Raw genomic sequence first — 143,260 nt, 5'->3', positions numbered from 1 at the left:
CTGGATGTGCTGTTTGTGGTCCAGCCAAAAACCAGGGACCACAGCCACACAAAAGCCTGCAACTTGCTCGAAATCCTTAGTTTATCTCTCAAAAACAAATGTTTATGTCAATGAAAATGTCAGTGTCATCTAAATAAATCCTTGTGTCATTGTTTACAAACAAGTTGGTCAAAATGTTTAGCTATGTTGTCAATATAACATCATACTCTTTGTTTTTGTTTTGATTACAAAAGCAAGAGACTTGCAAGGATTCACATTGTCTTTACTATTTGTCCTGTAAGGCTGTCATTGCAATAGAGAAAAGAAAAAGACAAGACTTTTAGAGCACTGCATCGCACAAAGGAACAAAATACATCACAGCAGACGCCTACAGAGGCTCCACAAGACATTCCAAAAGATTCTTTCCGCTCTGCTTCGCAAGAGAAGAGATCCAGTATGATGTGGATGAAAATCTGTGGGCTGACAGACGGGAACGTCAGGAGGTGTAGAAAGACTACACTGTACGACTTTTTCGTATCACACTGACACGGTCATGTCAGGACATTTACAAAAAAGCCTAATAGAAACTAATAGATGTAAAATTTGCTTGACAGCTGGTTCGAGTATTTTGCAGTAATGCCTACAAGTTTTGGGAGGTAAGATTATTCCACAGAGACCCAGTATACAACCATTTTTATTAAGATGACATAAGCAATTCATAATGTAGAAAACAGCAAACAATTGCACACAATCATTTGCATGAATGTGCCAAAGTAGGGCTGGGTGATATGGCTTATAAATAATATTCTCTAAAATAATAAATAATAAATTCTCAAATAGAGCAAAGATATGACGGTTTTATAGAAAATGTTGCACTGCTAAAGATTAAACTATCCAACATCATGGTCGGGCGATTTGGACAAAATCAAATATCACATTTTAACAAATTCCTTGATATTGTGACAATATTGTATGGAAGACTAATGGTGCTTTCATAAAGGATCAACACAATGATTTTTTTTAAATTAAATAATCTTCAGTAATGTGGACATAATGACTAAGTGGGTAAAAGGCAAATAATACAAAAGCTAGCTGTTGTGCACCTTAATTTCTTTGAAATGGTGTACTTTACTTCTTTATTTTACTAAGTTTAAGTTTGTTTTTATTATTTGTTTACTCTACATCTCTGACATCCATAGCAACTGAATTATTGTGGTTTTGCACCAAGACTCTACATTAATGTATTAACTGCACTATGCAAGATTTCTGGAGGTTTGAATCTATATTAAACAAACATTTGTTTAATTTTCACAGAGATTTTGTCATTGCACTTTCGTACTTTCTTGTTGTAAATAAAGCGGTGAAAGAAGAAGACAGAATGGCAACAGATGACGTCACAACCCCACCGGTTGAACCTCCAGTATGACGCTTTATTTAGTCATGTTTGTACATAACGTTACTAACTTTACACTAATGTTATCCCTGATTGAGACTATCTCGTCCACTGACTTTAAAGCTAGAAAGTATAGTATGTAGTAAGTAAATGTAAGTTAACGCTACACCCCAAAGCCCATAAGAAGAAGAAGAAACATGAGCTGAAGTTAGATTAGGTTCTTCCTGTCCTTGTCTATTTTTCCATCGTCGTATTTTACCCGTTGTATCGTTAACGTAAACACCTTAGACCGCCAGCCGTTGGTCAAAGTAAAACCACTATCTGGTGTCGATCAGCGTTAAGTTCGAGTCTGGACCTACCGTCAGAGAAGTACTTCAGGGCCACACCAAACGGGTCCTCCGCCTCTTTTTTCTTTCTCTCCTTTTCTGCGATTCTCAGACTTCTGGTAACGCTGCGGTTCAACAAAGACTGGTCGCTTATGAACGTTTGATCTGAATCCGACTGCCCCGACACGTTTAGCTGTGCTGCCATTTCTACATTGCTAGGCTAATACTAAAACACTGTGCCCCATCCCGTCTTCAGCCATTCAAACAAAACTCAAATCCTTCGCGCGACCGTTTGCTCTGCGCAGGCGCATTGCGTTCCACCTCGCCGCCCGATTGCTCTCTGGGAGTTGTAGTCCGTTTGTCTTCAACTGCCGAAGAGTGAACTGCCACTGACTTAAATAGTCGTGAAGCCGTCTAATTTGGTGTTCGTGAGAGGAGACTACATCGAACAAAGTCGAGAGCTTGTCGGTAGTTCCGGTTAAAATTGGTATTAAAACGTACCAATATACATAAACCAGTAGAGGACTGGTCAGATAAATCCACAGTCCGCTGAGGTCATGTCTAGAAGGGAACCCTGATTTGCGAGACTCTCGTGAGATTTGTACGCGTAGTTTTTCGTTGCACACCATTACAAACTAATTATGTATATATACATACACAGTAATACACAGTAATATGTATATATATTATATATAAAACTGAGAGACAAAATAATACTAATTAATAATTAGAATAATGAAATAACTAGCAAAGGACAATACTATCAAAATCCAGTCTAAATAAATCAACCATCAATCAATATTGCAACCATATGCCATTTGTTTTGTGTTTTGTTTTATATTTATTGTTAGTGTTTTATGCTGCTTGGGTTTAAAATGATGATAATGATGTTGAATAAAAGTTAGGAAAACGGCACAGGGCCATTAAAAATATTCAGATTGTGATTTAATGCCACCCAGTGGTCAAACACTTACATTGCAGCTGGCATAGAGTTTAATATATTATATTATATTTGGATCAGTGGTGATGTTTTGTATAAAAATAAGAGTGTTTTTTGTTTTTGTTTTTTTAATGAATTGGTTTGATAGAAATGTATTTTTTCTAAGACAGCTGATTACCCCAGAAGGTTACCTTATGGAATATGATTAATTTGTTTCTCATTTCACATTTCCTGTCACTGTTTCTTTGGTTAAACCTCTTGATACCCCTTGAAGAAGAATTTGTTTCTCACCACCCTGTAAGAATAATAATAGAACTATTCACTATTCAGAGTGACACAATGTCATTACAGTTTGAAGTAATTAGCTAAGAATACTCCTTGGATAAATGTTTGGTCATTGCTTCACAAATACTTCATGACTAATAAGATTAGAGTGTTTTCCTTTAACATTATTCAAAAGTTTTACCAACTTCAATCCAGCCTGAAACCATACAACCAGTTCTTTAAAAGATTATGCAAACGTGTTTCAAAATTTATTAACGAACTCTTGTGCAAAAATGCTGCAGTATTTGATGAATATATTATATTTGTTTTCTTTAATTGTGGTAGAAAAATGGAGGGAAAGGCATATATTGTAAATTTATTGATTATACTGGCCCAAATTCTATATACATAAATGCAAATTTCCTAAACAAAAACATCCTTTTCTGTATTTTTGTCAAGATTTCAAACTATATTTACAATCCATTAAAACCTGTTAACAACAAGAAAGACTTAAACACCATAAAGGTCTGTGTTCACTGTAACAGAAATGCTATAATATTTACAATACGTTACTGGCAGCAATTAGCTGGTAAGATGCTGTAGATACATTTCACAATATGATTACTGTAAATCTAATCAAATGCTTTGAAGAGCATGTCAAAGTCTAAAACATGTCATTTCATTTTGCTCTGACTATTGCAGAATGTTGTCATGCAGACATGTTCAGGGCAGGACTGTTATCAAACGTGAAGTTTGGTGCAGATCGGATCATTTATACTACAGTAAAGCAATTTCGTGTTTCATGGTGAGACTTCAAAATACCACGCCATGCCACGGCCATGCCCTCCAAAAACAGTCACAGTGAGGTCGGGCCACTGGCTGGCCACAGGAGGTGCTGGCTGAGCTGTGATGGTCGCAGCTTTCCTTGCCTGGCCTCGAACAAGTAGGGAAAAAGTGTATTTTTGTTTTTAAATAGATCACGAATGAATTAATATAACATGCCACACTGAAATTGGTTGAACAATAAACATTATAGTGCTTTTTATTCAGGAAAACTACAGCGCACCCGTTTACATGGATTTGTTCATTTTTGCTGATTAGAAAGTTTACCAGTGCTTGAGCAGTAAACCAGTAAACCAGGAAGTGAGACAGGAACCCTTAAGGCACATTTTAACTGTATTATAACTGAAGTTGTGAATTCTTATCTGGAACATGGGTGGTTTCTGGCACAGAGAATACATTTTTACCAAAAAAAAAAAAGAAAGAAAGAAAGAAAAAAGAAAGAAATTGTAATGTTGATAGTAATAAATTATAAAGTTTGGGTGTTTTTGTTTGTTTGTTTTTTGTTATTTTGGTAGGACATGATTTCTCAAAAATGGCTGTTGTAAAAAGGGAAAATATACGAACCTTGTACTGTTTGTTTATGGTGCACAAGTCAAATTTCCTGTATTGTGAAACGCTTCATTAGGAGTCTCAGCTGACTCAGTGCAAACTACAGCTGCATGACGCTGATCTACAGCAAGTGCACATGTAAACAGCCTGCCTATAAATCTCAGGGGCTTCAGCTCTGAAGGGAAGCGCTGAAGTGTCAACCCGCCGCTGTCCACCATGTTTGCACTACACCTGGGCCTTCTCCTCGCCACTCTGCTGTCCATCAGCGTGGCGGCACCGATAACAGGCGACTGCAGTCAGTTGACCCAGAACCTGACAGCGAACGAGCTTCATCAGGTACGGATCAGTTACCATCCAAACTGTCTCACTGTCTGTCTCTCTCATTCTGTTTGGATTAAAGCTGGGCAAAATGTGGCTCGGGGGCCTGATGCGACCCACTGAAAGGGTTCATGTGGCCCACAAGGCCATCATGGAAATACCAAAACTTAAAAATCTAGTCAATAGCATTTTATGAATAGATTTTCAAGTCTGTACTTCTACTTGTACTTAAGTATTAATTTCACCATGTGATCTACTTAGTTACTTTTGAAATCATAGTTGAGTACTGAGTGCAATTTAAAAGAATATCCAAACCTTTCATCTGCATTTTTGTTGCCAATCAGGTGATCCGATCACAAATGGACCAATGAAAACAAAGACAAATGGAAGGAAAATAAAACAAAATACTGTGGCAGCACACATTTGGAGTAAGGACATTAATGATTAATCATTAATCTATTTATTGCTATTAAGAATTTAACCAATTGTAAATGTATTCAAGGATATTTAATCAATTGTCATGGCAGTAATTATACCTCATTTGACATTATTTTGTCTGGTGGAGAGATCTGTTGAATATAGAAAATTAAACTTTGACTTAAAATGAGAAAAAATGACCCCCCCAAAAAAACAAACAAACAAACAAACAAACAAAAAAACAAAAAAACAAAACGGAAATAAATTGAAAATTAGGAAAAATCTTATGTGTATAGTATAAATCATTAATGACTGAAATTTTAGAGTTTTCAGCATAGTACTTTAACTTGTAATTGAGTAATATTTTAGCAATGTAACAGTACTTGTACTTGAGTACAGATGAGTACTCTTTCCACCACTGCCTTTCATCTGCATTTTTGTAGCCAATCAGGTGATCTGATCACAAACAAGCCAATGAAAACAGTGACAAACAAATGAAAAATAAAACAAAATGCTGCGCACAGCACACATTTGGAGTAAATATGCTAATGATTAATTATTAATCTATTAATTCTTAACCAATTAGAAATGTACTTAATAAATAGTAATGTCAGTAACTACACCTCATTTGACGTTGTTTTGTCTGGTGGATACATTTGTTGTCTAAGGAAACTTAAACTTTGACTTAAAATAAAAAAAAAGACAAAGAAAATCAGGGGAAAATGTGCTTTGTATCTTATAAATTATTAATGATTAATCAGTTGTTAGCATTTTCAACTACTGGATCAGGAAATCACACAAAACGGTTAAAAGTAACTAATACTCTGAGTATTTTTTTTTTTTTTAGACAAATACATACTTTTGCTTGTAATGGAGTAGTATATTAGCATTGTAACAGTACTTGTACTTGAGATTTTCAGTAGTCTTTCCACCATTGACTGTATCTGTTATCTTAAACTGTAACTTTATTCACTCAGTACTCAGTACATCAGTTTTGGATGTAACATTGGTGTGAAACCTGATGTAAGTGAGTTTTTTGCTCTGAACAGATCTTGGGCACGTGGATCTTTATCGAGGGCTTTGCCAACAATGACCTTTACAACTCCATCTTGGAAAACTTGGAAAGTACTTGGATGACGTTGAACAGAACAGCGGACAACAGCACCCTGCTGTCAGAACAGGGTGTTCCTCACTCAGAGGGACCCTTCCCGAATCCAGTACCAGAGTAAGTTGTCTTTTTACGTTCTGTTATTTCCTTCTGCCACACAGTGGATCATGCTGTCTTGATCTACTCGAGAAATATAAATGTTAAGCTTTGATAACTTAAATACAAGTACAAATACTTGAGTAAAAAAAGACTCTATTAAAAGTAGAAGTACTGACTCAACGTCTTTACTCAAGTAAAAGTGAAAAAGTACAGGCTCTGAAATGTATTCAAAGTATAAAAGTGAAAAGCTGTTTTTTTAAGGTCGCTTTTCAACTGTTTACATCTTGTTACATTGTTTTTACGCTTGTTACATCTTTTTTTGTTACACCTTTTTTTTCATCTTCCCTTTTCATCACATATTTTTTTTCTTTGTATGTTGTTTGGTTCAGGAGGTTTTTTTTATTTTTTTATTTTTTTTTATTTACCACTCACATGGACACCAATTCAAGCTGGCCGCCATACAAACCTCGTGGGACAATAGCTGACTTTGGCGACGTCAGAGGAGGGGCTCAGCGAAAGGGTCAATTTGACTAAGCAAAAGAGCTGTTAGCATTAACATGACCGTAGACTTTTAGTTGTGTCTGTTTTTTTTTTTTTTTCTTTTTTTGGTTGTTGAAGTTTTCCCACAAGGCTCACTGACGTTTCTTTTCATTTGATTTTATTTTAGGAAATTTCGATGCCTCAGACCTGTTATGAATGTGACCATCGTCGATGGCTTATCCTTAGAGCTCTACAGTAAGTTGTCTCTTAAAGGACACACTGTGATGGATATTTATTTATTTTTATTTATTTATTTATTTAACCTGGTAAGTCACTGAGAGCAAATTATTATTTACAATGGCAACCTGGCACCAGGCAAGAGCCTCTTGAGTACATGTGCACCTGTAATCACACCTTGTAAAAACAAGGATGATGAACAGCAAGAGTTAGGGAATAGTTTTGATCTACACATATTCGGGATTGTCAGGAGTAAGTCCTCATTGTGAATCTTTTTTGTTGATTTAATCAGTTGAAACTGCCAGAACCTACCTGAAGTTCCTGCAAACCTGCTCTGAATGTCTGGTCATGTTCACCTACAACAAAGAAAATGACTATCAGGCGCTCTACATATACGGTAGGTACGAGAGGTCACCAGTATTACGTTGGGTGGCATATGACATGAATTCACACCAACTGAATTATTACAACAGATTTAAACAAGAACATTATTGTACTACTATTGAAAGTACAGATATGATGTCATATCCTCCAATAAAGGTTTAAATACCTTTCAAAAACTCACAGGTGCTTACAATTTAGAGAAATTATGAAATGATCTTTCATTGTGACATAATTTTGACAAAAATGTACTACTGAGAGGAGGGATTGAGTTTGATGAGGATGTTTATCGACACATATGAACTTAATACCAGCTCTGGGAGGGTTACTTTAAAAATGTATTCCAATACAGTTACTGATCACTTGTTAAAAAAAATGTAGTCAGTAACATAATCCAAGTATCGCAATGTTAAAATAATGTAACTTTTCATTACATTTAGATCACCTCAACGTAAAATAAAATACGGTGAAATTATTTAGCCTAATGAAGTGTTTTTAGGACTGCAATTAATCATCAATTATTTTTTTATTTACTCAATCAATTGATTTTGTTGTTTGGTCCATGAAATGTCAGAAAATACTGACAAATGTTGAACAAAGCTCAAGATGATGTCCTCAGATGTCTTATATTTTTCACAACCCGGAGAGGAGAGGAATAAAGAAACCAGAAAATATTTTAACATTTAAGAAACTGAAATCACAGAATTATATTTTTTTTTAATTAAAAAATAATTAAAAATGATTAAAATAGATGTCTTTCATCTTGTTACGTCTTTTACACTGTTTTTCATCTTGTTCCATCTTTTCTTGTCTTTTTTGACTTTAACGTCTTTATCTTCCCCTCAAATGCATTAAGTAACGAGCCTGCTTTAAAAATGTAGGGAGAGGAAAGTACAGATATTTGTGTTCAAATGTAGGGAGTAAAAGTAAAAAGTTGTAAGAAATTAATTGTCAAATATAGTACAGATAACTGAATTCTAATAATAATCTAATAACAGTATGTGTACTTAGTTACTTCCCACCTCTGGCTCATACCAATAATATTAATAATGGCCTCATAATGAAAAAGGCCTTTTTCTAAGCAACAGTAAAAGCTTCTCTTGGAAGGCGGATGAGAATGACTGACTGCTGCTGATCTCTGCTGCAGGGAGGAGTAAGACTCTACCAGCCTCTGACTTGGAGACCTTCAGGAAACAAGCTGCATGCCTTCAGTTTCCCCAGCCAGCAAGGTTTCTCTATGACCCCAGCAAAGGTGAGAAGTCACAAGTCCTCCGCTTTGACCCGTGATACCAACTATTCCTCACACCTAAACGCCAGAGTAGGTCGAACGGCAGTTACTCTCAGAACGGCATTTATTACTGGTGGAGCGACAGGCTTACCGGATGTTAACTACATTGCATAAGACACATAATTCATGTGATATTACACACATGGCTTGCGTTGTTAAATGATTGCAGTTTGGTTAGGGTTAGGCGATAAAAGTACTTGTTTAGGTGGATGGCTAGGCCCCAGTTTGGAGAAGCAGAGAGGGGCTAAGCAGTGAACTGCTGTGGACAGAGTCAACAACAAAGGCATTTTAGCCACTTAAAATCAGTCCACCTTGAAGAATTAATCTCAGTTAAAGTGTACGCTACATTTAGATTTTTTTCACCACTTTACCACTGGCCCACATCCTGTCTTTTATAATGGGAAACCACCGTTACTTAAGCCATATATCACTCTCTGCAAACCAACCAAACTCCACAGGCAAAATCCGTAATTTTATATTGCAGTGCCTGGGACTTGTTGGTCTACCACTGCATCAATCTGTTAGTATCTTTGTGCTGTTTGTGTGACTTAGGTGTTTTAAAATGATAATTCGGATTCACAGAAGTCACACAGAAACACAAACAAACTAACAGATTGAGGCAGCGATGGACAACACATCCGATGTTGTGAGAGGTAAATTTAGTTATTTTGCCTATGGAGGTTTGGTTGGTTTGAAGAGAGTGATATTTGTCTTATAGCAGTTTCCTGTCAGAAAAGCACACGCACACATACACACACAACCCCACATCAAATAATCTGACCTGTTCCTTTAAGATACTATTGTCTGTAGACTTCATTTGCTCAGGTTTAAGTGATATCCTATTTTGATTTGGTTGTCAAATATCAACTGTACCCCTTTGTCTTTACAGAGCTCTGTCCCATGTAGAGGAGAAGAAGCCTGAGTCTTCCTGACAGAACTAACAACATTAACCATTATTTTCATTGTTGGTCAGTCTGTTGATTTCATTTTCATAAATTTAGTAATCATTATACTGTAACAAAAAATAAAGACAAATCTGTCCACTATGGGGTCTTCATCATCATCATTCATTATTCTGTCCAAAAGTACTCTTTTGCAATGTTGGTCTTTTGCAATGTTGGTCAATAACTGCTGGTTTGCTCCAGGGGTCACTGACTTTTAATCCAGTCAGAACAGGTCAAATAAACCAACAAATCCTACAATCTAAAATCAAAGACTTACTAAGTAAAGTTCATCAGGTGTTAGAGGTAAAAAAAACAAAAAAGTTTCCAAAAAGTATCTAGAGTAAAAAGAAAAATAATATTCATTGCGTAGGGGTGTACTTTCATTAATTTCATGTGAAAATCTATTATGCCCGGTTATGTGGATTTTCTTTCAGTCAGATCAACTAAAGCAGGAAAGGAAGGAAGGAAAAAGGGGAGGATGTAAAGTATATAAGGAAGGACGCAAATATTGACAAAGGAAAAAGGGGAAAAGGAAAGTAAAAGGGAAAACAAGAAAGAATGTTTTTGATTTTACTGACTCCATGTGAAATGTGACAAGGTGTGTGTATATCAGTGTCATCCTGTTCACACACCAGGGACAGTCCCCTTTAGAAAGATAACATTTGTGGGTTTTCAAGTCATAGCTATAATATGTAACATTAACACATTTACACATTAAAATGTCAAAAGGTTGCTATAGTTTCAAGGAAAACGCAGGCTGAATGTCAGATATGTCAGAGTGTGAGGAGGGAAGTCAGGTTAGGTTGACTAAACATAAGAAAGTTTTCATGTAACTTGGCGGAAAAGGTGAAATAACATTGGACTATGACCTCAACAGAGGTCTGCGCTCCCCAAGTGCCAGTTCAGCATTTAATTAGAGTTTGGTACTGTTATTTATCTAACCTTCGCACACCCACACACACACACCCTCAGGGCCATATAACTGTGGGTTTATTTGACTCGGCTCACAGGACAGTTGGGTCTCAGGGTGCTGCTTCTTCTTCTTCTTCTTCAGGTTTCCACCATGTCCCTCCAGTCCCTGGTGTGGGTTGTGGCTCTGCTGCTTAGCCTGACTGCAGCTGATCCAGCTCCCGAGGATTGTGTCCCACTGACCCAAAGCCTCTCAGCTGAGGAGCTGCACACGGTACGCTGCTTTCCGTATCTATTCTGTACAGTGTTCCATGTCAACAAGTCCAGAATAACGTTCTTGTTTTAACCCTGGTCACAGAGCCACTTTCTTCAACATGCAGGATCAGTGTCCCATATGAACATTTTGTTTTCCTGAACAAATCAGTAATGTGTTCTTACAAATAGTATGCTTGAATGCTGTAGACAGTCCACAGTGTAGCTCAAACATCACAAAAACCCGGTCATATTTTTAAGTAGACATGAAACTTTAACACTAATAACTGTATTGTGATACCACACTACTTGCACCTTACTGGCTCACTTGTTTCTTTACTATGACTATTTGATTGCTTTGCATTTTGGTAGAGTCCAATTTTTCATTGCTCTCTCGCAGTTTATTCCTGGGATCACAATTCTCACTTTCCTCCAGATTTACGACAGATTTTCGGCCCTTTTTTTTTCTCACAAAAAGTTTTAAAGGTAAAAGGCACATTTTTTTCTCAGAGCAGCCAAAAATTATAACATCCTTAGAAAAACATTTGCGAAATACTCATTCATCAAATGTGACATAAAAGACATAACATGATGAAAACGATATAGAAGGCTTAACAAGACAAAAAATACACTAAAGATGTAACAAGGCAAAAAAAAGAAAGACGCAACAAAACAAAAAAGTCATAACAAGACATAAAATTTGTAACAAGACAAAAAAACGTAACAAGACAGAGACAGACAGAGAGGGAGTCTTGATCGGGGAGAAAAGGTGAGGTTCTGTTAGCTTTGGACAGACACAGCTAGTAGAAATGTCTTTTTTTCACTTTTACACTTCGAGTACATTTCAGAGCTCGTACTTTTTCACAGAAATTGAAGAGTCCCATTTTTTTAAAACAAGTATCTCTATTATTACTTGGATTTTTGCCACCTCTGGATGCCGACCATAATCTGTTGGCCTCTTCGTCCCTTTGCAGTATTTTGGTGTGTTTGGGCAGCGTGAGAGTGAGAGACTGAAAGTGTGAAGGCCTGAAGGTGTGTCACAGCATGACCGTTGGCAACCCTGAACTTAATAATGGATCTTCACACTCTGCAGGGACAGACAGTGTCGCCATGATGTCCTTAAATGTAGCCTGGTGCAGCAGAGGCCTGAGTACAAGCCTCGTCCAACAGCAGAGTATTCATTTCAGTGTTTCTTCTTCTTTAGATCTTTGGGAAGTGGATCCAGCACGAGGCCTACATTTTGAGCCTCCATGACCAACGCAGCCTGACCCTGAAGAATGTCAACAGCTCCCAGACTGAATTTGTCCACTCGGAGGACAACCACACAGTCATTATGAAACAGGCATTCATGGCGTAAGTGCTGGTAAACAAAAATCTGCTGAACAGTCATGTGAATAAATGTCTGGATTTACGTGACAGTCCGCCAAATCCAGTGGGTACATTTGTGCTGCGTTTTCATACATTCATCACTGCAAAAACCACAGAATTGTCCGGCCTTGTCAAATGGTTACCGTGCTCACGAGAAAGGCCGACGTCAAACCACTGCTGTGGCAGTCCCGACTTTGTGAGAGAAAATTTCACTTTCACTCAAAGTTTAGAAGTAGCATCAAATTTCACCCATGGATGTTCTTTTTCTGAGGGAGAGGTGGCAAAAAATCCACACATTCTTAACTCAAGCCAAAGTACAGATAGTTGTTTTTTTAAAAAAAAGACTAGTAAAAGTAGAATTCAGTTTCTTGACTTGTGTACTCTTGTCACGTCTTTGACATTGTTTTCATTCTAATTATGTATTTTATGTTGTTTTCATCTTGTTACATCTTTTACATAGTTTTTTTCTTGTTACATCATTTTCACCTTGTGACTTGTTACGTGTTGTTACCTGTAGTTACATCTTTGTTGCATCTTTTATGTCATTTTGGTTTTGTTATGTATTGTTGCATGGTTTGTGTCTTCTTTTGCAGCGTTTTTGTCTTGTTACATATTTTCTGTCATTTTGGTTGTTACATCGTTTACGGTCTTGTTAAATCTTTTATGTTGTTTTCATCTTGTTACATCATTTTCATCTTGTTATATCTTCTACATCATTTTTGTTACATCCCATTTGATTTGTTATACCTTTTATGTCATTTTGATCTTGTTATGTATTGTTATGTAGTTTTTGTCTTGTTACATTGTTTTGTCTGGTTGCATCTTTTGCATATTTTTTGTCTTGTTATGTCCTTCATCTTCTTACACCTTTTATGTTGTTTTGCCTTGTTTTCTTTTTTGTTACATATTTTATTCTGTTTTCAACTTGTAATGTAATTTCTTACATACGTCATTTCAATTCTGAAAACAAAATTACTCACCGTTTTTAAAAAAAAACAAACAAGGTTTGTTAAACCTCAGTTGTCTTATACACTCTCATAACCATCCTAACCTCAGGTTGATTCATTTGAATTAACTGAGTACACTGTTTGTGTGCGTGTGTTTGTGTGTGTGTGTTTGTGTGTGTGTGTGTGTGTGTGTGTGTTCCTAGGGATGAGAGGTGTACCCGCTATTCTGTCAATCTCACTGTGGTTGAAAACACGCTCCAAAATATAGATAACGGTAAGTCAATCAAATATCAGCAAGAAAGTTATTTCAATGTTTTACTTTGTAAAAACCAAAGACTATACTGCCACTCAATGCCAGAGACATGTGGCAGACAACAATTAACCAGTTATCATCAGATAAAATGAATTAACATTACAATGCTGATAACTCATATTTATTTGAATTTGATCATTAGACACTTTTGAACTAATTATTTAAAATGAGTTCAGTCAACTCACATTTTTAAGGCAGCAGGGGAATTTTTAAAGTTGAATCAGTGCATATTGAAGCTGTTTAAACTGGGATCAGAATTATCCTAATTTCTGCAAATCTTTCAACCCTCTTCAGCTAATAGTTGCCTGCCATATCTGTAGTAATGTAATGTTCGCAAGGGCCACCTGGCACCATGTCGGGAGCCAGTTTTGGTCCACGTGTCGCAAGTTGAGTATCTCTGCTGCAGGTTCAGCATTTGTGGGTCCAACTTCATCAAAAATAAACTTAATGCAAAAAATATAATGGATTTACTAAACCACTTATCATTTGACCAGGCTTTAAAACTGCATGCTGTTCCAAACATTACTGTGTTTATCCACTGATAAATGTACAGCTCTGGAGAAAAACACTCAGTCAGTTTTGCAGACCACACTGGGTCCTTATTGATGCTAATTGTCTCCATGCAGTGCACAGGATTGTTTTATTCAGTCTCTCTCCCCTGCTGACTTTTCTGTTTCCTTACTCCTCTCAGCTCATAACACCACACACAAAGTTGACTTCCTGCATACCTGTGAGGACTGTCTGGTGATGCGCTACATCGTTACTAAAGCAGATGGAAGTTACGGCTCTTATCTATTCTTCTATAGTAAGAAGCACCCCTTCTCACTTTCTTTTTCTGTGCTCAAGCTTAATTAAGTGTGTAGGGGCTGTGATGGTTGAGGTAAACAGCAGCTGGTAGAGCCTGGGAGGAGCTAAAGCTGCTGTGATGTGCTCCTCTTGTTACTGTCACATTCTGGAAAACCAACAGGTATAAAAAGCAGGAGTAATGAAAAGGACAGAGAGGAACCTGGATTCAGTCACTGCTCGTCCAAGTAAATTCCTGATAAATCAACAAAATAAAGAAAAATGTCATTGTGCAGCTTTAAAGTAACCTTTAGTGTCACATTAGAAAGAGCTGGTGATCTACTTTTCATTTCTTGGCCCATGTACGTATATGTTTAGTTTTCAGATACAATTACTAATTACCTGTTAAAAATGTAGCTTTGATTTTATCTTTATTTTTTTCAGAAAAAACAGACACGTTGCCGCAGGCAGAGCGGGACAAAGCCAGGGAACAGGCCCAGTGTCTGGGCTTCCAACTGCCCCCAGACTTCATCTATAAACAAACAGGTTTGTCTATAACTGCTCATAGTGCTGAATACTGAGTGACAGCAGTTCAAATCTATAACAAACTCTGGTGGAATAATGGACTGCTGGATTCATTTGATTGTCTTACTATTCATAAATGGTCGTCCTTGTACTTTTTCTCCCACAGAGCTGTGTGCTGAGCAGAGTGATGCCACCGAGGCTAAAGAACCTGAACAATAACAAATGTCTTTCAGATGCATGCTCATTAAAGATACTCTAACAACAATAAATATGTGTGTTTTAATTTTGACTTTTTATCTCAAGATTATGACTTACCAGGGGGAAATTTGTGTGTTCACTGTCAGAAATAGGCTTCTATAGATATCTGAGTAAAAATAAAAAATAAAATAAATAATAGTAAGAGTAATAATCTGCAAACACAATTTATTTGGAAACCAGTGTATTTGATTTCCATTTTCATGTCATTTTTCTCAGAGGTTGAACTGTTATTTGACCAGCAGGTGTCGCTGTTGTACACATGAGCACTCAGCTCAGAACAGATAGTGTTGCCAGATTGATGTTTTCCACACAACTAGACACATTAAAAATTATTCATAATTAAATACAATTAAAAAAATAAACTAATATTTAATTATTATTTAGTTATCCAACTTCATCCGGTCACTCAACACAACTTAGACATGATATTTTTCTTATTATTCTGCTGAGAGAAGATAAGCAGCTATCAAATCTGTATTTTAATCATAACAAAAACCGCCTGCAACCTTACAACATCATTATTTTTTGTTTAGTTTTTTTGATCAATTGTGTGGAACGTGGCACAGTTTGTTGCCGTTTTCTAAGTCAGATAAAACCTATTATTTTATTTGAGTAACCGTCCCTTCTCACAAACCACAATACTATTGTTACTGTTTGTGTATTAATTTTTATTTTTAATTCTAGATATTATTTGGTCGTTTTTTCTATTAATTTGGGGGATATATTGGCCTGGGAAACATCAAACCAATCTATCTATCTATCTATCTATCTATCTATCTATCTATCTATCTATCTATCTATCTATCTATCTATCTATCTATCTATCTATCTATCTATCCATCCATCCATCCATCCATCCATCCTAAGAACAAGTCAGTGACGGTGGTGCTTTCAAGGATCGTTTGAGATGAGACCTAACCAGTTAAATCACCACATCAAAAAGCAGAGGCGAACATTTTGAAGTGGGAGTTAATGACATACATAAATAAAATAATTAATAATATCGTTAGTCAGTGGTTTTGGTGAACTGAAGGCTGAGGTGAGCAGTATTTACCGCCTGAACATTGTAATAAACGGTTTATCTTACTGAAGCTCGGGTTTACGTCCTTTCCCACGGGACAGTGAACGCTACTTTACGTTTATCTCGCGAGACTTCCTTGGACAACACTGTACGTGGCTTCACAGCTGAGGACAGGGAGTGTTTACTGGGATGTTGAGCATAAAGAAACTGTGTGGACGCTGTCAGTAACTGACCGACCGACCGATGTGTTCTTTACGTGTGTCTGGACTCTGACAGGGGACGGTAGCTGGTCTCGTGGAGGCTTTTTACTGGCAGCTGGTGCACGAGCTGCTGCTGCTGTAACCTAAGACTCCCCCAGCCTGTCTATCTGTCTGCCCGTCTGTCTGTCGGTAGGTCGGTCGGTCGGTGTGATATGGCGGAGTCGTCGCTGGAGTTCTCCGGCTCTCTGACGAGCTCCACTCTGCCGCCGCCGAGGACCCGCATCTTCAAGATCATCGTGATCGGGGACTCGGGCGTGGGGAAGACCTGCCTCACCTACCGCTTCTGCGCCGGGAAGTTCCCCGAGAAGACCGAGGCCACGATCGGTGTGGACTTCAGGGAGAGGCTGGTCGAGATTGACGGCGAGAAAATCAAGGTGTGCACTGCAGACACAAATTAAAAACCCCTCTGTAATCCCGAGAAGATGCAAATCTTATGTTTCCGGTGTCTGTTATTATATGGAGAACAGCCATGACATACTCATGTAGATACGAGGATTAGGGGAGAGCAGGGACAGATGTAACGCTTCACTGGAACATAAACAGGGTTGGAATGGCTTCTTACAAAGGTATCCTAAGACAGTTACTAATTACCTGCTACAGATGTAGTCAGTAACCTAATCCTAGTATCATAATATTGATATAATGTAATTTGATTACTTTCTGTTACTTTTGGATTACCTCACTATAAACCACAGTGAAAATGTTAAGCCTAAATTAGTGTTTTAAGAGCTGCAACTAACAACTGTCAACTCTCAATTAATCGACTAGTTGTTTGGTCCGTAAAATGGTGAAAAATGTTGATCAAAGTCCAAGATGATGTCCTTAAACGTCTTGTTTTGTCCACAACTCAAAGATATTCAGTTTTATTGTCAGAGGAGTAAAGAAACAAGAAAAAAATCACATTTTAAAAGCTGAAATCTGAGAATTTTGACTTCTTTAAAATGAACATAATGACTTAAAACAGTTAATCAGTTATCAAAATAGATTAATTTGTGCACAATTGATTTATTGATTTATTGATATATGGACACGAAATGGTTATATTTCCACCCAGTAAAGCTTTTTTTTCATTAGAGGCCATGACACTGAAGTGACACCTAAATGTATCTGTAATCTGATTTTGCTTATCTGTAACTGTAATGGAATACAGTTACCGTGTTTTTGTATCCAGATTTTGTGATCCCGTTACATGTAATCCATTACTCCCCAAGCCTGAACGTAAACATAACAAAAACAAACTGTTATCAATAGTCTGTGCAATAGTCTTATCTGATTCAATCACCACTGGCCTCTGTGTACAAACCCTTAAAGGGATAGTTCAGATTATTTGATGTGTGGTTGTATGAGGTGCTCATCCATAGTCAGTGTACTGCCTGAAGTAGATGGCGGATGAGACGCCCCCAGTTTGGAGAAGCAGCCGGAGTTCTGGTGTAGGAAGCTGAGCAATGTACTGCTGTGGACAGACTCTACATTGCTTAGCTAATTGTTTGTTGACTCACTGATGTTTTTAAAAGTTTTTGCTGAGATGTGTAAGCTAGCTTTAGCCTCAGTCTTTTAGCATTAACATCATTTCAGGTACATAGCTGTTAGGTAACTTTACATAAATACTTTCACTGGGTTCTTGTTTTAAGACATTTCAGATGCAAACATTTAAACATCAGCTGGAAACAGACATCTCAGCTGACTCGAGAAGTTAGCATTAGCATTAGCTTACATTAGTCAGCTACACTTATGAAATCTGCCAGCGAGACTCATCATTTTAGCCGACAAAATCCATGAGTGCTGGCCAGAAATGAGAAGCTGCTTTTGTTTACTTCTCTGTGGAGTTGCAGACCTTGTCTTTCAATGATTATTGAATCTGCCACTCTTATCACTGCAAACTGCATGGGAAGCTTGACAGGCATAGCAACAGTATCTTGACTTTGATTAATGAGTGACAGTTTTATTTAAATTTACACATTTACTGAAGTTATTTTGTGTTTTTCTTATCGCCAACAAATGTGTTTGTTTGCTCAAAGATGTGATTTGCACCCTTAACTTCCACACTGTCTCCCCACAGATCCAGCTGTGGGACACTGCAGGTCAGGAGCGCTTCAGGAAGTCCATGGTACAGCACTACTACCGCAACGTGCACGCTGTTGTCTTCGTCTACGATGTCACCAACGCGGCCAGCTTCCGCAGCCTCCCAGCATGGATCGAGGAGTGCAAGCAGCACGCGCTGGGCACGGAGGTCCCCAGGATCATAGTGGGAAACAAGTGCGACCTCCAAGACTCCATCCAAGTTGGGACAGACGTGGCTCAACAGTTCGCCGACACTCACTCCCTGCCCCTGTTCGAGACGTCTGCAAAGAACCCGAACAGCCAGGGGGACGGGAACCACAGCGGAGGGAACAGCGACCACGTCGAGGCTATTTTTATGACGGTGGCCCACAAGCTGAAGTCTCAGAAGCCTCTGGTGTTGAGCCAGCCGGCCGAGGGATCAGTAGGCACCATCAACCTGAGCAGGGGGAGGGATGGTGGGGGAGACGGGGCCAGGAGCTGGGGCTGCAGCAGCTGCTGAGGGAGGAAAGCGGAGGGAAAGCAGGAAACGACTCAAGCCTGAGGCTGCACCAGACCGAAGAGATTGAAGATGGGAGGAGCTGAGGAAAGAGGTCTAGGAAGAAAGAACGGTTCAGGCAAAATGGCTTCATGATCAGCACAGCACATAGATGAATGTCTCCATTAAAAGAGGATGCATTTTTCCCAACGCTTGTGCTCAACTTTATCAATGACCTTAAAATGGTTTGGGGGTATTTACAGTGTGGTTGTTGTTAAGAACGCCAAAATCGACCGTTGGCTCATGGAAATGATCCTGAACAAGAGGCCAAAAATCAGATTCCAAATCGGTTCTCCTCCTTCAATAATGATTTAAGTTCCAAGCCTGCACCACTCGAGTTTCAATTCACTTATCTTCATGGGTTGTGGCGGCAGAAAACATTCAGACACACTGGCATTCATGTATAAGGGATTCACAAAACGGCTTTACCACGACCTGACGGGACGGCAGGATGTCATTTCTTCGTGCAGACTTGTCAGGGGTGGATATGAAAACAGAGCACAGTAGGGTTGGGCGGTAGGTTAAGATTTTCCAAACGGGCACCGTCAGCCCAACAACCAGCAATTGGCGATATATTCATCTCCCTCTTTTTGAACAGAAAAATACAACCGTACACCTTCTGAATTCAACTTTCTCCATTTTGTCAAAGTAAGACGAGCTTAATTAGCTCATCAACTCATCGTAAAAAAAAACACTTCATTCAAACATGACGGAAAAAACATGTAAAACTCACCAAACCCATCTTTGTTAGTGCTTCCAACACCCACCAACTCTGGTTTGGTCGCAGAAGGAGAACGTGTTGCAGAGCAGCAGCTGTCACTCTGCAGACACTTACATTAGCGAAATAAAATGACAAATATCGCCCCAAAAATCATCCAAAAAAAACAGCTGACACTGGATTCAGCCCATCGTCCATAGATGATACTGTCATCCAATCGCCCAACCCTAGAAGACAGTATAAACTTACTCAGACACACTCAGTCACACTTACTCTGGTCATTCTTTAGACTACTAGGCACTGTAGTACTGACTGTGTTATATTCAAAGGTGTTTATGTTATTTTATTTTTGTTAAGATTCTCACTTCATCTGTTATACTAAACTCAATTTGGCTTTAAAGCAACCGTTTCATTAAAGGTGCTGTGTGGAGTTTTCTGGTAAAAACAAAAAACAAACAAACAAACAAAAAAACAGTTATTTGCACTAACATTTTTGAGCAATATTTAAATATTGTGCGTTGTTAATATTCATGCTTGCTAGCTAGCAGTCTTCCCCGCCTTTGTTAAATGCTGCTAAATTTATTTTGTGTTAGCACAAACATCTTTCAGCTGGTGTAATATTGTGTCAGCAGCATGCACATGCTAACAGATAGAGCTAGCTATTAGCGCTGCAACGTTAAAACTGTGAATCAATCAATAATCAATTATTAAATTAATCGCCAACTATTTTGATAATCAATTAATTTCTGGTTTCTGTACGCCTCTCTGACAGTAAACTAAAACTTTTTGAGTTGTGGACAAAACAAGACATTTGAGGACGTCATCTTGGACTTTGGGAAACACAGATCAATTTCTCACCATTTTACTGACCAAACATCTAATTGATTAATGGAGAAAATGATGAACAGATTGATTGAAAATGAAAATAATTGTCATAGAAACATATAGGTTCAAATGTGTGGAGCATGATACATGTTACAACTGACAGTATTGTGACAGGATTAATTAATCAATTAATTGAGAAAATGACTGAGATTAATTGACAATGAAAATAATCATTTGGAGGTGAGTTTATGACATGGATCTATCTGTGTGTGTAGTTCATACACTTGACTGATTAACGACCAGAATTATAGAAAAACAGGCTTTATGATGAGACAAAGTCCGTCTTCACACACGCTCGCTCCCTCTGCTGTGATCACGCTTTTTTTTTTAATCAGCTGACAAGTAAGCGCCATTCAGGAGTGAGCAACGCTGATGTTTACGTTCATTAATTGCAAACTGATCCATTCAGTTCACCGTTCGCCAAAATAATGAGCATGTTAAATGAACGCTGCTCTTTTAGCACCTTCATGCACAACACTGTTGATCGATACATTAAAAGTATCGATTACCGATCCCCAGCCTGACTAGAGGAGCATTTGGATGTAAACAAAACAGGAACCCACTCATGAAAACTCCACAGGGTACGTTTAAGTCCGGTTGCTTTAAATCCAAAGATCGAAAACCTTGAATCTTAATAAGAAATGTGCATTTCATCTTTAGGGAAGTTATTTCATATTCATGTTCTGTTTATACCAGTTGCAACCTCACTGGAATCTTGATAGTTTATTGGAAAAAGGGTTTAGTGTTTAAAAACTTCCATGTTCATACGACTTAAGAAAGCTGTGTGAAATACCTTGAAGGAACCACATCTACATTTTCTACACTTGTTTAACTGTAATCATAAGGGAGTATTCAGTCCAGTAAGGGGAAGTACATGACAGTACACAGAGAAAATACAGACACTTTGAGAGCTGTGACTGACTGACAGCCCGGCTCACATGTTAGCGGTTAGCTCAGTAGCTGGCCACAGCAGTGGTTAACCAACTTACTCAGTGTTTTGTTCACAGCTTGTTTCTCCTGGCCTCAAAAAATCCGTTCTTTTCACAAGTTTTAAATGAAGACACTTATTTTTGAAGGACGTCACCTTTGTGTAGCCCAGCTTGTTAGCATGCAGCACCAGAGCTTAAACGGCGTCCTGGCAGCATGTGGCAGGTGTCAGTTCACATTTAAGGTGAATCCTTTAAACACATCTGCCGAACAGGCGTGCTGTACTACAGGAGTGTATCACTGCCACGGCAGGAAAAACACTAACAGATCAGGATCACATTATAATGTGAAGTTCGTTTGATGATATTTTCACATAACACAATTTTATCATGTTGTAACTTGAAACTTTTCGTGTTATCTTAATATACCATTTATCTTGTTTTGCGAAAAAATTAATGTTATAGTGTGATAACTTACCGCTATAAAATAAAGCATAAAATACTGCACATTATAACAAGTTAACATTTTGTTACAACAAGAACATTTCATGCTATAACAAGAGAAACGATTAATTCTATCACATGATAAATTGTTATAAAAAATGTTTTATATTATAATGGGGTAGTGTGACATTATATACCATTTTATAAAGATATGTTATTATGCTATTGCATGAAAAGTTTATCGTTATAACAGGATATTTTCATGTTAAAACAAGATATTTTCACATTATATAATATACAAACTAATTACATTATAACAAGAAACTTTTCTTCTATAATGAAACTTGTTTGATTTTGATATAAAAATTTATCTTGTGTGAAAAATTTACAACATAACTTAGTGTTATAAAATATTTCTCATATGACAAGTTAACATAATGTTATAATGAAACAATATGCTATTTATCTACATCTACATTATCTCTTACATAACTTATTGTCAGAATGTGATGTCATAAATACTATGATATGTTAAAACAATATCAGTTATCACATTATAGCGTGCAAGATTTCAAAACAAGATCAATACTATATTGTTGTCTTAATAAATTTGTATTTTGGATTCATGAAAATATCTTTTCAGGTTATGACATGATACTGATCTGTTTTTCTTTTTCTGGAGTGGCAGCAATACACTGCTGTACGAAACAGTATGAACAAGTGCAAGAGTGTCACTGAGTGCAAAGTTCATGGGGAATGGAACAAGGAATCGTCTGTTAAACTGATAATACAGGATGCAAAGGGAACCTGTGAGGAATTTGGAAATGGGATTTAGAGAGAATTGTCTTTGCTACGTTCCCTTCTCTGTATATGAGAGTCTGCAAAATAGCCAGATTGGTAAACAAGAGTGTAGTACTGTGTAGGCTAGCCAGTGAATCAAACCGTGAAAACACATACCTCTCATAGTGTGTAAGGCTTTGTAGTGTGCACCTCCACATGTACATGGATGCCTATACCCACTACTTATCCTGTATGTAAGCTTGTGCTACAATATTCAGCATGTCTCGCAAACACCACTGTATGATAAAAGCTGACATTGTTTACTTCTTCGTATGCCATGACGCTTCATAGACTGGTGTCCATTTCATGTTAGTTTGCAGCTTTGTGTCTCAGTGTTTTTTTTTTGGATGTTTCTTGTGGCCACAGCTGGTCCTGTGGCTCCTCTGCTGATCACCCCCCAGGTTCCACTGCACATTAATGTCTTCTCGAAGGACGTGGACTATCAATCAAACCAAAAGGCCTTCTCTCAGGACTCTGTTCAGAGGCTATGCACATGGACGAAAAAAACAAAACAAAACAAGCACAGACACGAGCTGTGTTAACGTGCATCTCTGTGGCTTGCCAGCAATGTGACAACAGTGGAGGACGTCATGTGGGTGTTTTATTGTTTTAGATTTGCTTGCTGCTTTCTTCTGTTCTTTAAGTGTCCTTTGTTTTTGATAAAAGCCCCTCATCCGCCTTCATGCCGGGCCCTATGATAATTTCCTTTGCCTTACTTTTCTTCACTACAGCCATGAACAGCGAATAATGCTACTGTATCTCTTGTTGCAAATTTCCAGAAAGAAAAACTTCAACTACAGAATGATATTAATTCACAAAGTGACTCGTGAATGAATCTACCAGAGACAAATAGTTGCAATGGTTTTGTCATGTGTAACCTTGCAATAAACTACCTTGAACATTTCAAAATGTGGAGTCATATGTCTGAAGAAAATCACTCAATACTCGAGAGGGAGATTTCTGAAGAAATTGTGGTGTGAATGCTGGATACTTAAGGATTACGAGGAGTAGTTGCTTAATTAATATGAACAGGATGCCAGAAAAAGTTTGGCAACCACTGGCTTAACTAATGCACTTATGTGTAACCTTGCAATAAACCTTGTCCAACATTTCAAAACGTGGCGCCATCTCTCACATGATACTAGAACAGGCCATTTCTGAAGAAATGCGGTGCTAATGCTGAATGCTGAAAAGAAAGCTAAACTGCACTGCTGGCTGTACAAGTGTAATAATGAGGTTTGTTGAAAAGCTGACGCTAAACTGAATTGCTGGCTTTCATTTGTATGGAGAAGCAGCTGAAGAAGTATGAAGAGTTGGAACGGTACGAAAAGGCCTGATTAGTATGAACAGGATTTAAATTTAACAAACTTGAAAGTATCAAAGATGTGGAACATTATAGTTCAAATTGAGTTTCTGACTTTAAGTATGAAAGAGTAGAGAAAAACTGAAAGGAGCAGGATATGAATAGTTGAAAATATAGTGGAAGCTGTGAGTTAAACTGCATTGCTGGCTTGAATAGTTGAAAAAGTAGAAAATGGATGGAGGATGTAAAAAATTGCATTGCTTAAAGGGATAGTTCACCCAAAAATAAAAATTCTGTCATTATCTACTGACCCTCATGCAGATTGGGGGAAGAAGATTTAGGCTAAAACATGGTGTACATGACTTCTTTCAAGTCTACTTGGTATGTCACAGCTTTTTGGGGGAACATTCTGTAATGCTGTTTTCCTGTGAAACTCCATCAGTGTTTCGTGGACTAAAAAACTAAACCCAGCCTTCAGTCAGCATGATGGTGAGTCGATAATGGCTGAATTTTCATTTTTGAGTGAACTATCCCTTTAACTAATGCACTTGTGTAACCTTACAGTAAACTACTGTCAGTCATCTCTCTATAGAAAATTTTGATGATGATGAAATGGTGATGAAATAGTTCAAACACATTCACGGTTGGGTTTTATTTATTTATTAAATACACTTAAAACATCTTAGAATTTATACATTGAGAACACGACTCACTTTCACTCATTATACGTGTCACACGCAGGTATTCAACTTTGGCAATGTTTAAATGAGTTTGGCAGCAAATCTTTGGTCAAAGAGCAAATACAGTCCAAAGTGCTTGGTCTAATCAAGAGCAAAAACAACTCGTATAGCTCTAAAAAAAAAAAAAAAAAAAATCTCTATTCATCTTTCCACTTCGACATCTTCAGCTTCAGCTGAGTCTTAAGATTCCTTCTCTCCGTCCATCCACAGAAACGAGGAAGAAATGTGCAGGCACAACTTTAAGGTAAATATAATACATAATTATCCCCCCCGCGTCTCTGGACTGGAGAAAACAAACAGAAATATGTAGGACCAGTTTGTGGTGTGGACGTGTGTCAGGTCAGCCTGCTGTACGGAGGCAGTTTGGAGGGAGCCTCCTCTTCCTCAGTGGTGCCCCTGTCAGTGGACTGAGCTGGAGAGTTGAAGAGTCTGTCATCACCACCTGCTGGACACAGAAGAGAACTACATCACAGGACTGCTTACTGCTGAGAGCAAAGCAGCAACTCTACCAAACTCAGTGATACCAGCAGCATCTGTGACCGAGGACTAGTTAAGTTTAAAGGGACAGTTCACCCCAAAATAAAAAAAAATACTTTTCCGTTTGGCCTGTGGTGACATTTATGCACCTACATTTTTGGTGTGAATTGCAGAGAGATATTTGGGAAATATCAGCCATAGAGATGTCTGGCTTCTCTCCAACATAATGTGACTAAATGCCACTTGGCTATTGGTGCTCACAGCAGCAAAAAAAAAATGTATTTGAAAAATTCAAAACAAGCTTGTCTTTCCAAAAATCATGACCCAGTTACTTAAGATAATCCACACACCTCGTTGCGAGCAATGTCAAGTTTAAGAAGGCAGTGTTTTAACAGTGCTCCTTACCTTGCCACGTGCAAACCATCTCAGTGTCCCCAGGATCACACTGAGGAACCAGTGTTTCCTGCAACATACACACACACACAAACAAAACAAAAAACATCACATCCTCGGGAGATAATGTCCCTCTTACCTACAAAATGCTCAGAATAATCAAACCAGTATGCAAACCAGTCAAGGCAGTTTATGATGTCAGGTCCAAGTTTAACTCTGAGCTTCTCTTCTGATGTTCTGAGTTTTATGTCTTTATCATGTATGTTATTATTTATGTGTGTTTTTTTTCCCTACCAGTCCAGTTCTGGAATCATAGCAGCCACAGCATGGAAGGCTACGGCTGCCCACAAAGGCGATGAGAGAGGAGAGAGCCAGGCTGATGGTGCAGGTCAGCAGTATGGTGGCGTTGGCCCCCTTCACCATCCGATGGAGCACAAACGTCTGAGCAGAGAGACAGAGTGTAGAAAGCCTGCGTTAACTAACCATAGCTGTGACGTCGTTGCTCTTGCACTTCTCACAGATTAGAGCATTATCCCGCCTCTGGTGTTTCTTCACCGATGATAGTGCTTCCTCAGTTCCTAGTGACCTAGTGTGCACTGAATACACTGTAGTCCAAGAAAATACAGTCAGAGACCCCGCTGCCCTCTGCTTGTATTTTCTTATTTGTTGTTCTTTGGATACTTTACGAACCCAAAGTGTCAGTATTTGATGCCCTGGGAAAGAAACTCAACAATCAGCAGTCTTTCAGGTGTGTTTATGAACAACTCAGACACATCCTACTGATTTTGCCTTTAAATAACATTTCCGTGGGACACAAACCCTAGTCTCCTTGGTTGGCCCATCAATCCACCCCACCTCCATTATTCACTGACTTTTTTTTCTTTTTTTTTTTAATGGGACACACACACTGCACACAATTTCAAGATCTAAAGTTGTGCTCTTTGTACACAGCAAGTAGAGGATGGTCTGGTTGTTTTGCATGTATTCATATCAATTTATCTTAATATTAAAAGTTAATTTTCACACCTAAAACTTCAAAAACTGGTTTCTAAAACTACAATAAAAATTCAAACTCAAACAATGACTATCAAGCTGAACTACAACCTGCGACAGTCCCAATAAACACTGTTATTTCTGAATGGAATGCAGCCACTACTAAAAAGTCCGGTGTGAGGAAGGGCTACACAGTTTGCAAAATAAAACACTGAGTATCAACTGAAGTAAATGTTTTTTTCTGGAAAGCATCTACAGTATGTGTGTGTGTGTGTGTGTGTGTTTGTGTGTGGTTACCACTTCAGGACTGTCGTGGTGGTGGAAGACCTCTTTATCCTCCTCTCCGTAGGTGAGTGTCAGACACGAGTAACCTGATATTAACACTGCCGCCGCACAAGACAGTCCTGCTGCTACCACCATCACACTCACCTGAAGGAACATGCGGACAAGATCAGCAACATTTTTGCTTAATATTTAGTTAGCGTACCTTCCAATACCAGCATTTTAGGCTGTATCGGAGGCTGATATCGATGCTGGTATCGGAACCCTAATTATCAGATTTCTGAAACTCCCAAGTATCGCTATGTGCCACTGAAATCCAGCATCGTTCAGGCTCATAGTTTCCATATGAAGATGGATGACACGCCTCCATTTCCTCTCACTGTACAAAAATGAAGCCAAAATATATGATGTGTGCTGCAGCCACAATAAGAAAGGTATTAGACCAGTGGGGGAAAAAACATTACCTTGCTTTCAGGGGAAAAAAGTGGACATACAGAGACACAAAGAGTCAAAAAAAATGTCACACTTACCAGTGTTGAGTTTTTCCTTTGGGAGGCAAACAGCGCCAGAACGCCTGGAGAGGCCATGACCTAAAGAGAGGTGAGAGTGGCCTGAATGAAACGACAAGACGAGCAGCAGGCAGGAATAAAGGCCGGCGAGCAGCTTCGACAGGTCGGTAACACTTGAAGAAAAAAAGTCTCAATATGTCCTGTTGTCTCTTACATCATGTCTTTGTGCTCAAGTCCGACACCATGTCCAAAGTCAAGACTGACAAGTCTCAAGTCCTAAACTATTTTAAAAGTTTAGAGTCCTCAACAAGTCATAATGTACTTTTCACCAGTGTAAAGCCATTTTGCATTACAACTGTTCCATTACAGTTACAGAAAAAAAGATGTAATCACACTACAGTTACATTTAGTAAAAATAGGAATTATAAATCAGGATACACAGAAGATATACACAAGACCCAGACTGAAATGAGTTTATAGCAGGTTACTCAAAGTTTAATTGTTTAGTGTGTTTAGCATACTTATTATAGGATATTTAAATATGTGCATAATTACAGCTATTAATCTAGACGTGCATTTGTGTCTAACAAATAAAGCAAAATCTGGACAAACAATTAATAAACCTGGCAATGAACACAAAACTAGGTATCTAAGAAAATACACTTAAGTATAATGAAATTATGTTTTGTGATACCGTATCGATTCTCGGAAACACTGTATCATGATATTGTGATACACAGCGGTGGTTAGTTTTAACTAACTTTTTAGTTTTTATGCATATGGCGGTGTGTTCTTTATACTATTATTATTCATACAGTTTTCTTAAAATTAAATTATACCATCTTCCTTACAGTACTGCAGTAGTATATCACAATATATTGCCAGATTCTTCTCAATACACAACCCTAAGCAATCCAAAAGTAACCGAAAGTAATCAAGTTACATGACTTTACTACTGCGATACCTGGATTGCATTACTGACTACGTTTCTTGACAGGTAATCAGTAACTGTATTGGAACCCCTAATTTTTGCTGATGCACAGTTTTTGTGCGTAAACAAAGTGAATGTGGGGAATTTAGTGGTGACTTGCTCACCATAGTCTACCTTTCACACGGGAAGGGGCGTGGCTTAGGCACCTGAACATTGGCAGTGTGCCATTATTAAAATGTGTATTAATAGGGCTTTTTAATAGTAGCCATATTGAGGTAACACAAGTGTTACCAATGATACTAATTAAAGTCGTGTTCCATTTAGTGTAGCACTCTTTCCATGCACAATAGCAGCACCCTGACTCTGTTTGACCTGAATGGAACGGAGCCTTTATTACTATCATTGATAACACCTGAGTTTACCCAACAAAATGGCTGCTGTGAAAAGGGTTTAACATAACCAAAAAAAAAAAACAAAACACGTCATGGTTAGAGACAGAAGATCAATATGTCTCACCAGTCCTCCCCACACCGGGGTCCTGGTGGTACTCAGCGGGGTGTCCTTGCGGAAAACAGCGTCCATGAATCCGCACACCACACAAAGACCCGCACAGGCCAGCTGGAGGATACCCAGGAAGAGCACGTTCTTCTGGTTGAAAATGAAGTACCTGTGCCGGTCCATGTCCAGGTAACGACCCGCTACAGTCACCTGTTACCAGTCAGTACCGTTTCTCTCAGCGGTCAGGGGTGAAGTTTCGGTTGGGAGTGAAACTTCACGTCGGCGTCGCTTTCTGTGGCAAAAATCATAAAGAGCCCCGGTGGTTAAAACAGCGGTAAATATTACTGAAATCTAAAATATGGTCGTTTTCATTCCAGAAAGCTGCATTTTCTGTATTTCCCTCCGGCGGCGTGTATCTTCCGGGCAGGTTTCGCTGTTGTTACAGCAGGTAGGAAGTTTATCCATTAACCTGGACGGTCCAGCGGCAGGTGGAGGGGAAGAGGTGGGAATTTGAAGCCCAGAGTTTGGACTCTCAGGCTGCCAAGACACGCCCCCTTGGGAGGGTTACTTTAAAAGAAAATGTCCTCATACGGTTACCTGTTCAAAAATGTACTCACTAACGTAATCCAAGTATCACAATATTTAAGTAATGTAACTTGGTAACTTTCCATTACTTTTGAATTACCTCAATATGAAATATGGAGAAATTGCTCAGCCTAATATAGTGTTTTTAGCGTTGTGCTAATGATTATTTTCATCATTGATTATTTTCTCAGTTAATTGATCAGTTGTTTGATAAAATATTCACATTTAAGAAGCTGAAATCTGAGATGTTGGACTTTTTTTTTCTTAAAAAATAGCTCTCAATGATTAATCTATAATGAAAATATAAAAGGATTAATAGTTCATTAATAATAGATTAATCATTGCAGTTCAAAGTGTTTTATGTTGGTTGTTAGGTAGGAGGCCATGATAATGATTTGGCAGCTGTGCGTGCACTGCATGGTAGTATATTATTCTTCATTTTTAAACTGTATAAGAACTCCCATTTTTTTAATCATATTCTTTCTCAGACATCATGAGCTCTTAATTTTGATCCTCAAATGTTCTTGTGTAATACATGTACTTAATACATACGGCCTATTCAAAATACCACAGTACTTGTAGTAGTTTTCTACATTTTTCAAGGAATTTACAAACCACCATTCTGTTGTCTATAAAAGCCCAATTCATGCAGGAGAACTTTCACATTTTTAAAAAAATCTTGGCACTAAATCCTCATCTTTATTAGCTTAATATTAGTTTGAGACAGCAGCTATGTCAAAAATACACACAAACTAATTCCATCATATGATAAATGAGGCAGGTGGATTGCTTTTCTTTAGGTGGGACTTTATTTTGTAGGGTATGAACACAAATAATAAGGTTAGAAAAGTGGAACAAGCTCATTGTAGGTCTCTCCTGTAGTGCTAGACCATCCATTATTTTCTACCAGAGTGCTTCTGTTACAAATCGCCGCTACGAAGCTCAGGAAATACAGTTCTTTACCAATTTCAGATATTATAAATAAATTAGTCACTGTAATGTGTGTATGTATGTGTGTATATATATAGAGTGTATTCTAAGTGAATAGGCCTATAAAGTTACACTTCATGGATTGGGCCAGATGAATTAGTTCAGATGATGTGTGATGATGACATAAATACTGTGCAGTAAAACAGTGCTGTTAAACTCAACACCTCGAGGAAAGCCCTGTCGAGTAATCTGTGTGAATCAATGCAGTTAAGTGAGGATAGACAGTGAAAAATGAGAGAAATGGTAATAGTTTTTCATCATATCCTAAATTTATAAGCACCATGAGCATGTAAATCTGAATTTCCATTATGTGATGAAGAGGACAGTGGTAAAATCAGACAGAACAGCACCTCTGGCCAGAGACATGTCTCCTCTAATAACATTTGGTTTCTTGCATAGTTCTTGTGTTGCCTTGGTTCTCCAGGGCCTTCATTCATACTGAATTGCTCAAGCAGTATTCCATTTGAATACCATACAAAGCATTATAACATCTCAAATATCTACGGCAGCTGCAGGGGGTATCAGGTATCATAATGCTGCAGGAGTCTTGTAAGGTGGTAGCACAGGTAGAAGGGGGCTGCTTTATTGTCCGTCTGTTTCCTTATTGGCCAGCGGAAGCCGCCTGTCTCTGCCGGAACTCCTCCAGCTCCTGCTTGTACCAGTCAGGGGCTTCTGGGCCGTTCTTCCCCGTCGGCTCGTGATCATAACCGTAAGCGACCATCAGCTCCTCGCTCTTCTGCACAGGCCTCAGGGTTCGGATGCACTTGATAGGGCCAAATCGAGGGTGGACAAACCTACATAAAGCAAAAAAATTTAAGAAACATTTCACAAAACCTAACCAGGATAATTTCATCATGCTTTCATTATGAGAAATGTTATGATGCTAGAAAATAAGTAGAAATCGCCAAGTTATTATCCTCCTCAGGCTTTTGAAACCATGGCTAAATTTCATTATTGTTCTTGTTGTTTATCAAGCTGTGCATCAAGAATCGTGGAAATTCACTGGTATTGGAATAGACAGCTCAAATGAGAAGTCGCACAGATGCACACACGAGGCCAAAAATCTAATTTTAAGTCCTTCAAAAACTAAGGAGCCTGTCATTGATTTTAGTTGTAAAAAAGCACCTTCGCTTCACATCACTATAAATGATACTGAGGTTTAGACGGTGAGAAGTTTTTTAAGTCCTTCGTGTAACTATTTCTGAAGAGCTCACCTGGCGCACTAACACCAAAACTATTGTTAAAAAGTCCAAGTAACGGCTTTCAGAGATCCCACCAAAAAGAATCAGATTCTTCACGGCCTCTCGTTGTGTAATTGAGAGTATTCTCGCTGTGCAGGAGTGAAAACCTTTGAACAGAACTGTGCGCCGGGCATGTAAGATAACTGGTGTCAGCCTGCCAGATCTGGAGGATCTCCACAGTTCTAGGCTCTTGTCCTGTGACCCTTCATGTCATCTCGCTGCCAGTCTTTTTGTTCCTCTCCCTTCAGGCAGTCACTATCCTTCCATTAAATGCTCCACCATGCAGTGCATAGACTGAATAACTTTTAATGTTGGAGTCTTTCATTTGTCTACAGAAGTTGTTCTTTTTTTTTTTTGCTCTTTGTACAAACTGTAGTCATCTTTGCATATGCACTTTAAAACTTATGCACCTTAAATATGACGCACTTCAACTTTTAAGCCCTGGTTCTTCCTGCTTTTACCTGCACAAACTGTCCTTTGCATATGCTCTTTATAACTGGACACTTTAAAAGTCATTTTTGCATAGGCACTTTAGCGGACTATTAAACTGTGCACTTTACTTTTGAGCTGATTTAATTAATGAAACTATCCATCTGTTGCATTTGGATTTTTTTCTTTTTTCCTTTTAATCTGTTTTATTCTGTATTGTTTATTTTATTGTTGTTTATTCTGCCTGTGTGATTTAAGTGTTTGTGTTTTATGGACTCTTGCATCCCATGTCCAGTGTCGTACCTACTGCAAATGGCAAATAAACTGACTCTGAACAAAATTTCTGGTATTGTGACAAAGCTATCATTGGTCATTCACTGATGTGCATGAACAAATCAGAGTTCGCCTCTCACTTACTTTTTTATTCTCTTTCATCACCACCGTCATCTTCTTCATGGTTGGCTTTACTTAAATGCAAATATAACTTAGCTATAAATACATTTTTTGTTAGTTTATTAATGGTTAGTTTATTTGAATTAAGCCAACATGGACAAGAGGGAAATTTAAGCATCTACATCAGCTGCTGATGAACACTGTGTAATGCAAATGAACTTTGTGAAAAGATTCTTCTGCCAACTACTGTTTAAGAAAAAAACTTAATTTTTCCAAAAAATGAAGTCTTATTTTGAAAATGTCTGACTCTCTCTCCCCTTCTCTGTCCTCTGCTCCTGTCAAACTGTACTCACGGGTCATATTTGCAGTTGGGGGTGAAGGAGTGGTTTGCTTTGTGACCCAGAGAGGCACAGTATCTCTCCATCTGGTCAAACGGCTGAGGGACATCAATCACAGTGTCCTCGTCCAATGAGATTGTGTTCCCATTCAGCGCCCAGTCTCTGCTGTCCACCTGAGGAGTCCATGTAAACATAAAAAAGATAATTGGCTTAATTAGTACAAATACAGAAAACTAAGGGTACATGTAAAACTTTCTCATTGAATATTACTTTGAGCTAAATGTTTCAACCATTATCCAGTACTTTAAGCCAACAATTTTTACCACTAACTTAAACTTTCAGCTCTCTGAACAGTTTATTCATATTTTTAGCCATTTGAACAGTTAAGCCTACATTGAGCCAACTTCAGCCCCAGTTCCAAAAAAGTTGGGACACTGTAAAATGTGAATAAAAACTGAATGTCGTGATTTCTAAATCCTTTTTGACCTAAATTCAATTGAATACAATACAAATACAAGTTATGTAATGTCTGAACTGATAAACGTCATCGAATTTTGTAAATACATGCTTATTCTGGATTTGATAGCTGCAACATTTCAAAAAGTCGGACCAAGGGCAAGAAAAGACTGTGAAAGTTGTGGAATGATTAAAAAAAGACAGTTTGGAACATTTGACAGGTAAACAAGTTAAAAGGTAACAGGTGACAGTATCAGAACCAACACTGAATGCCTGTGACCTTTGACCCCTCAGGCAGCACCGCATTAAAAAGCAGCGTGCTTATGATATAACAAAGCACACTAAAGAGGAAAAGGACCATCCAGATTGTTACCAGCGCTAACTTCAAAAATCAGCATCTGTCATGGCATCATGGGTAATTGTCACATCTGTTTGGCCCCATTAATGCTGAAAGGTACATACAGGATTTGGAGCAACATATGCTGCCATCCAGACAACGTCTTTCTCAGAGACGTCCCTGCTTATTTCAGCAAGACGATGCCGGGACACATTCTGCACGTGTTACAACAGCGTGGCTTCATAGTAAAAGAGTTCAGGTACTAGACTGACCTGCCTGCAGTCCAGACCTGCCTCTCATTGAAAATGTGTGGTGCATTTTGAAGCAGAGAACAGAGACCCCAGACTGTTGAGCACCTGAAGTTGTCTACGAAGCAAGAATTTAAAAACTTCAACAATTAGCACCTTCAGTTGCCAAACGCTGACTGGGTGTTGTTAAAAGAAAAGGTGATGGATCACAGTGACAAACATACCCCTGTAACAACATTTTTGGAAGATGTTGCAGACATCAAATTCAGAAAGAGTGTATACCTAAAAACAGGGAGGTTTTGCAAATCATTGCATTCTGTGTTTATTTATGTTCTACACTACAAAACAACTTTTTTGGGATTGGGGTTTAACCACTATAACTTTCAGCCATTTTAACAGTTTAACTAAGTAGTTCAACAGTTTATCCATTGCTTTTAGCTATCTATTTTAACCACCATTAGCTATTTGAACTGTTTAGCCATTACTTTTAACTTACTATTTCAACTTCTCTTAACTGCACTCCCAACATGTGATGCTCAGGTGTTTCACCCAATTCAATATGGGTTTTTTTTGTATTATTCCAATATTCAATTCTGATATTCTATATTTACAAATTAGCTTAGCACAGTCCACAGTCTTTATCTCATGCGCAGCAGAAGTACCTCCCTGGAGTAGTGCCCTGGTTTAGAATCACTGCTCTACTGATCCCTTTCCCTTTCCTTGCGCTGTGTGTGTCATACCTCAGAGTGTGTGATGCGTACTCCATTGTAAAAAGCCATCACAGTGTCGGCCTCGGCGTCTGTCTTAGCAAACAGGCCCTGTCCCGCTCCTTTGATCATAGAGTCTGCCACAAACACCCTGACACACAGAAACAACATGAAGAACGGTCCTGAAGACGCTCTGCCTCAGGATCATTCACATATCATATATCAGACCAGCTGCATGTGAAGTGTAAAGGTTACTCACTTTTGGCTCTCATAGGGGTCAGCGAGCAGAGTGTGGGTGGCGATACAGGTGGACGTGGACTTGTCATATGAGTATACAGGACCTTAAAAACAGAGCATGTCATGTTAATGTCCTGGGGCCAGTTGAACCAACTCTACTTACACTGATAGAAGATTTCATTGTTATCAATCACCCCTAAATCCAACACCTGCATCTTAAATAAACGTGATTGATTTCAGGAAATGAGACATTACCTCCTGAAGCCTGCGTGTAAAAAGGTCACCTGTATAACCTCCACAAACTGCTCTGGGCTCAACTTAAGTTCACTTTCTCACCATAAAGAACTACTGTACTTACTGTCTGGTGAGATTTCGAAGCGTGGCCTTCCGCTCTCGTTGGAGATCAGGCTGGCGTGGCGAGCCTCGATCAGCTCCCCGTCCACAAAGTTTCCGCACAGAGCCGTCCGTCTGTCGGGGTAGATGTACGCTACAGAGTCACCTGTCATCTCCCCGTCCTCATTCACCTCCCCAAACACACAGCCGCCATCCTAGACGCACCACAGTACACCCCCAACATACACAACACACACCGTTAACAAACACCATTCATTGACATAGTCGATTTACAGATCTCTGAACTGTATCTTAACTGTTTATTTGTCTTAAAACAAACGTGTGGTGCCACGTAGAACTTCTAATGCTGAGATAAATACATGCAAACAAAGCCAGTGTTGTAGTGAGCACTGAGCTGACTCACAGGGTAGTAGACCCAGCATTCCCCACAGCGGTTGTTGTCTTTGTACTGGCCCTTGAACACCAGGCGGCCCTCCCCATCAAACTCCTGAGCAGGACCGTTGAGTTCACCATCCACATACGTCCCATGGAGGACACCGCCATCTTCATACGTGTACAACCCCTGGCCCTGCAGAGCATCGTCTACATAGAAACCCTCAAGCGTACTGCGGAGACACAAAGAAGAGAGCTACAATCAAACTGAAGCTTTTATAACAATCAATCACCTAAAGGTAAGAAGGTAAAATTAAGAAATCTGTACAAGTGTGCATGCATTATGATTAGCGTTAAACTGTAATTAAATATTGCAGATACTGTTTATTGTACATGATTCAATGCAACAGAGTATTAAACAGTCCTTCAAGGAAGTTGCAATGTTGCGATGCAAATTCAACCAATCCCCATGAATTCTGCATAAACTTGCAATTTTTGTCCAAACTCTGCAACTTTTCCACAAATTTGACCAAACATCATAACTTCCTGTGAGTTCTACCAATCAAAGCAGTCGCCTGCGCAAACATATACATACAGAATGTCTCAGTGAACACATTCGTCATTATATAGTATATCGTTTGAGCTCCAAAGATTTTGCCAGATTTTGCCTGTCAGATACCTGATCTTTGTATGTTGGTCAATACTGAGTACAGATCTGATACCAGTGTGTAAAAAAAACATTACTTTTCAACAGCTGTATACTACTAACCCAATATGAATGTGACATGACAGCTATCATTGTTGTGTGGCTCAGGTTAAACTTTTTCTAAAACATGAACAAATACAGAAAATTAAAGCCATAGAACATGACTTCGCCAACCTGGTGAATGAAAGGCTAATGGGAGGCAGCAGGCTCCTGTTTTGGGGTAAATAAATTTCAAGGTGTCGGATTAAACATAGAATCTCACAGTCATACTGATACCAGTAGTTTAGGCCTCTGTAGATATAAAGGGCTCATTCTAAGGTAACAAAAAAAAACAAAGAATATTATTCTTAAGATTCTAGGTTTCAGATTGTAAGCAGCTCTTCTCATCCCCCCCATACTTACATACTTATGAATATAGAAAAAGTTAGAATATTTTGAGGATAAAGTCATGAGAAAAAACTTGATATTTTGGATTAAAATTATGTTATTTTGAGGGGAAAAGTGGTAATACTCAGAGATTAATGAGGTAACATTATGAGATTAAAAGGGGAATATTTTGAGGTTATGTAATATGTAATATTTTTTGGGGAAAAGTTTTAATATTTCCAGATTAAAGTGATAAAATTTTGAAACAATAAAACTGATATTTTCAGAGTAAAGTAGGGACAATATGAAAAAAAACACATTTTATGATTCGATTGGCTCCGTTGGGTTATACATGCATGTTATAGCATTTCCCAACAGTCCACTGTACTGCACAGTTACTACTGAATGCAGAATCTGTGAACAAGGCAGTACTAGTCTGAGTATTATTAGTCATGCTTGGTAAACATGCAGGTAAACAGTCCAGTGGAGAGCAGAAGAGACGGCCGTCATCTGAGCTTTTTATGAGCTTTTTAAATTTCTGCAATTATATGCAGATATCCGTTTAAAGAGATTAGCCTCCAGTCTCATGTGTAATGGGAAGTTGCTAATGGGACTGTAAACAAAGACCAGCACATGGAAGAGGAAGTCTTGTCCCGGATATGCGTTATCCATTATCTGGATATCCACCAGCCACATAGGAAACCCGAAATATTGGCAGTTGCCCACAGAAGTTAAATAATCAGATGAAAGCTGATGGGTTTCAAAAAAAAAAAAAAAAAGGTCCAAGTTCTCTGATTTCAATTTCTTAAATTTGAATATTTTTCTGTTTTTTTTTTTTACTCCTCTCTGACAGCAAACTGAAATCTGTGCGTTGTGGACAAAACAAGACATTGAATGATGTCATCTTGGACTTTGGGAAACACTGATCAACATTTGAGGTGGGTGACAGGTGACACAATTACAGCTTCAAGCAGTTTCAAACACTTCATCCAAAATCCAAGCACTTCTCAAAATACTAAATTTTCAAGGATTTCCAGCACCCGTATGAACCCTGCAAAGAAAACTCCTAAAGGATGAGAATGTCAAAGTTGCTTTGGCAAATGCACGTCTTGTTAACTTCCCCACTTGCGGTGTAATGACAGAATTTCCCAAAGCTTTTCTTTGGAAAGCACACAGACAGGGCCTGGTGCCCGTCAGACAGAGCTGTGAGCCACTGTGTACATCTAAATGGGGTATAAACAAGATACGAGCACAGCATTAAAGTCCACTCACTGCAGAGCGTTCTTCTACAACAGCTGACTCCGGCTGCCTCTCATATCATTTCAAGAGTCATAAAGTCCACCCTGTTTTATTCTTTTCCAATACCACGAACCTCTGCACTCTTTGTCTCAGTCTGGAGGAAACAAAGTGACCACTGTGTTTCAAAACATGTCCGGCTATGGAGGTTTAAGAAAAATGGACATGCACTTAAGTTGTTTCCTTTCATTTTAACTTCCTTAAAAACCAACATCAGTGTTTCCTCTACATTCATTTAGGAGTGGCGGCCAGACTCCTGTCGGGTACTTGCGAGCACTAAGGTAAACTGCAGATAACTATCTTGCTCAGTATGGAAATATACTTGCGCGTGCTCATTTGCATGATGCTAGCGTTGTTTGGGGGGGCGCGGTCGTCAAGCACGTCAAGCACCTAGGCGACAGGGCAGAGTCAGAGGAGCGAATTCCCGAATTACAAATAAACAATAAAGCAGCGAATTACCGGCCGGAGAAGAGGTAGACGTAAGTTATTAGCTTAAGATAACTCGACATAGATTTTACAAGTTAAACAGACATTCACAATATGTTGATGACCAGCTAACATTATGTAACTTATCGGTAGTTTAAGTTAATTTGGCCCGGTGCCAACTCAGTGTCGTTTATCTGTACACTGCACTTAAAGTGTTCCTCTTTTTTATTATTATTACACCAAGTTTTTACTCATGAATTTATTCTCAAAATATTTTTTCCTTTTTTTTAAATTAACTGTCAAACACTCTAAAAGGTCAGATCTATTGGCAGAATATGACCGAAATGGAATATAAAATTTGTTTGTTTTTAATTGTGTATTTTTTTTTTAATGGAGCTTCCCAGCAAAAGTTTTTCACACGATCTATGAACTCAGGTCATCCACAACTCTTATTTGACACGTAAAACTGACAGAATGTTCTCGCCTGTTTACTATGATGTAGTATATTTTTATTTTCTATAAACTTTATTCAGATTTTTTTGTAGCTAATTTTAACTTTAAACTCAAATAGTGGCCCTAATACGCCGTGGTAATTTTGCAGAACTCTGAAACCAGAACATCTCAACGTGCTTTTAGTCTGACGCTACGTCGTTACGGTACCTTCCATCAAAGAAGAAGAACTTGCCCTTTCCATTCTTCTCTCCGTGCGTGAAGTGTCCTTCAAATCGATCGCTGGATGAGTAGGTCACTGTGCAGAACCCATGAGGCTGACCGTCGTCGTCCAATGGACCTGAAGACACACACACACACACACACACACACACACACACACACACACACACACACACACACAGACTAAGTCGAGTCTAATGACTTTACTTGAATGAATGCTTGCTTGGCTCCTCACAGTCTTGAGTCCAGACTCTCTTGCTTTAATTCAGTTCACACACATTTTTTTTTCCCACTGTTTAAGATCCAGTGTGGAAGATTTAAAGGTATCTATGGGCAGAAGTAACTAATTACAAATAATCAAGTTATTGTAATTGAGTAGTACTTTTACTTGTACTTGAGTACACATTAAACATTATTTTGATTGACCTCATTGTTCTGTCAGCTGAGATTTTTTTTTTTTTTTCTTATAGGTTTATATCTTATATCTCAAACAGTCTAAACTTTGAAAATAACAAATTACCTGTATAGATACTGTACATTTTCTCATTTGACACACATTATAGTAGATAAATCAAAACCGCATTGACCAACACACCTGAACAGAACAGCTCAGGCTGGAGCAGAAGTTGGGAGGATTTTAGACTGAAGAGAAACAGAAACTCCTTTGATCGATTGATTGACTTCTATTGATAATGTATTAAACACGAGCGGTTAAAAAGTAACTAGTACTCTGAGTAGTTCTTAAGAAGGGTACTTTAGTTTTACTTGAGCAGTTTTCTAACACCAGTGCTTTTACTTTTGTAACTGAGTATTTTTTTTAGAAATGTAACAGCACTTGTACTTGATTACAGATTTTCAATACTCTTTCCACCACTAAGACTTTATCTCACAATTTTGACGTTTCATCTCATAAATTGGAATTTTTATCTCATTATTTTGCCTTTTTACCTCATCATTTCAGCTTTGTTTTATTTCTTTTTTTTTTCTTTGATTGGCAAAAATGGGCTTCCATAGCAGTGCCCCTTGTGGCCATTACTGTCTCTCCTGTTGAAGCAGGAATAACAGGACTTGTGATAGTCAAAAGTTGTCTTTCACAGACAGAAGAGATTTATTCTGCAGGTTCATATTGATCGGTGGCTCAAAGTCATGCCAAAATTCCCAGGAGAGCCTGAAGACTGTAAGGGGAGCCAGCATTTCAAGCAGAATAACTCTCCCATGTTTCCAGATTTGGGTTCAGTTTCCCTGCACACCAAAAACAGGGTGTCACTGTGTGTCACGATGCTCAGTTTTCATGAATTCAGTTCTGATAAACGGAAATAATTCTCAGTGTAAATGCTCTTTGTCTCCACAGGAGTGTCATAAAGTCTCATAACGCCGCACCTAAACATGGATTAGAGAGGCGAGCACACGTGTATGAAACTGTGAGGGACTAAAATGTTATGGTACACTTCCTCTCTCTCCAGCAGCCACGCTGGCTCTGCAGCGGGACGCCGCTTTCATCCGGGCCGCCCTCACTCGCTTGTCAAGCGGGTTCGCGGCTGTAATAAAGTCCGCGGCGCTCTGAAGTTACCGAGCGGGCCCACCGACAGACTGACTCATGGAGATTTACCGACAACTGACATCACAATCTCTGAACAACACTAAAATACCGTCCATAACCTACACCTCATCGCTCGCGGGGATATATGACAAAAATGGAGGTGTTGCTTACCTTCCACAGCCTCCTCTATGTTCTCATCATCGCTGTCCATGGTGCAGGAGACAGTCTGCCGGAGGATGACCACAACACACCGCGGGTTTCACTGCTCTACTGTCACTCGTGGGGCGTCATGGGCATGGCATGATCTGACAGCTGACGAGCCTCTGCAGCCTCACTTTAACCACGAGCATATCACTTAAAGGCTTCATCTATGGAAGACCATTTCCGCCAGTGAAAGAAAAAAAAAAATCCTGATGGCAAATGATAATTATAAAATTAATTAGATTAAAATAGAGTTTAAAAAACAGAGATAAAAGTCCTAATTATGACATTTAAAAAATCCTAATTATGAGATATAAATCTAGTCATGATTATGAGACAGAAATGTAGTCGAAATTTTGAGATAAAAAGTCAAAATTGTTAGATTGAAAGGTCAAAATCATGAGATAGCCTAAAGTATCAGATTAAAAGGTCCAAATTATAAAGAAATAGTTGAAATTATGAGATGAAACTTTAAATTATGAGGAAAAACTGTAAGTATGTCATAAAAAGTCAGAATTCTGAGATTAAAAGGCTGAACCTATGTTTATGACAAAAAAAAATCCAAATTATGACAAAAAGTCCAAATTCTGAAATTAAAAAGTCAAACTTATGAGCTTGAACGTCATAATTGTGGGATAAAACATTGAAATTCTGATATAAAAGGTTACTATTCTGAGATAAAAGTCAAAATTATGAGATAAAACATCAAAACTATGATTACATAACTATGATTGTTTGACTTTTTATCACATAAGTATGACTTTTTTTAAAAAAAAAACAACAACAAAAAACCATCTCAGTGATAACTTATCTCATAATTAATTTGTTTTTAATCTTATAATTATGATTTTTAAATGTCAAACTTTCAGACTTTTTTTTTTTTAATCTCATAATATTACCATGGGGGTATTTTTTTCTTTCACTGTTGGAAATGAGCTTTCATAACAGACATAAAGCAGCACAAAATTATTAAAATGATTTCATCAATTACATTTTACAGTTATGTGTTCATTGTTCCAGGTGCTAAACGGTGCTTCCACGGTCCCATTGCCCCATTTTGTCTGTAATTTTATTGTGACACATTTTTCTGACTTCATCACTCAGCTCTCCCTCAAATGAAACTGAACCTGTCAGGATCAGCCCTGCCCATCCTGGAGTCAGCAGTGTCTCCCCTCCATAACTGGAATTATTTAGCAGGGCTGTAAATATAAACAGCTGCAGCCTGTGTTGGGTGGCAGGCGGGGCTACTGAAAAAGTAAAAGCTCATTTATGCTGCCTTTATGTACAAAAATAGACATGAATGTTTTAAATGTTCATGTAGTGATATTATGTTTTGTGATACTGTATAGAGTCTCAAAAACACTGTATTGTGATATTGTGATACATAGCAGTTTCATTTTCTGTTGTGTTTAAAACCCCAGCCACTAGATGGGAGTGTTGCTGTCTATCTTCACTGTTTTAATTGCATAAAAAGTAAATGTTTTAATTAAGATGTCATGCATATGGAGGTGTGTACTTTATACTGTTACAATTTTACTAAAATTAGAAAAAAATACATATATCACCTTGCTCAGTGTATTGTAATATATTGCAAAATATTGAATCATACTCCCTGTATTGTGAGTATGGTGTGTGTGTGTATCGTATCACCAGAGTCTTCCCAATACACATCCCTACATCAAACATTATATTATGCTAATCAATTTCACTTGAGGTAATCCAAAACATGCATGTCATGGAATTAAGTAATTAGGATACAGAAAGGGGGAAATGAAATCAGATTACAGTTACATTTAATAAAAAATGTGCATTATTAGCAGTTGTTAGCAATATCAACTAACTGCTAATGTTAGCCAATCAGTCTAACTGCTAAAGTTAGCTACACAGACCAGGTGCTAACATTAGCTACACAGAGCAACTGCTAATGTTGGCTACACAGACCAAGTGCCAACTTTAGCAACACACACCAACCACTAACGTTAGAAGTAATCCAGAAGTAACGGAAAATAATAAAGTTACATTTCTTTAATTTGTGATACTTGGATCAGGACTATATTTTTTTTAACTGCTAATCAGCAACTGTATTGGAATACATTTTTAAAGAAACCATCCCAAACGACACTGGACAGGATGGGACGGGGCTAGCTGCTTAGCATGCTAACTTAAGTAGATATCGCTGCAACACAATACATAATGTCTTTGACATAATGTCTCAAACTGTTATTTCTTCACATCTGTTGACAATTTTAGTTAATCTTTGACAGTGTTACACTAAAATTCTTAAAAATTGCACCTTTGAGTGTGTGTCTGTGTTGAGCTCTTTAGTTTGCCATTTTGTTATTTTGTTCACCAGGAGCCCTGTACAGAGTTTTTCAAAGTCATATGCATCCAGGTGCGTAATTTTATAGGTTTACATAAGGTTTACATCCCTTCTCTCGTCTGTTAAATAGGAGCAGGGCAGGGCTTTAATAACCCAACGTGACGGCACTTGTTGTGGGATGTGCTAAAGCTGCTTTCCCTCAGGAAGTATCTCCAGCCTGTTATGTAAAGCTTACTTTTGTACTAGAGGAAAAACAGTACGGAGAGCTACTTTTTCAGCAGAACGATGGGAACAGACTCCCCTTATTTGTTGGCCGCAGTGTCTCTTCTGTCTGCCCTGCAAATGGGTGAGCTAAAAATGTCTGCATACGTACCTACTTCATACATATTTGTCCAGTAGTGGGAGTCGTGGGTTTTTGCCAAGCAGTCTGCTCACACTCCCTTATCACTGGTGGAGTGTTCTTGGGTTCTTGAGTAGAAACTGTACGAGAAATTCTGCAGCAACATCTTATAGAACAATTTTCTTTTATGCTCTGATTCATTGCATCACAGATTAGACCACTGAGACTGAGATTTTAACTTAAATTAGGAAAGTAACAGACTGAAAACCATCTTGTGTTTCTTGGATTCCTTTGTTATGACAGTGTACTGCTGCCACACCAGAAAAATAAAAGTGGATCATGTTATGGCATGAAAAGTTTATTATTATAACAAGATGTTTGTCACTGAATGAGATTTTCAAGTTATTGACATACAAACTTACCGTGTTATAAAAAGGAGCTTTTCTTGTTTTAACAATATATGGTTTATCTTGTTATGTTAAAATGTGATAACTTAATGTCATATGATCAAGTTAAAGCATGAAATGTTTTATGTTATAACAGAACCTCATTATAGTAACAAGAATCTTGATAAATAACATTACAAAATATTTAAATTTTCACAAGATACAGATTGCATGTAACAGAATTAAGTAATTAGCATACATAAAAGGGTAACTGCATTCAGTTACAAAAAAATAAGGCATAATCAGATTATGGTTGCATATAGTTAAAAATGGGGATTATTAGCTGGATTACAAATTTTAAATAATTACAGGTAAAACCAACCGCTAATGTTAGCTACACAGACCAACTGCTTATGTTGGCTAATCAGACAAACTGCCAATCTTAGCATTAACATTACTTACACTACAGAGACCAAGCACTGACTTTAGCCACACAGACCAACCGCTAACATTAGCTGCACAGACCAAATGCGAACTCTAGCTATACAGATCAATGCTAACGTTAGCTGCACAGACCAAATGCGAACTCTAGCAACACAGATCAATGCTAACTTTAGCTGCACAGTCCAAATGCGAACTCTAGCTACACAGATCAATGCTAACGTTAGCTGCACAGACCAAATGTGAACTCTAGCAACACAGATCAATGCTAACGTTAGCTGCACAGACCAAATGCGAACTCTAGCAACACAGATCAATGCTAACGTTAGCTGCACAGACCAAATGCGAACTCTAGCTATACAGATCAATGCTAATGTTAGCTACACAGACCAACCATTAATATTAGCTACACAGATCACTGCTAATGTTAGCTACACAAACTAAACGAAAGCTACATAGATCAACCACAAACTTTAATTACACAGACAAACTGCTTACGTTAAAGATAATTCAAAAGTAACAAAGTGATCAAGTTACATTATTTAATATTGTGATACTTGGATTAGGTTACTGACTAATCAGTATTTGTATCAAAATACATTTTCAAAGTAACCCTCCCAGCCCTGGTCATAACAAAATATCTTCTTAGAACATGAAAAACATCTTGTTATAACAATAAACTTTTTGCATTATAACATTATCCTGATCCATTTTTATTTTTCTGGTGTTGCAGCAACATACTCTGCGTTAACGTTCAGTATAATGTTTTGTTTGAGTTATTTAAAGAGGCTCAAACCCCACCGTCTCCCACCGCCTCCTTTTTAGCCTACTTTGCCTGGCGAGTTGGTTTGTCCAGGATGGCCCATAAGGTCCTGCCTCCTGCTGTCACTGGACCTCCAGAGTTTGAGAGGACTTTCCGCGCACAGTAAGAAGACATCTTTTCAAAACCTTACATCATAAAGTCATATTCCCACTGATATGACACTCAAAAGACATCTGTCAGCAGCACGTCACAGACTCAATAATATGATTATACTAATGTGCTCAATTGTGTTAAATACCTGCAAAATATATTAGCACATGAATAGCAAAGCATTAAGCAGCTACAGACAAACTGTTATATCCCTCTCCACTACTTTTTTTTTCCTGTAGACATTTGTGTCCCCAGAGGACAAATCCCTCTGGCTTTGGCTGATATTTCCTTGAGCATCATCATGGGTTTGACATTTGTGCTGGAAATGAGACCCTCACTCAACAGCCATTGGATGGATTGTTATGAAAAGTAGTACAGACTTTCATGTCTCCCACAGACTTAATAATTATAATGATAATATCTTTGGTGATCCCTTAATTTGCCATCTAGCTCCATCATCAGGCCAAAATTTGAACTTGTCCAAATCAGCGCCTCCATTAAATATCAAATACATGCAAAACTAACAGGTTTGGAGAGCAACAGATTACATGTAAAGAGGATTACATAATCTGGATACAAAACAGTGTAACTGTATTCCATTACAGTTACAGATAAAAAGATCACATTACAGAAACATTTAATAAAAATGTGGATTATTAGTGTTATTACAATTTTTAAATAAAGAATAATATACAGTCATGCACAGTGTACACACAGCTGCCAGCTCATTATCATGGCCTCTAGTGAAAAAATGCTTCACTGGGTGGAAATTTCACTATTTTTTGTCTGTAAATCAATCAGTCAACCAATATGAAGGTGCAACCATTAATCTATTATTAATCCACTATTAAATTAATCTTCATCTATTTTGATAACTGATTGATTGTTTTAAGTCATTTCTTAATTAAAATTATAAAAAGTTCTTCGATTTCAGCTTCTTAAATGTAAATATTTTCTGGTTTCTTTACTCCTCTCTGACAGTAAACTGAATATGAGGTGTGGACAAAACAAGACATTTGAGGTCGTCCTCTTGGACTCTGATCTGCATTTTCCACAAATTTCTGACATTTCATGGACCAAAACAGATAAATTAATGATGAAAACAATCTTTATATTAGACTAAACAATTTTACCATATCCTATATTAAGTTAACCCAAAAGTAACAAAGTAATCAGGTTACATATGTTAATATTGTGATACTTGGATTACATTTCCTTAACAGATAATCAGTAAGTGTATCAGACTACATTTTTAAAGTAAGCCTCCTGACCCTGGCTGTGTTGTGGTGTGTGTGTGTGTGTGTGTGTGCAGTCAGAACTGCGTGGAGTGTTACCCTGTGTTCATGGTGATTCTGTGGACCTGCGGCGTCTTCTTCAGTGAGGCGGCTGCAGCTGCAGGAGGACTGGTGTACATCATCGCCCGACAGATATATGTCACCGGATACATCAAGTCTACCAAGAAGAGGTAATTTATCTAATTGATACTATAATTTTTTTAAATAAAATATCTAAATGTGTGACATGTTTTGACAGGTATTACTTTATGTACATAAAATGTTGTCCTGACAGTGACATCCAGAGTGAGTGACTGAGTGCTTCCTGGTTCACAGGTTACCTGGTTTTTACCTGACTCTGGCTGTCTATGGCATTATGGCTCTACTGGTTTTGATTGGGATACTGCGTGGAATACTACACAAGTACTTTCACATCCACCTCTGAAGATTTCGCCTCCACACCTCCTAATGATGCAGAGCAACCAGTTAAATGGCAGGCCTGTGGAATTATTTCAGAAATAGGATTGTTCACAGGATGCTCATCTATCTATCAACCATCATGTTCTACAAAAATGGATTGTTCTTGTAACCTCGCAGTTACCTTTAATCTGACATGCTTTATGGAACAGTGTTGGCCTCTGGTGTCTCATTTTTCACAGTAAAAAAATAACACAAACCACAGTCTGTCGTGTAGTTCTGTATTATAATCAGGTTTGGGAGGGTTACTTTAAAAATGTATTCCAATACAGTTAGTAATTACTTGTTAAAAACTGTAGTCCAAGTATCACAATATTAAAGTAATGTTTTTTTTTTTTTACTTAATGTTACTCTTTGATTACCTTACTATAAATATATAGTGAAATTGTTTAGCCTAATCTAGTGTTTTAGGGCTGAAACTAACAATTATTTTCACCATTGATTAATTAGTTAATTATTTTCTCAATTAAGTGATTAGTTGTTTGGTCCAGAAAATGTCAGAAAATGGTGAAAAATGTTAATGTAAGTCCAAGATGATGTCCTCAGATGTCTTGCTTTGTTCACACCTCAAAGATATTCACTTTGCTGTCGGCGAGGAGTAAAGAAACCAGGAAATATTCACATTTAAGAAGCTGAAATCTGAGAATTTTGACTTTTTCTTCTGATAAAACTACTCAAAACAAAAAATTAAACAATTAATCCTGTCACAATCTTGTCAATTGAAATACTGGTAGATTTAAAGACAAAAATAGTGGAATTTCCACCCTGTGAAGCTTTTTTCACAAGAGGCCATGATAATGAATTGGCAGCTGTGTGTACACTGTGTATGGTAGTATATTGTTCTTTATTTTAAAATTGCCATACTGCTAATATCCCTATTTTTGCTAAATGCATCTGTAATCTGATTACATATTTTTACATATTTGTGTATTTAACTGCAATGGAATAAAATTACCTTTTTTGTATCCACATTACATAATCCTGTGACATGTAATCTGTTACTCCCCAAACCTGGTTACAATAAATATACTGTGGAATATTTCTCCCCTGCACAGCGACTCTTCAAATTTCAACATGGTCTTCCCATCATAAAACCAAACGAATTCAGGGTTGATTTACGTGAAATAAACTGTGTTTTCATTGTCTTAAACTTAAAATTAATTTTCTAATTTTCCTTTAAAGTTTCTTAGTACAAAAATAAAGAGGCATACTATATCATGTACATAGTGCACTTATAGCATTTTAGATAGTCGTGCATATACAACACACAGTATGCAAATATCTTATGAATGTTTTAACAAAATATTGAATACTCTACAATATCATAGTCTATCGACAATAATCAATATAGCTGCGGTCTATGGTTAATAATTAGAAGGTTAATTAATTACGGTTGCAGTATGTTGGTGTATTTTCCTCGCGGTGTCCTGTCGCCCCCTGGCGGCTGCCCGCTGTACTGACCTGATGGTGGTGAGCTGCTCATACTGAACACAACTACCCTGGAACACAAGCTGTGAGAAATTACACAAATCCTTTACATTTTTCTGTCGAAATTCGGCATTTCAGAGCAGCAGTTCGTGCTTTTCACGTCGTACGGTATGTGTTGCGTGTTCACGGTGTTGTTTATTCGCTGTAGCGTCATTCTGTGCAGCATTTTAAGCCTCCGGCTAGTGTGCATTAGCATGCTAACAGTCAGTTAGCATCGGGCCTGCTCAGGTTTGTTTGTGTTGTCACCAGCTGGCCTCTTCTGACACGGGGAGCTAACATGCTAACAGTAGCTCACTAGAGTTAAAGCAAGTCAAACACACTGTACTTCTCTGTGTGTGTGGGCCGTTGTTCTCCGTCCTTAGTAGCTTTGATCCAGGTTAATAATTTAATTCATTTTTTTTTACTCTCGAAACGCGTAGTATGTGATGTGACGTCATTCAACCGCGATGCATCGCTTTGCATGTTGAGGTAGTCATATGGAACTACATTTTAAAAAAACTACACTTTATTTTCTTGTGTCAAATATATGTACCATATACCTATATATTAAATCATGAGGGGATTTTTGTAAATCATAATGTTCTCAAATCAAATTCGCCATACAAATAAATAGCATTTTTAGTACATTTATTCTTATTAATTAGCTTATTTGCTAGTAACATTTAACTTAACCACATTACTTTATGTCATCTTATCTTTGTTGCCCATAAGTGCATTTCTCCTGGTCAAAACTGTATTCTCACTCAGAATTCGTTCTGAAAAATATCTACAATGACATTGTTACGAGTGGAACGTGTATTTCAAGATGACCACAACTGTGATGTATTAGTTGAGATTAACTTTAAGATATCTAAAAATCCTTACAAGGTGTAAGGTGTCTGTTTTTAACTTTTAATGTAATAGCGAGGCTGTATATATTGCAGATATCAGTAATTCATGTCCTTCTAGTCTAATAGAACATGTTTGCTATGTCATTACCAGGGTTGCACCTAACTATTATTTTAATTAAAAGTTGTTTGGAAAATTGAATATGAATGGATATTCTGGATATTAGAAATATAATTGTGTGTAAATTTACATACACATACACGATCAGGCTTAAATGATTTATGTGTCCTAAATCTTGCAGTGTTCCTTAGAGTCGCAGCCCTGCATTCCAAAAAGGAAGACGAGTATTTCACCATGAGCTCAGACGATGGTGAGACGACAACACACACACACACACACACACACACACACACACACACACACACACACACAACCAAGCGTAACGTTTCCTGATTGTTGCAGTCAGTCAGTCAGTCAGTCCTGGTGTTTGACTGTCCCTCTACATGGCTGCAGGTGACATGGAGAACCAGGCTGAGCTGGAAGAGAAGACGAGGCTCATCAACCAGGTGCTGGAGCTTCAACATACTTTAGAGGGTAAGAAGAGCGCACGAGCACAGACACACACTGACAGTCAACGGTTTAAACTACCCATTTGTCAAATACAAGCAGTAAAGGTGACCAGTTCTTCCATTTTAATATCCTGGTGAAGTGAAATAAGCACAAATCATCAAAGCCTCTGGAAATTTGGCTTAAAATAGTAAAAATAATGATGATATCAGCGACCCTGGGATTAAAAGTGATTTCTAATACTAACTGTAAGCTTCCTTATATGTACATGAGACTCTAAATGACATCGTTAGAAGGCTGTTGTGGATTTCCAGCTGCTTTAAGGCAGACTTGTAGCCCAGACCTGATATCTAGCCAAACAGGCAGAACGACGTCTCTACTTTTTTTTTGCTAAAAGACATCATTATCTGCTGTAGCTTTCACACTTCAACTAGATATGACCATGGTGTGAAGAACAAGAGGATCCATACAGATTTAGGGAGCTTTATTAGCAGAATATTGCAGAAAATGGACAGGCCTGGGGAGCAATGGAAAACATGTAACAGGGTTACGTAGTCTGTTTTCATTAGTATATAATTGGCTGTAAATAAGAATCCTTGTGTTTTTGTTTCATCAGAATGAGCCCTTTGTATCTACAGAGGGAGTGACTCCTTTTCTACCACCATGTTGCACTGCCATGTTTCTGCAGCAGCCCAGAACAGACAAACCAAACACCAGCTCTTAATTTGGCCTTTTTTGCGTTTTCACAGCCACCTCATGTTTTCTTACACGCTTGGAAGGGAAGGGTGAGAAGAGTTGGTCGCATTCTGAAACCACGAAATCCTACACACCGGTCCTTTGAACAAATTTTCAAAAAGTACGTCAACAAAAATGGATTTCAGTGATTCCATCAGCTGCAGTTGTTTAACTATCACAAGGGTGTTGCTGGCCCAACCTCTTTTCAGAATGAACAGAGCCTTTGTCTCTTTGTCTCACACTCTTGACAGGTCAGGCGTGAACTTATGTAAACCGGCACTGATAACAACTGATATGATATTTCAAGTGAGCAGGAACAGAGGATGGTGTTTCTGTTGGATGCATTCACAAACAATGCAGTGTTTTAACAGAACAGTGTCAAAATATCCAAAAGCTGTCCAAATGATCTCAGATAACTTACCTTAAGTAAAATTAAAATTTTATTTTGATTTTAAAGTAACTTACTTTCCATTACTTTCGGGTTACCTCAATATAAGATATGGTGAAATTGTTGCCTAATTAAGTGTTTTAGGGCTGCAGCTATTGATTATTTTCATCATTGATTAATCAATTAACCGATAAATTGTTTAATCCATGAAATGTCAGAAAATGTTGATTGAAGCTCAATGTAACATCCTCAAACGTCTTGTTTTGTCCACGACTCAAAAATACTCAGTTTACTGTGTTTATATCACAGTAACATCTGATTGAAACATTTTGAGCAGGTATAATTATATAAGTACGTATATATACATTGCAGATTTTAAATATTTAGGAAGATATAGTCGACACTGAAGCGCTAAAAGTGACTAAAAGCAGTTGTGGGGAAGGAACATTAGATAATGTTGCAACAATTTCTAGTAGTCATTGTTAAAATACTGACACCAAGTAACACTGGATGTAAAAAAGTCACTTTGTACTGAGGATAACAAATATGCAAAATAACTTGATGGCAGAAAATCAAACTAGATCGGCTCCATCAACTTTCAGTCAAAGCTCTGCTGTTTTTGTGTACATTTTATTCTGATTGTGTGCACCGTTTCTAATGAGTGTGTTTGTGTGTTCAGACCTGTCTGCCCGAGTGGACGCCGTCAAAGAGGAGAACCTGAAGCTGAAGTCGGAGAACCAGGTCCTGGGTCAGTACATTGAGAACCTCATGTCTGCCTCCAGTGTCTTCCAGACCACCGACACCAAGAGCAAACGAAAGTAAGGAGAACCTTGGAGAGCCTTGAGCTAGAACCCCCCCCCTCCCCACACACACACACAAACACACGCACACACATTCCATAATGTGAACCCAAACCGTCCTGGATGACTGCAATCCGATCATTAACACCATGGACTCTTGATTCTTCTCATCACTGCTGAAGCCTAAAACATGTTTGAGTCTGCTTGTCCTTATCTGAAAATGTGCACTAGGTGGCAGTGTTGCTTTGATCACATTGAATTGAAGTGAAACCAGATAGCAGATGTGCATGGTGTGAGCTGATAAACCTGCGAAGCCCCTGATTACATCTGTGTGCACAGAGGCATGTTTTAGACTTCAGTCAGCTGCAGCTCAGATCCACATCAAACTCGACCTCTCGACCCAAACATGTTCGGTCCCGGACAGACCCGACTGACCTGACGGCAGACCCGACTCCAAACAGGTGCTCGTAGATGGGCAGCTGTGTGATCCTCAGATCTTCTCCCAGTTCCAAACATCCAGCTGTGTCGTGAGTGAACAGCAGACCAGCGTGAAAAGAAGCGCAGAGTTTGAGTTCTGTTTCTGAGCTACTGTGGTTAAAAACTGGCCTGCTTCTTGAATCGGGTTTACCACTGCGCATTTAATGTGCACAAGTCTTATTTAGTCAGTCGTTGGCTGAGCAGTCAGAAAATAAATATAGGCTGTACCCTCACAGCACAATAACAAAGTATTGATTTTAAAGGAGGAATACGTAGACATTGCACCTGCAAAAACGATTATAGCAGTCCAAACAGTGAGTTGGAGCCATAGACTGTAAATTGCCTGCAAAACTCCATTAACATTTAAAAGTCAATTTAACAGTTTTTACAAGAACATGATCATAAATACTCCTGTGCAAAACAGTCCACTGCTTTATAACAACCCATGGCTCTGACCACATCGCTACATGCTAATAGCTAATTCTGCCCCCACAGCCTGCAGTCGTCTTCTTGGGATATTTAACGTTTTTCACACACTACTTTGGCAGTTTGTGTAGTTAATGATGCAAAGCCAACTCTAACAATAACAAATCAACATCATCATGATAATAATCAGCTCTGATGTTTTCCACCCTTTTTTGACATTTTATGGCCCAAACAACTAATCACTTACTGCAGAAAATGATTGACAGATTAATCGATAATGAAAGTAATTGTTAGAGGAATGACTTGAAAATACATTTGTCTGCTTCACAGGTTTGGGCTGATTTTTTCCTGTTAGGATTAATCAATTGATTAATTGAGAAAATACTGGGGAGATTAATCAACAGTGAAAATAACTGTTGTTAGTTGCAACCCAAGTCCAGATCATGCTGAGCCATGCTGTCAGATGTTCACTTGCTCACAGAGATGTTTGGAACTGGTGAAGTTATTGATCCTCCGCCTTCTCCACCACCCAGAACAAAAAAAAACCCCTCAAACCCACAGCTCCCATTCTTCAGACTTTTATAGAGTTCAAATGTTTACGTCACACTTCGTTTTTCTCCTCGGGCGTTTCGGCTCCGGTTCGACGAAACACTATTTTCGGTGTTTCCTGGTGGGAAGCCGGTGAGGGATCATGTCTGTCATTGCACCCGACACTTCTGCTGGTTGGTGGGGGCGCCTGCAGGCTGCAGAAGAGAAGTGTGTTTGTCTGCTGGCTCCCCACAGGACAGGAGAATCTGACTGTTTCAAATGAGGGAGAAAAAAAAGTGGAGAAAAATCCCTTTTTGTTATTTATTAGTATTATTGTTGCCTCTGCCATAGCAACAGTTGCTGTGTCTCAGTTTGCATACTTCTGTACTTGCACTTGATGTTTTTGGTGCGTAAGTGCATTTACATTGACATTTACGGCAAAACGAAAATGGTGTGGTACCACACATCAAATATAAATCAACATATTGGAGGGAAGGCCGGCCCGTTATCGATTATGGCGCATTTTTAACCTCCTGAGAAACAGAGGTCACCTTGTGTGGCAGCCAATAGCATCCTAGGAGGGACTACTGGCAGCTACTGGCGTGGTTTTAGGTGTGATGACAGCGAGAAGCGTCCACGGAAGCGACTCGTGTCAAACAAACAACTGCGGCTCCTGAGGATTAGCATATATTCTCTGATAGCATCGGTTATATCAGAACTGGCTCTGCAGGCTTCAGTTCGCCCACAGAGAAGGAGAAGAAGAAGAAGAAGAAGAAGAAGAAGAAGAAGGAGCCGCGATTTCTTCATTTCTGATAAAGGTACAATGACTCTCCTCGATTTGAAACAGCGCCACCCTGTCGAAATGTGCGCCTTACGCAAATGAGAACATGACAGCAAACTAACAGAAGTATTCGAATTGAGACACAACAAGTAAATCTGTTCTAACCTGGTTTTATTGTTACTGCTTCTGATCTCTCTAAAGAGAGGAGGGTCTAAAGGCCCGTTGTGAACTTGTTCCGTCTATGTCATTTCAGTCCAATGCCACTTTTTTTGTTGCCATGTTATTGCTGCTTTTTGCACGTTGGGAGTGAATAACACTACGTTAACAGTGACCGTCACTGTTGCAGTTTTTAAGTTAAGACCACGTGTCTTTTTTTATTCGAACTGAAAGTCTTGTGTACGTGCTAATTGTTAAACTGGCAAAGTCCAGTTTATCCTCTCAATAAATCAGCAAATATACATACTGTGTTTAATGCATAAATGTTACATAAACATCACCTATGAAGTCTTGAAGTACCTTTAACCCTGTTGCATTTGAACATTGTTTACATACTGTTTTTTTTGTTGCTAATTTGAAAAGACTTCGATTTAATAAAGTGATGATCCTTTTTGATGAAATGCTTGTCAGTGATGTTTTCTGAGCTAATCGTCTGTTTTCTATTTCACATGCTCACAGAGTCACTAAGGGTGCTCGCAAGGACAAGTGACTCACCATTTTGCCCTCTTCTTTCAGTATTGGTAGAGTAGTGTACACACAGGCGGGTGAAAAATCAAAGGAAGATCTGAATAAATTGGTATAAAAAGGAGGAAAATGCAGTAATAGAATGGGTGGGACATTTGGACTGGGTTGGACCAACAGAGTTAAATTTAATTTATGTTTGGGGAAGAACTAAGCTGGGGTTTGAATTGAATCTTTCTTCATATTGAACTGCTTTTAAAGTTTGTTGCAACTTAATTCAGATTTTCTGAAGCTCTTCTGGGAGCCTTTCCTTCCTTTCATTTGTAACCCTGTAAGTTTCTGTTGTAGATCAAAAATTCCACACTGACGACAGTCCTCCCTCTGTGTTGAACTAAAGTGTATTCTTCACATCTTAACATCGACTTGTTTGTTGATTTGGAAGTTAACTGAGGGAGATCCTCCAGGTGTTAAGATGTTGGGAAGCTGTAGGCGCTTCAGTGGTGTGTATTGTATTTTTTGACAAAAAAGCAGAGACCAGAGTCAGAAATCCACCAGTTTTGCCACCAGCTCATTAATCTGGACCTCCTGCCTGGTTCGGAGTTAATAATACAGCTTGGATCAGCCTGGACTCTGGTTTCTCCTGTGGTGTCTGAGTAGAAGATGAAGGCCTGTGGTCCTGTGTCTCACCGTCCCCCAGTGTCTGCTAGCAAAGTAGAGACCAGCGTAAAGCCTCTATTGTAAGAGTTAATATGACACTTCCCTCAACACTAGTGTCTGTTGTCACTGCATCTTGGCAGTGTAATTCGTTGTTAAATTGCCTGAAAACGCCACAACATGCATCAGAATTCTTTAGAAAAGAAAACTTGCTCTGTGCCAGAAACCCTTATCCCAGACAATAATTCACAAATTTAAAAATGTGTTAAAACCCTCAAAATAAAAAAAAACAACCTAACTATACCTACTGATAACAAAAATGATAACTTTTTTAAAAAACTGTTTGACCCTTTGAAGTTGTGTCTCAGCTTTACATCAACTCTGTCAGATTTTTTACAAAAACCCGAAGAACGCCTGTCTCACTTTCTGTTTTTTAAAAAACGGTAATACTGCTCAAACACTGGTAAACTTTATATTTTTGGACAAATACATTAAAGCTGATGGTGGTGACATAGTTCTTAGTTCTCTTTAATAACATAATGAATTGCATAATGAATTTGAAAGTAGTTCTTTGTCTTACATATAATTATGTGTGTCTGAGAGAGTTGAGAGTTGCTTTTTAAGGAGCATAACTGAAGAGTAAAATACAGTTTTGTCCAAATTCTAATTGATGTTTTTGGTCTTTTTATGGGATTTGCTGACAATAAGTCAAATAGAGCCTTGTTCCTTTATAGCACATTTAAACAATTTGTATCAGACTCGTGTTTGTAGGTAAAATGTCACACCTTTGACTTTAAACCAGTCCGATTACTTGTTACTGACAATGGTGCAACTTCCTCTGTTCAGCATGACGAAAAGAGGAACAATATGTACAATTCTTATGTAAAGACTTATTTATACTTTTGGGAACCTGTACTGCAGTTTTGTATTTTGTGAAATTTTAGGTAAAAAGAAAAAAGAAAGGAAGCCGGAAGAGCTGACATTAAAATATTTAAAAGACAAGGTGGTACTGGATATTTTTTCTTTATTTGTTACAACAAAATATAATAAATTACAGTGTTTTAACAATGAACTCTTGAGCCAGCAGTGTGGTCATGGATTCCCTTCCACACTTCAGAATTCACCAACTTCGATACAAAATAGATCACAGTGAGTTAGTTTAGGCACTTCACGTACTCTGTGTAAAAAAATAAAATAAAATAAACAAGTCCCTGTAGTGAGAGTGTTTGTCCAGCAGGGGGAACAGTGTGTCCAGCAGCCTGACGGCAGAGTGCGAGCGTGGTTTCCTGTCCTCTGTGGTCATCAAACTTTAATGAGTATCTGACAGACAAGAACAAGAGTGAACATTAAGCAAACCTTAGCTGCTGTAAAACTACACACACACACACACACACACGAACAGATGACAGGATGACAGGAGGTAAAAACCGACCAGTCATTTCATGATGTGTACGTCATGATTCAACCACACAGGTCATCAGCTTTCCTGCTGCTTCTTAGTCATCGCAGATGTGATCACACACGAACTACTTTTACCATCAATCACAAATCTAATCTAAAGGGATAGTTCAGGTTTTTTGAAGTGTGGTTGTCAGGTTTGTGGAGTAATGGATTACATGTAATGGGATTACATATTCTGGACACAAGAGAAAGGTTAATTTAACCATTAACCACCAAATTCTTAGAGTTCAGCTTCTTAAATGTGCATATTTCCTGGTTTCTTTACTCCTCTCTGAAAGTAAACTGAATATTTTTGAGTTGTGGACAAAACAAGACATTTGAGGACGTCATCTTGAACTTTGATTAACGTTCTTCACCATTTCCTGACATTTTATGGACCAAACAACTGATCACTTAATTCAGAAAATAATCGACCGATTAATTGACGATGAAAATAATCAATAGTTGCAGCCCTAAAAACATTATCAGGCTAAACAGTTTCACAATATTTTATATTTAGGTAACCCAAAGGTAACGGAAAATAATCAAGTTACATTACTTTAAAGGGATAGTTCACCCAAAAGTGAAAATTCAGTCCTCATCTACTGACCGTCATGCTCATTGAAGGTTGGGTTTAGTTTCTTAGTCCACAAAACACTGCTGGAGTTTCACAGGAAAAAAAAAGTATTGCAGAATCTCTCAAACAACTGAAAAAAAACAAAACAAAAACAAAAACACACACACAAAACATAAAATGCCTCCTTACTGCTCGTCTGGTAAAATCAAAGTCTTGTAACGCCCCGACATGCCAAGTTGATTTGGGAGACGCCATTACATCATGTTTTCAGCCTGAAGCTAACCGTATACACTGTCTGAACCGGGTGTGTGTGTGATGTGTGCAATCTCAAGTGAATGGCATGTTGGGGCTTTAGGAGACTTTGATTACACAAGCAGTGTGAGGGCATTTTATTGTTTTGTTTTTTTTTTCTTTGTTTTTCCGTCACCATTCACTTACTTTGTTTTGGAGATTCTGCAATGCTGTTTTTCTGTGAAACTCCAGCAGTGTTTTGAGGACTAAAAAACTAAACAAGACCTTCAATCACCATGAGGGTGAGTAGGTAATGATTGAATTTTCATTTTTGGGTGAACTATCCCTTTAATATTGTTTTTTTGTTTAACAGCTAATCAAATTCCAATCACACTGAATTTACACCTTACATTAACATGCATTTGATTATCTGGATAACACACCTGGATACAGACCACATGTTAATGTCAGGTGTAAACGGGGCAGAACATGCTGCTCCGTTTCTTCTTGATTCTACTTTTTACTTTAGTGCAGGTAATGCCTGACAGGAAGCTGATATCAGATGATCATCTGATAAAGATGCAGTGTCAGTTGTGCTGCCTCAGGCGCCACCTGCGCTCCGTGTGAAGCAGGTTTCCCGCAGCATGCCTATCAGCACCATGCGGCACGCGGGCTCAGCCAAATGGAGCACAGCCAGTGAGGATGATGAAAGTGGAAGTTGTCTCACTCTGACATATTACAACAGTAAGAGGAGACTGAGGGAGGTGTCAATCAAGCCCGCTCTGCACACGCTTCAAGAAGAGGCCTAATCAGCCTCTCTGGGAGCTTTAAAGGGATAGTTTGGATTATCTGGAGTGTGATTGTATGAGGTACTTCTTCTTAGTCAGTGTATTAGCTACAGAAGCAGCAGCAGGAAGCAGGAAGACCAACACGGAAGCAGAAAGACATATTTCAGCCACTTAAAAAAAGTTCCAGCCCCCCCCCCAATTCTTAAGAAATTAAGTTGGTGTCAGTGTGTGTTGTATTTAGAATATTTTCACATCTTTACAGTGCTATCAGACAGCCTTTCCAACGCCAAACCAGCGTTATATAAGTCAAATATCACTCCTTTACCTCACAGAACACAGGAGTTACTGATCTACTGCTGCTTCGATCTGTTAGTTTGTGTTATTGTGTGACTTCAGTGAATCCAAACTAATTCTTTAAAATACCAAAGTCAGACAATAACACAAACAAACTAACAGATTGAGGCAGCCATAGACCGGCAACGCCCATGTTCTTTGGCGTAAAATTACTGTTTTTTGTAAAAGGGAGTTTGCAGGGAGGGATATCTGGTTTATAAAACAGTGGTTTCCTGTCTAAAATACAGGGGTCCTACACCTTTTCTGAAGTTTTCAAGGTGCATTTTCAAGCTTTTCCAGCACCTTACAGCTGTGGTTAATTACATATTTATATACAAACAAGATATGCACTGAGCCACTTATTTTCAGTCCCAATCCGATTCTAATACCTGAATTTGTATTTCTGCTGATATAAGACACTATACGTACTATACATTATAAGCTGTTGTCCTGCTTTTCTGTTTCAAAAGTACAATATCTCCAAAGTAAGGACATGTTGAGGGCAGTTCAAATAAAGAAAAAAAAAACCCTACTGAATAACTTTGTAGAACAGCTTAATTACTGATCAAATAATCTGAATTAAATCACTATGGAATCCAATTAAACCATATTGGATCAGATCATCCCAACTCTAGTACATATTGTGTACTCAAATTGATTATTTCAGTTTTTAAACCCATTACATCAGACGTTACTGTGCTTTAAACAACAAAAAATGTTCCATGATAGAATTTTACAGAAGAGGGACAAATAAAACGAAGACACAACAAGTTTAAGATTTCGAAACGTGTCACCTGTCAAGTCGGATAGCTACGTATTATCAAAGTTACACATTTACAACCTCGAGTTTTTTTAGGCACTTTATCCAAAATTAAAGCACTTTTCAAACCTGGAAAACACCACAATAAAATTCAAGCATTTTCAAGGATTTCCAGAACCTGTAAGACCCCTGGAAATTCATGTTGCTGCTGACCCTGTCCACAGCAGTACAATGCTTAGCTTCCTACACATGGTACTCCTGCTGCATCAAATAATCTGAACTATCCCTTTAAGGTCTGGCGAGTGAGTGACTTGATGAAGTAAGAGGAAGTATTCACTTCCACTTCCCGTGTGAAGGGTTTGTGGTCACAGGCTTCCTCCACCTTCTCTGATATCAAGTTAAATCACTTTTCCAGCATTTTTTAAGTTTTTCCAGCACCTTGCAGTTGTGGTAAATGTTGTATTTATAAACATACACCTGCTCAAAATGTTTCAATCAGATGTCACTGTGCTATAAACAACCAAAATGATGTTTCATGACAGGATTCTGCAGAAAGGAGACAAATAAAAGAAAAGTTTCATTTTTCAAAATGTGATACTGTCTGTAAGTAGACCTGGCATCCTATTAGAGCTGCAAAAATTAATCAGTTAATTGGCTACTTATCAACCATGAAATGAATCACCAAATATTTTGATAATTGATTAGTCGATTAGTGTGAGTAATTTGTAAAGAAAAAAAATGTCAAAATTTCTTTATTCTTCTTTGTCAGGAAACTGAATACTTTTGAGTTGTGGACAAAACAAGACATTTGAGGACGTCATCTTTGACTTCTCACCATTTACTGAGATGCTGTGGACCAAACAGTTAATTGATTAACCGAAAAAACGATCGACTGGTTAATCGATAATGAAAAATAATGGTTACAGTTTTTCAGGTGACAAGGTTGTGACAGCATTAATTACTCAATTCATGATTTTGAGTCTTGTTAAAGAACAAAAATGTCCAAATTCTCTGATTTCAGCACTTTATCCAAAATACAAAAGCACTTTTAAAACCTTGGAAAAAATGCAAGTGTTTTCAAGGTTTTCCAGCACCCGTAAGAACCCAGTGGTGAGAGCAGTAGATGTTAAAGCTCAATGCATGTGACGTAGTTTTAATGACAGGTCCTGGCTTCACTTGTTTTTATGATTCATGTTTTGAATATACAAGGTTAATTTTAAATTTTTTTTAAATCATTTTACAACACAATGTGAGCCGTAGTTTCCTTCTCACCGCTCGCAAAACAAAAACTCCTCACAGCCTGAGGTTAGAGGCAGCTCTTCAGTTTGAAGGTACTTCTGTACCTCCTGACAGACGGCAGGGTGTGTGGCTGCCCTCACCTCGTGCTCAGGGTCCTTACAGGTGCTGGAAGTCCTTGAAAACACTTGAATTTTAATGTAGTGTTTTCAAAGTGCTTGAAACGGATTGAAATTGTGATTGCTATCACAAAACATTATTTTGGTTGTTGGCATGTCAAAATTTCAAGGCAACTTACTGCTAGAGGTGGGAAGTAACTAAGTATAAATACTTTACTTAAGTAGATTGTTCAGGGATCTGTACTTTTCTTGAGTATTCTTCTTACAAATTTTTATTTTTCTCCCTACATTTGAACACAAATGTCTGTACTGTCTACTCACATTTTCAACAAGCTTGTTACTTTAGTTTTAATGCATTTGATAATCGATTATTTTTGTTTTTGCATCACTGTTTGCCGACTTCCAACATCAAGACGGATTTCAAAATAAGTGGTCGGGACAGTAACACATAGAAAAGACAACCGGTGAATCCATCAGCACGTATCCCACATAAGAGACCTAACAACAAATATGTAACAAGACTGAAAACAATGTAACAATATGAAAAAGATGTAATAAGATGAAAAGATTTTGATCATGTGAACATCTTTCATACGTCAACACACACACACACACATCGTCTCTCAGGTGGTACCTCACTCAGTACAGCCCAGACGTCGGCGTCACTCTGAACCACCAGGCGTATCGCTGAGATCGGCTGCAGTCCTCCTTCAATCTCACCCTCAGCTACCCCGTTCTCAAACTCACCTGAAACACACAAACGCATTGCAAATGTTTTTTGTTTTTTTTTATGTGCATGAGTAGACAGTAGAACTGCAACCATTATCGATTATTAATCCATTGTCAAATTAATTGCCAACTATTTTGATTATCATAAATATTTTTTTTTCTAATTTTAGCTTCTTAAATGTGAATATTTTCTGGTTTCTTTACTCTTCTTTGACAGTAAACTGAATATCTTTGGGCTGTGGACCAAACAGTTATTTAAGGATGTCATCGGGCTTTGAGAAACACATTTTCTAACATTTCATGGACCACACAACTAATCGATTATTGGAGAAAATGATCAACAGATTGATCGATAATGAGAATTACTGTTGCAGGAACGTTGGGGGGGAACGTTCATTTTTGGTTGCTCTGCCTTCCTTAACAAAACGATATTTTGTCTGTTAGCCAACGTTGGCTAAAAAGTTGACAAACATTGCATTGTTTTCTAGCTAATGTTAGCTGAAAAGTTAAAACGTTACATTGTTTGCTGTCTAAAATTAGCTAAAAGGTTAACCAAAAGTTGCACTGTTTGCTAGCAAACATTATTTTAGAGCTAACTAAAAAGTTAGTTAGCCTAGTTAGCCCATTTCTTCTCCATTGAAAAATTATTTTGGCTGAATTATTGGAGCAACTTGATAATTTCGCTCAATCATCTCATAAAGGCAGCCATTTAAAGTTTTCAAAAAAAAAAAGAAAGAAAAATAGTTACATTAAAAACAAAAATACATTAAATAAAAAGGTTTTATCGATATTAGATGGAGTTTATCCAATGACATTAATTTAATATTGTGATACTTTGATTATGACTGCATTTTTTAAAAAGGTAATTTGTTACTGTATTGGAATATATTTTTAATGTCTGTTTGCCAATTAGCATGAAACCCAACCAACGGACAAAAGACATCTCTACAGCTGTATTTTGAAATATTGGCACAATATTTGTCCCACAAACCACAGAACCACCTCTGTTAAACTGATGTTCTGTGTTGGTCATGTTGGTGAGCAGCTTTCATTTCATCATCCGTCCTGCTGACACTGCAGGCTCTGTTTCCTTTAACACTAAGGTCTGGCATCCAACGTGTGTCAGAGAGGCCTTTCCCTTTGCACCTCAGTGGACTGCAGTCAAACAAACAGCGCCCACGTCTCCCCACACATGATTATATCTCACACGCTCTGAAGTGCCTCCTAATTTCTCTAATAAGGTAATTTAATAATTAAAATTCCACCTTTATCTCCTGAGGTGGTGCTTCAGTGTGTGCTGTTTATATGTTGGAGACATACATGCGTGTATGCCAGACTATTCATTTGCATTATTTTTTGAATTTCTGTGACATATTTACCGATAATGATGAAGCCCTTATCAGATTGCCTGTAGGCAGACGATGAGCTATTCATCAGTCTGTCTCGTGGTGACGCCTGAAGGAAGGAAACACAACAGATATCAGACAGAGATGGCTGTGGCTTTACACTTTACTGGAAAGAGAAGCTCGGTGTCAGCGTTACTTTGCAGGAAATTATGGAAGCCCATTTCTGCCAGTGAAAGAAAAAATATAACCATGGTACAGAGCTTCAGTTTCAAACAATAAACGTACTGTGAAGTTGCTTTAAAACCTCTGTTGGTCAAACTGCATCACTCTTCTGCATGTTCAGGAGTGTCGTCATTTGACTTATCATCTCAAACACAGCTGCATGATACCGGAACTGTGGAGAGAAACGCGACTTACCGGCGGCATTTACTTTACAGTTCCTCTCTGACCTCGCAGCTATCTAACCCGTGAGGCTCTGATAAGAATACAAATTCCAAATGAAGCTTTTTCACCTAAGTGCTGTTCTTACATACAATCATTAACTCTTATCATCGAGCCCAAGTTCCAAGGTCACCATTAACCTGTTGAGAAGGTAAGATAAAATGTAATCCCGAGTCGCATGTAGAATAAACACTTTGTATTTTTTAGACACCTTTTTACTTTTACTCCCTACATTTGAACACAAATATCTGTACTTTCTACTCCTTACATTTTTAAAACACCCCTGTTACTTTAGTGTTAAATCATCTGAGAGGAATTATTAGTTTTATTTTGCATGACCGCGTGCTGCCTTCCCAACATCCAGACTGAACACAAAGGACTGCGACGCTGTTCCTCTTTTCTGATTTTAAGACAAAATAAAGTTTGAGTCATCAGATTAGCTGGTTTCAATTGAGACCAGAGTTATTTTGAGAGTATTTTATTTATTAGTAGTTTTATCCTGCTAATAATCCCCATTTTTACTAATATAACTGCAAACTGATCTTTATTCGTATCCTGATTACATAGTCCTGTTATGGGAAATCCATTTCTCCCAAATGTCATGGCAACACTTTGTAACTCATAATCCAGGAGATATCTACACTTGCAGATTAGAGATCGGTGCCTGCATTACACACTGCATTAAAAATCAATGTAAAACCCTCTAAAATGAGCTTGAACGTACCATCATACTATGTTTGGTGCTCATTCAAGCTGATGCTTCTGCTGTGTATTCAGACTATGAGGCTCTTGTGTCAGTGGCTTCTACAGTCCACACCCCTGCACTGTGTGTGTCGACCGTGATGTGGGTGTGTTACGAATATCGGTGCCTCCACTCCCCTGTTATCTGGAGAGGCTGTGGAATAATATCATACTGATACTAATGAAATAAAACAAACACAACTCACTACTGAGTGGCTACAATCAGACTTGTGAAGTAATGGGATTATCTAATCGGGATACAAAAAAAAGTAACCGTAATCCATAACAGTTACAGAAAAAAGAAATAATCAGATTGCAGTTACATTTAGTAAAAAATAGGGATTATTAGCAGGATTACAATTTTAAGATACATTTTAAAATAAATAGCTAACAGCTCAAAACTAATGGAAAGTACTTAATAATTATTATATTACTGTAATAATAATTAATTATAACATTTTATCCCATAGTTTTAACTTTTTGTCTCATAATTGTGACTGTTTTTATGTCATAATTATGATTTACCACAGGGATTTTTTGTCACTGGTTGAAATGGGTTTCCATAGTAACAATCAATGTTTCTGTCTCTGCTCTCTCCATGATGTTCATGGTTCTGACATGTTCTCCATGACAAATGTATCGACACTGAGCTCACCAGGAACAAGTTGATTTAGCTTTAGTGAATTGAATACCTTTTTCTAAATTTGTAACATTTTTTTTTTTCCATATTTTGTAGTTTGGTCACTGTTGTCAGCGGTTCTTCACTCTTCGGTCTGTTGGTGTTCCACCTGTAACGTGAAGCCTCTGGACCCGGACTCATCTTGTGTAACGAGGTTTCCCTCTTATCTTCCACGCGGCGATTCCGTGTCTGTCTAACTTTACTCAAAGGTCAGTCGCGGCATGACCACTTTTCCCCTTTAGCGCGACACAAGTGTCGATTGTCACACGCACACACACACACAGAGGCAGCGGAGTAACAGCAGATAGCTTGTTATGGTGAGTGTTTCCTGTTGCCTTGCCACTCCTTCCCGAGGCATCAACACCTGAGATGAAAACCAAGACCTGCTTCACGGCAATGATGGAACAAAAGAACGCACAGAGGCAGGTTACTCACATTGCTGGGCAGGACTTCCACTGTGGTGTTGTAGAATTTATCTCCACTGGTTTCGATGTTTCCACTGCGAAACAGGTACCTGCAGAAAAGAAGACAGCGCAGGTGTCATACACAGTGCTGCAGTGTACTGCCAGCATCAACACACAGGCCTAGTATTTATGTGCATCAGGACTAAAATATCCAATACCTGTATCAGAGATGCCTCCGATACAGCCTAAAATGCTGGATCTGGTATCGATGAGTAAGTCTATGCACTGATCTGATATTGCATAATTTATTAGCCCCGAAAAGGGACCATGCCACTTCCAAACAGCGTCCCGTAAATTTTAACCCAAGCCAGGCCATACAACAATCATATCACATCCAGAGTTTGCAGTGTACAGCTGTTAATGGCACTCACTATCAGCCAAAATAAAAATATCATCAGATGTGTCACATCATCTTCCATTTTCATTTCAAAATGTCATAATGGTGAGCTAGAGACTAGGGGCGTGTTCACACCAAAAAGATGAACTGCTATTGTCCTATATCAGTCAGAGAAGAGAAAACTACAAATGTAGTGACATTAGGGTTGTTCAGATACTGATACTGAAGTGCTAGCTGGGTATTGGTGAGTATGCCAGGCATTGCACCGATCCGATATCATGTAATTTATTAGCCCTGAAACGGGACTCTGCTGCTTTCCAGCAGCGTCTTGTATGCCAAATCTTTTTAACCTGAACCAGGCCAAGCAACAACAATAGCAAATGCATCACATCCATATAGGGTTCATTGTACGCAGCTCTTGTAGTCTGTGAAAGACATTATACATGTTAGAGAATAGTTGCTGAAAATATGTGAAAAGATGCTGAACTGTGGCATTAGGCCGGTAAACTTCTGTTTACCGTTTCTGTGTTCAGGATTTTTTTGGGCAGATCTGAAACATAGCTTGGTGATGCGGCAGAGCCGTGGTCATCGCCCTCCCCGATTTTTGGACCTAATTTTATATATATTTAGATTAGATTTATTTTTTTTTATTTTTTTTCCATTTTGAAATATTTTGCAGTTAATTCTTCAATAGCGCTGCTTAGCCCAAAGATGGGAGGTAATTCTGACTAGAACACTTGAGTGTATTGGTCGAAGGAGGAGTGAAGAGAAACAGCTGTGTAAATGACAGAGCCACTTCAACATGGGAACACAGCCCTTAGATAACAGGGAGAAGAATGAGTTTAAGCAGGACAAACGCTACTATAGGCAGAGACACGCACAAAGCTAACAAACGCACAAACACTCCAAGAACTACATACGGCATCCTGTTTTCGCTCAGCACTGATCTAGAGAGAGCCATCCGACAAAGTTTATTATTTTTATTACTTGTGTGTTCAGTGGGTGTGTGTAAAATATAGAATTGAACTTTAATAAACTGATATCAGACATGTATGTAGTCAGCTTGTTGTTAAACTTGTTGCTGGACCATAGTTGAGCATCTGTAGTTTTTAACCATACTAGCAGCAGGGAAGGTCCAGACTGAAATATCTATCTGAAATAACGATCAGACGAATTTCCATGAAATCTGGTAGAAATATTCGCTGTTCCAAAAGAATGAACCTAATGGCTCCCATCAGCCTTTTGTTTTATATTGAAATGCCAATTTGAAAAAAAAAAAAAATCCAATTTTGATGTATTTCAATGTAAATTCCATTGTGAATAAACTGACTTAAATGGCTGCAATACCAAAAGTTAAGAAATGCTGCAGCAGAGCTTCACATCTTACTGACATAAGGGAAAACAAACATATTAAAAGCTGCATGGGGATTTTGACATCAGGTCACTGATCAGGACATCAGGTCACTGATCAGGACATCAGGTCACTGATGTGACACTGATGTGATAATAAAAGGAACATGATGCCCATCTGTCAACTCCATGTTTACATTTTCTCACTAATTTGTTTCTGATTGACTTGTTAGTAGCAGCACCACCAGCAGAAGACAGAGGCAATTTAGCTATAAAACTTTGTAGATAACCGTTGATGACACAGACTGAACACCATACAAACATTTATTGAACAGGTTGAAACCACACTGGGAAAAGGTGAAACCACAATGTACCAAATGAGTCTATTTGCCTTCATTAAAACCACGTGGATCTAAGAAAATGCTTTTATGTTATCAGCTTTTCAGAAATGCATTTGGAACTGACCCGGATATGTGGATGGGCTGTGGGAAGGTGAAGAGGATGTAGTCATCTTTGGTGGGTGTTAATGCCCAGAAGAAGTCCTGTCCTTTGTAAGCCCGGTCCAGACTGTGCTGCTGGTAATGTTTCAGGCTGCTGCTCACCTCTGCAGCCGGGTTACTGTGGGCATGGTACAGAGTCTGCTTCCCAAAGTCCTTATCCTGGAGGAGAGGAGAGACAATTACACCACTGACTACACGACTTTAGCAGCACCAGCCATTACTTTCATCACTTCAATAGGGAACTGTGACTTTTTGACTTGACAAACAGAGCCAGGTGTATATCTTGTAATTATCCTGAGACAGTTAAGAGTCATTAGGCGTACAACTTATACAATTAGAGGATGACACCCTCTTGGTTGACATCATATGTAAACTTAACACTTCCACACCCATTTATCCACAATCAGCTGGTCCTGTGTGTTTTTGTCTTACAGCATTGGGATTTATCTATACTTAATTATTATCTGCTCTTATCTGTTTTAACCAGTTTTAAACCAGCTAAAACTAAACTGTACTTGGTCTAAATAGCAATGTGTGGCTCCAAGAGTGAAGTTTTCCCAAATATCAGATTTGGGACGGTCTCCATCTTCTGCATGTGAGAAATGACGAAGTCAAACTAACTAACAAAGACATTTAATCAACCAATGTCATCTTACAGAATTTCAGGGTATTAAACGCCCTCAGAACTGAAACCTCGCTGTCATCTGTCGTCACCGGTGAACAAAATTAGCATGAAACTTTAACCTGAACTTGAGAAGACAACTGTTGTAAGTAGAGCTGCAACAATTAATCGTTGGTGTGAGTTGCAGAGTTTTGGAGATATCGGCTGTAGAGATGTCCGCCTTCTCAGACTACATGGCACTTGGCTTGTCATGCTCAAAGCACCAAAACAAAAACAAAACAAAACAAAAAAAAGAAACATGTTCCTGCAGAAGTGGCACTGAACTCAAGAGTATGTCATCATGAAATCTATATTATGAATTTAAAGAGGACTTAAAGTTTGAAAAGTATCTACTCTGTGAAAACAGGAGGTATTCCCAGGTTATTTCTAACTTTCAAGTCTCAAACAGCAGAATCTCCAAGATAACAGGAAGATACAAAGGACTGGAAAGGGATAAAGGTTTTGTACTTTATTGTAATGATTAAGTGTTTGGGGATGAATATCATGTTCTGTTTGAATGTAAAAATTCAACCATTTTGAGTTTTTGTTTATAATCTGAAGATAATCAGTCAGGTTCAGGTTATAAACTTGGCATTTCATCCTCACAGCTGCAGAGAAGGTCAAACTGCTGCACGGTTTATATAATGTTCATTATAAGGCTGATTAATGTTGCAATGGCGTTCTTCTGCCTCAATAATGATTAGTACTGTCAGCTAAATTAATTGAAAGAAGTTATACTGGGATAGTGTGCTTCTGTTCCCAAGATAGAATATGTACAGTAGATACCTGGGTTATTAACCATTCTTGACCATTCTTAGCATTGATATCTGGTTTCTTGACGATTTAATTTTAGCTTTCATCGTGGCGCGGTAACATAGGTTTGTCAAAATGCTTGCTTTGTACATTTTACACACAGAGAGCAGAGGTGCACTCACCTTCAGATGCTGTAATTTCCCCGGTAGAGAGGAGTGGAGGCCGACATGCTGGAAGAGGGACGGCTTGTACCTCTGCTTGAGTAACGCCTTCTGTTCATTACAGTGTTTCTGGAGAAGACAACACACCAGCGTGCAGGTCAAGACACAGCACACAGTGGGGTTTCTGAGCGTGTTGAAGCCACATCAACTCCGCTTCATGCGCGCTCCACTGAAGAACCTGCTCTGGTTCTGTCAAGGTCTTTATGAATCAATCAAGCAGCAACATGTGGTTATGGAACTGTTTCTGAAATGTGGATATTAGAGAGCCAAACATAACACATCTAAAGAAAACTTTTCAATGCAGAGTCTTTAACAAAGGTCAATAAATATCAATAATATAATTGTTTTATAGTTCCACAATTTGAAAAATATATTTGCCTTCATGTTCTTGTGTGATTTTTATTGTTTGCTTTGTTCTGTCTTAGCATTTCTTGCATCTGATTTACTGTTTAATTGCAAGCTGGTTTCTTATCTTCTATCCTAAATTGTATATTACAACCTATTTAATTAACAGTCTGTGGCTCCAACTATTTGGACTTCTGTACTCATTTTTGCACATGCAAAGGCTGCATATTGCTCATTCAAGTGTTTTACTCCAGCCGCTTTCATTGCGCACATTAAGCCGTCACTTTACAGCTGACTTACTGCATCTTTTTCCGGGCTGCAAACTTTGACCCACAGAATGTGATCCAACAGCCAGTCGATGGGTTTGTCTCTGTGGAACATCAGGAAGAACTCGGCAATCATCGGGAGGTCACGGGTTCGAAACATCTTCCCTGGAGGATTACACACAGGCAGGGTCACACACTGTGCACGTGAGACAAGCATCAAGATGCGGATTGACCCACCACTTTAATACACACTTTGAGGTGCCAAACAAATCAGCTATGCTATGGCTAAAGTACAAGTATACATGCATGTGTACTTCGCCAATGCCACATCAGCACAATACACATCAGTTGCAGAGAAATTTATTTGCATATTAGGGGTGTTACAGTTCTTCAAATACCCAATTTGGTTTGACTTTCAACTTTAATCCTCAAATTGGTTTTTATGTGTAAATATTTTTTAGCAGTATGTAGTCTTGATTTGTAAAGATCAACAGATCATTGGTTTTACGCCCTGACAACTGTCATTTACATTTTCAAATTGTTCAATAAAAAGATATGAGATAAGTCTACATGGTATCTAGTGTGAGAAGCTACAGTGTCAGTACTCTGAAGTGTTGTTTTTTTTTCGTCACTAGCAGTGGCTGATGCTTATCTGCTGTAATACAGTCAAGATGGCACGTCTATTATTAAGAAAGAACTGGAGGAGAGATTATAACTGTCGGTTTTAGTAAATTATTTATCAACAGTAGCACACTAGTTCATGTTAACCACTAGGGCTAAAAGGCTTGGCGCACCTCTCTTTCACTTTCGTACTGTCATTTAGACATTGTCATGTCTTAATAAATGTGTGTTTTTTTATGCCAAACTTTATGCTGCAATATCAAATGTTAGTTTTGGTTTTGTCATGGACATGGCACTCTGTTCTCGATGTTGGTGTGTAGGCGTTTGCTGCAGTGCAGCAAAAGTAAACATGTGCTCCGCTTACAATGCATGCCTGTATACACACCCTGTCATCTATCAAACTGTATGGGTAGGTGTGATCTTTGTTGCACTAAGTCAGGTACACACAAGCCCTGTCAATTTGTGTGAATGACACGTCTATATGTAATGGCCACTGCAAGCGCAACACCAATGTCACATGTGTGTAACGCCTGTGTCTCCATTGTGAGGCTGTGTAAATTGTTGGTGTGTGCTCAGAGACTTGGCCAGATCTTAGATGTCTTAAGTAAACAGTCGTGAGGCGTTTGACATTCGTTAGCTGAACTGTTTGACACTTCAAATGCACGTGCGCACACACACACACACACACACACACACACACACACACACACACACACACACACACACACACACACAGACACACCTATAAATCCAAGCTGGGAGAACTCCAGATACAGCCATTGTTTGGAAGCTTCCTGGGTGGTGTAGGTCTTCATGTCGTTGTAGTAGCCTGACTTTGCAACAACATCGTCCTCTAACTGGAAAACACACAACATGAAAACTCAGTATCAAATTTAAATTCAAGAATTAGTCACTATTTGGTTTAGTGAGTGACAAATCCATTACAACGAACCTTAACAACTATTTGAAACATAGCGAGAACTCCTGATCAACTCACTATCAGAGAGGGGGGACAAGGTTATTGTATCTTATGCTCTGTTTACACCTGGTATTATCATGCATCCTGGGTGATCTGATCACAAGCGGGCAGCTCTGAGGACAGATGTGAATGCACCAGTGTTCCCCCATCTTTTCTGAGGTCAAATTCAAACATTTTTAAAGGAAGACAAAATTTCATCTTTCAAAGTGTGGCACCTGTAAATAGACTTCGTATCCTACTAGAGCTGCAACAATTAATCAATTAAAGCAGTTATTTTGGTAACTGAGTATTTTTCTAAATAAGATTCTTTGACTTCAGCTACTGTGAAAGAAATTCAGCCGTTTTCAAGAACCCTGACGCACCAAAGATGCAATCAGGATGCACTAAGATCCAATCACTTGGACCACATTCAGACGTGGCCCAGGCCACGTGACGACATTCTTTCAGCAGTTTGAATGCAGTGTATCCTGGGCCATGCTGAAGGACCGCCTACTCAACTGGCGTCCAGGAAACAGCTGGCTGATTAACTTTTTTTTCACTCTTATGCAAAGTATGTATTTGGGCTCTCTGACCTTCAAAGATAAGCAGCAGATTTACTTCTCGTAAACATGCAAAACATTAAGTTGTTCCTTTCTTTGTACCTTGTGTTATTTTGTCACGGCATCGCTGTACCTGTGGCTGCTTCCTCAGGGCTCAAGAGTAAGGCTTGCCCACTTGCCCAGGGCAAGTAAAATGCCACGTTGGGCAAATTGAGTTTCACCATTGAGTGAAACATTGTGTTTGTTTGTCCCAGTACGTTGGCTACTGCTGTTGGGCTGCTGGTTAAAAACAACAACTCATTCTTACAGTCTTTGAAAACATACATGCTGCAGCGACCTGTTTAGTTGCATATAGAATACTTGTGACTGGCTCACCCACGACACATTTTAATGCCAGGTGTAAACAGGCTCTCCATTTCCTGCTTTCTCTGAATTCATCTCCATATTTGATGCCGCAGTTGTGTTGGCAGTTTCACTCTGCACTAGTTGCCGGTCATGAACGCTCAGTCATGATGACATGATATCTATCAAGCTGCTGCCTCTGTGTCAAACAAAAGGTCGTTGCTGGAAAGGTAAAATGCATCCTCTTTGTCCTTTTGAGGAATTTCCCTAATAAGGAAAAAGAGTATTATGTGCAAGCAAATGTTTCCATTAAGTGACAAGAGAGACTCCCAGGAACTGCTTTTTGAGATATTTGGTTACATTTAAATATGTTAACTTCCTGTCACAGTGTTTATCGCCGTGGTTGACCATGAGGCATTTGACTTGTATATATTTTTTTATCTCTCTTGGCCACCCATATCAATTCTATACATATACAGTATGGCAAACACATCTATGAATAGTATTTACCCCCACCTGAACATAATATGTGCCTTTGTCCTGAGCATAGAGCATGAGGAAGCTGAAGTCCAGGTTCTGCTTTGTTCTCCATCTAAAAACAGACAAGATACACAAACAAACATGAATTTGTTCTTCAGGAATTTTACCTAAGTTCACCAACTAGTACTCATTTATGTTATCATTATATTTTATTAGCATTATTATAAATATTTCAGCATATATTTATTATCACCACAACATTAATAATATGGACTCTTTTTAGACGATCTATAACATGTGGTCTGAGGTGCGCCATCACATGCATTTATGGTGTACCCAACTCTGTTTTACTATTTAAAAAGCGCAAAAATCTGTGCATAAATTAAGGCACAAAGCAGGTTGTGTTCAACCTAATCATAGGTGTATTTTGGGCATTAAATGAATGAAACCAATCAGAATACCCTGTCCCTTAAAGAGAGCCAGGTGCGCTTGTCCATTGTGCACGAGAGCGCCACACTGGTTTAATGTTCGCAGGTCTGACCTCTAATAAACCACACGCTAAATGTTGTGCAGTTTTATACATTGCGGTACGTTGCCCCAATCCTGAGCTGCTCTGACAGGAAAAAGCAAACTCGCTGAAACAAACTTTGTCGTCTAGGAGTAAGATGATCTTCTCTTGTGGTTGCTCTAGTAGTTTGGATTTTTAATGTGTTTATTCTAGATTTTTAATGTGATGTAAGTATGCAGTGGTCGATCGTGTAGTATGTGTAGTAAATTTGAAATTTGCCAGATTGAGCCTGCCATTTTCTGTGACTTTTTTTTTTTTTTTTTACATGTGATGGGAACAACACATTCAAGTCTACAGTGATTCAAGCCTGCACTTAATTATGATGAGCAGATTGACTGCTGGTGGGTAAAACAGGCTTAAGTGTCTGCTGTGACATAGCATGCAGAGAAATGTTACGATGGTATGTTAATTGCTGAAGGCAGCCTCTCTGATCATTTAAATAAACAGTGAAAGAAAACACACAGCGATCATTTCAAAGATGATTTAATGATCACAGGGGCTGTGATCTGCATGCTGTAATATCTTTTGTAAGGCTTTTCTGTTGCCTCAAGGTAGAAATGTGCCAGCAATGCGCCCGACAATACCTCATTTTAAGACCAACACACCAATGGGTGCACAAAGGGGCACAAGTACATTTGGTTTGGGTGAGAAAATGGCAGCTGCATCATGTCCTGAGTGGAAGACAGTGGGCTCTGATTTCTCTTTGCCACACGTCATTCAACCTACTCCACACACCGACCTGTCTAGGATCACTTAACACAGATTACTGCCCCTCTCACACACAAACACACCTTATCCACAAATACCCTGCTTACTCTGATCTGCACTGTAACTGCTTTGTGTTATTGTTTGTCTGTATTGTCTGTATGTTCATTATGTCCTTCAGGTATTTTATCTTGAGTGACTTTTTTGTTACGCTATTTAACCAATACAAAAAAATCTCATCTATTTACTGTACACAAACACACACACACACACACACACATACACACACAGTGTTTCCTCTCTCTTGTCTAGTGAAGGAGATGAGATTAAACCCTCCACTGCTGCAGGAACCAATACATGGACGTGACAACAAGAACTACGGCAGAAATGTGAATATCTAGACATGCAGACACATCGCAGTAAACAAAGCCATTAATTCCAGCATTTCAAATGAATAGTAACAGAAATGGTAAATGTACTTGACTCTGTCCTTGGAGTCTCCAAAGGTCTCTTTGAGGCTGCTGAAGTCCGGGTAGTAATACTGTGAAGGAGACACCACCTCCAACAGGCCGGACTGCACCTCCCTGGGAAAACTATAAAGATACAGATATGCAAATACAATGTTATAATGTAGATATTCAAATACGACTATGATAATCTTTTTAGCCTACAGTGGCCCAATACCCTGTCATGAAATAAACAAAACATAATCAGGCATTAAAACTGTTAATCATATATTCCTTCAAAATAAAAAATATTTATTTTTGTTGCATTTTTTTTGTAATCACTAATTTACAACACCTAATTAGTTGTTGGATTTGTAACTTAACTGCATAATGTGTCAGCATGTCCAAACAGAAAGCAGACAACATTCGCCATGGTGCCTCGACATGTTAAAACTTCCAAGTAACTGCTTTTAACTGTCAGGTTATCAAGACTCGAATGCAGCAGGAAAAACAACAAGCCTTAGAGCGCATATTTTATTGGTAATGTCTGGCATGCTGTTGCATGCAGTAAATGACACTTTATGCATTACGCAGCTTTGAAACATTTAAGGAGCTCTAATGAAATTCTGCACAACATAGGCCATGACATAGCTAGGGGAAACAGCCTGTCACTCAAGGAACGTTTACTTGTCGGCGCCTTTCATACAATACACAGTGGCTATTATACATTCATTCATTCATTCAATCATTCATCCATTGTCATGGGGGGCTGGAGCCTATCCCAGCTGACACTGGGCGAGAAAAAAGCCCTTTTTGGACCCTGCGTATACAGATCTAAAAGAAGAAGAGATGCAAAGGAAATGGGAATGTCTTTCCTGAAACACAGGGGTGAAACAAGGTGAATCCATGACGTCTATATATTTGGGATGGGACGCTGTTCTCAGTTGCGTCCTTGCTTTGTGATCCAGGCTGATAATAATAAGACTGGTTTATGCTTACATACAGTACAACCCTGCTGCTTTAAACTGTAACACAAGACATGGAACAAGTCAACAGCAATATAATAGTGAAAGTGCCCCATGGGAGGCAAACTAGAGTCACTCACTTCTTCCTGATGGTCTCCGCTATGCTGCCCACGTAGTTTGGGTCGGTCTGATGTGACAGAGAGAGAAGAAGCAGGAAGTCAGCGTTACAGGGGGTTTCTGGTGTGGTTAGTTACTGTCAAACGGGAGGTCCTGGAGGCTTTTGCAACAATAAGTAGAGCATGGAGGGCTTATGGTTAGAGACAGCCTCACTGTGCTCGTTTCTCTGAGGCCAGACATCGTAGAACCAGTTTCAGTTGATATGAGAGTAATGTAGCCTCCTACCATTTCACCCAGCTGTGTTATTTCCCACACCAGAGGATTTTAGCCCCGCACAACATAATCCTAAACACACACGCAGACACTCAAATAGCACGAGCAATTAATTCATTGTGCACCACAGAGACTGGTTGGACAGGTCTTCAGTGGTGAAGGTGTTGCTTTTGTTTGCTTGACGTGGTTTTGGAATATGCCATATCTTGCGTGACATGATCAAACAAAGGCTACAACAACAAACTTAATGCACCGGACAAACACGAGTTGTGCTCAGTGCTAACTAAGAAAAGTGGATTATCAGCCATTCTTGGGAACTGGGACAAATAATGTCCTACCAACAAAAAACAACAACAAAAACTTACTACTAACACTCTAATTCCAATTTTTAGTAAAAAAATAAATAAATAAATAAATAAGATTTTTTTTAAGAAGTTACATGAAATTCATGTAAATTAGGAATATTTTATATCTTAATTGTGGAACAAACAGCCCTTCAAAAGCTCTGCCAGAACCCTTCCTACAAAAACTGGTGCTATAAATATACATTATGCATGCATTTATTTATGTTAATTTATTAACTATTTAACATGCTCTTCTCAATACCTGTTGCTGTTATTATTATTAGTAGTGGAACATATCTCTCTCAGTATTTTATGCATTTTCTTTGTTTATTTTTTTGTGTTTTTGGTTCCCCTTTTTTCCCCCTTGTTGTCTATCTTTGCTCGTTTGCTCTTGTATTTCAGATTTCATTCCTATCTTGGTTATTGTGGTAAAAGAAAGAGAAAGAAGGTTGGCCCTTTAAAATTGTGTCCCCGATTTCTGTCGAGTCCGTCAGATTTTTACAAGAGCATGATTTAATCAGACATGAAAAGAGTAAGCTATATCCTAAGGACCCTGTCTCACCTCCTAGTTTAAATGCAAATACTCCTAAAGCACTGGTAAACTTTCTATTTTTTGATAAATTTATTAAATGATATTGCTGTTGTCTTAACCATAACATGTCAACTCTGTAGCCCTGCTAAATTAAATCTAAATAAGAATTATGGTTTGATTAGCATTAAGAGAACTTTTAGCAACTTGTATAAAATAAAATGGCTGCTCACTATGAATGTGAAATTAAAAGATGTAACATTTTGTCAACTCCATCTGACAGACTTGATGTCTACATTTTATGAAAAAACTTATTTAATCACTACGAGGCCTGTGACAAGGTTTAATAGCAAAAAGTTTGATATTTTAAAATATGTTTCCGAGCATAATTGAAGAGTAAAAATACCCCCAGTTATCTGACCTGTCCGTCAGCTCTGTGTCAGCCTCTGCCACGCCTGTGCGTGGGCTGCATGTGAGCTGTGAGTGTGTGTTTGAGTGTGTGACGGTGAGAATGAGCAAAGTTTGTTAAGCTGGAGCTGAGTAAGAAAAGGTGCTGACTTAATCCCAGCATATGTCATGGATTATGATTTATGAGATGCAGTTAACAGATCATTTTATTAATTAAGTTGTGAGGTGTCGTGCGGTTATCATATTAACCTCCGGGGAACTGTTTGTCACAGCTGCTACTGCGGTGTGCTCTTAATAGTAATAAGTGCAGTAAATCCCACACTAAAACACATTTTTATTGCATCTATAACTCTTCGTCAGATATGTATGACATTGGGTGGTATTTAAAGGGATAGTTTGGATTATTTGAAGCGTGGTTGTATGAGGTTCTTCTTCATAGTTAGTGTTTTACCGACACGCTCCCAGATTGGTGAAGCAGCAGGATTACCAGTATAGGAAACTAAGCCACCTAAAACACTAAATATCAGCTTAAGTGCGCGCTACACTTGAATATTTTCACCCCTTTACCTCGTCAGGAGATGGCCTTTTTCAAGCAGAAACAAATATCGCTCTCTCTTGCTCAACCAGACTCCACTGGCAAAATCACTTCACTGCCTCCATCTGTTAGCTTGTTTGTGTTATTGTTAGACCCAACCGTTTAAAACACCAAAGTCACACGATGACACAAACAAACTAACCGACCAAGGCAGCGGTAGACCAGCAACTGCTGCGGCGTGTGAGGCAATCATTGGCTTGTATGACGGCTTCAGTCTCCCATCAGAAAAGTCTGAGACAACCCCGCTTCAGAAGATCTGAATCATCCCTTTAAGTCAGAGGTTTTCAAGGTGGGAGGCAGGCCTTCCCAGAGGAGCTCCAAACAGGGGAAGCTTATTACATTAGCTATTAAAAGAAGATCACAAAGACTACCTTAAATATTGTTAAAGAGAAGGTTTACAGATACAGTACTGGAGAATAATAGTGTTTTTCCCTGGAGGTGGGAAGTAAAAATACTAGACATAACAAGAAAAAAACATGTAACGAGATGTAAAAGACGTAACAAAACGAAAAAGTACGTAACAGGATACAAACGATGTCCAAGATCTAACAAAACAAAAACGAGGTAAGATGTAACAAGACAAAAACCACATAATGTGGTCAAAATTATGTAACAAGATGAAACAGACAGACGGGATGACTTGACCACAAAGATAACTTTAAGCTTCAGTTAGCTACTTTTTTACTTTTTTACTGTGAGTACTTTTCAGAGCCTGTACTTTTTCACTTTTACTTGAGTACAGACCTTGAATCGGTACTTTTATCAGAGCCTTTTATTACACAAGTATCTGTCCTTATTCACGAGTAAAGACTGTGAACTTTTACTCTCTGATTAGTCAGAAACTAAAAAATGGTTGGACAGACCTTTGTTATGTGTTTGGTGTAGTCCTAAATGATGTAAAATGATGGCTCATATGGTCATAATCCCACTGACATCCAGGAACTGAGTGAAACTAAGCGAGTACACTAAGAGGAGACGCCTTTTTTCAACTGAAGGGAGGACCAGTGTGTCAGACTTTGAAAACCCCTGCTCTAAGCAATACAGTATCATACCAGTCTGGCTACACTACCTGTTTCATGTTTCTCTTTGGAAAAACATCATGACATTTGGGTGACACAAGTATTTGCCCTTTTGCCGAGAGTTAGATGAGAAGATCACTGTCATGTCTGTATACTAAATACAAAACTAATGCCAGCAGGGCTTGGCTTAGCTTAGCATACAGACCAGAAGCGGGGGGAGAGAGCTAGTCTGTCTCTGTCAAAAGGTAAAAAAAATGGCCTACCAACATCTGAGCTCACTAATTAACATGTTATATCTCATTTGTTTATACAAAAAACACAGTAAAAACAACCCAAACTAATTACCTGTTGTCTCTAGGTTGATATTTACTGTAAAAACATAAGTGTGACATCAAGCCTCTCAAGTAACTCAGGGCAAGAAAGCAAATGTTCTACTTTCCTTAAAATGACAAACTATTCCTTTAAAGCATGATTTTCTCAGTGGTAAAACTTTTGGCCCCTTCGGCATTTATTCTTAGGCAATATTGAATACACATGGCCCAAAAAAGGCTTAGGACTTAGAGGCTAATGCGCATACATGTGTGCGTGTGTTTATGTGTGCTACCTCGGCAACGAAGACAATTATGAGGAGATCTTGCCGCTGCGACGAGGTCAGGCTGTAAAGCAGAGAGCTGAGTGTGTTCACCAGGTAGCTCTGCTTCTCACGCTTCACTGTAGGGATTCCCAACACCATGGACACTGATAACAGACACACACACACACACACACATAACAGGAATCAGTGATGTACTCTCATGTCCATTAATTCACAAATACGTGTAAGATGGAAAATGATGGTAAGTCATTTCTTCTTTTGACTATCACTTTCACTCCTCCCCCGCACTTAACAGGCAAACTTTGTGTGAGGTGATGTTGCGGGGGAGGAATCCACACATCATAAATGTCAATGGACACAATTATTTTCATTTGCGATTAATCTGTTTTTTAGCAATTAATTTTTTTTTCTGTTTTTTAGCAATTAACCGATCAGCTGTTTGGTTCATAAAATGTCAGAAAATGCTGATAAATGTTGATTGCTGTTTCCTAAAGCCCAACATGACGTCTTCAAATGCCTTTTGTCCACAACACAAATCTATTCAGTTTAGTCTCATAGAGGGCTAAAAAAATCATTTAAAATGATTACTGAATTATCAAAATGCAATTAATCGATAAATCAACAATCATCAAGGCAAGGTACTATTTCGTGTGCGTTCACGTGTGAGTGCTCCATACCTCCACGGCGTCCCTGTCCCACGACTACGTTGGGTATGAGGCTGTCTGGATGTTGTCTGAGGTGGGGCAAGTAGAGGTAAATGTTGGGCTGGAGGATCATCTGTTGGCCCGAACCATTTATCAGCTGCCTTATTATTTCTGTCAGGATGGAAGGGGAGAGACAGAAAGGTCACACTCAACAGTCTGGAGATGAAATGGTATTAAATTTTTCATTACACAGTTATAGATTATAATTATATCACAGTTATCAGTAGTATTGTAGTATTGTTGCAATGTGATGAAAGTGGTTAAAAAGTACTGACACTGAAAACTTTCCACCAACTCCTACACTGAACCTCTCAACAATCTGAAATGGCATCGTGTCTTTCAAATGTTTTTTAGAGTTCTTTTCAAGCGTGGTGATGAAACACAGTTAAGAAATATGAAGCAAGACATGTTTGGTGAGATTTATTTAGTTTCTGTTTGAAGCTGACAATGTTGCATAAGAGATCTGGAGAGTTTGGTGAGAGCAAACGGTTATTTGGTTAAACAAAATGTATCTTAGTCTTTAAAATAAGGTTTGTGCTCATTTCCATAATGTTGTCAGGCACTAGCAATGACAATCTGAAAACAAGCCGTAAAAACAAGCAAACACGCGACCATCACCTGCTCTGTGTGCTCTGCAGGTGTGTCTGACAGCACGTCACACTGCCCAGCCACCCTCTCTCTCTCTCTGCCTCCACAGTTATCTTTGTGGTTTGTGGTGATTTAGAGATCTGCTTTGTAAAGTTTGCAACCTGTCAAGCTGTTGCACTGCTCTGTGTACAGCGATGCAGATAAAGAAACCTGTTTACCCACTGCTCCGTTTATCCTCTGTTATCAGTCAATCAACAGCACGTGGTCACGAGGACAGCGAAGCAACAAATCTTGTTCCTAATGACCGACCAACCTTTAAAGCCATCAACTGAAAGATGTTAGTCAAGATGAGACTGTATTTTCAGGCGAGACCTCTTCTTTCTCCGGGAGATCCAGAGCAGTTTGCTTTTACTACGCTGCCTTGTTCACAGGTCTCCCAGAAAAGAAATACAGCTTATACAGAACGCTGTTCCTTGAGTTTTAAGACTGTAAATTTATCTTGGAGAACTCTAGTTTGTGTTACTGTGCAACTTCTGTGTTTTAAAGGGTTAGGCTAGTTCGGATCCTGCAATAACGCAAACAAACTCCAACTGAGAGCCGCAGCAGCACCAGCAACTCTGGTGTTTTTGTCAAAGGAGTCTGGTTGTTCTTGGGGAGAAAGATTTAGGGAACTACAGTGGAAGAAGGTATGAAGTGATGGTGGTGGTGGTAGGGAGGGGTAAATAAGGGCCCAACAGCTGATGTTTGCCTCAGGGACACCTCAAAAATTGAGGCAGCCATGCCTGCGAAGTAATACTGTGTTCCATTAACCTCATAAGTCAGAGCTAGGAATGACATCAAACCTGAGGTGGTGTTCAAGTGAACAAATAGGAAAGTCAAGGTTAGCCAGGTTAGCCATTGTTAGCAACACCTGTGCACTGTTTACTCTAGGTAACACACTACCTGTGGAGATGGTGTTGGTGGCGTTGGTGTTGTTACTGGTGAGGTGGGTGATGTTGGGAGCTTTGGAGATGTTCTTCAGCTGCTCCAGGAGGCTGCTGAGATCCCTGCTGACCTGCCCTCCCATCTCCTCAGCCACCGACAGGCGCTCGTACAGGGTCTGCAGGTCTGGCAGTAGCGCTGAACCTGGAGGCAAACAAAAACAGAAAAGTTGAAACTGTTTAGTACAATTCCAACTGTGTGTTTGACAGCACTCAGACTGCAGGCACAGTTTTGTGAATATACTGGTAATCGCCAGTTGCCTGATTGACGGCTGAAAAATTTGAAGAAAACAATAATCACTAATTTTGCACAAATATTGGTGAATGCCAGAGTCTTTGTGAAAACTATGTAAGAGGGTTTTAAAAAGAAATTTCTTCTTTAGAACGTTTGATAAATGAAGCTCAATGTTTGAATCAACATTAGGGTGGCAACTAATGATTACGGTCATTGATCTGTCAATTATTTTCTCGATTAATAACTCCTTAATTATTCCTGTCACAATCTTGTCAGTTAAAAAAAATTCAACTCTGAAAAAAAGGTCCAAACATGTTGATCACACAGATGTTTTGACCTATTTTTCAAACCTTTCCTGGAGCAATTATTTTCAACATCAATTAATCTGTCAATTTTTTTTTCCATAAAATGCATTTGCATCACTGTTTGCCTTCACTTCTTATGAACTGGCCTTTTGTGCCATCGCCCAGTCAAAATACGTGCAATCTTTATGCTTTCTGGTTTGTGAGACTGAATAGTTGAATGAACAGAGAATGCTTAATTGAGAAGGAGAAGTAGGCAGCTAACAAGACAGGTCATAAATGGTTATTAATGTAAAAGAAACACACTGGCCATGTGCTCAGAGAGTCAGTGTTTATCACTTTATGGATGTAGGCCAAGGATCTCTCCTCCATGCAGTCTGTAATTACAGCTGAGATTCTGCATGTTGACAGGTCAACAAATACAAACCATCCAGATAGTTCTTTCTACACGCTTTTTTTTTGGTTCAGGGCCACAGCCCTCTTGGTAAACAGCTTCACCAGGTCGAGGTAAGAATGGCACTATCTGCTGCCCCAAAAATTGCCAATGTTCAACTATAATTTGTGTGGTGTGGCATTAAATGCACTGCTGAACTCAGTTAATATTTAACCTTTGCAATCTCTTTGCTCTCTCCTGTTGTTTCCTTATCTTTGTCACTGAGGAAATGCTGTGATGGGGACAGGTGAGAGATGCCAGAATCGACCAAATTACATACCAAAGAATATTCTGTTAGTGGCTCTTTTTTAATAATTTTCAAGGGGTAAATACAAAATAGATTTTGCAAGGAAAAAACTTTGTGCCTGACAGTGATGATATGTAAAATCCAAAATGACACTGGGGCGCTGAAACTACAGAGCAGATAAAATATGCACAAAATGCTGCCAATAAACATAAAAAATAAATTCAAAAAATCTGCATTATGCTTTGTAAAAATGGACATATGCATATATAAAATGAATGAACAGACAAATAAATATACTTTTTTAAATACCACGATAATCTAAATGAAAGAATCTCAGTCTGGACATCACAAACATGAACTTAGATCAACTCCCTAAATCAGGCATGTCCAAACTGTTCCATAAAGGGCCGAGTGGCTGCAGGTTTTCATTCCTACCAAGCCGGAGCACACCAGGCTTGACTCATTTAATCACCTGATGTCAGTCTTCAAACAGCTGATTAGTCGAATCAGGTGTGCTGTAGACTGGTTGGATCAAAAACCTGCAGCCACTCGGCCCTTTATGGAACAGTTTGGACATGCCTGCCCTAAATTAAGAAGGCAAATCAGAGCTCATTATGTTCATTATTCAAATTGCCCAACATGCAACCAAGCTTAATCTCGTCTGATCAGCCTATAGATGAGATTTTAATCATAACTGCTGGGTTTCATACAGGTGTTTCCAGCAGACTAATAAAAATCAGGCACAACTCAAGGCCTTGTCTGCCTGCTGCTGCTGTAATGTATGAACACTTGTGATGTTTGTTGACAAGCTTTGCGTCTTTCCCATGTGAAGAAACGTGATCCACCTGCTGCTGATGTGTACATGGCCTGTTGGCATCACAAGTTCAGTATAACTTGTATCAGATACCACGACCTTTCCCTGACTGCCCCGAAGCACACAAAGTGTCTGTGAGATCTTAGTCACGTTCATAGTGTCTATTTCTTTCCTTTCTTCGCGCAGTTACACGATCTCCTCTTTTCCTCTCCTCCTATACACTGATGCTGACGGAGTATAATAGTATTTGAATAAGAATAGAACAGAGGGACAGAGAGACAACACAGTAATGCAACCTTTCCAACCCTTGATAGCGACTGAAGTGGCACTTTGTTGTCTGACAGTTTAAAGCAAATGAAACTTGAGACTGTTTGTTAGATGCAGGATTCCTCCATCTTTTCTGATGTCAAAATCAAACGCTTTTCCAGCATTTTCAAGGTGCATTTTCAGGCTTTTCTTGAACAGCTGTCACTGTTTCCAGCACCTGTAAGAACCCTGCGTGCACGATTTCGACCTATTTAACAAACCGTCTATGATTCCAACTCGCTATTTGGGCTCGGTACTCAGTCCAGTTGGATGCACAGCTGTTTAAGTGTACACTATATTTAGAATATTTTAACTGCAGCCTGCCTTTTCATCCAGGACACTGCTTTGATATAAGTCAAACATGTCTCTCTCCAAAGCAACCAGACTCCTGTAATTTTACCTCACCGACCCCAGGAGCTGCTGGTCTACCGCTGCCTTGATTGGTTTGTTTGTTCATGTTATTCTGTGACTTCAGTGAATCCAAACTCACCTTTTGAAAGCTCCACATTAAGGGAATTTAGGGAACTTGTGATCCTTTTGCATCTTAACAATGCAACAGGTGTTTGAAAGTGAGATTGACTGATGTGCAGAGCCGCATGTCAATCAAGGAAGATGAGGAGTTTTGACAAAATAAATTCTGAGGTTACTAACTAACAACATGTGGTGTGTGTGATATGAAGCTTTTCCACAGCGGCCATGTTGACATTAAACTGTAGTATTAATTAAGGTCCTGTTCCATTTAGTGTAGCAGAGCCTTTCCAGTGAGACAACGGGCACAACAGCAGCACCTGTCTGTTCGTTCTGAATGGACTTTAAATAGTATAATTGGTAACACCTGGGTTTATTCTGCTGTTTCGGATAAATGTGGCTGCTGTGAAAAAAAAAAGGTCTATTGTCTGGAATTTTGGTCACTGGATATTTTGATAGAGCCGAACTGAAGCCTTTTCATGGTTCAATGCTTTTATTTGTGCTTTCAGCAGGTGTTGGGCTATCATATCTGTGTTGCTGGTATCATTTCTAAAACACTTCCAGGGCTCAAAAATAAGGAGTGGCCGCCTGTCTGGGAAAAGGTAAATACTGTACTGGGCTGGTAAATCTAAAGCAATTTTTCATGCAAATCTGGCAGAAAATGCTGTTTTCGGCCCCTCAAATATGGAGACGTCCAGTGTTTCTCTGTTTGTTATCAAATTAAACTGAATATGTTTGGTTTTGGACTGACAAAGCACGACATTTAAAGACATCATCTTGGACTGAAAAACTAGGATGGGCGTTTTATGGACTGAATGATTGATTAATCTGGAAAATAATTGGTAGATTAATTGATATGAAAATAATAATTAGTTGCAGCACTAGATTAAGCGTCAGTCTTTGCTGTTATATTCTAATAGCTCAATTTTTTTAAACTCTCACATTATGAATCATCCAATTAACCTTTATAGATGAGTCATTTCTTGGACACGTTGATCTTCCAGGTGATTTCAGGTGAATACAGGTTGAGCCTGCTGAACTTGAACTACCCTAATTATTGCAAAAATCAATAAAGGAGAGCTTAAAGCCAATTGTCCCTAACCAGTTTGATGTCTGTTTCCCAGAATCGAGCCTTTTTCCCAGCAGCCACATTGATATGAAACAAAAGGGCGAACAAACACTTGACCGATAATACTAATACTAATAATACTAATAATAATACTAATTTAAGTCCAGTTCCAGTTATTGTACCAGAGCCTTTCCAGTCAGTCAACATGCATGATACGTTGTTTGACCTGAATGGAACAGAACCTTAATTAGTGTCACTGGCAATACCTGTGTTTACTCTACTGTTTCAGCTCACAGTGGCTGAGTCAGAGCTGAAGTAGGCGAATCAAAGGAAAAGTTAGATACATCAGAGCGAGTAATGTGAGGTGTTTGAGGCGTTTACAGTGTTCTTAAAGAACGGATGTATCAGACATGCATTACAGGGGTGGCTAACTGTCAGTCAGGCGTCCACCTCTGCTTTGTTAAATTTGATCAGAATGATAAATGATTTATGATCTGATATGACAGGTTATTATCTCAGTTTACTCAACACACATTATCGAACACGCGTGACAAACACGATCCTATCAGAAAATAGGGCTGCAACCGACAATTGTTTTCATAGTCGATTAACTGGTTGATTATTTTCTCAATTAATCATTTAATAGTTGTTTGGTCAATAAAATCTTGCCTCAAATGTTGTTTTTCCAGAAAACCAAAGATATTCAGTTTCCTGTCACAAAGGAGTAAAGAAACAAAAAAATATTCACATTTAAGAAGCTGAAATTAAACAATTTTTACTTTTTTCTTCAAAAAAAAATCACTCAAACTGATTAATTAATTATCAAAATATTAATTTCATAATTGATTTATAATCAATAAAACGATTGATCGTTGCAGCTCTATCAGAAATCTAACTGTCAGAACCACCGAATAAGGCTGTATGAGAAATGGGAAAGAAAAAAGACAGGGAGTACACTTAATGAAATAATGGTGAATGAAAAAGAGAATAAAGCTTCCATATTTATTGGATGGATTTATAACCAAACCTCAAGATACAGCTAATTGTTTTAATCATAATATAACAAAGGAAGGAATATCTGGAATATCTTATTGAGGTAATCCAAAAGTAACGGAAAGTAACATTACTTTAATACTTAGGTTACCCTCTCTACCCTGCTTTTACAACATCAGTAGCTTCTCATAAACTAAATCACATGCTATAAAAAAAAGTTGCCTGGAATCCATATAAAACACAGGAAACGCATCTCGTGCGGACCGCATTTCTGTTTGGGTTTAACAAAGTTTGACAATGCTGTAAATTACAATATCTACATTTTCCAAACAGCTAAACCGTCGGCTGGTACAAACCAGCAAAACACTGTACTAACGGTAGTTCCTGCTTGTTTTCGAGGAAGCAGACAGTAAATTAAGTCAGAATGAGTTTTGTTCCAAGCTAAAAAAAACAAACAAACAAACAAAAAAAAAAACAAAAAAACGTTAAACGTATCTTCCAGGCTACACTGACAGCTCACCTCCATCTCTGGGGACCGATGTAATCCAAGTGACCGACAAAAAACACGCGAAAGCCAGCACACATCCAACTCTGAAGAAGTAAAACCTCATTTCATTTCATTCCTCACTGACAGTCCGTCCGCTGCAGTCTGCCGGCTCGCCGCGGGCTCCCGGCTGCCAGCAGGTGGATGGGAGTGATTCAGGTAAAGTGCAGGTACATGAGATGTGGCGCTATAGGCTCACAGCTGTGACACTAACCGACGTCACAAACAAACATCCCAGAGCCGTGACCAGTTAAATAGGTGTTTGTTCGCTGTCACACACAATCAGCTCGTTTCAAAGTGCTGTTGACCTGCCTGCAAGGTGTAACGTCCCCGCGCGGGCAACAGCGACATCTGCTGGTGGTACACAGGAAACGCACAAACCTCACTCTATAGCTTAGTAGAAACAGAAAACATAATACAAATTCATTCATTTAAATTATCATTATCATTGATTTTAAGGGGAATAAAGAGAGAGAGACCCCTAAGGTGACATCCCCATCACATTTTCTACAAGTTTTAATGATAAACAATTTTTTTTGCTTTGGTTTTGGGTGGAAAATCTTTTTTTTTTCTTTTTTGGTAAATTTACGGTACATTTCTGACGCTTCATATGAAGTCTGGGTGGGCTGTAGTTATTTTATGAAGTTCTGAAGTTAGTGAAGTCATTTTAGATTAACGTGACATTATAGAAAATCGACTCGTTTTCAGTGTGAAACCGTTTGTCATCCCTAACAACATAATACCTATAACATTATTACGATATTGATACGATTGAAAGAAAGAAAGAAAGAAAGAAAGAAAGAAAGAAAGAAAGAAAGAAAGAAAGAAAGAAAGAAAGACAGACAGACAGACAGACAGACCGTGATGTAGCCTACTTATACTCTGATGTTTACCTTTCGGAACAACTGGGGATGTAGCTCAGTGGTAGAGCGCATGCTTTGCATGTATGAGGCCCCGGGTTCAATCCCCGGCATCTCCACATTTTGATCTATCTACGGCCATAAACTGTCCTAGTAGACAATTTTTCATACTACCAGCCACCCATCAATAACTAAAGAGCTTTACGGTAAATATCTAACCCGTGTACACTTCAGCTGCATTACCTACCTACCTAGAACAGCATTTCTTTATCCAGACCATCTGACTGCCACAAACAGGAAAAGAGTGACTTTTTGTTGATTATTTTTCAAAATGCAAAGCAAGGAGGACACAATTTGAAATAATCGTAGTTAGCGTCATCGTAAAATAATCAGCATTTAACTAGTTAGATGGGTGGAATTGACTCAACTGACATTAATACTTTGGAGGGAAGCCCGTGGCGAGCCTTCAAAATAAAAGCGGACAAAGCAAAAACTGATATAAAGCTAAAAGTAAAGTAATAACTTTAACAGTTTTGAAAAACAAAGGTAAAAAAAAAAGCTACATTACAACAAAAGAGAGTTCAGAGAAAAATTAATACTATACAGAGTCAAAGTTTTGCTCTTGTGAGTAGCATAAACTATAACTAACATCTCATTATGCAATCTTGTTTTGTGAAATGATTTAATGTTAAAAGAGGCTACATATAAAAGAAAAGAATGTACATTCAAATCAGCTGGTTGAAACTCAGTTGGTCCCAGAGCTCTCCTCTGGCAATAGTTAGATTTACTTGTGTACATATCAATTTAAAATATCTGTTGCTCCGGATTTAACTTCCTAACAGTAGCCTATATAATGTAGTTAAAGGACCAGTGTACAGAATTTAGTGACATCTCACGGTGAATTCTCAGATTGCAAACAACTTGTTTTAACTTTCTCTTTTAAGCATGCAGGAGAACCTATGGTGGCTACAAAACTCACAAAAAACCTGAAAGGCTGTATCTAGAGGCCGTATATAGTTTGTCTGTTCTGGGCTACTGTATAAACATGGCGGTACAACATGGTGGACTCATGTTGGCGCTCTCTGTAGATATAAAGGGCTCATTCTAAGGTAACAAAAACACAGTAATTCTTCTTTTCAGGTGGCTGAACACTAATGAAAACATACTTATGCATATTATATGTCACTTTCTGCTATATTCTACCAATAAATCCATGCAAATCTTACACACTGGACCTTTAAAAAATTATTTTGCATTGACCAAGTTCAACATTAAAATGCTGCTTTAATACATAAGTAGAAGCAATTAACACCGGCTAATATATAGTATAGCAATATAACATTCTATAAATGGACCATTCTGCATGATCAGTATACTTTTAATACTTAAATCATATTTTGATAATATCATTTGTTACTTCTTTTCTTCATATGATTTGAATACAGTGCTTTTATTTGTGATGGAGGGTATTTATACTATAGCATTCCTACTTTTTGAGGATTTTAATTCTTCCACCACTCATGAAATTCAGTTATGGAGTCGCACAGCAGTTTGGTGCAAAATGTGTTGCCAAAATGTTGTCTGTGGTATTCATCACCATAATCACCTGAACTGAAAACAGGAAGAGGGGTGATGGAAAATCTGTAGGAGTCAGTGTAGCTGTAGCCAAACACTTGAAACACATGCTATATTATTATTCCAGTACTACCTCTACCGCTGGCCAGCCTCCTCTGCTGAGAGTGATGTCAGGAGGGAGGAAGATGACTTTGACAGACACTGTGGTTCGTTATCTTCACCGAAGGCTCAGTGAACTGATGGCGCTGTCCGAGGTAGGTGGGCGTGTTTCCAGGGCATAAGTGACAATATGGGCTGTTTTTTTTTCCTTAGATGTCTGTTCAAGTATACAGCCAGTGATATAATTAAATGTGAGAAAATATCTTCTTTTGTAATTTGTGTGAACTACCCCTTTAATATTTGCTCTCATCAAAAGCAAAAACATCACAGTATCTTTTCATAAGTGAGCACTTTGTGGTGGGCTTCTGCTTAAAAGAAACTGTTATGCTTTGTCATATATGTAGTGTTTGTAATGTTACAACATCAGATATTCATAGTAAAATGTGGCCAAAGTTGCAAATAATTAAGTAACTGTATGTTAAACTAATCCCTGTGTTTAGGTTACATCTTTTTGTGTTTTTCAGTTTGTTATGTCTTTTTAGTCGTTTTTTGGCTTATTAAGACTTTTTCATCTTGTTACGTCTTTCTTGTCTTGTTACGTTTTTTTTTTATGTTGTTTTGCGTCTTGTTACATATTTTTTTTTCTTATGTCTTTTACATAGTTTGCATAGTATGTCTTTTATGTTGTGTTGTGTCTTCTCGCATCTTTTTTATTTTGTTACATCTTTTACATTGTTTTTGTTTTTGTTATGGCAATTTCATATGTCATTTTATGTCTGTCGATATGCACTGATAGATACACCAAGGAATTGTCTTTCTTTCTGTTCCATCCATTTAGGTTGAAGTCTGTGTAATTGTTGAGAAGGCAGCGCACAATGATGCAAAATAAAAATAATCAAAAACTTCACTCAAATGAATTAAATCTAAAGTATCAAGCCTGTTTTGAAAATGTCAGGAGTAGAGAGTACAAATATTTGTGTTAAAATGTGGGGAGTAAAAGTAACAGTGCATAACTGGTCCTGTTTACATCACTAATTAAGAGGAAGAGCTGAGAATTGACTAATTATATACACAAGGCTGTGGTGATGCACATCATCACTGTCCTCTCAGCTCTGACATCCACACCAGTAATCACAGTTTAACACTGCTCTCTTTGTAGAACTGGAGCCTTGACCCCTCTCTCCTCCACCCGAAGCTCCTCTGGCGGTTTACCACCATCTGACCAGCAGCCGCCACAGGTCAGCCTCGTCAGACCAGCGTCAGGGTGAGCCATTGTCAATCACGCGTTTATCCACCAAAATAGAATTCTAGTGGAATGACTGCTCATTTGTTTTTTAGTGAATTTTAGCAGAGAGCAATGTATACTGGATATTACATCAATTTTGTGTCTATTTGCAGCTCTAACCTCAAACTATCTGAGAAAGTGTTGGCCTTTCAAACCCTTTATCAGTCAAACTGTAAGGCAGAAGTATACAGAGGGATCCCATGGGTGCAGGACATCAGAGAAGGTCATTCAGAGACATTAACAGAGACACCATGCAGTCCAAAAAGAGCATTTTTGTTGCTATGGATAACAGCAAGATGAGCCCCACAGAGTCCCAGACACACAGCTCCATTCATATATTTACAGAGATCCCCACCCGAGCCACCCACCCGGCATCCATCACCCATTACCCCAAGCAACCTCTGACCTGTCCCAGCAGCTGCATTCAACAGGAAGTCCCCTGTTGTCACGGTGACAGAGGAAACGTTTAATTTCCATTTACCCTAGAAACTTAGAAAAGTCCGCAAAACACCCGCTGCACCCACGCTGCTGCTTGTTAAAGGTGCCCTTTCGAGTTTTCTTGTAAGTAAATAAAAGTCATGTTTACTCATAGTATTACTGACCAAACAGTCTATATTCATTCTCTTGAAGCTCTGTTTTGGTCTCTACCAGCTCCTGAGAAAAATATCTCCTCAGTGCTGCACTGCATTCATCAGGTACATTGTAGTTACAAAATTTAATGTCTTCTGTTTGGTGTCAGACAGGCAACATAAAGTCAGTTTATCAGAGGTTTTTCTCCAAAAAAATGTATGTAGTAACCTACAATATTACAGTGTACCTGCACTGGCAGATGGGGCTTCCTTTGTGTGTTGTCACATGTTGCCCCAAAGACAAGCTATCAGGCTAACTGCACTATTAGCCACCCCTAAGAAAACACATACAAGTCTGGCTAATTTAAGTGAGAGATCCGTTCCATGACTGTGGCTTATAGGAATCCCTGCTCGGTAACCATGGCAACTCATACCACTGAACTAGCCTGCTCTGTGGAAAGCTAAGTCAAGTGTAATTTAGCTGCGTGTCAAAGAACGTGCAATGGGTGAAAACAGACCCACAAAAGACAGTTCTGTCAAACGACTGCTAGCCTTAAAGTTTGCGGTGTGATGAATCGGGGAGTGACACATGGTGACCGATAGACCTAATCAGGATGTGCACCTGGGTGTCTGCTTCATCGTTTCCAAAGGTATCCATTTCTGCCCATCCAGACTAAAATGCAACCTGGAGCATTGTTGTTATTGTTAGCAATAATTCCAAGAATATATGCAGACGTTCACAAGACAACACATCAGTGCCGCACTGATCAAGCAGCTGGACGAGCGGTGACACAGTCTGGGGCTTTTATTTTGACAGGTAGGAACAGAAGGTGTGATTGTGTGATAAGCTGCGACTCACTCCATTTTAAGTGACAAACGGTTGCCGTCTTGTTCAGACGACGAGACCTGAGCGTAACATGGTGCACATGGGAAAGTTTTGCCGTTCAGTGTGGCCTCTTTGCAGATTGTTTCTGCAGGCACGATAATTTTTGTTAAAATATAACTTTAAAGTTACAGAAAGATATTGCTGTGTTTTGCAACTGGTAACACTGCCTCAGTTTGAAAACCTAAATACGCTCAGCAGCATTTGCAAAAGTCTCCATTTTAGGTGTCCTAAAATGCTGGGGTATAGTGGAAATTAGGTGGACATGTAGCAAAATGTTTATAAACTTTTTAAAACAAAAATATAGTAATTTGGTTTTAGCCTTAGAAACACAGTTATACCTTCTACTTGCTCCTGAATTGCATCAGCATTAACTGGAAACCACCCGGCTCGCTGTGGTGGACACTGGACAAAATCTTCTGTCAGAATGTCCGTGACAAATGAAGTAAATCTACACTCAGGAAAAACAGTTGAGCGGCTCAGAGAGGGCTTGTTGAAGAGCATCAGTCAGTCACTGGATCTGCCTGCAGGTTCTGCTACAGAAACACATCAGAGGAATCAGGTTTCCTGCAAAAAAACACATCACAGCAGCTCTACATGTGTTTTCACTATCAGCCATTGTCCCGCCACAGACAAAGAGCAGATTAGATGGAACTTAATGATCCCAGTGGGACGCTCCAGAAGCTAATAGGAGCAGGACCCAAGAAAGGAAATAAAGAGTATCATAACTGACGTGAATCAGCCAACAGCACTATGGAAAATATGAACTAATGCAACAGCAGGGTTGAGAGGGTTACTTTAAGGTTGTATTCTGATACAGTTACTAATTATCTGTTTAAAATGTCGTCCGTAACATAATCCAACTATCACCATATTTAAGTAATGTAACTTGATTACTCTCTATTGAGAAGAGATGACGTCCTCAAATGTCTTATTTTGTCCACAACTCAAATATATTCAGTTTTCTGTCAGACAGGAGTAAAGAAACGATAAAATATTCACATTCAAAAAGCTGAAATCAGAGTTTTGATTTTTTTTTTTTCAAATTAAAATGGCTTAAAGCAATCAATTAATTAATCTTACTACCTAGCTGAAAAATAATGTTTTTGTTAACCTTTAAGCCAATGTTAACTAGTAACCTTTTTGGTTAACCTTTTAGCTAAGCTTACATAGCAAACAATCCAATGTTTTGCTAACTTTTTAGCTAACGTTAGCTACCAAACAATGTAACATTTTAACTTTTTTAGCTAGCAAGCAAACAATGTTTGTCAGCTTTTTAGTTAACATTGGCTAAGAAACAATGTAATGTTAAGGAATGCAGAGCAAGCATAAGTTAATAAATATCCTGACGTTTTTTCTTTATTGTCAAAGAGGAATCAAGAAACCAGAAAATATATAGAATCTGAAATCAGAATTTTGACTTTGTCTTTTAATTAAAAAATAACTCAAGACAATATTAGAATAGATGCAGATTATTAGTTTTTATATTCGTTGTCAGGTTTATTAATTTGTCCAGCTGTTCCTTCCTTTGTTGTGCATAACATATGGATGCAGCTGCAGCTGTGATTGCACAAAGCATGGTAGTATATTGTTCTTTATTTTAAAACTGTAATCCCTCTAGTAATCCCCATATTTACAGTATGTAACTGTAACCTGATTACATCTATTTTATCTGTAACTGTAATGGAATATGGTTACCTTTTTTGGCTGAGCACACACACACTTTTCTTACACTCTTTTCAGTCTTTCCAACCAGTGACTCCTCTTTGTGTTCTCTGCTTTTTGACTTGGACTTTATTGCGATGAGCGTCTTCATGGAGAGAGTTTACTAGAATGATTCAGGAGAGAGGTCAGAGTGGGTCACCCTCCAACAGTTGGTCCGATGGCTTAAACACAAAGAAAGAACACGAGAGAAAAGGAACACGGATAGACGGAGAGACAAATCTGCTTGTCTTCATTTTTAGTTTTAGTTTTAATCCTCACATTAAGAGGATTGTGTGTAAAATGTTAATGCCATCATGAGAGAAGATACACATGAACATGCAGATGTTGCACACATGCAAACACACACGCATACACAAAATCTAAAGCCATCTTTTCTGTGTAACACTCGCTAATCCTCCGCTGGGTCAAACACAGCAGGATTCCAGACTCAGAGTGCCGTGCACAGACTAATTGTTATAATTTTAGAGCAGAGATATGAAATAAAAACATTTAGGATTTTCATATAGGTTTAATATTTGATGATGGATGTAAAGACAGTGACAGACCAGAGAGTGAGGCAGGGATCAAAATCTTCTTAAGTGGGAGAAAGAGCTGCAAACATGCAGGGCTGCATTTGTCATGGCAGTGTGGCAGTGGGTGGGGTGGAGGTTGGGGGGTGGGGGTTGTAGGAGCCGGGCTTTGAGGGAAGAAGCAAGAGAAGAGAAAGGACCCATCTGTTCCTATAGTGTCAGATAAAGAGAGGAGAGGGACGGAGGCAGAGGAGGAGGAGGAAGGTAAGTGTGAAAACACTTCATCTTTCTGTTCTGTTTGAAGTGAATTGTTTAAACTTCACTTGTCGTGTTTAATGCTGTGTGCAGTTTATCTGCTCAGCTACATTTGTCATGTAAGTTTACGTGGTGCATGTTGTAGTGAAAGGTGTTAGACGCTGGAGGACGTGGCCAGATGGAAACAACATTGCATGTGTCAGCGCCAATACAATCAGAATTACTGTACAGCTGCAGCTGATACACTGACCAGGCTTCTGTGCAGCTATTTCATCTCAAGGGACAAAGGAAAGAAAAGTTTTAGAATCTGTGCAGGACAGTGGCAAGGATTTTAGAAATAATTAAGTCACATGTCCAAGTCCAACCCACCTTAGGAGATTTTTAGCAGACTCAAAAAACAAGTGCAAAATAATACTGTTAATTATTCAGTTATATTGTCTGTGAAATTTATTTTACATGACGCTTGGAATCATTTAGATTTAGCCAAGATTTAAATCTCATTTTTATAGAACTGCCTTGCCCTAAATCTACTCAAATTGAAATATGTTGCATAAGGAAAATTAAAGAATCAGCCCATAAAGGTCGGGGCTGCAGTGTCCTCAAGCCACGGCCACAAACAGATAATTTCTAATCTTTGTCACTGACTGATGGTTGGAGGGTTACGTTAAAAAAAGATGTGTTCTGATACAGTCACTAAATATCTGTTAAAAATGTAGTCAGAAATGTAATCCAAGTAGCACAATATTAAAGTAATGTAACTTGATTACTTCTGTTACTTTTGGACTACCTCAATACAAAATATGGTGAAACTGTTTCACCTAATATCAGTGTTTTTTTGGCCGCTACTAATGATTATTTTCATCATTTGACTGTTAATTGACTGGAAATATGTGCATAATAGAGGAATATTTAACTTTTATAAGCATTTTCTATCTGTACCATTTGAGCTGCAAATTGCGAATGCATCAAGTTTCCCCGATGTGGGATCAACAACGTTTATCTTATCTTATCTTATCTTATCTTATCTTATCTTATCTTATCTTATCTTATCTTATCATTGTTCACACTTTAGATCTGGTACCCCCAAACACATAATTGACTGGTAATAAGTGCGTAATAAAGGAATAATGAACTCAGTAAGCATAATTAGTGCATAATAAAGAATGTATTAATAAGAAACAATTAATAAGCATTGTTAAGTTTCTTAGAATTGCTTATAAATGTCTAGCAATAATTAACTGCTAGTTAATTTAACAATAAACAGGTTTATTATGCTATTATTAACACTTATATAGCCTTATTAACACATATCAGTGTTAATAAGCATCTTATGAGGGCCTTATTACCGATGAACTAACACTTATTACAGGCAGCTTAAATATAAACTGTTATCTCAATTCATGTTTCAGTGTCTTTATGACAGAAAATCCAGAACAGTTTGGTGGTACGGCGACACCACACTTCCTTCTTTTGCATGAATGCATATTTAGATTAGTAGGGGTAATTATGGACATTTAATTTAGTAAGTATGCTATTAACATGTCACTCTCAAACTTTGAGTAAACTGCAATAAATAGTAGTAAGTTTGCATTAACTACTGCAACTCCTTATTGGCAGGCCTCTCCGCATGCACGTTCAAACCAGATGATCCAGACTGCAGCGGCACGTCAGTCAAAAACAGCACGTCACCCCGCTCCACTGGCATCTGGCCGCCGCCCACATCAAATTTAAAACACTGACGCTCACCTACAAACCAGCAACTAAAACTGCTCCTGTCTACCTGAGCTCCCTCATTCAGGTCTACGCTCACTCCTGCTCACTGACAGGTGCCTGATTCAACCAACACAACAGGGCCTGGTCTGTACAACTAACATTAGTGGTAGGTCTTTGTAGCTAATGTTAGCAGGCGGTCTGTGTAGCTAACATTAACAGGTGGTCTATGTAGCTAACATTAGTGGTTGGTCTGTCGAGCTAACACTAATGGTTGGACTTTATAGCTAATGTTAGCAATTGCTCTGTGTAGCCAACATTAGTGGCTGGTCTTAGCTCTAAGTGATCCTTTAAATTCGATGCTGAGTTCTTGGATGATGGCAGTATTTTCACAGCTGAAGGCAGAACTGTCACTGTCCTGTGATGTTGTTTCTCTTTTATGATTTAGAGACAAAATAATGTTGAAATTTCCAACCAGTGAAGCATTTTTCGTTAGAGGCCTAGATACTGAACTCACTGTAAGATTAGACGTAGATCAGAGAAGTGTTGTGAGACTTTTGAAGTTTTGTAATGTGTGCGCACTCTATGCAAGTTTTCCCCCAAAGAAATTAGCAATCAGCAATTTGCTATTTATTTCACAAAATTAGATTAGTTCCTTTCATTTGAGGGAGAATGTTTGTTGGGTTTTAACAGTCTAGCCCTTTTGGCTTCTGCCCTTTCCTCTCTTTGCTGCTTTAATCTCATTACTTTAACACTGTCCACCTCCTCCATTCATCCCTCCCTTTAATCCTTTCTTCTCTGACCCCCATGCTTTAACTGAAACGGTATACCCTCTAACTTAATTAAATGAAGCATCTTCTGACTGACACGGACACACACTCACATCCAGCAGTGTCCTGTGCAGCAGTCAGCGGTGCCCTCCCCTCTATATTTTATGCTAATCTCCCTCCATCTTCTGATTGCATGTGGTGTGTCGTCTCCCCAGTGGGAATACAGTATGGATGTTTCCCGTCAGCTTCATTCACGGACTGTTTTGGCTCATTCATGCTGTTGTGACACTGGATGTCCTGATTGTGCAGTGGGAGAATTCAGTCATCTGACCAGGAATTATTTGCGCCCACAAAGCCAAAGCAGGTTAAAGGCACTGATTAAATTTATTAGTGCGTTTTTTCTTTTTTAGTTTTAGTGAAGACACTGGAGATAAGAACCTACTGACAAGCTCCTCCTTTATATTTGTATATGTAATGGAGGGATGTTAATGGGTATTTACAGAAATCCAAAGAGGATTTAGATAAAGATTATTTTTCATGCCAGATTTTGGGCTCAAAATGTTGTACTTGTAATGTCATAACACAGGCATTCCGAAAAAAGAGCGTTCAGTGGTGTTACTAGTCCTGCCACGTCTATGATGAGATGTGGTTGAGTTAGTAACTTAATTAAAGCAGCTACGATCAATATTCATGGATCTTTATTGTCAGTTTCAGCTCATTGTTTAGCTGTCCATTTGCAATTGTACCATTTTGTTTCACTCTCACTGGTCTCTGTGCTGTTTCTGGCCACAGCAGAGTAAAAGCTCTATAAACCCGCTGTACACCACCTGCTGAGCAGCAAACAGCAAACAGACACAGCTATGGCTCTTTTCCATATAGAGCTGGCCAGGCTCTGGCCTGTCAGCCCCACACGGCAGGGGTTTGCATTTCCATTACAAGAGGGCTACCTTGAAGGTGTGTCTTTTAACTGAAGACAAGCTCGAGGAGGTTCAAGTCGAGTGGCTGTAATGGTGGATAAACCGTTCATATGCATCACAGCTGAAAGCGAATATGAAACAGTAAAATAATGCAGATACCTGAAAGTTCAAACTGCGACACAGGAAAGAAACTAAACTTCAATACACAAAGATTCTGTTAGAACAGTGGTGTCCAACCCTGGTCCTCAGGGACCCCTGTCCTGCATGTTTTAGATGTTTCCCTGCTCCAACACACCTGATTCAAATGATCAGCTCATCATCAAGCCTCTGCAGAAGCCTGATCATTTGAATCAGGTGTGTTAGAGCAGGGAAACATCTAAAACAGGCAGGGCAGGAGTCCCTGAGGACCAGGGTTGGGCATCACTGTGTTAGAAGCTACAGAAGTACTGAAAGCTGAACATAACGAGACATCTGCCTCTGTGCTCTACTGCACACACAAACTCAGCATCACAACACTTGCTCACCCGGGGGGAGAATGGAGGCTCATCACGGTATCACCGCAGCCAGCAAGACATCACCGCAGCTTGCTTGGAGACGGGCTTCAGAGTAGCCTATCTCGTGCGCGGCGCAGCTTGGCACGCTGAAAGTGATCATGGAAATGCAATGTGGTGCTGTATGGTTTGGCTCGGCATGGCCAAAAGCGCTGATGGAAAATGCCCACCACAGATGAGATGGTGAACAACGTGGAGCATTTAGCAGCTAAACAACCAGATATTCCTCTCAGGAGTTAGTGGAGACCAAAATAGAGCTAAAATAGAGTGAATATTGGAATCATTTATTGCAGGTCGTCTTTGTCCAGTGGAATTTAAGGCTCCAATGACCTCCTTTAACTGTCCCCTACCCCTTAGCAATGTGTTGAGTTCCATGTAGTTTACCATGACTTGATTATCTGTTCAGTTCTGCATCAGTATGGTTCAGTCTAGTCAGTTAAAATATCTTGATTAAGGTTTAGAAAGATTGTTGCCATTGATAAAATAAGAAGGATTGCCATGAGGTCCACTGGGTTGGGGTTCTCCGGGTTCCCACACCATCAAAAACATGTATGATAGTTGAATTTAGTAACCCTGACCGAGATGCTGGCTTAGAACTGGAGGCTTAGAACTGGAGGTACAGTAACTGTATAAGAACATTTTAGACAAGGGAATCAAAGACAGAAGAGTCAACATCATAATGAGAAACACCCAACAATAAGAGGAAAAAAATGACCAAAAAAATAAAAATTAAATAAAATGAAAAACACACCACAAGGAACGTAACAAAAAAAAATAAGAAACAAATTTTAATGTAAAAATGTACATATTGATTGCTGCAGTACCACTACCACTCTAACTTGTGGAGAAATTGAATCTGTTTTTGTCTACGCTTTTTTAAAATTTTCAGTGTTTTTTTTTTTTTTATTTCACTCCAGGGATAGAAAATCATCACTGATGCCAATGGATTTACAAGTGGCATGGAAGTTTTCTCTAATGTGAATATTTCATGCAAAAATATGCAGCCAAGATGAAGACGTGGATTGTTTTTCTGTGCCTGAGCAACGGATGGATGCAAACAGCCTCCGCTGCTGCTGTGACGCCTACACCATCCTCTGCACCGGTGACACCCACTGAAGATGAGAGCACCCAACTGGTGGTAAATAAACAGGCTGAACATTTGTGCTTTGTATGCTCAGCCATCCATCCCAGCATTGATTCTTTAACAAGGACCGTGATTATTCTGGAACCTTAATCCAGTGCAGGATTTCGAGGAGATGTTTTGGCTTCACTTTTAGGGAGCTGTCATATCGTCCATTTTTATACAGACAGTAGTTTAGATGCAGGGCTGAACGTTTTGACAACCATCTGTTCTTCTCTGCTCATAGGATTGGTTGACGAAGTATGGCTACCTCCCACCCCCAGACCCCTCCACTGGTCAGCTGCAGGCCTGGACAGCTGTTACTAACGCTGTCAAGGCCATGCAGAGGTTTGCAGGCCTCAAAGACACTGGAGTTGTAGGTGAGGATTACAGGCAGTGTGCTGTGAAAAGCTGTAAGACCCAACAAACTGATGCTTAGGCTCTTTCTTCTGTGGTGTGGTGTGTTCAGATGAGGAGACGATGGCGTTGATGAACAGTCCACGCTGCTCCCTGCCTGACCAGGATGAACCGTCCAAATCACTGGTCAGCCAAGAGGGGAGAAACATGAAGAGGAGGAGGAGGAGGAGGGCTATCTCCATGTGGACACGCAGGAACATTAACTGGAGGTTGGATAAGATGTCTTCTCCCTTTACCAGATTATAATCTGGTACCAACTAATGAGTTTTTGTATTTTTAATCACAGTAGAATAGTGAATTTAAGACGGTTTCCACCCAACATACCTGCAACTTTTAGTCCCAGGAACTATCTTTCAAGGAATTAAAAGGTTCCTACGGCCCACTGTTGTGTGCGTTCCCACTGAGGTCTGAATTGAAGTGCAAAAATTGGCAAATAAGTCTGCTAACATAACATAGCAATGTCTGCATTTACATCTAATTTTTGTGTGCAAATCTTCAACAAGGACCCCTTTTGTTACCAAAAAACACTTAAAAGATATTTTTAATATTATTCTTTGAGGATTTTATTATTATTTAAGGATTTCTATATATGAAATATATAAATACTGTGACCAGACATTTTACTTTGCAGCAGTCCCCACAAAAGCATGCAAAATAATTCATGTCTAGGCCCAAACATTTCAAAATGTAGTTTTTGAAAAGTTTAGGTCCAGCCAAGAGTTCGATCTTTTAAAATGTATTTTCCAGCATAATCAAAGAGCAAAAATCAAAACCTCCCCAAAATATTGTGTTGTCCTGATTCTCAAGAATGAGTAAAATATATACGACTGCTCTATAAGGCCTGGACTTCCAAAAGTTCCTAGTCCCCGGGCAAAGGTCCTGCAGTGGGAATGCGGTTTTAGTGTTTTACAAACGCACATTTATTGGCTTCAAGTCACCGTCTCTTTCTTACACACTCAGACGCTCTCTGTTACATTCTTAGGTTGCATTCATACCCCTCCTCTTCCCATCTGTCCCGGGAAACCATTCGCTCACTGGTCTTCTATGCTTTACGAGTGTGGGCAGAGCCAACACCCCTGGAGTTCCATGAGGTTGGTACACTCCTCTGATGCTGCATTAATTACATATGGGAAACCCAGTTCAGAGCCACGTCAGGACACTAGCTGGGCACAGTAGTTTTCACCTCCACCTCTCTTTATTGCCCTCTGTCTTCAGGTTGGCAGTCCAGAAACAGCGGACCTACAAGTAGACTTCCTCCATGGTTACCATGGTGATGGCTATCCCTTTGATGGTGCAGGTGGTGCTGTCGGCCATGCTTTTTTCCCATCAGACCCTGCCCGGGCAGGAGGAGTTCATTTGGATGCCGAGGAGGAGTGGGCCTTCAGACAGCCAGGTGGAAACATGTTAAGAAAACCTGTTGTGCTGTGATTGGTCACTGCTGCTGCATTCTGATTGGGTGTGAGCGTGAGCATAGACTAGCACTTAGGAGAATTTTAGCAAGAAAGTTGTGGTAGATTAATGGATCAAAAACAGGACTAGTCTTTGTGTCTCGTGTCAAGCCAAATGTGACTTTTTTAGACTTAGTTGGCTTATTATTTTCAGTTTTGAGTCATAGTTTGGTTAGATTTAGGAACAAAACTACTTGGGTCGTGTTAGGAACATTTTATTTTGAGTCGGTTTTTAAAAAATCTGAACATTACCAGTATGTAGTTTGTTCTGTCCAAGAGCTCCATCTTGTGGTGTGTAATGAACACTGCATCCTTTAGGCGACTGCTGGGCTTTAGGCCAAATCAGACAAAGCCTCTGTCACAATCACACCCGACTACAAGTGAAAGATAAAATTGGGTATTAGAACTACACACACCCACTAATCAGCTCCTCATTCTCTTCATATCTCTGTCTTTCTCTCTTGTCCCCCCTCAGCCTCTGAAGGTACTGATCTGTTCACAGTGCTGGTCCATGAGTTCGGTCATGCGCTGGGCCTCTCTCACTCCTCATCCCGCCACTCAGTGATGAGGCCGTACTACCAGGGTCCTGCCGGAGACCCTCTCCACTACAGCCTGGGAGCACAAGATCTGGAGCACATCACCCAGCTCTACGGTACATAAACATTTCTCGCATCCAGCTGTCCACCATGAGAAATTTAAGGAGTAAAACATTTCTGGTCACATGATGATTAATCCTGATCCCAACTGGTATGTGAGGATGCATATGTTTTAAAAAAAATTGGCCAAAGCTCATGATTCTGGATGAGAGTTGGAATGTGGACGACTTTTTACCACGATGGTTTGATTCAATGCCAATCTGCCTGATGATGTCAACTCACTCCCAACCCTTTTGAGATAGTTTAAAGGCCCCCAAAAGACATAAAGTGGGTAGATGAGGACAGCTGTTGACCTCTGGGGTGTTATAGAGGAAGTGCAGACAGAAAGTGCCATTTGTTGACAGTTTTATCCTCCACATTATGCCCAGATGCTCGTGTGAAAGCCTTGTATTGTACCGAATCAAAGGATGAGAAGCAGGAAATTCTGTGTGATTAAATGTGTGACAAGAGTGGTTCTTAATTCATTTCGGCTGTCCATAATGTCATGCATGCTTCCTCCAGCCCGTCAGCAGCTCCTGAGACAGACAGCTGTGTTCATATATGCATCAGCACGAACTGCTGCCTGAGATTTGTATGTCTCCACCAACCAGTGAAGTTATAGTTTACATCCATGGGATTTAATATGGAACTTACTATAATATTGACCTGTAACTTTGAGGGAATTTAATAAAAGATATGCAGTGTAGTTTTTAGCTAAATGGAAATTGTCACTACACATGTGTGATTCCCAGTGAATAATTTTAGATCATGCTCACTGGTTGACCTCTGACCTTTTCGATATAAAATGTCATCACCTCATAATTTTACTATTATATATCTGGGTGTAATTTTGTCATATTTAGTGTATGTGTGCACACATGAAGGTGATTACATGATCCCCTCCCAGCTTTGGCCTGGTGAGGATAATAATTGCATTGCAAAAGAGAAAAATGCTGTGCCGTTTATGAGCTCAATGACCCATGAATATATATTTTTATGAGCTGAGAGTGCCGTCGCAACCACTACCACTTGTACTTTATCTTCTCTGCCTGCATAATTATTGCTTCATCATTACTGTCAAGAGTTTCTTGCTGCTTTATTGTCATTAGCTTTAAATTGATTTTTGATTTAGGTAAAAGGAACCAGCTGCTGGCCACCGACGCTCCTCGCCTCGCGCCTGAGCCTCAGTTACGGCACAAAGGACACCACCATCTTCACAGACATGGGTATGACTCACACGATAATCGTTACAGATAATCTACTTTATTCTCAGGCTGAAGCCGTTTTGTATGAATTTGTTTCACTGTGCTTTTCAGTGTTTTCCCCACATCTTTTAACAAATGCTAAACATGTCAGAACAGGATTATTTACAGATCAACAATATGCATTAAATTAGTGTTCATTTTGCCACTTTTAGATTAAGTCCTGAGGTCAAAAGTCCCTATCAGTTTTAGTCATATTTAGTCATCCTCATCTTTTTTTATTTTGAGTCGGGTTTTTAAAAAATCTGACACTTTCATCAAAAGATAAGTTGACAGAAATTTTGCAAACATTTAGTTTTAGTCAAGACCACTGATATGAATAAGGATGGATGACGTCTCCACTTCCTCCCACCTTACAAAAATGAGTCCAAAGTATCCCGTAAACAAGTGATGCGATCTTGTGCCGGTGATGTCATTAGGAGTCAGAGTTGCAGTATCAAGGTCTCGCCACATGGCCGGCTGACAATCATGACATGACACCCCCATTCAACATCAAATAACTAATTGAAACCAAACTGATCAGACAAATTAAACTTGATCAAACACCAGTGTGATAAGAGCTACCAAAAACAGGAGCCATTTTGGGCAAATTTTATTTGATGTGTACTTTGATTTTTTTTGTTTGGCACATGGCCCATCTGTTTTAACCAGTACATCTATACATTCAAATTTGGCCATGTGGTTAATAGCATGTTATTGTTGCTTAACATGATCTTTGAAGGTAATTTTTGATTTAATCCAACCAGATGAAGGCAGGAAGGTCTTTGAATGAGTCTCACCGTGTGTTTTCTCCCTTCAGCCCCTTTGTTGATCGCTGTAACACCACTTTTGATGCTGTGGCGAGGATCCGTGGAGAGACGTTCTTCTTCAAAGGTCTGAATACATCAGGAAACGACATGTTAAATTAGAAAATGAACATTAATAACTAGTTTGTGAAGATGAAAGATGTCTGGTTAGCAGGATCACTTCCATCTCTCTTGCCGAACCCTTCCCTCACCCTCCAGGTCAGACGATGTGGCGAGTCAATGGTGGCGGCTTGGTGTCGGGTCGCGGGGTTTCCGTCAGGAGGTTGTGGAGGGGTCTGCCACCTGATCTATCTCATCTTCACGCTGTACTGGAGAGACAGTCAGATCATGCCATCATCTTTATCAGTGGTAAATTCCAATAAAGTCAAAATAGTATGAAGGTTACTTTATTTTGAAATCATATCCCATATTGGCATTTGAATGTTTTGTTAAGTGAATCAAACTCAAAACAGAAGAAAACTTACTTTAATGGACTTTAAACTTTCACAGTTTTTGTCCAACTTGGGCTTTGACAGTGAATTATCCAGCACTGGCTATTTTTGCCTTCATGCTGTCCATTTTTATGTACTTATGTACTAGCTTTACCTTGCAAGGCAGCTGGATTCGCGAGATCATGAGATCATGCAAGAATCCATCTTGCCAGGCTTCAAGGTTATTTGTTTGTGTCTGCACTAAAAGTGACGTCCTAGGAATCAGCGTCCTAGGAGGGACCACTGGCAGCTACGGGCAAGAAACATCCATGGAAGCAAGAAACATCCATGGAAGACAAATAGTTCATCCAATCACCTGGTTTTGTTTCATCTTCTGTTTTCAGTTCACAACTTCTGTCCCTTCTACTCTGTTTATTATATGGAACATAGACTATAGACAGTCTGAGTCATGTCCCCTCCTGTGTTCCCATGGGACCTACTGTCAGTAAAAATATGGACGGTAGTCTGTGATGAGAGACAAATTATTTTGTCTGTGTCATGAATTACACATATGATGTCTGTTAATTAAAAAGTCTTCAGATTTTTTGCACTTTCATCACCAACAACAATCTGACCGTCCCTTTCACAACATTGTAACAAATGAGACCTGTTACTTATGTGACACTGTGGTACGGAAACACAGAGACATAGTTTCAACATTTGGAGGGAGAAAATCATAACGCCACTCATGTGACTTATGCTTAGTCTTTCTTATTACGTGTCTGATTCTTCAACAGTTCATCATCAATCAATATATTTTCTAAAGCATTATCACTGACCAGCCCCACCACTGAATTTTTTTTATACAGTAAATGTGTGGTGAATCAGCAAACTGTCATGTCTTCCTACAGGTTCCCAGTTCTGGCTGTTCAGGGATCTGTCCCTGCAGGAAGGCTACCCTCAGCCCCTGTCTGCCCTCAGGATGGGGGTGAGCTTAGCTGGAGTAGATGAAGAGGAGGAGGAGGAGGAGCAGGAGGCAGCAGCAGGGAGGTGGGGCCTGGTCTGGGACCCAGAGGAGGGCCCTGTGTGGGGGAACGTGGGAGGCGCTGAGGACGAGAGGCAAGAAGACACCTGGACTCAGCTGCTGAGAGAGGGAGTCAGTGGCATCACCACAGACAGAGACGGTGAGGACAGGAGTCATGATTGTATCTGTGTGTCATGTTAGATCTGTCTGTCCCTGTAGGAACCAAATACTGTTGGTTCTCACTTTTTTAAGGGTTCACTTTACTACATTTAAATGGGAGACAGGTCTGGACTGCATGAAGACCATACTATTAGCCACACCCCACATACAGAATGTATCTTGGCATTGTCTTGCTGAAATAAGCAGGGGCATCTCTGAAAAAGACTCCAGATCCTGTATCTACCTTTCAGCATTAATGGGGTCTTCACAGATGTGACAGTTACCCGTGATGCCATGGGCACTAACACACCCACTTTTGAACTTAGCTCTTGTCTCAACTCTTTTGACACATGCAGGCATCAAATTCAAAATGAGTGTACATTTACAAAAAACAATAAAATTTACCTGAACATTAAATGTCTTGTCTTTGTACGATATTCAAATGAATACAAGTCGAAAAAGGATTTCCAAATCATCGCATTCTGTTCAGATTAAGCCAAAAAGATAATCAGCAGAGGTAAGAAAGATAGTGAAGCTGCTGTCACTGTTAAATACAATAAAATGACGTTATTAAAGCGCTGCAAAACATTTAAAAGCATGCAAGTTGTGAAAACTCCTCTTCCTCTTCTCCAGGCTCTGTCTATCTCTTCAGAGGAGACTCCTACTGGAAGTTCAGCTTTCCAGGCTCCTCACTGCAGGACGGATACCCACGATCCTCTGCTGCCGACTGGCTGGGCTGCACTGACTCCTCCTCGTCCTCAGATGTGGTGGACGATCTCTCCTTGTCTCTGTCTCCCCCTGCAGGGAGACAAGAGCTGAGGGAGAACTGGCGGGAGGGGAGAGAGAGGGAGGAAGCAGCAGGGAGGAGGAAGGACCGTGGGAGGGACGGACACGGAAATGAACATAAAGATGTACAGGACAGAGGTTCACACATCTGGACACAATGTACTTGCCAAAATGGAGCTTTCAGTTGCAGGACACCATCATTTATTGCTGCCTTGCTGCTGTTTACATGGACACTGGTGGTTATTTAAAACTGTCTTATCAAGATAAATGAGAACAGAGAGAAGCAGCTCATCTGTAAACACTCACCACAAGATGAGAACACCATGTGTGCTCAGTATGTGGCTGGATTCGGTGCCCATTATTCAGAGAAAAAACCAGTGGACTGAAAGCCCATTTGTCCAACAAAGAAAACATTGCTTTGAAGGCCCTTTGCTCTGAAAATACACACTCCCTGCAGTAACACACTAACCCTCTTCGTAAAAAATACAGGGAAAATGTGTATTTTCAGAGCAATGGTTGAGACTTGTGCCCGAACCGAACCCGAACAGGACCTGACAGGATTGGGTCAGGTAAGGCCTTATTTCTCACATATTTCACATATTTCACATATTTCACGTCGGGTTCCATGTCACTGCCAACTCCTACTGTTTGGTACATAGAGGGAAGTCATCCATCAAATCAAATGGGCTTTCGGTGCAATGGGACATTTTTTCAGACTATTGAAGTTTTGGGCCATCAGAACAATGGGCAGTCCCTGTGGAATCATGATGTGGTTAGTATAAAGATGGAAGCAGGGAGAAGCAGCTAGCTTGGAAATTTGTAATTTCAGTGTGAGTTACCCATGCTTACTAGTTTCCTGTAACCAGATAGGGAGGGACTTGTTGTGGACATTAATTGGCATTTACAGTAGCAAATAGAACTCTGTGTTGCAGCCACCTGCCATGCAGCTAAATTGGTAAATGGATGCACTATAAGAAGGAAAGTGGTTTTATTAGCTGACTCTTCTCAGAGTGAGAGCTCTTAGTGAACAGAGCCAGATTGAGACCAACACAGCCTTCAAAGCAGAACTGAGCTAAACAAAGTTAGCAATCTGTAATTAGCTTGATTAGTCCTAGGGGGCTAGGAGCTAAACCCAGCAAGCACAACACCAATGCTGTCTTCCCTGTTTTGCTTTTCCAGCCTTCGGAGCAATAGGGCTTTGTTTTCGGGGTAATGGGCTGTCAGAGAAACGGGCTTTCGGTGCAATGGGACATTTTTCCAACTTTTGACGTTTGGGGCCATCACAACAATGGGCAGTCCCCCTGAGCCAGAATATGGTAAGCCTAACTTAGCATACAAATAGAAACAGGAAGAAGCAGCTAACCTTTAAATTTGTAAATTTAGTGCGAGTTACATGAACAAACATTTATTCATCTGCCCAGCATGTCTGTACAGAGTCTTGTGAGCAGGTTTTAGTTCAGCATCTGTACAGTCACAACGGTAAAACAGGGCAGCCTCACTTTGATGACAAGACTCCAGCTGGTGGTTACCAATGAATAGCTCCAAACACAAGATTTGCCCCAGAACTATTATGACTTGTTTTTATATTTCTGTTTGTGTCTGGATTAAACAAATGAGATGCAACATGCTGAGCTTTAGAGTTGCTGGTGCATGTACTTTCAAAGTTCCCATGAAACAGCTAAGGGAGTGTTTATTGCTTACGCATAGTCACGTGTTTCTTCTAAAACAGGCATCTAGGGAGGGGCATGTCTACAATAGCCACCGCATCCACTCCCCACCCCATTGTGCCAAAGGTCCTGCCACCATACAGCTACAGCGATCCATGGATGTTTTAAGGAGAGTGGTCTTGTTAGCTGACTCTTCATGGACATGGCCTCTAAGACCGATGGAAGGCAGTTTAATGGTCAGGGAATACAGTACCAGGTTTCCAGGTTTGATTCCTGGTAAACAGGAGCTGCAGGGCTAACCAGGCCAACAGCAATTAGCAGTTAGCTATATTAGCAACAAGTACAGCTACCTTTCCTTCAGGAAACTTCATAAATGACAGTACTGTATTCCTTGTCAGCCTCAGAGACTTTGTTCAGCAGCAGTAAAACGATTACTCTGATGGTGGCAACAAATGCTTTGAACAACTTTTTACACATTGACAGTAGAACTCCCCATGCTCTGGAAACACTTTGATGTGTAACTGGGGAGTTCCCCTGTAGCATGCAGACATTAGATTGATGTCCAGCTTCTCATCTCCTACACAAAGAGAGCAATATTCTTGTATTTGTCAGTTTTCTTCATTGGTGTGGTGAGAATCCTACACAAGAAATGGCTAAAAATATCCCCTTAGCAGAAATTAGGTCATCATATACTTACAAAGATGTTGTAATGTGTTTATGTCAACATAATATTCAGCTTTTTAGTCTTTTCCAAAATTAGCTCAGATGGATGGGAACATCTGCTGTGACATTCCAATCAGGAAGAAAAATACATAAAAATTTAGACAAATATTGATCGTATGGATCCATGCTGCAATTACTTTAGCACACAAAATCTGGCCCTGATGAAGTCCTTTTCTTCAACATGTGCGGGCTCTAGAGAAGAAGTTGCTCTGCAGCACAGTTGTTTGAATATAACATCTGCTCCAGTCTTTGTAATGTAGAGGTAGTTTATATGACATAGCTTTATTTATATTATGTTTGGTTTTCTTTCTGTGCAAATGTCTCTCCATAATAAAGCACTAAAATCAAGTCTAGAAACATTGTATTGTATGGATGGAAGGGATCAAGCATTTGGTTGTGTGTGTGTGTGAGACGCACCTTACATCTGTGTGTGTGTCATAGGCTGGAGTGCACTGAATTTTAAAAAGGCTAGAGTGAAGATACCGTAATCTTGCTTCACATGATATGGTGCATCAAGCTAAAGCATCCAACCATGTCATGTCAGCTTGTAAAGAAGGAGGCTAAATAACGCTCTAAAGTAAGATTACATTTTGGCGAGGGAAAATCTGGCACGGCCATTTTCAAAGCGGTCACTTGACCTCTGACCTCAAGATATTTGAATGAAAATGATTTCCTAAGAGTCTCCCCTTCGTTATTTTTTAAATTCTAAAAATGGAGTATTTGAAAATTTCTGCACAATGGAGTCCATAAGCACTATTGGAATTGTATAAATTGGCTGAGACTCATATGCATACAATGAGTCCAACTGTTTTCATGTGTGATGATGTAAGTCCCCATGGTAACCATGTCATCATAGTGAAACTTCAACTTGATTGTGGTTTCTCCTTGGAATTACATTCATGGGGTGATCTAATCAGCTGTATGCCAAAACATTAAAGCTACTACAAGGAGTTTTTCTGTTTTTTTTTTTTTATTTATTTTGGATGTTTGTGTGGACAGAACCGTTGTATGTGTGTATTGAAATGTAATGACAAAAAAGTTCTTTTGAACTGGCAGATGTGCTACTAACTGTAACTCTGTCTATGAAAACGTTACCACAGACTCTCTTTATCTGATTTCTCTGAGAATCCAGCTCAGTGGCAGCCATTAAGAAAAAATAAACGGCCAATCTTCTCTCTAATGGTCCTGTTAACTTAGGTCGGTCATGCAGAGGCATCACTATTAAACGGAGTCTTGTTTGGGCAGCGGTGACCGAAAGGTTAGGGAAGCGAGCTTGTGACTGGAAGGTCGCCGCTTCAATCCCCCGACCAGCAGGATAAATCTGGGTGGGGGAAAAGTGAAAGGCAGTGCTTGCCTCACTCTCATTGCCGTCACTGAGGTGCGCTTAAACAAGGCCCTTAACCCCAACTGCTCCAGTGGAGCTGCTCAGTGGCCAGCAGATAAGACTGTGGTTGTACTGAGCTCGACCCAAGCTCGACCAAAATATCAATCAACCAATATTATCGGCCAATATGAGCCTGTTGCATCGACATATATGTTGTCTGCTATGCACCTATATGAAAACTTATCTTTCACAGAACATAATTCATATTTTTAGTTTTATAGGCAGAATTTTAGGTATTTTATCCTCAAAAACTTATTGTTCAATCGTAAAATACCCTGCCTGTTTATCTTTGTCACTTTGAGGGATAAGTGCACACTATAAAAAATTAAATAAAATAATAATAAAATAAAACAACTGATTTGTCTTTTTGTGCCTGAAAAATTAAGTAGTACTTTCACTTCAATGAATTTACTTATTTACTTTAAATACACTGTTTTGAGTTTCTAAAAGTTTATCTAAAGAAGAAAAGTAGTTGGTAAAACTTTTTCAAAACTTAAGAATTTTAGTTGGGCTCAAAACTCAATTGCAGACCGTTGCCGTGAAATTTTGAGTTGTCTCAACTTTTTTTGTTTTTACAGTGCAAAAATGTGTGTCTAAGTATATATCCTATAATATGTATAAAGGATATTGGCCAATATATTGATATCAGATTTTTTATTCCTCCCTAATATTGGTATCGGCCCTACAAATCCAGTATTGGTTAACTGTTAACCTAACCACTAACCTTGCCCCCTAAAAAGTTGCTGGTGAATTTATGTAGTGCTTTTGTTGCTGAAATGTGGACTCGGGAGGGAAGGGAGGCAATGATAAATATGACCCTCATGATAATCTGGAGGGTTGGCAAGTACATCTACTAACACAAACACTAATATTGTCAAATGAAGCAATCAGTGGCGCTGTCTGTTAAATACAATGATTTCACCCCAAAGAACAGTTCAAGGGTCACATTAATAGTGATGCTGTATTTTTTATGAACTTTTCATTTTCTGTCAGCGTCGTCTTCATGCTGCAGTGTTATCAGTCATGATATGATGAGACAGTGGGTGAGTAAATACCAGTGGGGAAGTGTCACAGTGTGTCAAAATAAAACAAGATGGTGGACACAAAAATGCAGGGAGCGAAGCAGAAACCAGATCAAATGTATTTAATTAAGAAAATAAATGATCAAAAGCTTACATACCTTACCTTACATCACAACCAGGTCACAACCAGAGTCCAAAAAAACCCCCAAAACATAAAGAGTCCATAAAGGGCCAAATGCAAAAACAGTCCAAGAAAACAAAAACCAGGTCCAACACATGAAAGCATGACCAGGAGTAAACAGGATGACACACAAGGGGGATGACAACCTGACACCAAAACAGAGAAACACAAGGACTAAACAGACAGGCAACTAATCAGACACAGGTGGAACTAATCAGACAGGTGAAACAAATGGCAATCTAAAAGGGTGGGAAAAGGACAAGGGCAGGACGTAAAGTCAAGACACATGAGGGAGGACCAGGACTACAAAATAAAATAACCAACAAAAAAACCCAAACCAAGACAGGAAGTTTAATGACAGACCTGTTATTATCACCACATTACAGTGCATCTTGGTGTTGAGATGGTGTTGGCTAGACTTTATGTACGACCATAATAACTAGCTATAACACCTGAAAGTGGTGGGGACAAGACGTCTTGTTGCCTCCCCTATTGTGGCACCAGTGGTGAGACAAGCTGGAAGCAATAAGCTCACTCGCTAGGTTGCTAGATGCCACTAAATCCTACACACTGGTCTTTTAATCCGGCCTAAAATTTAGTTTCGTGTGCCCGGAGTGGCTGCTATCAAACCTACGGGCACACCTTAGCAGAAACTACGCTCTCCCCCTTGTCTCCTCAGTAGGAAGCACACAACTTCTGCGTGTAACCACCCCAACATGAAGGGCCGTCTATAAACTTTGGATATGTTCTGCAATACAGACTTTTTTTTAAACCTCATAGTGCCTCAGAGAGCCTAAATATGAAAAGTGAAGTCCTGAGCTATGTGCTCTAGATGATTTGAGTTGTCATCAGGAACTAGAAGAGTCCCCCTCCTCCTCACCGTCAAAATCACATGACATAATCACCATTGCTGAGTTGGTTTGGAGGACTGCTCAGGTCTTGACATATAAATTCAGCAGTTTTTCTCATAAAACTTGCCAAAAACACAACTTGCTGTCACGTTGTTTGTTCTTATAATAGAGCTGTGTGGGGTAAAGTGTGGAACATTTCTCTTCTCTCAGAGCCCAGTGTTATCCAGTGAAAGATCTGCAGTTGTCAGACTCTGCATGTTGACTCATGAAGCAAACAGAGTGACATGTTATAAAGTTTCTCTTGTTTTAGGCAGGCTGAGATTCATTCCATCACAGCTGTTTACACCACCAAGGCCACTAATCCTATGCATTTGGTATCAAATTAAAGAAAAAAATGTGATTTTTCAAATGAAAAATTGTCCATTTCTTTATGTTTTTGAAATAGAGCTGTTTGGAAAATTATAATTTAAGTGAGTGGAGTCCAGAGAGGGTTGAACTCTCCAATTGTTTAAACTGTTTAACAGTTTTAGCAATGAAAGCTCACGGACTGTCCTCAGTATGTTGAGTGAAGCTGTTAAATAAAGACTTGTGAATTTACCTCAAATTAACTGTAGTAGGCTGAAAGAAAGATTGCGTAGATTTTAAGTGAATGTTTAAATTTGAGATTTTCATCACCAAGAGTTCAAAACCAGGCGTAACCGCAGCGCTAATCTGATCTTAATGTTGAGTGACAACAGCGCACAACTGTTGCACAAGTGGAGACGAACAAGGTCTCTATTTTTTTTTTTTAAATCTGAGATCTACAGAGGTTTTGTTAGATTCTGTGTGGGCCTGTTGATGTAAGGACAAGGGAAAGGCCATGACCTTATGGTCTGCCTGTGAGTACATCTGACGTGCTCCACCTAACACCAACCCTCTGTGGGCGGCAGGAAAGAAAGTATTTAATTCAGCGAACAAGAAATATGAAAAAAGAAAGAAAAATTAAAAACAAGAAAATGAAGAATAACATAATTTAAACGCTATGACTTTGTTTTATTGGTTCTTATTTCTTAAAAAAGTCATAAATATTTTATGGTAATTTCAAACTTATAAAACTGAAACTTAAAAACATCAGTTCAATTTATTTGTCATTTGTCATATCTCGGTCGAAACTACCAGACAAAAAACAACACAAAAGACAAAACTGACATAAAATGAAAAACACATAACAAGACAAAAAGGCCAACAAAAGGAAAAAGATTTAATAAGATGAAAAGGGCAAAAAAGGAAAAAAGATGTAGAAGGACATAAAAAGCATGAAAAAGACGTAAAAACATGAAAAAGAAGTAACAAGACAAAAAAAGACAACAAAAGGAAAAAGATTTAACAAGATGAAAAAGACAGAAAGGGACACTTGACTGCAGAACAAACGTGAGGTTAACAGTGGGTGAAAAAGTCCTTCAGAGCTGTTCTTTTATACTTTGAGTACATTTCATAGCTTTTCTTTTCTTGAGTAAAGGAGTTGAAACAACTCAACTACTTTTACCAGAGTCTTCTTTTTAGTATCTGTACATCTAGTTGAGTAAAGAATGTGTGAACTTTTGCTACCTCTGTTTATTTCCATGATGTTTTTTTTAACACTGTGTATGAGAGGAGTAGAATTTGAGAAATTTTCTGTACAGTCTATTGATTTTCCTCAACAGCTTCAGGAAGTCAAGTGTGAACGAAGGCTTATCGAAGTAGTAACTGTGTTTGTCACTGGAAAACATTCGATTGGCAAGTGTTTGGACAATTTTGGTCAACGATAACTCTGCGACCTCCCACACTGGAACTCCCCTGCCTGGATTACCTAAGCATTTCAAAGGGGAACCCTCAGATTCCACATCATCTGCGTGATTTACTGCAAGAGCAGCAGAAAGGTTCCTGTGGTTGCATCAGTACACTCACAGACAGACCAGTAGTAAGATAAGCTCTATTCCTTCACGCTTTCTTCAACTTCAGTGGTTTCAGATAGCATTAAGGAAAAAACCTGAGTCAACCTAAACATGGAACATACTGCCGCTCACATTTACAGCACAAAAATCAAAGCTTTTAAATTTTCAACAGAGGTGGCAAAAGTACACACATTCTGTGCTCAAGTAAAAGTACACAAACTTGTGTGAAAAAAAGTAGTAAAAGTTAAAGTACTTCTTCAACCTCTCTGAAATGTACTCCTCTGAAATTTTCTTCTTTTATGTTATTTGTATTGTTTTCATCACGTTATATGAAGTTTTCTAACAAGATTCAGGAGTACTTAAGCACACGTTTCCACATCCCTCCCTCCCCGACCCCCTCTTTTTCTTCTCTCTTTGCCTGAATACAGGAAGCGGGGGGGGGGGGGGGGGGGGGGGCTCCGTACACCAGGAGTCTGAGAGAGACGGTACCCCCACCCAGAGTCTCAACCCTGCCTGGTTCCATTCCGTCTTCCAGCCACCAGCCGACTCCACCAAACCCATCCGTCCATCCAACTCAAACCCCTCATCCTCCTTCACTTCCTCCCATCCCATACATCCCTCATCCAACAACCCTCCATCCCTCCATCCCTTTACCCACATCCCTCTATCCCTCAAACCCTAACCCCTTCCCTCCTTACCTCCAACCTGCACCCCCTTCCAGACCACTACTTCATCATCCAAGCTATCCTCCATCCATCATAACCAATAAACTGTTTATATGCAAATCTACGTTGGCGTGGTCTTTGTTAGTGAAATCATTTAAAGTCATCTTGTGACGTCTTTTTGTTTTTATGTGTTTTACAGCTTTTTCTTTGTCTTGTGGTGTTTTTGCAGTTTTTTCTATTATGCAGTTTTTAGTGTTCTTACATCTTTTTTGTTGTTCATTGTCTTGTTTCAGCTTTAACATTGTTTTTTTTTTTTTTGCCTTGTCACATTTTTTTTTGTCTTGTTACATCTTTTTTTCATTCTGTTATGCCTGATTGACAAAACCAAGAAATCATCCTTTCTATGTATTATTGTTCCACCTATTTAGGTTGAAATCAGTCTTGATGTTGGGGAGGTGGCACACAAAACTAAAATAATCAATAATTCTCTTCAAATGCATTAAAACTAAAGTCACGAGCCTCTTTTGAAAATAGAAGGAGCAGAAAGTTAAGCCATGTGTGTTAAAATGTGGGGAGAATAAATATTCAACTAAAGTACAGATACCTGAAAAATGTACTTCAGTACAGTAACAAAGTATTTGTTCTGATTTTAAACACTCTTCAATGCTGCCAGCAGTTTGAGTTCATTACAAAATGAGCAACAATAATGAATAAAACTATTAAGACATGCAGAGGAGACAATAAAAAATCTAGATACAAGTTCAGTCGCTCTTTGTAGGAACGAGGCGTTCTCATAAAGAGAGGACCTGACTGAACTATGGAAGTTCAGAGGAACACCCTGAATTTTCCCTTTCAGAAACATACTGTGTGGTGGAAAACCGTCTGCAGCGCTCAGACTGATTTGTCACAGCAGAGATAACAGCAGTCAGCTGCTTCTCTCTCCCTATCTCAGCCATCATATTGTCGCTGGCCACATTAATCGCTTTGAACATTTAAAAAATTAGTCAGCCTTTCAGAGGTGAGAAGTTTTCAAAATGATTTGTTAACAGGATTTTCTGAGCTGAGTTTACATTACAGCACTTGCTCAACCCATGGATCAAGTCACACCTCAGACGAAGAAAAAAAAAAAAAAAAAAAAAAGATCAAATAGATCAAATTCACCACTCAGTCATCATGCAACCAAGGAGACATTTAACCGGTACAAATATAAATAAATATGAATTCACTTCAAACGGCCTTAAACCTACATTACTAGACAGAAATATAATAATCACACTTTAGATGACAGTTGATTTTGATGATTGGTTCACAGAATTAAGTGCATAATTTTTGTAATAAATATCCAATCATAAGCACAAAGGCTCAACGTCTTTAAGGTATCGATTGTAATAACCCAGTACCAAGTAGTATAAAAACTTCTCTGGTCAAACGATACCTGGCTCATAGGCTAAACTCAACAGGAAGTCAGCCGTTTTGAATTTCGTGGTCAATTTTGGTGTTTTCCATGTGTCGTATTTTTGCGAACTCCTCCTACAGAAGTAAACCGATTGACTTCAAAAGCGGTGTGTGTCTGCTGTATCAACAGTTATTAAAAGATTTGTTCAGCGCTGAACAGTATGGCTGTGACGTGTCCTCGAGTGATGTCTTGCAGTGAAACATGAAATTGGTGTAACGTTGCTGTAAAAGGTCTGATCTGCACCAAACTTCACATGTTTGATAAGAGTCCCGGCCTGAACACATGTGCATGATAATCAGAAGATACAGTCATAGCGCCACCAAGTGGAGACAGGAAGTGACATCGAATTCCTTCCTGCGATGTCCAAAAGCCGTGAAAATTCAGGGCCTCTTCGACTGGGATGAATCTGGCGAGGTCGCAGCTGCCCGCACCCTGAATGGTGCAGGGGTGCGAGAGCCCGTGAAATGCTGCTTGCAGCTTTAATTTAACATGCATTTCATTAAATGTCAAATAAACTGGACAGCATTTTTGGTTTGATGAATATATTCCTGAAGGTGAGATCATCACTGCTGTGAGCTGTATTTTGTGTAGACAGCACAGAACCGAACTGTCGCTCTGGTGTTTGATGTTAAGCGGCTGATTTAAAACTACAGAGAAGAATGAATAAACTGCTCAGTGACTCAGGAGTCCTGTGGACATCCTCAAACTTCTCTCAGATTGTGGAGCTGATCTAAAATGATATGAACAAAGTGAATTACTCGTATTAGTTTCAAAGTCAGGAATGACGAGCCTTTTATTTTCTCTCATGCGGTTAAGAGCTGCTTTTAGCTCTGGATGACTTTGATTGGTGAGTAGGGCAAGTACGTAGGTTTGCTGACTAATATCGCTGCTTCGATTTGTTCAGGTAAATTCAGATTATGACAGATTACAATCATTGCAAACCAAAGCAGAAAATGACAACGCAGTATAATGAGTGGAGCACTATGTCATTAAAAACTGCATCCTCATCAATCCCCATAGGACCGCTTTCTAATCGTGTGACTTGCTGTGACAGTTGGGTATTAAAATTCGTCGACCTGCCACAAACAGACCGTCCCTCTGACACTGTCTGGGTGTCTTCTAAGAGCTCTGTGGGTTAAAGTCAAGGACCCTCACACGACCAGCTGAGACACAGAGAACAAAGCAGGCTGCTAAAACCGTATGTGGCAAAGCACCGGCAGCCAAACACAGAAAGGAGGCTGGAAAAGGGACATGTAATCATCTCAAACAGGTCTCAGTTCATCTGATTTTCTCAGATTTGCCCTAATTCTACACCAAACCCCTCATGCATGATACAAAGTGACACAAAATCTTTATGTTCACCTGACATAAACACTCACTCACAGGTGTTTTTTATGTTAAAGGAGAAATATGTAGACATTGCATGTGCAAAAATGGATAACGCAGTCCAAACAGTGAGTTGGAGCCATAGACTTTGTTAAACAGGTTGAAATCAGATTTAATTCTGTTGTTTGCCCCCTGCCCCCTCCTGTTAAGACTGGTTGCCATGCTCAACAACGTAAATTGACAATAACAAGCAGTGGTGAATCCCCGACTGTAAGTTGATCAGCTGTTTATAACTCTCAGTTGTCTGCCAATGTAAAGTTAATCCTGTTATCCTGAAAACAAAAGCCCACTGCTCTGAAAATATACTTTGGATGATGAGTTAAGTGGCTGCCTGTATCACTGCCTGCCAAACTGATACACATCTACTCCCTCTAGAAGATTATTAATGATTTCTTCTGACTTATAAACAGATACTAACTAATTTGGGGAAAATTCAACATTCATTTGAACTCAGATTAACATGAAATGGTGATTAAAGTTAGCATTTAAACTCAGCATGTTCCCTCGATCTCTGATAATTAATTGTGGCCACAATTTATTACAGTAGATATATTACAGATTTCTCCTTTGAGTAAAAAAAAAGTTTTTTCAGTTCATTTTTATTAAAGTTTACAAAGCGAATAAAAAAAAAATAGCTGTGAAAATCATGTATTTAATGTTTGTTTGTTCACATGGCATATAGTGAATTTCTTGTTGAATAAAATGAGTAAGTTGTGCTCACTTAACATAATAAAAACACATTACTATAACGTAAAACTGCAGCAATCTTCCTGTGTTTTTACCAGCTTGTAGTTTTCTTCTACATACGATTTGACAAAAATTAGTCAAAGCAACATTTACTTGTGAGTGCAGGAACAGGATATTAGCAGTCTTCCCAGCATGCATTGTGTGAGAGTTAGAACCAGTCAAAGGTTTGGACATCTACTCATTCAATGTTTTTCTTTGTTATATTGTAGATTAATCACATCAAAACTAAGAAGATAATGAATTATATAACATTATGTATGTAATCAGAAAAAATATGAATTTTTTTTTTTTCTTTTTCAGAATCTAAAATTTCTCCAAATTAAAGATTCTTGCATGCTGTCCTCTGCACTGATTGCCAGTGGAGAGGACAATGTGTGTGAGAGTCTATTTGCTTTTTATCCCATGATCCTTCATGGTCGACCTACAAGTGTGCTCAAGTTTTTTTCTTTTTGATATTTTAGATTCTTCAAAGTAGTTATATAGTAAGTAGTAGTTATGTTTATTTAAATGTTTTAATTTTGATTTTGTAGTGCCTTTTTTTTCGAAAGCTGCTTTTCTGGGGGCTTTCACCAACAACTCTGTTTTTTGGATCGTGTCAGTGTGACTGAAGAGTTGTTGGTTCAACATAAAAACTTAAGCTTGTTGAAGGTGTTTTCTTAAGTTCGGTTACTTAACACAATTTAAAAAAAAAATAAAACTCAAGACTTTAAACTAGTTATGAAAAAAAACTTACAATTTTAAGTTGAACCAGCTCAAAATGATTGACAATGCACTTTAAACATTTTGCTGCAAGTTGTTCCCAATAAACTTCTTAGTTGAGTGAGTGAACTGATATTAACAAGGTTCAGCAACTTCAGGAGATGCTTGCTTAAAGGAATAGTTCGCCCAAAAATTAACATTCAGTCATTCTCCCGTCACCCTCATGCCAACTGAAGGACAGGTTTAGTATTTTAGTCCACAAAACAACAAATAAAGCCATAAAATGCCTCCATACTGCTCGTCCCGACATACCGTTTGCACACTGTCACACCACACACACACACATTTCAGATGGTGTACATGTGCACGTGAACATGGCTCCAAGCTAAGGATCTACAGTGAAGATTCAGGCCAAAACATGGTGTAAACTGTGTCTTTCAAGTCAATTTGGCACATCAAGGCTTCAGATGAGCTGTATGGAGGCATTTTATGACTTGGGGGTTTTTGTTGGTTGTTTTTTTTACATTTGAAAACTGGTCACCATTCACTTCAATTGTTTGAGAGATTCTGTGAGGCTGTTTTCCTGTGAAACTCCAGCAGTAAACCCAACCTTCAATCAAGATGAGGGTAAGTAGATAATCAGCATTTTTGGGTGAATAAGCCCTTTAAGAGTACTTCAGTAATAGTTGGTGAGGCTGAGTAGATAATACTCCTTCACTTTCCCCACCCACTTTTTCCATTTCATCTGAGGAGGATCAGAAAAGATACAGCAGATGGGTTTGGCTCTAGAGGAGCAGAGGAGGTGACAGCTCAGTTAGGACGGACACTTCAGTCAGACAATGTGGATGGGAGCATCTCTGCTGACCATGGGCCTCAGGACTCGGACATGATTCAAAGACATCGACGAGAAGCTCAATTTTATTCACTTCTTAAGAAGGTTCCTGGAAACCTATATGCCTTTTGCTTTTCATCGGACTTACCTTTAACAGTCGTCCAGTTGGGGGCTTGTTTCCAGCGTTGTTGAAGTTTGTGAATCTTTTGGACGAATCAACCCAAAACAGGGAAGTGAAAGGAAATGCGGCCTTGGAACTGCAAATCAATCAAGGAATCGACTTTTACATTCTTGCTTATTGACACCTTCCTTTTATTTTTATAGACTACAAAATTATTGATCTGCCAAACCCAAGACACCTCAGAGAACTGTGGAAAGGAGCAAATTTCAGAACGTCCAAGAAGGCATCATTATGGGTCTTTGCACGAGCAAGTCCACGGTCACACTGGATCCCAGCGCCCACGCCCTGAGTGTGGACCGAGCCAGCCATGCAGCAGGGGAGGGAGTCAGCCCCGAAGGGACCCCCATTTTGGATGAGGGCATCCTGATGGTTCAGCCCGTCAAAAGCAAAGCTGAAGGTGGAGGAGGAGGAGGAGGAGGAGGAGGAGGAGGAGGAGGGCCAAAGGGCGGTGGAGCGGTCAACCAAACCGCCAAGGGCTACCTGGAGCTGGGAGGAAAGGGAAGAGGAGAGGGGGAGGCGCAGACGTCACGGGAGGCCGAGGAGGAAGAGGACGACGAGGAAGGCGATGAGGTGGAGGAGCTGATCAACTTCTCAGACAGCGAGGGGAGTCTGAGGAGTGAGTTCCTGGAGTAGAGACGGAGGAGGAAGACGTGAAATGAGGGAAAGGAAAAGGAAAAAGGAAAGGAAAGAAAATTATGAAAGATGGCAAAGACAGATGTGTTGTTTTCATGCTGAACTTGTAATTGGTGAAAATGTTTAAATAAATTTAATTTTCTGCTTTGGAACTTAAAGTGTCTGCTTTTGCATATGATCCATAATGTCATCACTGCTATGTTTTAAGCTCTAAAAGTGCTTCAATAATATCAAATTTATCTGCCAAAAATAGGCTAAATAGACTACTGATTTTATTGCATGTGTAACTCTAATCATGTCTGGAATTACATTTGAATTGGAATAGATTGTGTTTTAAGCATGTAACAAATAAGAATTAAAAAAAACAAAACAAGAATAAGTAAAATTTACAGTGAACATATGAAGAAAATTCTAAATAAACAAAATATATAAATATTACATATCCAAAAACAAGCAGGAGGAAGTAGTAGTTGTACTACTTTCCTATAACTTAAGAAATGTACTTAATGTTTATCATAAATAATTAAATGACCAGTGTATAAGTTCAGAGGCATCTAGCAACCAGCTGAATAGCGCTCGCCTCACCCTCCCCTTCCAAGCTATAATGGCTTTTGTCAGTTTGTCTGTGTTATTGTATGACTTTGTTTTGTTTGTTTGTTTTTTTAAGTTTATTTGTAAGGGACAAGTACAAAAAATAACCCAATGTATGGTACTCATGTTTATAGCTGAGGCTAATTTCCAAAACCAGTCCCTTGATGGGCATTGATAGTTCAAAAGCAGCTGTTTCAATTACGTGTTGCTGTGTAGTATCTTAAAATCAGTCCATATAATAACTGAGGACAGGAACAATCACCCATGACAACACACAAACAAACATACAAACAGACAAGCAGAACAAAGTAAAGACACGAAAGTGATATTCAGATTAGTTCAAAGTATGGGGTAGTAAAGACAGACTTTTTTTTTTTTTTTGAACAGCACAAGAAGTTTATTTGTTTGCTGTTAAAAACTTTGCTAAACAATGTTTAACAAATGTTTGGCTTCATTATTTTACTACATGATGTGTGACTTTTGAAGGGATGTGAAAGAGAGGCAGAAAAGTATTGCCTGTGCCCCCAGCTGATTTCAGGGTTTTAATTTTTTTTTTTGCTCTGGTTGTTCTTTGATTGTGTTAGTGGCCTTATGCTATTGTTATGTGGCGTCTATTAACTGTTATTGACAGTATTAACTGTCTGTAGCAGTAGGATGTTTTTTGCAGTAACCCTGCAACCGACTGCACTGCTGCACACTTCTATGTATGCATGTGCATGTGACATGTTTTAGTAGTGGTGTGCATTGGGAAATGGATCTTCCCTGAAAGCCACTGTGTGATTTGAACCCTGCAGATAACAGCCCGTCTAGCTAGTGTCATGATTACAGTTCTGACCAGGTTTTATCCAGGATTTATAATCCTGAATCTGCTTCAAACTGACAGGCAGAGAATTCCAGAGGCTTGTGCGTTCCTTCTCCGTCAGGAAATGTTCATTCATGAAAATGGAATCAAAGAGAAAAAAGTAGAACTTTATGAGCTTGGAGAACGACATCCTGCTTTCAGAGATCCACAAAGGAAACTCTGTCATTGTACCAGCATCAGCAGTGGAATTAAAAGACCTGCTGAAGCAAAGGAACGGGAAAAATATGTGTTGTTATTGCTGACCTGAGGGTCGACCTGAGGGTTGAACTATCACTGAAATAAAGAAGATACGTCTCAGTATGAAAAAGGCTTCAAGGAAAAATGACTCGCCAAAGCAAGGTGGCTAAGGGGACGTTTCCATCACATAGACAGAGGACAGAATAACTGAGGATGTTTTCCTGGACAGAGACTTCATAAACCTGCATGTGAAAATATATACCCAATACACCTGACGGTAGGTAATACTGCATCATTAATGGTCTTTATGTGTAAATTAAACATAATTATGAACTGTAATTTACTTTTCAAACTCAAATGTTTTCAAACTAATGAAATATACATCTGCAAACCAGCTCCTTTATCCTTGTGGTATTCCCATTTTACTTTCACGGCATTCAGATTTAACATGAGCAATAGCGACCTGTTGATTCCCGTTTCTCAAACTAAACTATGGTTTTGCTTGAGAAAAAATGTAATGAAGTTCATTTGGATAACAGTATACCATGATTGACAGTATCAAATGCCTTTTTGAGTCAAAGAAAACTGTACCAACGACGTTCCCCCTCTCCAAAACACTTTTAATATTTATTTTAAAGGGTTGGTTCCAATAAACTGAAGCGGCAATCCAGCAACTCCTGTGTTTTGTGAGGTTAAATTAGTGATTTTGTCAATGGAGGAAAGTCTGCCAGCACGGTAAAATCTTCTTAATATAGTGCACACTTAGAATCATCTTTTTTTTTGAGCTTTTCTTTTAGTGCCACACTTACAATTATACATCATAGTTTTTGCAAGTTTAGAAAGTCAAAACTCACTGTTAAATTGTAAATAATAGTAAATAGTACTTACATACATACTAATAGTGTAACAGTGATCACAGTTGGGGAGAGCTCAGCTTCTTGTCTCATATATCTGCAGCCTCACTGTTGATTAAAATGGAACGATGGTACAGTTCCCCTGAAATGGCTTGCGGGGTGCTTATTGGTTACGTGTTTCCTGTAAGACAGGCAGTTAGGGAGGAACTTGTCGCGGACACTGATAGGCGTTTACAGTTGCTAATGGCACTGATGTATCTCCTTCTATGCTCTGATAAGCAAGAGATGCCGCTGCACAGAAATGTCATGAGTGCCCCTGAATGCAGGATGATTTTACATAATTTTTCCAGAAAAAGGCAAAACCCTCAAATACAATTCAAAATACCTGAGAACGGTGGCCTAGTAGCCCAGTTGCTCCCTGTGTGCTGAGGCTGTGAGTCCTGGGGTGACTCCTGCCTTCGGCCCTTTGCTGCATGTCACTCACCCCCTTTCCTGTCATATCTTCTGCTGTCCTATACAATTAAAGGCATGAATTCCAACAAAACTAAAAAAAAACAAAAAAACAAAATAAAAAACAATAAAACTCTCTCTCTCTCTCTAAATCTCTATGGCTTAAAAACCTCATTATGTTCCCAAACTTGGAGAAAATCAAGTAAAACTTGAGGGGTCATCTGGAAAGTTTGAGTCTGTCAGGAATTCTGATTGATTATATCATTAAATTAAAGACACGGTCAGTATAGCTAAAAACCACCAGCAGTGTAATTGTTATTTTGTAATTAACCTGACCACTATGTTAAAAGACGGGTTAGTTAATCATCATTGTGTATATGTACTTTTTTCGTTTCTGATGTTTATTGTATTTCTTTGTACCTGTTGAATGAATAAATAAATTTAAAAGTTAATACCCAAGAATATCTACAAAACATTTTTTTGCCATTGTTGGGCCAGATTCTGGTGTTTCAGTGACATATTGTGATACAATATGTTGCTCATATCCCCATATACTGACTTTTTCTTTCATAAATAAATGCTGTTATTCACCTTTTATGTCTGTTTGTGGGTTTTACAAATATTTATTACATGGTTTTGTTATATACTCAATTCTGACTGGTCAGTTACAATATTTCTGCATAACAGACCGTTGCTATGATGAACAGATTGTTGCTATTGACACAGTTCTGATCATAGACTCTGGAGGAGCAAATAAAGTTTTTTGGTAGGACGATGTTCAGTGAGTTGGTCATTATTGTGAAATAAGTAGTTCTGCATTATCCTGTCGTGATTGATTTTACAATAACCTGATTTATTTCACAATAACCTGCTCACTGTACATAATCCCTTACTTAACTGTTGAAAAGTATTAAAAAGGGCACCTTAAGTTTGACTAAGCAGCATTCAATCAGATTAAAAACACAGAGCTCTTTTCATTTCCTGAAAAGTGACAGTTTTGGATACACGAGGTTTCTGCCCAACAGCAATAAAACACTTGCACATTTCCTGGAAAGTTTAAACTTAAATGTGTTTGCTGTGCGCTTTGTGCTGATAGAAACTCTCCCTCTACTCTTCTGCTCTACTGGACACACAAGCGATGAAACTCACTCTGATCTTATCTTCTCACTCTCTGGGCCAGAAATCAAACTGTCAGAACAGAGAAACAGGCAAGTTTGCCTTATTACTCATCTCACTTTCCCTTGTATTTATTTAGAAATAACATTTCAAGTTTGCTGGAAAGGACAGTTTAACCTCAGTGTGATGATAAATGTCATGTCGAGTTAAAATGAACCCATCAAGATGAATAATTCTGAAGACCCCCTTAAATTTCTTTTAGCAGCAAATATCACCTTGACCATCACTTAAGTTCACTGCAAGATATCTAAAAGAATTCATTTCTATAACACTTACTGTGATGTTTTTAGTGACCATGTGACCTTTGTTTTATCACCGACATCATCTTTTCCACTTACATGCAAGAAATGTCCGTGTCTGTTTGTCAGACTGCTGTACCATTTATTGAGTAGAGAAACTTTAGATTTTTAAGACTTCATGGTTTTTACCTAAATTACAATACAAACTTACATTTCTAATGTAATGTACACATTTAAGACATAAAAATCTTCTCTACATTATTGCTTCATTGGTATAATTCATCACAATAAATGAGTAATACAACATCATCAGTTTTTTTTGTCTGTTACCAAAATAACTATCTGGCTCCGTTGCTCAGCGCAGATGTCCACACTAATATTTTCTAGAATAAGAAGTGGCTAATTTACTGTCATACAGGAGAAAGACTTGTGCTGTTAATGGATCGAAGATAGAATACGAGGCTACTCCTTAGGGGATAGATCTCTGCCAAGCAACACAAAAATAATATTTTGATGTAACCCCTGTGTAATCACCAACATTTTGATTGACTTTGTTATAATAAGCACATGAATACTTGAGTCATGGCCAAAAGCATGTTTTTCTAAGGTCACGGTGACCTTGACCTTTGACCTCCAACATCTAATCAGTTCATGCCTGAATCTAAGTGGACCTTTTGCACCAAATTCCCTCCAAGCACTCCTGAGATATCACATTCACTAGAGTGGGATCAACGGTGAGGTCATGGTGACCTTCACCTCTAATCACCAAAATCTAATCAGTGCATAAATGTGGTACTTGAAGAAATTCCCTCAAGGTGTTTTGAGATATTGCCAGGGCCTGGTATCAATACTCAGTGACTTTAAGGTATCAACTGAAATAACCCATGGCTAAATAATAACGAAACTTCAAGGATAAAATGATACATGGATTCAATACTTTGGGTACCAGATCAGAAAAAAGGACTATTTATATTGTTTTGCTCACAGCAATCATCTGCAAGTGTTCCTTTATAAAGAACTTTTAGAAAAAGGTATTGAGTTAAGTACTCCATTGGTACTGGTATCACTTAAAAGGCACTGATATTGGTAGTATCACATAAACGGTACCCAGCCCTAGATATCTCTTTTACAAGAATGGGATGACCTGAAAACATAGTGCATGTGGTCACAGCTGTCGCTGACATGGAGCCAAAAGAAAGAAAAGAAAAAGTTTTTCAACGTTTTTCAGCATAAAGTCATGAACGTGCGCAAAAAAAATTGCGCTGCTTGGTCCAGTAGTCTGACAGATCAGCAGCAGACGAGCTGCTGGCCTGTTGATCATGCAGACATGCGCACACACAAGTGATCACATGATCCCCTCCACCCACAGGAAAGGAAAAGTCAAGATCTCATCTTTGGCCAGCCTGTGTCTCCTAGACATAAATGAACCAAATTTAAGACCAACAGGAGACGTTGGCCACTTTCTCATACTTCTTAAATTCAGGTCCTGAGAAATAGCCTTTGTCTCATCTCAGCTTGAGATTAAATTGAATCGAAGATCTTAAAATGTTCTTTCGCTCAAATAATCACCACTTGAGATAACAGTGAAATTTAAATGAAAACTTGTTTGTCTTAAATGAGATCTTAAATTTGTCTCAGCGGTCAAATTAAAGTCTTGCTGCTCCATATGGTCATCGAGGAGAAACCTGTGAGACATCTATGAGCTCAGCAAAAGATTTCCTGCTTTGTTTTGCTCCTTTTTTCTCCCAAAAACCAGATGAGATTTCAGTAAACTCAAAATAAGAATCTCATTAATTTCTTATAAAACAAAACAGAAAAAAAAAAAAAAGAAATTTTGAGAAACAAAATAAAAACTGGCAGAGATAATCACATGTATGTTTATACCACAAGACAGTTTTTTGTAAAGAATAAATTATTATCGTGTGAATTCTCCAAACTTGTGGTTTAATTGCAGACGTGTGCATGAAACCAGCAGAAGTGCAAAGAGTGCATGCATGCAATGTGAGATGGATTCAGTGGTATCGACCCTACAGATACCAGTAGTATTACTCAAATCAAAACTTATAGTATCAGTAATATTGATACTTAATGCGATAGTTTGGATTATTTGAAGAGGGGTTATATGAGGTACTTATTTACAGTCAGAGTATTCTCAATGGAGCTGCATTTTCTGACAGAATGCATAAAACTCCAGCCCGTCTGAGCTGAATATTTCCCCAAATTTAAACAGAAACACCCTGAATTCGACCACATAAACAACATAAACAAAATACCAATCCTGTTGGGAGAATATGTAGAGAGCTGCAATCTCGCAGCAGAATATGTCCTTAACTGCCACACTTTGAGGAACAATGAGTGACCCCCTCCCCCACACCACCACGCACACACACATGATTTATTAATGTTATTATGATTATTATTTTATTGTTGCTGATATCCATCAGTTACGTTCAGTTTCCTGTTACTGCTTTCACTTTGGTGTTGTTGTAAGTATTTTGTATCTTGAATGTGCTTGCCAATAAAGCCTCTTTGAATTTGAATTGCCAACAGATGATGGTGAAAAAACATTGATTGTATGCTACAGTATATGATATATGTGCAATATTTTCACGACTTTACCTTGCTGTCACACAGCCTTTTCTGAAGGGAAGCTGTTGTTACGTAGACCAGCTCTGTCTTGCTTTGTCTCACTCAACCAGACTCCTTTGGCAAAACCAGTAATTTTACTTCACAGAACACAGGAATTGCCGGTCTACTGCTGCCTCTATTGATTAGTTTCTTTGTGTGACTTCAGTGAAACTGAACTAACCATTTAAAACATCAAAGTCATTCAATAACACAAACAAACTAATCAATGTAAATCAGAGACTCCCATGATCTGCAGGGTAAAATGACTGATTTTGCCATTGGAGTCTGGTTTGAGGAGAGCAATATTTAGCTTATATAACTGCCGTTTTCCATTGAAAAAGGCTTTCAGACGGCAAGGTAAAGCAGCGAAAATATAATAATTATAGCATACACTTATTGATATTGATATTTTTAGGTGTTTAAAATACTTCTTGCTGCTGACCCTGTCCTCAGCAGTACATTGCTTAGCTTCCTACAGTGGTACTCCAAACTAGAGGTGTGCTGACTCCCATCTATCACAACACAGACACCAACTATAATCCACCCACCTCTAACATATCATCATATCACAATATGATTTGGAATATTTTGCTGATCAAATATGTATTGTCATGAAGTACATCACACAACTTTGCTGACGCACATAACAAGAAACTCAATGAATCGGTCAATGTAAGGAAACGCTTGATCAGGAGATTTTTGTAAAACCACAACGTAATATGATTCCACTGAAAGTCAGAAAATGATATCATCACCTCCAACCTGCTTTCATGTGCATCCCACGATATACATATGTTTCATTAGCTTGCACACACACAGCAGAATACCAATTTTATTAAGACAATAAGTGCTGGTTGATTCTTACCAATCATGTCAAAAGCTCTTAATTAAATAACTGGATAAATTGTGTTGATGCCTCAAGTAGCACAGTGACACGGTTTGACACCTAATTCATTCTTAAGAAATGGACAAATCATGAAATCCTGTCCTACTGAAAATAAGTAAAAAATAAATTAATAAATAAATAAAAAATGAAAAAATCCAAAGTTTAAAAATGATTAAAACCAACATTCTATTTCAGATATTTAGTGAAAATGTAGTTTTTTTAAGGATGCATGTATATTAAATATTTATAATTAATAAGAGTTTGGGTTTGCTGAATTTTTTTTTTTTTCTACACTTGCTCTGTGCCAGAAAACACCATAATCCATAACTTCAAACAATTTACAAATGTGTTTAAACTCTACAAAAACTAACAATACTTACTGTTAACACAGGCGTAAAAATGTACTATAATAATTAGGGATGCACCGATACCGATACCAGCATCGGGTATCGTTCCAATACTGTCCTCATGTACTTGTACTCATACTCATAAAACTACTGTGATACCCCACACCTGATACCACGTCACGAAAAGTAACCACTCGATACAAGTAAACATCTAAAGATCTGCCACGGCGCAGAGTTCAAGACGTTTGCTTACTCTCTTTTTTTGGATGCGCTATCATCATTAAGAGACTCGCTGTCCTCAACATCATCCACTAATGACCGCAGCGACTTTGTAAACTGCCCGTAAAATTCCATGTAAGTCCATGTAAAACTGAAATAAATGCACAAAGTCCACCTGCAGGCCGCAGCCAGCCGCTGTCCAGTAAGTCCTGGTGTGTGTAAACTGGTTGAATGCATCGGGAAATTAATCCGAAGACAAATAAAAAACATTGCCGCCCCATTCTTCATAATAAACTGCTACAACTTCTCTTTGTGTACTTATTCTTCACCAAAACAGCCTGACAGCACAGGACACGCAACTTCACTCTCTGTGGTTCACAGCAGGGTCAACAAAACTGTTGCACACATGGCGTCACACTCATACCTGTCCCCCCCTAAACAATGGCAGGTAGGAACTAATTATCTCTTAGACAAGAGAGACATGAAGAAGAAACTTAAATACTACACAGGTAAATGTGTCATTAAAATACTAGTTACAATGCTCTAAATGATAATGAAATAATTATCATATATAACACCATTTATAATAGTAAATTTAATTCTCCAAATCCATAATAATGTTAAATTATTATTCTGGAATATACACAGTAAACTGCACAGCTAAACTGAAACGATGATGATTATTGTGGGATTCCAAAAGAAGAGAAGACACCAATGTAACCGAAAACAATGTTTAACACGAGCTCGGGTTCTTCCATGGCAGACAGCATGCAGTGTAAGAAGGAATGAACCAAGAACATTCAAACGCCTACAGTTTATACAGGGTTGTCTGACTAGAGGCATGTGGTGTAACTGAAGCTATCCCAACAACCCTGTCCACAGAAGGGAACTCTCCCACCAGACGTTCTGGCACCGTTCCAAATCTGTCACCAGTCAATGTCAGCAGAATATGATCCTACGTCCTACCACACTGGTCGTAGAAATACATCCTAACATTAATCAGGAACACAAAATCAGTAAAGTAACTTACTACAAATAACCTAAAAATGTAATGTGTACAGTAACTATGGTTACACTTGTAGCACAAAACGGCAACAATGATTTGTTACATTTAGAAAGTGACCATCTATTGAAAATAAAACATGTTTTAAAAGTTATTGTAAGAACTTTAATGGCATTATTAAGTACTTGTATCGGTACTTGGTATCGGCAAATACTACTTTTATTGAACTGTTGACTCTTTAAAGTTGTGTCAGGATTTCTACTACATCAGATTTTTACAAAAACCTGATTTAATCAGGCATAAAAAGTTCAGCTATACCCTAAGGACCCCTGTCTCACTTCCTGGTTTAAAAAAAAGTTGTGAATGCTGCTCAAGCGTTGGCAAACTTTCTATTTTTTGACAGACTCATAAAAAAATATTGCTATCAGATGTGTCTCAACCATAATGTGTCAACTCAGTAGCCCTTCTAAATCAAAGCTGAAAGAATCACTAAGCAGGTTGGCCCGATACAAGGTTTAACAGCCGTATCTTAAAATATTTTTTCCTGCATACTTGAAGTGTAAAAACACTACAATTCTGTTCAGTTTTCTTCATGAAGGCTACTACACAGAGGCAATACTGTCTTTATGTTCAGGGAATTAAGAGATAACCTGACGATCTAACCATGAGAGGCAACAACACAAGCCACTCTTTTTCACATTCACTTCTTTGTTTTAGAGACAATCTTATGAGGACAGTGTACTTTCTGAGGTGTAAGTTACAGTTAATCAGAAGACATCCTCGTTCTTCTCAGTGGTCTTGTCTGTATGAAGCTCTTGAGCTAGAAACGAGCCTTTCAGCACCGCCACTGTGTCTACAGACCGTGCCAGTCTCAGATAAGACCGGGTGGTTTCTCTTTCGATGAAAACCACGACAGTCTGAGGTGGCAATTCGTAAGATTTGCTGTTTGGGTCAATAATATTATCAGTCTGAGAAATGAAGTGACCTTTTTCTGTTTTAGTTCTGTTGTTTCTGTCACATCACAACTGGCACAACCTGATGGGAAAAAGAATTTCTGTGCTTCCACTTTTCTTTTTATCTCAAGGAAACAAAGGTTACAGTGGAAAACCAAAAAGCACACTTATTTATTTCATTTTGTCAGTGGAAGTCTGCATGTGGTTGAACCCACACTGTCACCCACACGTAGATTTTGCATCAGTTGCAAACTCCTGAAGAATGTAAAAGAATAATCTAATAGGATGGTGTCGTGTGTGTTAATTAATCCAGACCTGCAAACTCATTAGAGGTGAAAAATGTGACGTGTTGGTAAACAAGTCCCCTGTAGGGGGTCTTTGGGGCATCTTCCCCCAAGAAGAAAACAAGGAAACAAGGAATTCTGGTCCATCTTCTGTTTGTGTTTTCTGCAGACATGATTACTTTTACCTTAGTACTTAAGTAAAAAGTACTAAGTAGGGTGATACAGTAAAAATTAAGTTACTTTACTTAGTACTTTTACTTAAGTTCCTCATGTAGGACTTTTATATTGTTGTATTAATGCTTTTACTTAAATAAAGGATCTGAGTAGTCTTCCATCACCGCAGGTCACACAATCTGACGGGTCACCAAATACGATGTAACGCCGTTACAAGTGCTACGACTCATTTTGCTGAGTCACCAGTTAATTAAACCAGAACACTGAAGGGTCTTGTTTCATCATGTGGTCTTTTTTTTTATTTCCCTCATGACTTACGACGAAATGATGGACGTTAAAATGGGCTAACAGTAAGGATGCAGTGGGAGTTAGCCTTAACTCAGCAAAATGACTCTGAACTGCAATGCTGTAAGTTAATACACAATTTACTGGAGCTAATATTAGCTGACGTGCTAACAAGCTGGTACACTTTCCATTATAAACAGGTTGGGAAAGATTTGATAGGTTACGTTAGGACACCCTTCAACTTGGCTTGGCAGGTTAACGATACTTTAGCAGCTAGTTAGCTAACACAATGTTAGTTAAACAGTGCATTACATAGTCAGCACCAAACCAGACTTACCTCTTTTCTATGGCTCTGCTCAAAACTAGTGCCCACTGAACACATCCTGTGTTTAAAAGGGAAAAGAAGACGATGCTGTTATCTTGACTGTGACTGGCTTCTTTGGGTCTACATGATTCATGTGAGTGACATATTTTAATTTAAAATAAAGAATTTCACCAAAAAAGCAACACCACTTTCCGCCTGACCTGGTCTTTGTATCATCACCCATGTAAAGAGAAATAGTGGGTCCTGAGGATGACTGCTCACCTTGATCAGCCCACAAACATCTAAAATAACCTAAACAAAATTTACAAAACAGCTACAAAAAGACATAAACCAACTAGGAGATGTAAAATTACTTCAAAGACATGCAAAACCACTAAAAAAGAAACACCAAACAACCAGAAATATAAGCAAAACAACCAAAAAGGGACTACAAAGAGATGCAAAACAACAAAAAGAGGCACACGGTGACTACAAAGAAGCAAAACAGCCACAAAGACACAAACTTACTACAGAGACAGAAACAACTACAAAGAGACACAGAAGAACCACAAAGAGGCAGAGAACACTCTCAAAGTAACTAAAAAGAGACACACATTGACTTTCAGGGGAGTAGTAATGAGTTACAAAGGGACAGTTAAAGGGTAAAACTGTGCACACACTCACCTCACGTCTTTGTTCAGCACACTGGTTAATTTAATTTCCAGTCGACCACACCCCAAACAATTCAGGTCCACACTACAGTTTATTTAATTTATTATTTCTTTATTTTCCTTTAGCTTTAGCTTTTTTTTTTAAAATGGAGTGCAGAAACATTTTCACACTGTAAGGTTAAAATTAGTAATTTTCTGCTATATCCTCCTGAGACCCGGCCCATTCATTTATGTCCTTTATAATGGACATTCTGTTCACCTGCATCTTCCTTAACTATTTGAAGTTACCCTACCAACCCCTATAGTGTTCTGTAGAGGACATCCTGGGCTTTCCAGTGATGTGTCATGTTGTGGGATTGCATGCTGGGAACTTTACTTTCTTCCTCTATGAAGATGGCCGCCATACCAACAAGCACATTTTATGGAAAGAGGAGAGGTAAGTCAAATATTCTTTATTTATTGCTATTTTTACCATGATAATTATATATATTCTTGTTCATAAACATGTTAATAACAATATTTTTACATCTGAAAACAGTTTCATTATTTCTGTTTTGAAATAACAGTCATTTAATGAATGTCAACTGTAGTGGACACCAGGACCATTTTAATGTATTTAATGACTGCACATTGTTGTAGGAGAAAGAAGTGAAGCAGAGAGGATTCTATACTGGATAGTAGAGGGAGATTCAGATTTGGAGCTTTCAGATGAGGAAAAGGATGAGGAGGATGAGTATCAGCCTGTGATAGGAGAAGATGATGATGGAGAAGGAGAGGAAGAAGATGCAGGAGAATCTGAGACAGAGTCAGAGGCAGAGAAGGAGCAGGAAAGTCGTCGTGCTCTGTGGACCAGGAATAACTTGTATGTTTTATTTAGTTTCAGGCTAATGTATTAAATTTTACTATCATGTTAGATTATTGTATTGTGCTATGTGTAAATGCTGTTAAAATATGCAAGTTATCTAAAAATATGCTTATAAAGATGGTCAATAGGGAGTCATATCACATCCATGACACTGAAATTACTGCATTAATCCAAATGGATGTGAAACAAATTAACTGCTACTCCTTTTATTAACTTTTATTTATTTGTGTTTTTTTCCATCCATCATAAAAGATTCACACCTGTGCTACCTGGGCTTCCTGCCAATCAAGATGACCCCAAAATCCGTGAATACTGGAATCCAATCCAGTACTTTTCACAGTACATAGATGACAAAATCTTTGAAGATCTGGCAGCTTTTACAAATCAAAGACAGCTCCAAACTACAGGAGTGTCACTGAATACTACTGCCCAAGAAATCAAGAGTCAAAATGTTTTGGAAATAAAAACAGCCTGAGAAATCTGAGCCGTTAGCAGCAGTGGTGGACAAAGTACTCAACCCCAGTACTTGAGTCAAAGTATAGATACTCCTGGTCAAATATTACTCAACTACAAGTGAAAGTTGCTCAGCCAAAATTTTACTTGAGTTAAAGTACAAGAGTACTCGGTTTTAAAAATACTTAAGTATTCAGAAGTACATGTTTTTTAATAATACTTAAGTATTCAAAAGTACAAATTACAAAGTACATTTTCTAATATCAATACACGCTGTATTGTTTTCATGATGCATTTACAGAAGCTTGTAACTCTCTGAAACCATCTAATGATGCACCGACCTGCTTGTAGAACCACTCTGCTACACAAAGCCTATAGAAACACCTCTAAAAACTTCAGCATAGAAATACAATCAAAACCAAAAAGAACAGCTATTGTCATTTTCTGATGCAACTGTATTAAAATCATATCATAAAAGCAGATTGAAGTTAACTGTAAGGAGTTCTCCAAGTCTGTTAAATAACTGAGATTTCTTTCTGTCTTCAGAGGCAGTATATATACATGAATTATGTGGTATTTTTCACCCCGATAAAAACAATCCAACTTTAAAAGCTACCTGGAATAATGAATAATTATAATAACATCTTGAGATTTAATTTTGTCTTTCTCCTGCCGTCACCATTACCGCTTTTTGTTTGAATGAAAGAGGGAGAGCTTGCTTGTTCTTGTTACAGAGAGCACCTGGACGTATTTCCACTTTTACATCAGTCCCATTTGAGAGGAGCTACTGTGATTGGTTTCCTTTTTTGAGGAACACAGCATGTGACCAACTGCATTTTAGAAAAGAAAAAAAACACCAACAGCTGACTTCAAAGCTCAGGCGAAAAGTAACAACAACCTTCCTACAAATGTAGTGGAGTCAAAAGTACAATATTTGTCTTTGAAATGTAGTGGAGTGAAAGTCAGAAGTTTCCAAAAAAACAAACACTCAAGTAAAGTACAGATACTCAAAAAATGTACTTTAGTACAGTACTCAAGTAAATGTACTTCACTACTGTCCACCACTGGTTAGCAGCGGGAACTAAGTAATGAACTGCTGTGGACAGGGTCAGCAACACTGTTGAACTGAATACATGTTTTACATTACATTGTAATGAATTATTACATACATTTTGTCCTTGCAAGCAGTAACAGAAGAGTGATACAGAAATTTATTGTATTTGTTCAAATGAAATGTGTTCTTGGGTGAATATCACTCTAAAGATATAATCTGCTCATTTTTTCTAATTTTCTAAATTCAGTTCTATTTTCACACGGATATCGTCCTGTTGTCCTCTACAGTGGACATGCTGTGAAATTAAAATAAAAAATATATTCAAAAAAATTAAAATTGTAAGGTGTTTTTTTAGGCCCAAATATATAGGAAATCACAAAAAAACAGAAATTGTAAGACACTTTTTTCCCTTGGTTCTCAGGAGGATATTCATTATTTTTCTTTGTCTTCTTTTGAGTTACCATGCTGGTGGGGCAGTATCATCATGGACAGGCAAAAGGTGTGGCCAAGGTGTGGAACCTATTAAATCCTGTGGCCAGCTCATCAGGCCGTACCACCTCCAGCCATGTCAGAGGGGGATTTGGGGTTTAGTTAGTTTTTCCTTTGCATTAGTTTTAGTAGATATCCATTTGGTTTCCCCCTTTTGTGTTAGTTGGTTTGGCCAAGCCAATATATATGTTCCCTTATGTTTCATTTTGTTAGGTCAGTTTGTTCAGTTAACACCCTGTTTTGTTGCTGTTATTCTGAGTATTTTGTTAACCTTTTTATAGGCCTGGATATTAAGTTCTTGGTTTATATTGTTTTGCATTTGTTTTGGGGTAAATAAAAATCTTTTTCAACAAACTCCTGTTCTCATTGTCTCACTGCTTGGTCCCTGACAGTGATGCTCTGACTTTCTGCATTAAATTTAATATTATAGTCTTTCCCTTGTTAATAAAATATATCAATTATATTATTAATTAGTGCACATATTTATGTTTTTTTATATCAAAAGATGGCTAGTGTATTTGAAGTATTCTGAGTTATGGAGAAAGATTTATTTATTTTTTTTATGGTACAATTGCCCCTAGTCTCCCCTACTCAAGGAACTTCTCTTTTTTTGTACTTTTACTGTAAAAGAGGGTTTAATGCAGCATACTTTTGACTGTTACTTGAGTAGTTTTTTAGATCAGAAATCATTACTTTTACTCTGTTACATGTGGAAACACTGATGTCCCTGCTTTCATTTATTTACCTTACCATACATTACCTTTTTGCACGCATAACCCGTTGAAGCAGATCGTCCCTCGTCAGCTGGTGCTACGTTACCCCACAGGAGCCACGCCTCCGCATTAGTTACGTAACGTTATGGCATTCATATAGCGTGCCATTACATCAGAGAAGCGCGCTGACAGAAAGCAGTAAGTGTGTCTGTTGTGTCAACGCTAATATTTAACATTTAATGATATATACACACAATGTATCACGCGTCAAATCTCCTCCTCCTCCTGCTTTCTGCCGTCTTTAGTCAAACTGAGCATTTAACTCGTCATGCCTGGTGGAATAGAAGAAAAGTAGAGACCAAACTATGCAGGGAAAAAAAAAGACTACTTATATTTCACGTGGACATGACTGATAAAATATTTCAACCACAGGTGAAGTGAGCACACCTGTATTTAATTACCATTTAATGATGAAACATTACATCATTATGTCCTAATGAGCTTAAATGAGAGATTCCACATGTTCAGAAAGAGGCGGGACTGGTCACCTCTATTATATCCAATATTAATCCACATGTAACACCCAGAATAAACTATACAGAATATAGAATAGAAACCTTTTTGTAATCATCCATCAAAAGTGGTTAACGCTAAAAAAAGATATGTAATGGAGGCAGGATATTTTACAGTTTAAGAATAAACACGATATCAGGCCACTGAAACAACACTTTAACCAGTATTTTTAATTATTATAAATAACAAGAAGAAATATAAAATTTACATAGGATGCTGCTTGCAAATGTAACAAATGAAAACAATCTGCATTACGTTATATGTTAAAAATCATAAGTGCATATTGGACGACGCACGTCGATACTGATGTAGACTGATGTAGCTGTGATTAACCAACATCAAAGTGATAATATCAGTCGCCTGATATATGTGTCAGCAGAATTTCAAAAATGTATGCCAACACAGATACTAATTATTTGTTAAAATAGTAGTGAGTAACACAATCCAAGTATCACATTATTAAAGTAACTTGATTACTTAACGCTTCCTTTGGATTACCTCAATATAAAATAAGGTGAAATTGTTTAATCTAATAAAGTGTTTTTAAGCCTGCAACTAATGATTATTTTCATCATCAGTTAATCGGTCAGTTATTTTAACAATTAATTGATTTCCAATCAGGAACTGTGTGTGCACTGTGCACAGTAGTATAGCATTCTCTATTTTTTTAAAATTGAAATCCTACTAATAATCCCTGTTTTTACTAAATGTATCTGTAATCTGATTATGTTTTTGTTATCTGTAATAATAATGGGATACAGTTACTGTGTTGCAATACAGTTACCTTTTGACGTTATGTAATCTTGTTACATGTATTCTGCTATATAATATAATCTGTTATATAGTATAATTGAATTTTTTTTTAAATGTAATTTTGTGATCACACTTAAGAGACAGACTTGACATTTTGTCCTGGTGTACATGTCACAGGTTATCTAATGGTGACTTGTCATTTCATCACAAATACATACAGGTGTATGTTCACTTCTTTTACTTATACTTGAGTACTTGTTTGTACTAAAGTACAGTTTCTGTTTAGTCTACCCAAATCTGGTGAAAATCTAAATAATTTATGCTACTGCAGTTAATGTCACCAAGACCACAGTGACAGAAAGCATGAAACAATAGCCAAAGCCACATAAAATATGACGTCAGCACAGTTTCCAAATTGATTCTATGACTAAAAATACATTCAGACTCATCACTGCTGTATTCAGGCGGAAATATATCGACGTTTGATTCATGTTATGTAAAGTCAGGCCCCTTCCTCACTCTCGCGTGTCTGGATGTATCCTGCGTTTTCCTGAGTTATTGCAACTAGTGCCTAGTAGGAAACGCACCGTTTTTACGTATTTCTCTAGGTTTGACCGTTGTTGGAAACATGTAGAATACTTGGAGGAGTGGAAGGCTTTGTCTCCAAAACTAACGTTAGCTGCTGAAGCTACGATGCCTGTGTGTTTTCGTACCGGGATGTAGTCACACCAGGAGTCACTGGATAAAACAAGGGACAATGAGATTGATGTTAATGACGTATATTGTGCAAGATGAGAAATGTAGTTCACTGAGCAGTTTCACATAAAAATAAAACTAGACTATGACAAACTGAGACTTTCTTGACTTGTAAAAGTACACTCACCGGCCACTTCATTAGGTACCCCTTGCTAGTACCGGGTTGGACCCCCTTTTGCCTTCATAACTGCTTTGATTCTTAATGGCATAGATTTAACAAGGTGCTGGAAACATTCCTCAAAGATTTTGGTCCGTATTGACATGAGAGCATCACACAGTTGCTGCAGATTTGTCGGCTGCACATCCATGACGTGAATCTCCTGCTGGAAGTAGCCATCAGAAGACAGTGTGGTTATAAAGGGATGGACATGGTCAGCAACAGTACTCTACTAGGCTGTGGTATTTAGACGATGCTCAATTGGTACGGGGCCAAAAGTGTACCAAGAAAATACCCCCTCCACCATTACACCACCAGCAGGTTGATACAAAGCAGGATAGATCCATGCTTTCATGCTGTTTACACCAAATTCTGACCCTGCCATCTGAATGTTGAAATCGAGACTCATCAGACCAAACAACGTTTTTCCAATCTTCTATTGTCCAACTTTGGTGACCCTGTGTGAACTGTTTCCTGTTCTTAGCTGACAGAGTGGCTTACCTTGGCCGTAATGAGTGGGTTCTTTGAGTTACTGTTGCGTTTCTATCATCTCAAACCTCTCTGGCTATTCTCCTCTGACCTCTGGCATCAACAAAGCATTTTGGCCCAGAAAACTGCTGCTCACTGGATATTTTTCTCTTTTCCAGACTATTCTCTGTTAACCCTAGAGATGGTTGCACGTGAAAATCCCAGTAGATCAACAGTTTCTGAAATACTCAGACCAGCCCATCTGGCATCAACAACCATGCCGCATTCAGAGTCAGTTAAATCACCTTTCTGATGCTCGGTTTAAACTTCAGCAGGTTGTCTTGACCATGTCTACATGCGTAAATGCACTGAGTTGCTGCCATGTGATTGGTTGATATTCGTGTTAACAAGAAGTCGAACAGGTATACCTAATAAAGTGGCCAATGAGTGTATGTTTTAAAGTTACAAATCATACATATAATCGTGGCACAGTTCAAACAGAATCAAAAAATAGTTTGTCTCTCGCTATATATTACTGTTCATATTTTTTCTGTAAGGTCTCATGGTGCACACCACAAGAGGCGTGACTTCTCTTCTCTATAAGACTGTAGCTATACTCACCTTACAGTAGTGACTGTAAAAAGGGCCTAAATTGGGCTAATTATACTTTGCCTACCTAAGGGTTCATAGGGGCCTTACATAGTGTACTGAATTCCAGCAGACACAAAGTACAAGGATTGCCCTGAATAAGGAGGTTCTGATACTATATTGGCCTCCGACACAGCCTAAAATGCTAGTATTGGCAAACATGTGTCTATACTCTGATTCAGTACCACCTAATTTATTAACCCCACGATGGGACCTTGCTACTTCCTAGCAGTGTTGCATATGCCATTTATTTCCAGGCTGGTGACATAATTTTCCATGGCATTCACTCTCTACATGCACTTGGTCCTGTTTTAAGGATTTAACCTACGGCAGGCCATACACCATTATACCAAAGGTTAGTTGTATATATCTGTTTCAAAAAAATAAAATAAAATAATTTTAATGTTTTTTTAATGGACTGGAATCAAATCAGTACAAGCATCAGCCGATTCACAAAGTTAGGTATTGGAATGCGGAATGGAAAATGGTATTGGAGCATTACTGACCTCTGTTGGGTTTTGACGCTTTGGCAGCAATTATTTGAATTTTTTTGAGGCTTTGAGTCCAAGGTTACCTTGCGAGGCAGGTGGATTTGCAAGATCATGAGTTCATGTGAGAATCCATGCCTCACCAAAAGTGGCGCAGCCACAGCTCCTGAAGAGGTTGGCGTAGATACTGTGATATCATCAGTGATACCAGAACTGGAGAGTATTTCTGCATTGAAAGAAAAGCAAAGAATGATACTGAAAGCTTTTCTCCACGGAAGAGATGTTTTTGCTCTTCTCCCAACCAGCTTCGGCAAGTTTGGTCTGATTGTTTTTTGTTTGTTTGTTTTGTCTTTTTGAAATTGCTTGCCCTTTTCCAAACAGTTTTAAGGGCGGCTTCACAGATGGGTCTGGGTAACAAACCCTCTGGCAGGTCAGGTTAAGGGTTGGGAGGGTTACGTAAAAAATGTATTCTGATACAGTTATTAATCCAAGTATCACAATATTAAAGTAATGTAACTTGATAACTTACGGTTACTTTTGGATTACCTCAGTACAAAATATGGTGAAATTGACTTTTTTTTTTTTTTTTAAATAAAAAAATGACTTAAAACAATTAATGGATCAGTTAATCATGTCACAATCTTGTCACTTGAAAACTATGTCCAAACACATGGAGCACATTGACGTACATCTTTCCTGTCATGATTATTTCATTGCTGATTATTCTGTTGACTATTTTTTCCATATATCGATTGGCTGTTTGGTCCATAAAATGTCTGCAAATGTTGAAATATGTGGATCAGTGTTTCCCAAAGACCAAGATGATGTCTTCAAATGTCTTGTTTTGTCCACAGCTCAAAAATTTTCAGTTTACTGCAGAGAGGAGAGAAGAAACTGGAAAATATTCACATTTAAGAATTTAATCTTTTTCTTAATTAAAAATACTGTTTAGCTGTTCCTTCCTTTGTTGTGCATAATTTACTGATTAACTGATTGGTTGATTGATTGATTTAAAGACAAAAAATGTTGAAATTTCCACCCAGTGAAGCATTTTTTCACTAGAGGCCATGATAATGAATGGGCAACTGTGTGCATGGTTGTATATTTTTCTTTATTTTAATATTATAATCCTGCTAATAATCCCCATTTTTACTAAATGTGCCTGTAATCTGATGACATCTTTTTTAATCTGTAACTATAATGAAACACAGTTACCTTTTTTGTATCCACATTATGTAATCTGGTTACATGTAATCTCTTCCATGTGTATGTGGGCACCCCACCATGGATAAACTGGTGATGAAAACATAACTTTCAATCCACAGCCATTACACTGCAGAAGATGAAGATCTGACTCTTTTCCTCCGTGCAGTCACAGCCAGGTCTTCACGGAGGTGAGGAAATGCCGCGACAGTCATAAAAACTTAGATCGCTCTGATATGTGGCTAGTATCACACAGATGCAGTATCACTCTTGCCACTAGGCACTGTCCTGCTGAGTAAAGACGTCCTGCGTGGGGAGCATTTTGACAAACAATCAAAACCATGGATAGGACGGGATTCCCCAGTTGTTTGGAAATGTCACATCCTGGCTTTTTAAAAGGTGCAAACCTGTCCCCGTCCATTCAGAGCCTCAGATGTGTATCACAGGCAACAAGACCTCACTGACTTAGGCATAAATCATTGGCTGGACCTTAATGGTGATCTAAACTTGACTAGGAAAAACTTCCATGACAAAAATTATTAGAATTAAAATATAGACTGAAATATTTATTTGCAAAAAACAAACAAACAAAAACATTGTCTGCTTTGTAAACCAGGACTTCTAAATAATCCATTAGCCATGACTGGGTCCTCTACATGGATGGTGCCTCTACTGCTGCTGGCACTTTTTGTCTCTTTGCTTCAGTCAGTGTCTGCGAGATGCAGAGGTATGCATGAGTTCGGCATAGATGTGGATGCCTTGGAAAGTAATTTGTCGGTAAGTACAGCATAATTTGAATACAATATCATATGTTACAGAGGTTACAACACAATGTTTTGCATGCAAGAGATGTTTCAGCAATTGCTTTCTTGATTCAAGATATTATTAAAGGGACAGTTCACTCCAAAATCAGAAATGCATATTTTTCATCTGGCCTGTAGTCCTGTTTATCCAGCTGAGCTGCAGTGGTTTGGAGATATCCACTGCAGAGATTTCTGCCTTCTCTCCAATATAATAGAACTAGATGCCAGTAGTACTGTGGCTGAGTAACTGAGTAACCGAGTCCTGATGTTTTGGGAAAAGACAAACGTTTTTAATTTTTCAGATGTTGTTTTTGGTGCTCTGAGCACCACAAGCTGAGTGCCAGTTATCTCTGTGGCTAGCATCTCCAAAACTCTGCAAACTATCTAGATGGATAAATAGCACCACAGGCCGGGGGGAAAATATGTATTTTTGAATCTGGGGTGAACTGTCCCTTTAAAACTGACAACAAAATCAACTTGGTGAATTAGAAAATGGACAGTTAGAATTTTTTTTTTTAAATCTTGACTCTTTTGATTTTCCACATCTTTTCTTTCCAGCTGTTTCTGTATTTGATAGTACACAGTATAGTAGTATAATATAGTACAGTGGCACAGATAATAATAGGGAGTGTTCAGGTTATGGGCACAGTCACATGTACACAACTGTAGGGGAGTGGCCATTGCTTGCCGAGGTGAATGGCTGCGACTACACCAGGCAAAATTCACCAAAGTAGAACCCCGTGCGAAGCCAATGCAGAAATTCACACCAGCGTGACAGCAACATAAAGCTTGGTTTAGTGTGTGTCTGAGGTCATTAGTGAGTCAAGTAGGAAAGCAGCGTGTCGATACTAAAAGCAAGCAGCCTATTGGTTGTTGCTGCCGGGACTGTGATGATACGCATGTGATTTCTTCAACTCTGTTTCTTGTTTGGTTTGACAGCACTGTCCTGAGAACTGCAGCTC

At 38.7% G+C, this 143,260-nt stretch overlaps 10 protein-coding genes and 1 non-coding gene across 14 annotated transcripts in view; 7 read left to right on the top strand and 4 right to left on the bottom strand.

The window, feature by feature from the left end:
* The window catches only part of cenpi (centromere protein I), an 18,156-nt gene extending 16,178 nt beyond the window's left edge, over positions 1–1,978 (bottom strand). The window contains exon 1 of the mRNA XM_084718374.1: positions 1,732–1,978. Coding sequence (XP_084574500.1) covers positions 1,732–1,903 — 172 coding nt within the window. The 5' untranslated portion in view covers positions 1,904–1,978. The remainder of the gene's footprint in view (positions 1–1,731) is intronic.
* A 2,466-nt stretch (positions 1,979–4,444) lies between these two features.
* On the top strand, positions 4,445–9,668 carry LOC146326591 (uncharacterized). The gene is made up of 6 exons (XM_084718855.1): positions 4,445–4,630; positions 6,079–6,254; positions 6,904–6,971; positions 7,246–7,350; positions 8,482–8,586; positions 9,512–9,668. Exons 1-6 carry the CDS (start codon positions 4,511–4,513, stop codon positions 9,526–9,528), a joined length of 591 nt encoding a protein of 196 aa, XP_084574981.1. The 5' UTR covers positions 4,445–4,510; the 3' UTR covers positions 9,529–9,668.
* An 888-nt stretch (positions 9,669–10,556) lies between these two features.
* Positions 10,557–14,932, top strand: LOC146326590 (saxitoxin and tetrodotoxin-binding protein 2-like). The gene is made up of 6 exons (XM_084718854.1): positions 10,557–10,749; positions 11,932–12,080; positions 13,246–13,316; positions 14,047–14,160; positions 14,583–14,684; positions 14,830–14,932. The coding sequence occupies exons 1-6, from the start codon at positions 10,630–10,632 to the stop codon at positions 14,880–14,882; spliced, it is 609 nt and encodes a 202-aa protein (XP_084574980.1). The 5' UTR covers positions 10,557–10,629; the 3' UTR covers positions 14,883–14,932.
* Positions 14,933–15,693: 761 nt separating this feature from the next.
* On the top strand, positions 15,694–19,077 carry rab33ba (RAB33B, member RAS oncogene family a). The gene is made up of 2 exons (XM_084718853.1): positions 15,694–16,576; positions 18,262–19,077. The coding sequence occupies exons 1-2, from the start codon at positions 16,355–16,357 to the stop codon at positions 18,760–18,762; spliced, it is 723 nt and encodes a 240-aa protein (XP_084574979.1). The 5' UTR covers positions 15,694–16,354; the 3' UTR covers positions 18,763–19,077.
* A 5,843-nt stretch (positions 19,078–24,920) lies between these two features.
* LOC146326588 (uncharacterized) lies at positions 24,921–29,015 on the bottom strand. Of its 2 annotated transcripts, none has more exons than XM_084718370.1 (6): positions 28,756–29,015; positions 27,330–27,389; positions 26,815–26,946; positions 25,819–25,965; positions 25,537–25,594; positions 24,921–25,099 (listed from the first exon to the last, which is right to left on the bottom strand). In XM_084718370.1, exons 1-6 carry the CDS (start codon positions 28,918–28,920, stop codon positions 24,990–24,992), a joined length of 672 nt encoding a protein of 223 aa, XP_084574496.1. In that variant the 5' UTR covers positions 28,921–29,015; the 3' UTR covers positions 24,921–24,989. The 2 variants fall into 2 exon arrangements, with proteins under 2 accessions (XP_084574496.1, XP_084574497.1); XM_084718371.1 differs by having other exon boundaries at positions 24,921–25,096.
* Positions 29,016–30,559: 1,544 nt separating this feature from the next.
* On the bottom strand, positions 30,560–40,759 carry setd7 (SET domain containing 7, histone lysine methyltransferase). The gene is made up of 8 exons (XM_084718852.1): positions 40,602–40,759; positions 38,879–39,008; positions 35,456–35,657; positions 35,057–35,246; positions 34,721–34,802; positions 34,495–34,612; positions 32,729–32,886; positions 30,560–31,106 (listed from the first exon to the last, which is right to left on the bottom strand). Exons 1-8 carry the CDS (start codon positions 40,639–40,641, stop codon positions 30,914–30,916), a joined length of 1,113 nt encoding a protein of 370 aa, XP_084574978.1. The 5' UTR covers positions 40,642–40,759; the 3' UTR covers positions 30,560–30,913.
* A 2,400-nt stretch (positions 40,760–43,159) lies between these two features.
* On the top strand, positions 43,160–46,846 carry mgst2 (microsomal glutathione S-transferase 2). The gene is made up of 4 exons (XM_084718369.1): positions 43,160–43,297; positions 44,944–45,043; positions 46,344–46,496; positions 46,642–46,846. Exons 1-4 carry the CDS (start codon positions 43,237–43,239, stop codon positions 46,748–46,750), a joined length of 423 nt encoding a protein of 140 aa, XP_084574495.1. The 5' UTR covers positions 43,160–43,236; the 3' UTR covers positions 46,751–46,846.
* A 1,367-nt stretch (positions 46,847–48,213) lies between these two features.
* LOC146326585 (short coiled-coil protein B) lies at positions 48,214–55,218 on the top strand. Of its 3 annotated transcripts, none has more exons than XM_084718850.1 (5): positions 48,214–48,295; positions 49,400–49,468; positions 49,612–49,692; positions 51,468–51,606; positions 54,476–55,218. In XM_084718850.1, exons 2-5 carry the CDS (start codon positions 49,453–49,455, stop codon positions 54,504–54,506), a joined length of 267 nt encoding a protein of 88 aa, XP_084574976.1. In that variant the 5' UTR covers positions 48,214–48,295; positions 49,400–49,452; the 3' UTR covers positions 54,507–55,218. The 3 variants fall into 3 exon arrangements, with proteins under 3 accessions (XP_084574976.1, XP_084574975.1, XP_084574977.1); XM_084718849.1 differs by having other exon boundaries at positions 48,220–48,378; XM_084718851.1 differs by lacking the exon at positions 54,476–55,218 and having other exon boundaries at positions 48,220–48,378; positions 51,468–52,424.
* A 1,059-nt stretch (positions 55,219–56,277) lies between these two features.
* Positions 56,278–86,830, bottom strand: LOC146326584 (alpha-1,3-mannosyl-glycoprotein 4-beta-N-acetylglucosaminyltransferase B). The gene is made up of 15 exons (XM_084718847.1): positions 86,634–86,830; positions 81,209–81,391; positions 79,652–79,789; positions 78,984–79,117; positions 75,235–75,281; positions 74,163–74,276; positions 72,447–72,522; positions 70,813–70,927; positions 69,484–69,614; positions 68,800–68,907; positions 67,169–67,362; positions 64,988–65,066; positions 62,725–62,800; positions 61,251–61,363; positions 56,278–56,452 (listed from the first exon to the last, which is right to left on the bottom strand). Exons 1-15 carry the CDS (start codon positions 86,722–86,724, stop codon positions 56,435–56,437), a joined length of 1,617 nt encoding a protein of 538 aa, XP_084574973.1. The 5' UTR covers positions 86,725–86,830; the 3' UTR covers positions 56,278–56,434.
* A 734-nt stretch (positions 86,831–87,564) lies between these two features.
* On the top strand, positions 87,565–87,636 carry trnaa-ugc (transfer RNA alanine (anticodon UGC)). Its single transcript has one exon. It is a non-coding gene; the product is annotated as a tRNA-Ala (tRNA).
* Positions 87,637–99,285: 11,649 nt separating this feature from the next.
* mmp17b (matrix metallopeptidase 17b) lies at positions 99,286–106,680 on the top strand. Its single transcript, XM_084718368.1, has 11 exons — positions 99,286–99,503; positions 99,733–99,865; positions 99,955–100,111; positions 100,885–100,993; positions 101,118–101,295; positions 101,826–102,002; positions 103,118–103,211; positions 104,047–104,120; positions 104,252–104,401; positions 105,375–105,647; positions 106,280–106,680. Exons 1-11 carry the CDS (start codon positions 99,354–99,356, stop codon positions 106,678–106,680), a joined length of 1,896 nt encoding a protein of 631 aa, XP_084574494.1. The 5' UTR covers positions 99,286–99,353.
* Positions 106,681–143,260: the final 36,580 nt, after the last annotated feature.

This window comes from Lutjanus erythropterus, chromosome 5 (assembly GCF_056507025.1).
Source record: "Lutjanus erythropterus isolate fLutEry1 chromosome 5, fLutEry1.hap2, whole genome shotgun sequence".
In the NCBI taxonomy this organism is placed as follows: Eukaryota; Metazoa; Chordata; class Actinopteri; order Lutjaniformes; family Lutjanidae; genus Lutjanus; species Lutjanus erythropterus.
This window is presented reverse-complemented; position numbering and strand designations above follow the sequence as displayed.

Excerpts from the sequence above, each read along its gene's own strand:
- mmp17b (XM_084718368.1), top strand. The coding sequence starts at position 99,354 with ATGCAAAAATATGCAGCCAAGATGAAGACGTGGATTGTTTTTCTGTGC. Across the intron at positions 100,112-100,884 it reads CGCAGGAACATTAACTGGAG|GTTGCATTCATACCCCTCCT; the intron begins GTTGGATAAGAT and ends TTACATTCTTAG. Across the intron at positions 100,994-101,117 it reads CACCCCTGGAGTTCCATGAG|GTTGGCAGTCCAGAAACAGC; the intron begins GTTGGTACACTC and ends CTCTGTCTTCAG.
- LOC146326591 (XM_084718855.1), top strand. The coding sequence starts at position 4,511 with ATGTTTGCACTACACCTGGGCCTTCTCCTCGCCACTCTGCTGTCCATC. Across the intron at positions 6,255-6,903 it reads TTCCCGAATCCAGTACCAGA|GAAATTTCGATGCCTCAGAC; the intron begins GTAAGTTGTCTT and ends ATTTTATTTTAG. Across the intron at positions 7,351-8,481 it reads TCAGGCGCTCTACATATACG|GGAGGAGTAAGACTCTACCA; the intron begins GTAGGTACGAGA and ends TCTCTGCTGCAG.
- LOC146326588 (XM_084718370.1), bottom strand. The coding sequence starts at position 28,920 with ATGGACCGGCACAGGTACTTCATTTTCAACCAGAAGAACGTGCTCTTC. Across the intron at positions 25,966-26,814 it reads ACCACGACAGTCCTGAAGTG|ACGTTTGTGCTCCATCGGAT; the intron begins GTAACCACACAC and ends CTCTCTGCTCAG. Across the intron at positions 25,595-25,818 it reads ATGATTCCAGAACTGGACTG|GAAACACTGGTTCCTCAGTG; the intron begins GTAGGGAAAAAA and ends TGTATGTTGCAG.
- LOC146326590 (XM_084718854.1), top strand. The coding sequence starts at position 10,630 with ATGTCCCTCCAGTCCCTGGTGTGGGTTGTGGCTCTGCTGCTTAGCCTG. Across the intron at positions 10,750-11,931 it reads CAGCTGAGGAGCTGCACACG|ATCTTTGGGAAGTGGATCCA; the intron begins GTACGCTGCTTT and ends CTTCTTCTTTAG. Across the intron at positions 14,685-14,829 it reads CTTCATCTATAAACAAACAG|AGCTGTGTGCTGAGCAGAGT; the intron begins GTTTGTCTATAA and ends TTTCTCCCACAG.
- LOC146326585 (XM_084718850.1), top strand. Across the intron at positions 49,693-51,467 it reads GCTTCAACATACTTTAGAGG|ACCTGTCTGCCCGAGTGGAC; the intron begins GTAAGAAGAGCG and ends TTGTGTGTTCAG. Across the intron at positions 51,607-54,475 it reads GACACCAAGAGCAAACGAAA|AGTCACTAAGGGTGCTCGCA; the intron begins GTAAGGAGAACC and ends ACATGCTCACAG.
- rab33ba (XM_084718853.1), top strand. The coding sequence starts at position 16,355 with ATGGCGGAGTCGTCGCTGGAGTTCTCCGGCTCTCTGACGAGCTCCACT. Across the intron at positions 16,577-18,261 it reads TTGACGGCGAGAAAATCAAG|ATCCAGCTGTGGGACACTGC; the intron begins GTGTGCACTGCA and ends GTCTCCCCACAG.
- LOC146326584 (XM_084718847.1), bottom strand. The coding sequence starts at position 86,724 with ATGAGGTTTTACTTCTTCAGAGTTGGATGTGTGCTGGCTTTCGCGTGT. Across the intron at positions 74,277-75,234 it reads GCGGAGACCATCAGGAAGAA|TTTTCCCAGGGAGGTGCAGT; the intron begins GTGAGTGACTCT and ends GTATCTTTATAG. Across the intron at positions 67,363-68,799 it reads GGAAATTACAGCATCTGAAG|GATAAGGACTTTGGGAAGCA; the intron begins GTGAGTGCACCT and ends CCTCTCCTCCAG.
- mgst2 (XM_084718369.1), top strand. The coding sequence starts at position 43,237 with ATGGGAACAGACTCCCCTTATTTGTTGGCCGCAGTGTCTCTTCTGTCT. Across the intron at positions 43,298-44,943 it reads TCTGTCTGCCCTGCAAATGG|CCTACTTTGCCTGGCGAGTT; the intron begins GTGAGCTAAAAA and ends CCTCCTTTTTAG. Across the intron at positions 45,044-46,343 it reads GAGAGGACTTTCCGCGCACA|TCAGAACTGCGTGGAGTGTT; the intron begins GTAAGAAGACAT and ends GTGTGTGTGCAG.
- setd7 (XM_084718852.1), bottom strand. The coding sequence starts at position 40,641 with ATGGACAGCGATGATGAGAACATAGAGGAGGCTGTGGAAG. Across the intron at positions 39,009-40,601 it reads CATAGAGGAGGCTGTGGAAG|GTCCATTGGACGACGACGGT; the intron begins GTAAGCAACACC and ends GTGTGTCTTCAG. Across the intron at positions 34,613-34,720 it reads GACCCCTATGAGAGCCAAAA|GGTGTTTGTGGCAGACTCTA; the intron begins GTGAGTAACCTT and ends TCTGTGTGTCAG.